Here is a 110,533-nt window from a genome sequence, read left to right on the forward strand (position 1 = left end):
AAGAAGGGGAGGTCATAAGGAGTAACCTGCGGAAAGGGGAGCATATTCCAGAAGAGGACAAGGTCAATAAGGGCCAAATTTTAGGACACCTTGGAACCGTGACCTCAGAGTTAGGAGTTTAATCTTGGATTAAATCTGTCACTTCCATCACAGTCCTTAGCAACAGGATCATGATTTCCTGCTAATGTGAGGGCTGTGTTTATTTTGACAATTGCATCCTCTATGCCTGCCCTAGTTCTTGGTGCATATTCAGTATTCAGTAAGTATTTATTGGACGGATGAAGGGATAGATGGATGGATAGATGTCATTCTTTATAGACATCACTTTTAATGGTCCCATAGTATTTTATTATAAGGATATAGCATGATGGAACATACTGAACAATAATACCGTTGTTCAACCATAGTTCTTGGACAATTCTTGTTTGTTAATTCATTTGTTGCTGTATTTCCCACTAAACTATGAATTCCATGAAGAGCAGGAACCACACACATTTTATTCACCAGTGTGTCCCCCACGTCTAATGCAGTGTTTAGAACATAACAGATCTTGGTATTTATGGAATAAATGATTTAAAGAAGGCATGAACATTTGGATTGTTTTCAACATACTGCCATTATAAATAACACTGTGATAAACATTCTTGTGGATGAATCTCAAAAAGATAGGAGAATTATTTAATCCAATTGTCTGAACATATATAAAGGCTTCAACATGTGTATTCATCATGTTTTAGTTAAAGGCAGTGATTTATTCTTCCATCAGCAACTGACATTTGAGAAGACTACTAGTAGTCCTCAACACTTTGAAACCAATTACATCTTTTAAACCTTTGCTCATATGGTACATAACAATAGTTTCTCATTTTTAACACATTTGTTTCTGGAAACAATTAACATTTTTACTATATAATCTTTTGTCCATTTTCCTATTGAGGTCTGCTGTAGTCCATTTTGTGTTGCTCTAAAGGAATACCTGAGACTGGGTAATCTGGAAATACAATAGGCGTATTTGGCTTAGGATTCTGCGGGCTGGAAGATCGGGCATCTGGAGAGGGCCTCAGGCTGCTTCCACTCATGGCAGAGGTGAAGGGGAACTGGAGTACAGGGATCACATGGAGAGAGAGGAGGCAAAAGAGACAGGAAAGGTACCAGGCTCTTCCTAACAACCAGCTCTGCCAGGAACTAACAGAGGGATGACCCACATGACCCAGGGAGGGCTGTAATCTATTTATAAGGAATCTGCCCTCCTGACTCAAACACCTTTCACTGGGTCCCACCTCCCAAGACCCCCACGGTAGAGATTAAATTCAACATGAGGTTTGGAGAGGTCAAGCACCCAAACTATAGCAGGCCCTTAATGTTTTTCTTATGAATATAAGTAAGAACCCTTCACATAATTTATTATTTGTCTTTGACAGCTGTAACCTTTGCCTTTTCACTGTAGGATCCTTTTGATGTGCTGACGTTTTTTAAAAATATATAGCCAAATCTGTTGTAAATAAATATCCAGAAGTCACAAGGAACTTAAACAAATTAACAAGCAAAAAACAAGCAACCCCATTTAAAAATGGGCAAAGGACATGAAGAGACACTTCTCAGAAGAAGCCATACGCACAGCCAACAAGCATACGAAATGTGCTCAACATCAGTAATCATTCCATCACTTTCATGCCTAGAATGTCCTTCACACCTAGAGGCAAGCATTGACTTAAATTTTCTCTTCTAATTTTAATATGTTTTTTCCCCTATGTCCCTTTTGCTTTGTGGTATGAATCTGGGTCCTAAACTGTCCATTTTTTCGCAAAGAAAAAGCCATTTTTCCTACTGGTACGTATTCAGGGACCGCTCCCTCCCACTGAGCTGTCTGTATAAAGGGCAGTTATTTGGGTGACCCTCAATAGATCTCCCACCTCTCTGAACACTGGCACTTTCATGGTCAGTAATTATTTATGATAAGTTCTGCCATATGTTTAAGCAAGTCCCCTCATTCAACTCCTCTGTCATAACTCTTGGCTATTTTCACCTATATATTTTTTAGGTAAACTTAAAATTTATTTTTTCAAGTCTTTTCGTCCTCCTAAAAAAAAAAAGTTTAAGGAAAACTTAGACTTCTAAGTTAATGTTGGAAGAACCAACATCTTCATAATCTCCAGTTTTCTCCTTTCCTGCTGTTACTCAGGCTCTCCCTGCATGTGCTGAGTGGTGTCTGGGTGGGACATGTGGGTCACGGGGGAGCACTTGGCCTTTCCTTCCCAGCAGGGTTTTTACCCCTGGGGGAAGAATATGCCCATGCGGGCCTTGAGGGCTCCCTGAAGCTGCGGGGTTCTCTGACAGAGCCGCGAGGATGAGACCCATACAGCAATTATTCACCTAATTTACAATCCGAATGAACATTTTGATCCGAATTAATTTGGTAAATTGGGCCAAAATGAAGATGAGAAGCAAGATGTAGGGAGTAGCAACATTCTGGCACAATTTTTTAAAATAAAGAAAGAAAGACACCCATACACATGAACCCTAATCTCAGCCTGCCTCTGCGTCACTGGCACACCCAGAAGCACCCCCTCCCCTCTCCAGGCCTGTTTCGCATTTGTCAAGTGAAGAGTTTAAACCAGGTGGTCCTGAAATTCCTTTTTTCTCTGAGTTTTCACCAGCCAATTTGCAAACTATCATGTCTGCATTTGCTTACTGACTAGCAGATTCTGGGAGGCCTCATTCACTGGCCCAATTGTATAACTCCAGTTATATAATACACAATCTGAGTTCTGCATTACTATCTGTGGCTCTAAGGTCAAACCGAATATCCTGGACTTGCAGGAGACGAGACACCTGTTAAGACATTGAATTGGCTTCCTGGGGCTTTTTCCCAATACTGAAGTACAAGCTGGAGAAAGAGGGAGGAGTCGAAAGGGTCTCCTGCTGCCTACAGGTCTTTGGGATCAAGGCTGGATAACAAGGGCCCTGGCCATGGATGCTGCAGGGAGGCCGGTGGCCTTTCAGGTGAGCCTGCATGCCCTGACAAAGCCTACCAGCAGGCCCGTAGGGACGTCCGGGCAAAAGGTCCTCACTGCTGCAGAGGTGAATTCTAATTCTGAGGCCCCCATGCACCCAAGCAGACAAGACAACGCAGAGGGCTCACCAAGGATAGTGCTGGATGAAGGAAATAGAATCACAGACCGCCTTGTAGAGACCTAAGGGAGCTCCATAGACTCTCAACCCACAGGCAGAGAGCCTGGTGGAGATGCCGTAGGAAGAGGAAAGGTGCAGTCAGACAGCCCTGAAGCCCAGTCTCCACTCACCACTCACCAGCTGTGCAACACTGGACACATCGTTGTTCTTCCCTGAGCCTCAGTTTCTTCACTTATAAAACGGGTATTATTAATTAAATGAGTTCGCAGAGGTAAAGTGCCTCACACATGGAAGGTAGTCAATATGTGTTATTTTCTTCCTTTCTTTTTTTCCAAGCCAGACACAGAGATAAACCAGAAAGAGATATGGTCCAAAAGCAATGTCAAATCCTAGCTCCCCCACCTCCTAACAATGTAAATTTGATCCTCTCTTGGACCTTCCTTTCTTCACCAGCGAATGAGAAAAACAATACCCACAGCGAATAAGAAATCGGTGGTCGTGAACGTTCTTTATCCACTCAAAGTGTTATGAAGAGGCAAGTGAAGACTCTCATTGTTAAAGAATGGAGGAGAGGAGAATCTGCCTACGGATCCCACAGAGCCTGCGCTGCTGTGTGGCTGCATGCGGGGTGACTTCATGGTAATTAGTGCCCAGTTCCCATCTTCAGAGCAGATCCAGCAGGCTGCCTGGCCTGGGAGCGGAGCCACTCTCTGCTGATCTAATGACGCTAACCTTCCCCGGGGTGCTCCCCATCACTGGGCAGTGGGCAGACCAGCTGTTTTCTGGTTTGGCTTTGCCTCTCACAGCTGGGCAGCCGCCTCTGGGCTGGAACCAGGGGACTCTTGTGGGTTGGTTTTTTTTTTCACTGCAATGTTATTTTCTAGGAAAACATGAGCAGAGGGGGAAGATGCACTCCCTGACTCTCTGAACAACAGTTAAACGTAGATGACATGTCCCTTGGGTCTCTGGGTCTTGCACCTGTCATTCCCCCTCCATAGGACTCCTGTGCCCAGGCCTCCTCCAGTATCCTCCTCCTTGAAGACTCAGTTCCGGGTGCTCAGAAGTCTCTCCTCACAAAGTGGCCGTATCGCATGGTCTCTCCGTTTCCAGTCCTCTTCCATGGTCTCTCCGTTTCCAGTCCTCTTCCGTGGTCTCTCCGTTTCCAGTCCTCTTCCGTGGTCTCTCCGTTTCCAGTCCTCTTCTGTGGTCTCTCCATTTCCAGTCCTCTTCCGCACGTGACAGGAGCTCCTGCGGGGCAGGGACTGGATCTTGCCCCTGTTTGGGCCTCCAGTGCCTGGCTCATAGTAAGCACTCAGTTGAAAACAAATTCCAGCAGGTCCAAGCTCCACTGGATGTCCGTGTGCTGAGGACCTAGGTAGAGTGGCTGGGACTCGCTTTGGGAATGAAAACAGAGCAGGAGGGAGCAAACCTAGGGGCACCCACCTCACCTTGGGAGGACCAAGGCCCTGCTTTGGCCAGAAAATTCCTGCATTTTGAGTTCTACTTATGGTGACCATGTTTTCCAGACCAAAATTTGGAAAATGGTATCCTGTTTAAGGAAGGAATCCATTTTATTGAAATGAATACAATCGTGAGAAGTCAACAGAGCCGTTTAAATGCAGCACCTACCGTAGCTCCACCAAGAGGAAAAGGCGTCTCCATGGAGCAGGGGGGAGGCAGACAGCAAACTTCCTGGTGCTCTGAGTTGGGCTGTAAAGCGACCCTCAGCAAAACTGATACAGTGTCGCAGGTTAACATCCTGCGAGGGACCCAGGTCCTCACCACCAGTTGGGGTCCAAGCAACCGTGGAACCCTACCCCACAGCAGTGGGCCACAAGGGCTACAGGCTCCTTCGCGGCCCCTTCCCTATGCCCCAGGGGCTCCACAGAGAGAAGAAATTTGCTTTTTCATCTCCCTAAGGCCCCGCTCAGTTGGCTGGACATGAGTTCAACCCACTGAAGGCCTCAGAGAGCCTGTCCCGAGCATGTGAGCTCCACGTAAGACCCCGGGAATGGAGGGCACCACGGGCAGCGGCCTGGAGGTGCCTCCTTCCTTTCCTTCTACAAAGAGAAAGCCGGGCTTCCTGCCTCTAAGGAGTAACACTGCTCTCTTCCGAATTCTGTTTGGGGTTTATTTCTTCATAAAGCTTTAATTAAGAAGGAAAAGTGTATGATCTTCCTGCATCAGTTAATCCTGCTGTGAGAAGCTGTATTTACCTCGGAGGGCTCAGGAGAGTGCAGGGAGCTTCTGGCTCCTAGCAGGACATTTCCCTGTCCCTGTTGAAGTGCTGGGTGCAGGGGAGGCCAGGGAGGAGAATGTCCACTGCCCCTGCAGACCTGACCCAGCATGCTGGGGAGGACCCGCCCTGCCTCACCCAGCAGGACCCCAGGCCAGCAGACACCCAGGAAAGGGAAGGTGCCTGGGCCTTGCCCTCAGAGTGTTTGCCTTGGAGAGTGTGAGGTCCGCACACCTAAAGATGCTCTTGCCTCATGAAAGGCCGGGATAGTGGGGATAGGGGGACCTGCAGGCCCAATACGCTGTGGACACTGTGGACCTGCAGCAGCTTATGCTCATCCTCCCATGGGAGCCCCTGTCTCTGTTCGCTGCTCGGCACTCATTTCCTCGCGTTTACTGTGACCTTTCCACAGACTAGGAAACTTCAGTCCCTATGGCAGGTCCTGTTTCACAGCTGCCTGGCCTTCCTGCAACCGCTGCCTGCCAGGTTGACCTTCTCCTGGGTGCCTCTGTGCCAAGCTGTCCCCACCTGCCAAAATTTTAGCCTACCCCAACTTTCCCCGGCACTGGCAGTCCATCTGGCTGCCTTCCCTGTTGCTGAAACCTGCCCTGATAACCTCCCTGCAACTCTCAGTCTCCCGATCCCTCCGTCACCAGGCACACCAGCTGCCAAATAAACCTGAGGTCTAAGGGATGTTGGTTCCAGAGTCTGCCCAGTTCCCTTTGAATGTTATCAAGCCCAGCACTGCCTAATTTACCTTAGGATCAAGGTTCTTTATCACAGTGATGCTAAACTAATTCACTGCAGAATTCCTAAGAAGTAACTAAGTTTAGACACAGCCATGCATGCAAATCACAGGCATTTAGAGGCAGCAAGAACCTTAGACCTAGCTTATCCAGCCCACCCACCTCATTTCAGAGTTAAAAAGATTCCAGCTCAGAGACAGGTAATGATTGCCAGTGGTCACACAGCAAGTCAATCACTTATAAAAGCAATATTGATTTCTCTGCACCCAACTGATGGTCTAGGTACAGTCCTGCTGAGAGACAGAAATAGGACTCAATGGCAGGTGTGAAGTCCAGGGCTCAGCAGCAGGAAAATGAACATGTGCCAATGGCTAGCTTCTCTGGCCCCTCCAAGTTGGTGTTGATGGGACTTGGGTCCCAAGACAGAAAAGAAAGGTTCTGAAAACCTTTGGTCCACGCCGCTGCCTCCAGCCACGTCTGTATCCTCACCACGGCGCTGCCTCCAGCCACGTCTATATCCTCACCATATCTTTGGCAATCCTGTTTCTATTCTCTTTCTCACTTACTCAACTAAACACTAACATGGTCCAACTAAATGTCACCAGTGGACCTGTAAACTAAGGCAAATCAGGTCTAGGTTCTTGAATTCCTCACCACCCACAGAATGTGGTTCTGAGGACAAGTTTGGGAGAGAAATATGCTTCTGTCGGCAACCTCAGCTTCCTGCCTGGTCCTCCCTGCAGAGCTGAGCTCCCAGGGAGGAGGGAGGACGACAGGCCCAGCCAAAGAAACAGCATGTGAGGAGCCTCAGGGCCCCAGTGCCTGATGGCTGTGCTGATCTAATTGGGTTGTAGGAGGAGGAGAAATCTGAAGCCCCACATGACAGAAGGTTCCAGCTCAATCTGTGGCTTGCGCTGAAGAGTAAATGACACGTAATTCAGTTAAAGGAGAAAGAAGCAAACCTCATCACAACAGCTGAAAACACGAAAACAACAAATAAACAGCTGCTTTGAACCAGCAACAAGGAGGCCAATTTGATCTCTGCAGAAAGAAAAGTGCCGTCTTGCATGTGTGCGAGTGTGCACGAGCGAGCGGGCGTGTGTGTGTGCAGGGAGGGGCGGCACACTCCAAGAAGCTGCAGCTGCAAGCAGTTGAGAGAACAGCATCAACCAAGTTCTTGGAACAATCTGTGAGATTAGAGCTATGCCATTCACAGCACACAGAGGAGGGTCCCAAGATTCGGTACTCAGGCTGTCCCCACTCACAATCCCCCACCACACTCACTCTCCACCTGCTGCAGCCTGGCCACGAGGGAAATATTTGGACTCTAACTACCAAATGTACTGTTCTTGAACGTGTGCCACATACACACCCGCCACTGGTGAATGTGAGACAAATAACACAGGTACTTCCCCTTCAGTGTGGAGGCAAACAACCTCGAAGAACCACAGATGGCCTGCACAAAATAGGATTCCAGATCCCTCCCCAGGGTTAGCGATGAGAATCCACTAGGGCCCAATGAGTCAGCGTTTTAGTAGGAACCTCAGGTGATTCCTTTGCACACAAGGGGTGAGGTGACATGTTGTCTCTAAGAGCCTCAGTTAGCTATTGCTATAATAATTCTGCATGACTGGATTAAGAAACTGTGGCACATACACGCCATGGAATACTATGCAGCCATAAAAAAGGATGAGTTCGTGTCCTTTGTAGGGACATGGATGCAGCTGGAAACCATCATTCTCAGCAAACTATTGCAAGAACAGAAAACCAAACACCGTATGTTCTCACTCACAGGTGGCAATTGAACAATGAGATCACTTGGATACAGGAAGGGGAGCATCACACACCAGGCCCTATTGTGGGGAGGGGGTTGGGGGTGGGGAGAGATAGCATTAGGAGATATACCTAATGTAAATGACGAGTTAATGGGTGCAGCACACCAACATGGCCCATGTATACATATGTAACAAACTTGCACGTTGTGCACATGTACCCTAGAACTTAAAGTAGAATAAAATAATAATAATAATAATAATAATAATTCTGCATAACAAAAATAAACTCCCAAACTCTCAATAGTGTAAAACAATAGTCATTTGTTGTCACAGGTCAGCAGGGAGGCAGAGGCAGCTCAGTTTCCAGTTGCAGACCCTGGATTGCCAGGAGGCTGGGGGCTGCTCCACATGTATTTATTCTGGGTCCCGGGCTGAGGACACAAGAAATCCTCCCAGAGCAAAGGCGGAGGAAGTCAATGTGGAAACCCAGGAGGCCTTGGGGCCTGCTGTTAGAACAGGCTTGTGGTCACTTCCACCCATGCAATGTCCAAAGGAAGTTGCACAAGCAGTCGCAGAGTCAAAGGATGTGGATCAACACACAGAGGAGTGAAGAACTGGGGTCCACTGATCCTTACAGTTTCTTATTTTCTTCATTAGCAAAAGAGCCTCAAGTCCCAATTATCCTGTCTGTACAATGGGTGCACAGCAATCCCCACCCCTACTATCTCATGGAAGTACTGCAAGGATGTAATAGATAATGCTCCTGATAGTGATTTCTAAACTGTAGGGGTTGATATGTATATTAGCCAACATGCCTGTGACCCCTACAACCTGAGTCCAAGAGGTGGAGGAGGGTGGTAGACCAGATGGCCTCTCTGTTCTGTCAGGCTCTCCGAGTCTGTGTTGTGTGGCCAGATTGCGTGCTGGTATTCACTTACTCACCCGACCTGCCCTGATGCTCTCAGCTCAGTGAAAAGCACAACAGAAGGCCACCCTTGGGTGGGCCAAAGATTCCTGCTGGAGAGACCACAGGGATACTTCAGAATGCCCAGCCAAGGGATCCTTTCACCACAGCACCTAGCTCTATCTGTCCCCAGTTAACGTTACACTCCTGCTCCTGAATGCCGTTAACCATCCGGGGCTGCAGGAACACATAGATCCCAGGTAGTCAGCAACTATATCACTCTCAGGATGTCTGCAGTACTGGAGCTTTTGGTAAAGGCCCTGCTCTGGCTGATAAATTTGTTCCGGTCCCCATGTATTTTATTCTGAAGAGCTCTGCCTGGTACCTTGATAGTAGGAAAGACACAAACTGATGCTATGGCATCTGTCCTGATCCATTAACTGCAATGGGCTGGGACGTGGAATCCTGGCTCAGCTCTTAAGCCCTGTTGCCCGCAGGGCTGTGATGCATTACTGGGCCACTCAGAGCCACGGGCAGCCGTGCACCTGGAAGCAAGTTTGCCAAAGAGGCCCGGGTGTCTGGAATAAGCCCATGGCTCCCAGTCCTCCGAGCCTAAGCTTGAACCAAGACACTGGCTCCTAACACATCTTCCTCTCCAATGTGCATCTGAGATTCGGCTTTTTGTGTGTTTCTGTGGACGGATGGATGGATATCAACCTGCATCCAGTCACTCCTGGCAGCCTGTGGTCTGAAACCCCCTCCTATCCTCCATCATCCCATCACCCCAGTGATGGGACCTGTGGAACCTCTCCCCAAGCTCCTCTCCAGCCTGTGTTAGGAGTTTTGACATGCCTAGATGAAGACACTGTGTTAGGAGTTTTGACACGCCTAGATGAAGACACTGTGTTAGGAGTTTTGACACTGCCTAGATGAAGACACTCGTGTCCGGGACACAGGGGCCAGGAGGGTGAAGGCGGGCTTTGTGCATTTCCCAACCTGCTCCTCTGTGGTATGTATATGTCAGTCTCACCCAGAACTCAGTGAGTTCTTCAACCTTCAGACACAAGTATTTGGCAAACCCAGAAAGATTTTCCTGTATTATTTCTGTATTTATTGTTCCTCCATCTGTTCACTTTTCTCGTTCTGGAATGCCTACTATTTACATGTGAAACCTCCAGAATCTGTCCTCCAAATATCTTATTTCTCCTCCTAATTTCCAACTCCTCATTTTTGCTGCATATTTGAAATTTGTCTTCCACGTGATCTTCTAAGGCACTGATTTACGTCTCTGTACTTGCCATCTCCGTTAACATAGCTACTGAATTTTTCCACTCGGAAAACAGGACTTTGTCTTCCAGAAAGTCTTCACTGTCCTGTGGTTTAACCTCCCTTGTGCTCTGATTTCATAATCACTATAGTTAGAGCTTGTTATCCGTGTCCTCGAGTAGAGCCACCTATTCTGGCGTTCCAGCTGCTCTCCTCTCTCCTGCCGAAGGTCCCCATACGTGTGTTTTATTTCCCTTAGATGCCCCACGCTTATCTTGCGGGCCCTGGCAAGCTGTTGAGTTCCCTCAAGCAGCAGCGAACTGATTGCTGTGAATCCTCGTGGGAAGCTGCCCGCCCTCCACAGGGACTGCAGGAGGAAGCCACTCTGCTTCTACCCCTTAGTGGCCTGCGCAGCATCCTCTCAGCTCTGGCGGTGGGGAGGGATTCAGCCCACCCCACCACCTCCCGCAGCTTCTCTGGGTCCAGGGAGACCAACTGTATCAACCTGTTACTTAGAATCTTCCCTGAACTAGCTAATATTCATCTCAAACTTAACGTCCAAAACAGAACCACTGGGTTTTCCTAGGAAATCTGATTATTCCTCCCACATTCCCCTCCTTCTCCAGTGCACAAACCTAGGCCTTGCCCTTGACTCCTCCACTTCCCTCACCATGCACATCCAAAACCCAAGTCTTGGTTATCCCAGGTCTAATGACCACATTTTCCCATTAAGATATTTGCTATGTCTACAGTAATCAGATTTTCTTAATTAGGCTGTACAGTCCTGGATTTTGACTGCCTACTTCTAGTGATTTATTCAGGCACTCATACACTCAACAAATATGTATTAAGTGCCTACTGAATGCCAGGCCCTGGGTTAGGTGCTTGGGAAACAGTGGGTGAAGCACAGCCCTCAAGATGCTTACTGTATGCAGGCAGTGAAAACGTGTCACTCAACAGGGAATTCCGCACACAGGGCCAGCAGTAGACAGGGATAAGGGCGGAGTACTGTGGGGATGGAAGGGATGGCTCCCATTCCCTCGGATTCATGTGAAGGATCCAACCGCTACTGTCTTCCCTGAGGCTTTGTTTACTCTTCCTGTTCAGCAGGAGTCTCCAGCAGCATCTTCCCTGTCGCACTCCCCATGGGCATCCCGCCCTCTTCTGACGGACACCTCCTTCCTCTCACCTGTCTGTCTGACTCCATCCCCCTTTCCCTGGCAGGAGAGGACCACCCCACTGTGCTGCCGCCTCACACAGCAGCTGAGGGACTGCAGTCAATCACGCTGTCTTCTGCTGCTCCTGCTTCCAATGTGCGGAGGTGGCACCGTTTAAGAGAAGAAGACCCTACTCAGCAAACCCCAACTCTAGCTATTCTCAGCTCCACCAGCTTCATGACCGCAGGCAACTCTCTGGGCCTTCTTGGGCCTTCATTTCCTCTTTTGTAAAATAAATCAAATTACAGACAAGATTCCTTCTGGAGAAGATTTCACCCAGAATTGACATCCAATGAACGTATACGACGTCTCCACTATGAATTTAATGGAATGTAGGACTCTTATCTTGGTAAAGAGAAACCAAAGGGTGGACATGCCGCGTTCACACTTAGATCCTGTCTGGTGCCCAGGAGACTCGGTCACTCCAAGTGAGCTTTGTGGACCAGAGGCATCGGCAACACCCGAGGCCTCTTCAGAAATGCAGCCTCCAGGGCCTCCAGAATCAGAATCTACACTTTATTCAGATTCCAGTCAGAATCGGAAGATTCCTAAGAGCTTTACAGTTTGAGAGGCACTACCCAAGAGGACACAGCCCACAGTGTCGGGGGAGGCAGGTTTCAGTTCTGAAAGAGAGAAGGAACTTCTCACCAAAAGGGGCAGAACAAACTCGGGACGGGCTGTCTAGAAGGCAGTAAAAACTCCGCCGTCGGGTCAAGAAGCAGAACAGCCACTGCTCCAGGACATCCTGCAGGAGAAGAGTATTCGGTAGGAGTGTGGCTGCCTCAGGCTGCAGGCTTCCTTCTAACACAAAGGCGTAAGATTTTTAAATTCTGACTCTCCCATTGCCTCAGTTTCCTCTAGGATGGCACGGAAGCCAGAACTCATGCCCACTGGTCATCTTTGCTGGTTTTGAGATGGCATCGCCAAGCACAGATGCCACTGTGGGAGGGCAAAATACAGCAGAGGAGAGTGACAGCCCCCACAGAGACGACATTGTTCTCTTGTCACACAGACCATTTTCAAAAAAGTCCCCTGTGTCTGCTACAGGCCTGGAAACCTCATTCCTTTTGGACTACCGGAGGGCCCTTTCTCCCTTCCTGGTCAAGGGCCTGGATTCTCAATTTAGAAGCTAATTCTCGTTCAAATTAGTCCATCTCGCAGATAGAATTAGAAGCCGGGTGACGATTTGGAAAATACAATCAATTTAGTCCAATTGTTCTCGCATGTCAGCTCCATGCAATAATGAAGAATTTGCTCCTCTGGCTCTCACACTGACAAGGAGCCATTATCCACGGGAGTGAGGTTGGTCTGACAGAACACAGGAACCGCCCGGTGGAGAGGCACCCAGGCCAGCACCAGAGGGAGAGGCAGGGAGGTCAAGGAACAGATTCTGCTGCTGGGAGAAAATGTGACCAAAGCAGGATAATATCTCTACCAAGTCAGACCACAAGACAGGGCCGGTGTCAATGCACCTGTGAGTGCACCAGTGTACACAATACACCTGTCTGTTTCAGATTCCTTATACACGACTGGGAGGCGATGGCACCTACTGCTCCTTATCTCATGGAGTTACACTCCGTGACTAAAAAGAACATGATTCATCGACTTTTAATAAACATTTACAACAGCTGATGCTCATTCGGCCTCTGGCATGTGGCGGACATTGTGCCAGGCAAAGCAGCCGATCTAAGGAACACGACACAATATGAGCGTCCAAGGAACTGAAGTGGAACTATGCCCTGACCACAGAGAGTGAGAATGACGGTGGTGAGGATGGTGGTGGGGACGGTGGTGGGGATGATGGTGGGGATGACAGGCATTCCTCCACAAAGGCACCGCTGCCTGGTGACTGATTTTCATGTGTAGTGAGAGATTGTTCCTCCTGTTGCTCATTTTGGCTATGAGCTAAGAGACATTAAAATGCTTTTGTACAAAGCAAACAGTATGCATATTTTATGAAATACATTCCTCTGCCTGTTTAATTGTGAGATCTTCAAAACAGGCAGAGAGATTCACCACTCACTACTGGCATGAATGGACGGAGTTCCGGTGTCAGCCTTGGGAGGCCCCCTGATGCTGTCACATCCTGGCTCTCCAGGCCTGCAGAGGAAGGAGCTGGAGGGCTAGCCCCTAAGATGTGGCCCGGCCACTTTTGTTCCGCCAGGGGCCTCAGTGTGTCCCGCTGTAAAGTTAAAATATATCCTTTCCCACTCTCTAAGGTTTCTCAAGCCTGGTTCATCACAAATTAATCTGCTGAGATTTACACCAGTAATGGTGGTCTTACAGGTCATTAGAAGTGAGTTGTCCTGGAGGCTCCTAGAAGTTACCCACACTGGGTTTCCAGAAGCATCTCTAGTGGTCTTCCCAGGTGCTTTCACTGCCGGGTCACTCCCATCCTGCCCCAATCCTTAGTCTAGAATGTGGGCATTCCGGTCCCCTAGCAAAACAGCACTGCAGTTCTCAAGGTGGTTTCACAAGGAGGCTCTGCTGGGCCTTCCTACCTAGCGAGTGTGGACATCTCCAGGTGGTCTGTGGCTGGCCACACCAGGCCAGGCCTAGGAGAGGACTGTGTGATTGTCCCAGCTACATCAACAGGCAAATGTCACTTAACAAAGTCTTGCATAAGTTTATCAGAAAACCGGTGGCCTGGAGCCAGGGGCCTCTTCACTGCACATCAGAACCAACTCGTGGAAATCGGCTTTCAGTTCTGCCAGTTGGGCCATCGTCACACAGAGACAACTGATCTTGATTTGAGGACTCCATGGTACCAGGACTCCATCGTAATTTCTCTACACCAGGAACTTGCCATCAGCCCCGTAGAACACTGTCTTTATCCCCCTGCATTGTAACTCTTCCATTGTCCCTCCTCCCTATTAGACTGTAAGCTCTTTGAGGGTAAGTAAGATGTACTGCCCAGGAACCAGTATCTAGCAGGCACTCAGTAAATGGTGGTTAAATGAGCACATAAAAAATGGAGGAACTGAAAGATGAGAACATATAGAACTATTGATTTTTACAGACGTATAATGCTACAAGTTAAAAGGATCTTAAATATCACCTAGCAACCAGAAATGGCCCCTGCTCTCTCTCTCTCTCTCTCTCTCTCTCTCTCTCTCTGTGTGTGTGTGTGTGTGTGTGTGTGTGTGTGTGTGATTACCCTGCCACCCACTCAAGGCAGACATCACTAATTGGTCATGGTGCTCTGTGCTACTTACCACAGATGTAGCTTCAGTACATTTCACCCATCTACAACTAGTTTACTGAAATCTGCATCCAGGATAAAACTGATTTGCCATCCCAGAGCCAGCTCAGCCCCCTCCTTGGGAACATGAGTCCTCTTAACCTTCTCCAGTTCTTCCCCAAACAGTACCATGTTTCCACTCACATGCCTTATCTAGTTGTCACTTTAAAGAAGGTCCTGCCTCTTTCAAAGAAACACAATGACAAGGCCTGGAAAAAGGGCTCCGTGTGGATGTCGCCTGGCTTCCACAATGCGATGCCTTCCTGCCAAACCAAGTTCGGCTTCCAGAGTCCTGATACTGCTTACATCCAGATGCAAGAACATATGCCGCTCATGAGTGGAGCTGGCCTCGGTGCTGAAACATGGATATGTATATATGAGACTGTAAAACCTACATTATTGAGGATTTAGGGTGTTTGCTTTGCTGAATGAGGGATTAGAGACCAGAAAGCCCAGAATGACCATCCGTTTGCAAAAAACATAGCTGGAGAATTAGAACTGTCAGATGTGTGCTCAAACCCAGGGGGCCCTATTAAAGCTCTCCCTAACTCCCTAGACCCTTAATCTACCACTAGGCTATGGGAGGACAGATCACCAGTTTCCTACAGAGCCCCTGAGTGCTTTCAGCCAGGAAGCCATAATCAGATAAAAAGCAGTTTTTCCAGCTCCAGGCATGGGTGCAGCCACAGAGGTTTGGGAGCTAATTGCCTGGGCAGTAGGCCCAGGACTTCAATCTTTGGGATCTCAGTGAAGGACCAACGGTTTCATGTCTTGATGAGAGCAGTGCCCAGGATTTCCGGCAGCCTCGCTCCATCATGCTTTCTCAATATCTAAGGAGGGAGGAGCTTTGTCCCCGACACTCAACATGCTTTCTATTCACGGGTCCATATTTCCTCTTTCTCACTTCCCAGAAATCCTGCCAGACTCTTGCTTGTCTCATAAGGGCCAACAGGGAAATATTCTTCAGTCCCACCAGCTTCCCACAATCAGTGAGTCTGCCAGGAAGTATTTGATGTGAGTTATATCTTTTCCTATGTGGCATAACACACAGTTCAGACCACAGGCAGGGTGGGCAAAGGACATCAATGTCCAGTCATTCCGAGAGTCTTTCTTCCCAACTCTGCCACCCTCTTGGCTCCAGGGGAACAAAAAGAAAGTCACCGGCCTGAGTCATCTTGAAATGGAGGAGCAAGATCTTTCAATATGTTGAACTATGCTTTTCAAACCTTTCAGTATGCAGCCTCTCTTTCAGAACGTGCCTGAACAAAAACCACTGTTGTAAGTCTGAATTCACCAACAAGTGTTACGGTCTTCTCCTCCTCTTCCATCCAGAAAGTCACGGTACCCAACCCCTTGGGTGATCACAAACAGCCTCCGAAGGCTGCTGCCCACGGGAGACGCCTCCGCCTCTCACAGGCACGTGAATTTCAGCAGCCCCTGCCCAGGTCTCAGTCTGTCTCCTCATCAACTCAGCCCTCTGCCCACCTCTCCTCCCCTGCAGAAAAATCTGTGGTGGGCACATGGGGAAGGGCAGACAGTAAAAGTGAAACACGGAAGCCTTAGGCTGGAGAAAACCACGGGACCATGAGCAGGAGCTGGCCCTTCATTTCTGTCTTTCCCACACTCTCAAAATTCCTGGCCATAAGAGGTGCTCAGAATCTGGACGAATGAACGAGAGGAATCAATGCATCCACAGAGCAGGACCCCAGCACCTTCTTTCTTTCTTCCAAATCCCAACAGGAAATGGTAAGGAGTCCCTTCTGCAGACGCTCTACTAAGACCCAAAGGTCTAGGATGTTTGCCTATCACCCAAGCCATGGAGGGAAGTTTGGGGAGGAAATCGGACTCCTCCATCCATCATATTTATTGAACAGCCACTCTCTGGAAGACGCTAGTGCAGGAGGTCACTCATGCACGTGAATCCTCAAACTCCAAGCAGAGCGTGTCCTTTCCGCTCCCCATGGCTCTCTCCTTGCTCTCCACTCTCCAGCCTCACTTGCTGTCCATGTTCCTCAAGCGCACCAAGCCTCCTGCAAACCCCTCAGGTCGCCTATCGCTGTGCTCCTTGTTTGGCCCATATTCCCCCGGGGTTTTGGCTCAAACATGGCCTCTTCAAAGAGCCTCTCCCTGATCCTGCCTTCCCAGGACTCTCTCTAGCTCTTGACCCTATTTCTTCCCTTCCTGTATCTCCTCCACCTCTGTTTGTTCTGCGCATTTGTCCATCTATGAACCATAGCATATAATCCCTGAGTTGTGCTCTGACGACGAGCGTGAGTCCTAGAACTAGGCTGCCTGCCTCAAAGGCTGGCTATGTCACTTACTAGGCACGTGACCTTAATTAAATCACCTAAATACTACGCCCCAGATTCCTGACCTATAAATGGAAACTATAATCGAACCTTGTCACAAACAGTACCTTGTAAATAACACCTTACACATGAAATCAGCTAACGTGCATGAAGACTTGGAACCTAACCAGTGTATACATATAAATGGCCTAATTGAAGTTAACACTCCCAATTGTTGTTGTTTACTGCTGTCTCTGGTGCCCAGCACAGTGCCTGGCATATGACTGGAGCTCAGTAAATATTAGCTGAACACAGGAAAGCATGCACAGATGGGTAAGAGCCTCCAGACATGTCCGGATTAAGTGCTATGGAACTAAGGGGAAGAACAGTTCACTGCCAGAGGTGCCTGAGGGTCAGCAGGGCTGCAGGAGACAGCACAAGCCACAGAGCTCAGTTTGGGAAAGGCTTCAGGGAGACTTTGGAGGTGTGGGCTCTGCAGAGTAGTTAGGGGATAGTGGGGAGGTCAAGGGGCAATCTGGGTTATTTTCACTTCTGCAAGAGGACAAAGAATGGTACCAGGTTAGCCTCAGAGATGCTCCCCTAAGTCTGAGGGCTCTGTTCCTATCACCTTTCAGGCCTCCCTCAGCCACAGAGGAAAGAAAGCAAAACAAAATGACATGACTGAAGTGTTCTAAAGCCACACAACTGCACCCTTTCCCTGGAGGCAGAGACTGGACAGAAGCAGGAGTCCACCTTTTCGCACCAGCTCAAGAAAGATGCTGGCCTGGCTTCTGAGAAGAGGGGAGGGCAGTGGGGAACCTGTTGTCCACGTGACCATTTTCAGTTTTTTATGGATGACCAAGGGTGTTCAAGATCCAAAGCTCAGACCAGAAACCTAATGAAAGGGAAGAGTTAAAAGTTCTCCTCCTCTTTCTCTATCTGGGCCATGAACTCCACCACCCAAAACAGCACATCCACACACATCCAGCCAAGAGTCACTGTGGAAACATTTCAGATACGCCTGATAGCATGGCTGGGAACCTGGGGAGCTCGCCCTGCCTGCCGAGGCAGAAGGCAGCTCTTCCTGCTCTCACTCCCCCCGCTCTCTGGTGGCATGGGGGTGTGCACACTCGTGTGCATGTGCTGTCATCCTTGCCAGGGTAATGACGGAAGACCACGTGCACCGTGTGGGGTGGGATTCCTCACTGAAGAATCCCACTGGGACCTTTCCACTCACTTCAGCAAAATCACTGCTATAGATTCCTGGTGAAGGCAAGGGGAGACTGGATGTCCCCAACAATCAGACTGGCTAAGACGGGTGGGGTGAGGGCCTGGGCCCCGCAGGCCAGGGCAGCAAGCAGTGCAGCTGCGTTGCCTCTCTGGGGTGGTAGCTAAGAAGGACGGCTCGGCTGAAAAGGCAGTATCATTAGGAGTCTAGAGCAGACCAAAGTTCCTGCTGAAAGAGAGGCCAGGGCAGATGGAACCCACGAGGGGAACAATTAACCGATAAGAGTAAACTAATTGTTATTCATATTAAATTAGGGCACAGGTGATTTGGAGAAAACCTACAGACCCTCCCAGATGTTTTGCAGGTTTTGCATTGCAGATGACGGTTTTGCAGCACTCTTCTGGGATTCGGATTATGGGAACTGGGCCAGGACCAGAGCGGGGGCAGGGCTCCTGTCCTGCTTAACTACACAATAAACACACAACGGTTTGTCCCAGAGGACAAACCCGGGCTTCGCATACTAAACACGCTGGTGCTAGGCTTTGGGGGCCTCTGAGAAGAGGGGCTCACTACTGGCAGGGAAGGCAGGGGGAAGGGAAAATCAATCATTCAGGGAGACCTAGAGGTGCTCCAGATGTTTGGAGCAAGGGGCAAGCGTGGGGATGCACCAAGTCCGGACACGGGAGGGAAGGATTTCCACAGATCTGCAGAGGCCAAGCAGGAAGACAGGGGTGGGAGTGTGGCTGAGCTGGGGGGATGGCATGTGTACACGTGTGTCTGTGCGGGCACAGGTGCTTCAGGTACGTCTATGTGCAAGCATTTACATGTGCACATGACGTATTTCAGAGTGTGTGTGTGTTCACGTGGGTGAATTTGCATGTGTCGCCGCCTCTATGTGCAGGTTTTGTGCTTACGTAGATGTCAGTGCATTTGTGTGTCCATACACTTAGGATGTTGCCAAAACTTCCCACCAAAATGAATGGCAGGCTGTTGTCTCTTTACTGAGCCTTATCATGCTAATTTTAATCTCCTATTATTGTTTTAAATTGGCTCTAAAAAATAATACTAAAAATTCTGTAAACAGAGCCTGGGACTAAGATGCAAGACAGGCCCCTAGAAAGCGGCTTTATTGTCACAATTGTTCCTGCCAGAATGCCGAGGTAAAGCCGGGAATCCCTGCAGATGGCATCTCTGAGCCACAGCCCAGCAGGACCCGTCGGACCACAGCCCACTTAGTCCAACCCCGTTTCACCACTGAAACCGGCCCTGAGGCGAAGTCTTTTGCCTTCAGAACTGGCCTGAAACCCAGGCCTCCTCGTCGCCGTGTCCCTGAGCTCTCTTGAGCTCACCCCTCGTGGGTGTGTTTCCCTGTTGGTAAAATGAGGGTCTGGAATGAGACGATCTTCATGGTCATTTCATGACAAATCCCATTTGGTGATTGTGTGACTACGGCTGGCTGGCTCAGCAGAGGAGGGAGACAATGTGCCTTCTTGCACGGCGTGGCCCCTCCTCGGTGCTCTCTGGTGCCCCTGCCCATCCGGCTTCTGCACCTACCCTTCCCCTACCTTCAGCTGGTGTGGAGTCTAAGGAGAAGCAGAGTATGGAGACTAGGAAAATACCAGAGAACACAGACTTAGGAACGGCCTCTTAGCAGAGTCTAAGAGAGAGGGTTGTGGTAGGGGCAGATGAAGGCTGAGCAGGGCTGGCTGGGAATCCACGAGTTAAGAGAAGGGGGAAATGCTCCTGTACTGCCGCAGAGGGTACTCAGGTTAGATTCAGAGGAAGTTTCTTGCCGGCAAAGAAGGCGGTTAAGCACAACAATGAAAGAGTGCATGACAAGGAGCAGCAGTTACCCCTAGAGACAGTCATTGAGGACACTTCCACATGTCTGTGGCATGACGTGCACGGTGAGGTGCCTTCCTCCCCTCAAGGTCTTGACCAAAGTGGCTGATTCTGGAGCCTCTGCTCCCTCCCCTCCTGCACATCCTCAGTGGGGAGAGCAGGGCCCGGCTTGGTCCTGACAGGGCAGAAAAGCTGATGGAAAAGGGCCCGTGGTCCTCAGCCCCAGCACATAGTACGGGGGTACAGCTCTGGTTAAGCAGTGCCTAGCAGTGGGACTGGAACTGGTTTCCCGGGAAGGAGGGAGACCCTAGAGAAAGTACCAACAGTCCCTGGTCCCGCCGTGAACCGCGCCATGGGAGTTGGCCTTCTCCTGGGGTTGTGAAGAGGACACAGCGGGTGTGGCCTGAACACAGGTGTCCAAGAGCACCGGGAGATGCCAACCTCTAAAATGAGTGCAAGGATGGCTTCAAAGTCTCCGACAAACTGAAGAAGGACTATCTGGAATCTATAGCTCCATAGAGGGCTTCAGGCCCCCCTACCAGTGCACCCACATACGTCCAAGCGCGCGCCCACTCACTGGCCTCGGTCCTCCGCCCACCAACACACCGCGGCAGAGGCCCGGGAAATTCCTGGAGATCCCGCCGGCCCCGGCCTCCCCGCGCCTGTGCGCCCACGCAGGCTTCCCGGCCCTCTCTCTGGAATGCCCGGTGCACTGGCCCGGAAGGGGAGGTTCGGGTGAAGCCGACGCGCGGCCGCTCGAGCTGCCCTTCCACGGGGCAGCAGGGCCCACAGGTGGGGCCGCCCTATGGCCGCCTCCTGAGGGCCCCCGCGACCACCCCACAGCAGCACCCCGTATCCTGGCACGGCACCGTCCGCCCCCAACAGCCACCTCCCATCTGGGGAGCCTGAAGCCAAGGAGGGAAGCCGCATCCCCCACCGGCTCCCCAGCTCGGCCTCTCGGTCCCAGAGAGCCGTCCCCCCACCCTCCTGCAGCAGCCCGGCCGGAAACAATCACCCTTTGAGAGAGGCTGCCAAGCTGGGCGCCAGGAGCAGCCAGGATGGAGGCGGGGTGGGATGGGGGTGCAGGCGGGGGCCGAGCTTTAACTCTCGAGAGCCGAGATCTGGGGGCGCGTTCGGCCCCTGCCCCCCACCCCTGCTCCGGCGCCTGAAGCAGGAGCCGCCTCCGCGGGGGACGGTGCCGGGGAGGGAGGGGCGGTGGGGAGGTGATACCAATCCCTGGGGGGGCCCCCGCCGGCCTCCCTCCTCGCGCCCCCGCCGCGGCTGGCGAGGTTGGTACCGACCATTAGCAGCTCGGGTCCCGCCGGCGCTGGCGCGGGCTCGGGGCGGGGGCGGGGCGGGGGCGGGAGCGGGCGGGGGCGGGGCGGGAGGCGCTGGCGGAGCCGCGGAGGCACCGGCGCATCCGCCGCCAGCGAGGGGACTCTGCGCCGGCCCGGTCTGCTCGGCTCCGGCCGCGCGCCCCGCTCCCCCCGCGCCTGCTCCCCGCTCCCCTCCCCGCTCCCCGCCCGCTCCCCTCCCCTGCCCCTCCCGCTCCCGCCCCCCGCCTCCCCCCGCGCCCTCCCCCCCGCGCGCTCCCAGCCTTCGGCCGCCGCCTCGCGGAGCCCAGAACGAGCCGGGCCGGGGCGGCGGGGCCGGGCGGGGCTGCGGGCGGGCGGGCGGGCGGGTGCGCGGACCCCGCGGGTATGAAGTGGCCCCCGGGGGCCCGGAGCCCGAGAGTCCCCGGGGAGGGCAGCGCGCGCGGCCCAGGGCAGCAGTCTCGGGGCGCCGGGGCCGGGGCGTAGGGGCCGTCGCCCGCCATGGACCGCACCAGGGACGCTCCGGATTCGTCGCCGCAGGTCAGTGCTCCCCGCGCCCCCGCGGGCGCCCCGCCGCGCACAGAGCCCCGTTCTGCGTCCCCATCGGTGCCCACGCCATGTCCTCCCGGGTGCGCGCTGGGGTGTGTGTGTGCGCTGCGCGCGCCGGGGCGGCTGGAAAGGGGGCCGAGAACCGAGCTCGGGCCGGGAGGCGCTGCTGCCGAGGGGCTGCGAAACAAAACCCGGCACCGCCTGCCCTCGTCCACCGGGATTAGGGGAAGAGCTGGCTCTCAGCAGCGTCTGACAATTGGCCCGGGCTCTCAGCCGTCAGTCCTGGCCCCCTCAGCAGGTGGTTTCTGGTGGCCGGATGAGGAGTCAGGGGTCAGTCGTCCCCCACCTCCCCACCCCGATGCCCAACAGCCCTCTCTGGATCGCTCTCTGGCTCCTGGCCACTGCCGAGTTAACTCTCTTGAGGGGGCCCTAGCTCTGCGGGGCATGCTGAGGGACCCAGGGGTGGCAAGGGTGGCAAAGGGCCCTTGGGACCTTCGGTGTAGCGAGGAGGAAGGAGGCGCGACCAGTTCACCACCCTCCCATCTGCGCCTGGGCTCAGGTCTGAGGTCCCAATCCCTCCAAAGTCAGAGCACACAACTTCCAGAAAAAGGAGGCTGAGAGTTGAGGCAGGAAATAGAGAAGGAAGCCACCGGGTCCGACAGTGCCAGGGAAAGGAGGTGACAGCCCCGTACCAAGCAGCTAAGGTCAAGAACCACCCCCACATGCACACACAGGAGCCGTGGCCAACCTCCCTGTCGCCTTTCTCCCCCAGCCAGGCCTAGCTGCATGGATTCTTGCAGAAGCTGGAGCTGAAGGACTCCGGAGATTTCTTAACGTACAGGAAGGGGACCTTTACTGACAGTTGCTAGCCCAGTGCATGAGCACCAGTGTGAGTGGGGTTCCCAATGGGGCCTACAGCTTGGGCTGTGTAGTATGCACTGTTGAAAATGTTGGGGTACAGACATCCTAGGGCCTAGCACTGTGCGATGCCTGGATGTGTTTGTGTGGAAATGGGAGGCACACCACTCCCTAAGTTACTAGGGCCGTGGGGCATGTGGCCGCACAGGACTGTTGTTCTAGGGTTTTCTAACATTTGTCTTCTGTGATTATGTCTCCCTACCTCTGCTGGTAGCCACTACCGAGATAGAGACATTTCCTCCTAGAGCCTGCTCAGTTGGTGACCATTAATGGCCCTTACTGGACCAAACATCAAGCCTTCCCTTTCTTGCCGTGGGGTGAAGACCCTTTCCCAGGTCTTCAGACAGACTTCTCATTCTGCCCAGTCCATGCCCAGCACTGCCAAAGGCTCCAGAGCTTAGAGACATTTCCCCTCTTCCCCTTTTGATGGAAGCAGAAATACTTGCTAAGGTTAGTGGGACTGGGAGAGTTAATGCATCTGTGCCCCATTCCGCACTGGAGCCAGGAGCTTGCTGTTCCCGTTTCTGTGCCTGACCCCAGGGTGCTTGGGGATCACTCCAGGTCCAGGCGAGCTGAAAGCTTGCAGGCACTGCGCTGAATATGTGTGTGTAGGTTTCTGGTTGGGCAGGTACTCACTGTTCCACCAGAAGCAGGGGGCAGGTAAATCACTGAGGAGATCAGCTCCAGCAACAGGATTGGAGCCCATGGCAGAGACCAAGGAGCTTCACAGGAGGATGCCCTGGGGCAAGCCCAGTTTCCCGGCTTAGGCTTCTGGAGGGACCTGAAGGTTCTCTTAGTGGTTTCTCGGGGTCCTTACCCTGAGACCAAGTAAGATGTACTTTTCCTAGTTGTGTAGCACAGGGTGATGAGGCAGGCCGGGAGCTGGGAGTGTGAAATGGGAAAGAGGATGTACTGACTGAAAGGCTAACGGATGGGAGCATGGTGCTCCATTGTGTCTGGAAGAGAGGGATGAGTGCTCCTCTCTGATGAGACTGGAGAGGAGGAGAGGAAGGGGCTCAGGAGGAGAAGGATTCTGAGAGAGCCTGACACAGGCAGAGAAAGAGGCAGTGAGACAAGAGACAAAGGCACGGAGGCACACTGGCAGATGGCAGAGGGAGGCACACAGGCAGAAGTCAGGGTGGGCTGAGTGGTGAGTTGGGGTGGGCTGGGGGCCTCTCCCTGTTCCCCTACATCGACCTCAGCAATTGTCCACCCCTGCAGGAGGCCCCTCACTGGAGCAATTGGACATTCTACTGAGGAAGGTACTTTCCTGTGGCTTTGATGAATGTTAAGGGTCTTTTAGACAGAAGCCCAAAGGCAGAGGGAGGACAGGCTCTGAGGTCAAGCACATCAAGAGCTTGCAGGGATTTTCAGGGACACCCTTTGCCCCTGATCATCTCCCAGTGCTGAGGGTTCCTCTCCATCTTCTGCCCCTGCCCCAGCCCTCCTGGTCCTGGAATGCAGGGCAGTGGGGAAGGATGTGGGGTCTGGGGAAACCTGGCACTCAGGAGAAGAGAAGTCATGCACCCCCACTCCCCATGCCTCCAGGCAAAAAGACCTTTGTGGACCCTACTGAAGACTAGCCAGGGGACATGGAAGAAGTGTAGTGGGGACAGGCCCTTGGCCAGGCTGTCTGAGGTCCAGTCTCAGCTCCATCTGTGGCTAGCCAAGCAGACTTGGAAAAAACAGAGCCCTCTCAGCCCCGGCTTCCTGACAATCTATAAATTGGGAAACTGTCATCTCACCAGTTTTTAGAAGAAATACTAGATGAATTTTAATTTAATCTATGTATTTTATACACTCTCACCCCCTTTCTTCCAGGATGAGGATGGCTCTAGAATTTGGAGTAGCAGTGTCAGGCCAGTCCTGGAGCCAATCCCACTGGAATCGGTGCAGGTTGTCCCACCTCCCTCCTCACCCGCTTGAGTCATCACACCTCCAGACTCTGGGCTGGACCTACCCTTCCTTATCCTGACCCAAAGAACCCAGAGCATGCCTTGGCTCAGAGTTCGTCCTCGCCAAACACAAAATAATATTTGCTTGTCTAATTATTGTTAAATATAATCCTTCCAATTTATCAGCAAATGGTAGTCTAAAAAAAAAAAAAAAAAAAAAAAAAAAAAAAAAAAACTCTTGACACAGAAATTTCAGATCTGTGAGCCCTTCTTATCCATGCTGAAAGGTGACAGGGTGGTCAGAGATCCCCAAAAATTCAGTTCACTTGCACCAACAATGACCAAGCACCTATTGTGTGGGAGGCTCTGCACCAGGTGCTGGGAACGTAAAACATCAAATAATCCAAAAATCCAAATCTGGTGTTTTCTGTTTAGCTTTGGAAGGGTTATGTGGGTTGCTTTTTTTTTTTTTTTTTTGCAGCTACAGCAAATTTACTTTTCTAATGAGGTTTAGCTCCAGCCAATATTAAAATGAGCCTGCGTTCCCTGCGCACACACCAGCTGACAGCAGCAGGGCAGGAGGCAGCCTCCGCGCCAAGTGCCTGGCAGGGATTAAGGCTTCGCCACTGATAAGCCCAAAAGTGGAGAGTGTGAGTCTGGATCAAGAGTTGACTGGATTTGAGGACTAACCTCGCCCAGGGGGCTGTGGATTCCACGGCTCAGTCTTCAGAGCCATGGCAGGAGCTCTCTCTCCTCATATGTGGGAAACGTGAGCCAGCTCTCTGCTCACAGGAAGAAGACCAAGTGGGACGGGGGAGTGGAGACATGAAGGCGTGGTGTGGGGAGTGCCAGTGGCACTGTAGTTGGAGGCCTGGCTCTGCCCGTCCTCTCTGGCTGGCTGTGTGGGCCGGAGTCCTCTCCTTCCCGTCTGCCCATCATGCTTCCTCTTTCTAAGGCAGGTGAGCGATCTGGCCTCTGAAGCCACGAGTCTCTGTTTGAACTCTGGGCTACTCAGTTGGCCCTTGTTCAGAAACTGTTAGAGCCCAGTGCTGGGCATGGGGGGGCTGCTTCCCGCATCCCTCCTCACCCTGAGCAGCTCCTCAGTCCCACCAGCCACATTTCAAGTGCACAACAGCCACACGTGGCTAGAGGCTGCCATCTTGGGCGGCACAGATGCAGAACGTTCCTGGCAGCACGGAAAGTTCTGGTGGACAGAGTGTTGTGGACCTGAACCTGCACAGGTGTTTCGCAGGGTGGCTAAGCACAAGGCCCTACTGGCTGGATTCAGATCCTAGTTCTGCCACTTAGTAGCTGTGTGGCCTCAGGACATTGCTTAACCTCTCTGTGCCTCAGACTTCTCGATTTTAAAATGAGGGTAATAATAGGATGTTTCTGAGGAGGAAATGAGTCATTACAGTTAATCATGCTAATCAGAGCATGCAATAGCAAGAGCTTTTTTATTTTTTATTTGAAAATAGGAAGCCATTTTTATTATTCATTTATTTAACAATTCACTTAAACACTTATTGAAAAGCTCACTTTCCCAGGCCGACCCCCCACCCCACCCAATCAACACAAGGCCTTGCTACCTCTCTGACCTTTCCTGAGCCTCCACCTCGTCCCCTAGGATGGCATTATTCCTGACCACACACCCCGGGAGCTAGAATGAGATGAGGAAAGCGTCCTCATGTTATGCAGATGCAGCCAGATAGAGGGCCTGATGCTTTTTGGAGGTGAGTGCAACTGAAATTCTGTTTTGTCACCAAAAAGCATCTGCTAAGCCCCCATACTTTCAAAATAAGAGCAGCAAAGGAGGCACCGTTAGCTGCCACCAGCCAGCACCATGCCGAGCAGGGATGGAAGAAGGGACGTGAGGGGCCCCTGCCTGGGCTCATCCTTCCCTCATCTGGAGGGCAAGAGAGCCCAGAGGCCGTTGTGGGCTCAGTGGAGGGAAGCGGCGGGAGCAGAGCCTGCAGGTCTTAGAGGCCAGCTGACTGTGCTGCCAGGAGCCCCCCAGGTGCTGGTCCCAGCTGTGTCTGCAACTCACTGTGCCGCAGACACTGGTGGGCCTCAGTTTCCTCATCTAAGACAGGAGGGGCAGGGCTACATGAGCGTTTCCTCACCTGGAAAAATCACTTCCACAGAGCGACCCAAGCCGGAGGCCGGAGGGAGGGAGCCTGCCCGCCAAGCCACCAGGGGTGGAAGGTGAGGGATGGCCAGAGGGAGGGGTGGAAGGTGAGGGATGGCCAGAGGGGCAGGAGCTGGCCATTCATAGCCAGGCTGACGCCCCCGGCTACCTGGCTGCCAGCCTTCTCCCGGAAGTAGGATTCTGCAACCCTGGGCTACTCCCTTCTTTTCACAGATGAGGGGCAGACACTCAGAGCAGCCCTGCTCCTGACTAGATGAGCACAGAGCAATTTCACACAAGACAGAGGCTGCGTGCCCCAGTGCCCTCCCAGGCAGGTCGTTGGCAGACAGATGTGTGGAGGCTGGGGGCCGCCTCCCCTGGGGTCGGGACACAACGCCGAGACTCCCAGGGCCCCTCACCTCCTCTCTTCTCCCTCAGATGGCTGGGCCCAGGAAAACCAACCTCAACTATCCCTGACAGCCCTGGGGAAGGTCAGCTCCTTAAGGCCACAGACAGCAAATTAAAAACACAGACAAATTTCCATGAAACCCATGAGTTGCCAGCCTGCCAGAGTGTGTCCACGCTCCCTGACCAAAGGATCTTGCCAGGCGGGTGACCATCAGCAGACCCTCCGTAGCTTCAGACCCGGGTTTGGGGCTGCCTGGTGCCTACCTAGCCCGGGCCTGAAGCCCTCTAGGTCCCCGTAGCAGATGGGAAGTCCCCTTGGGGGTGTCTTCCGAAGCCTAAGGACATCACCACTGCTCTCGCACCCTTGAAGATAAGTCCTGACCCCCAAGAAGTGCAGTGCTGGGTCCCACTGAGCAGGGCTGTGGCAAATGCCACCTCCGTGGTTGCTGACAGGCTGTAGGTGCAGATCAACAATATCAACACCCCCCCCACCCTGCTTGCCTGCCCCAGCCCTTCGTCCCTCCTCTTGCCTCATCCACAGACCACAGAGTGGGAGAGACGGCCGCTTGTGGCATGGGGAGGACACTGAGCCCTGGGAGGCCAAGGGACCAGCCAGTTGCACCCACGCTGCAACTGACCCACACAGGCCCAGCTCTGCCAGCCTGCCTGGGCTGAAGTACAGCCTCGAGGCGAGCTACTGGCCTCACGGTCAGAGTTTCTGAACGGAAGCTGAAGTATTACTCTCCTAACTCATCCCTTGTCGATACTGACTTCTTCTCCCACACATAAATCTCTCTCTCAGAACAAGTGCTCCCGTGCTGTGTCTCTGGGGCTCCCCAGGCCTGAGGACAGCGAGGCAGTTGCAGGCTGTCAGTGGGGCGTGCACACTCCTCCCAGTGGCGTCCCTGGAGCCTTGGAGGGGGGCCTCTCGCTGACATGCCTGGTGCCTGTCGCCCCATAATTCCCAGGAAGGTGCATGCTTGAAATCACACACAGACACCCAACCCACCGCAAACGCTCACTGAAGCCCCGGGTGCAGGCCCCGAGGGGTGTGCCGTCCTTGACTGTGTCTCAACAGATGTTCTGGATGAATGACAGGCTCGTTTTCATTGTGATTTAAAAAAACACACAGCGTAAAACTTACCATCTTAACCATTTTCGGTGCACAGTTCACTAGTGCTGAGTGTATTTACATTGTTGTGAAACAGATCTCCAGATCTTTCTCATCTTGGCCATTAGAAACTATGGACTCGTTAAATGACTCCCATTCTCCCCAGCGTCCCAGGTCCCAGAAGCCACCATCCTAGTTTCTGTCTCTCTGAATTTTACTGCTCCAGAAACCTCATAGAAACTGAATCCTGTGATATTTGCCCTTTTGTGACTGCTTATTTCACTTAGCGTAGTGTCCTCAAGGTTCATCCATGTCAGGGCATGTGTTAAAATGTTCTCCCTTGGCTCGGCGCGGTGGCTCACGCCTGTAATCCCAGCACTTTGGGAGGCCCAGGCAGGCGGATCACAAGGTCAGGAGATCGAGACCATTCTGGCTAACACGGTGAAACCCCGTCTCTACTAAAAATACAAAAAAAAAACTAGCCGGGCGTGGTGGCGGCGCCTGTAGTCCCAGCTACTCGGGAGGCTGAGGCAGGAGAATGGCGGGAACCCGGGAGGCGGAGCTTGCAGTGAGCCGAGATGGCACCACTGCCCTCCAGCCAGGGGGACACAGCCAGAGCGAGACTCCACCTCAAAATAAAAAAAAATGTTCTCCCTTTTTAAGGCTGAATAATATTCCATTGCACGTGTATTCCTCATTTTCTTTATTTTCTTTATCCAGTCATCTGGTCGACAGGTTATTTGATGCCAGGCTATGGAGCAAAAGCTCAATAAATGGTAATTCTCCCCACTTGCCCTTCCCACTCAGGAGATGTCTGAGCAGAGGGGCCACCCAGCAAACTTCTGCCAGAGGGAAGCTATGTCGCAATGTCATGGGAGCTTCAAGAAGGAAGGCCCCCCCATTCTAGCTGGCATCTGGTCTGGCCTCTGGGGCTCCCTTCCTGCATCCAGGGCTGCCCAGGCACCCTGCAGTGTCCAGCCCCGTGTATGAAGCCCCAGGGCTGAGTGCACCTGGCCTGGTCCTGGGGGCCAAACAGCTCAGCAAGTGGAGGGACTGTGAGGGAGGGAAGCATGTCCCAGGCAAACGTACCGGTGTGAAGGGATGCCTGCCTCCTGCTCTCATCCCTGCTGCCTTCCCGGGACCCCGAGAAAGAAATCGGCCGGGTACTCCTAGAGTCTACCTGGGGACAGCAGCCCAGGAGAGCCTGGAGATCCCCTCCCCCAGGTATGTGGAGGACTGTCTTGAGCCTGTGCCTGGGCGGTGTTCGGGCTCCATGGTGTGGCGGACCGTGGATCCATAGCTGCCCTCGTGCTCACTGTGCGATAGGCGGCCTGGGAAACCCAGAGGTAGTATCAGCACACGCTGCTGTCGGGGGCACTGAGACTGAGGACTGCTGGATTCATCACACCCACACCTCCTCTGCTGTGGAGGGCACACCCTGCCCACGCCGGTTCACACATGTGCTTGGGGGCAAGTCCCCTACCCAAGCCCCTTCGACTTTTTTTTTTTTTGAAACAGAGTCTCACTCTGTTGCCCAGGCTGGAGGGCAGTGACGCAATCTCAGCTCACTGCAAACTCCACCTCCCGGGCTCAAGTTATTCTCCTGCCTCAGCCTCCCCAGTAGGTGGGATTACAGGCGCCTGCCAGCACACCCGGCTAATTTTTGTATTTTTAGTAGAGACGGGGTTTCACCATGTTGGCCAGGCTGGTCTGGAACTCCTGACCTCAAGTGATCCACCCACCTCGGCCTCCCAAAGTGCTGGGATTACAGGCACGAGTCACTGCACCCGGCCCAGTTCAACATTTGATGTTAATTGTTTCTTCTTCAGGCAGTGGGGTTAGCTGACACCCCAGAGGAGGGAGGGACCTTAGGGGCAGGGCAGGTGTAACAGCAGGAGGTGAGGGAGCCGTGGAAGTGGGAGGTGGTGAAAGTGAAGTTCCCCAGGAGCCTGAGCCTGCATCCTGAGGAGAAGGGGAAGGGAGTGACAGTGCCCAGGGCTCGCTGGCCCTAGACCCCCACTGACAAGTCAGTTCTGTGACAGGACAGCTCTGGAGGCAGGAGAAGAGAAGAGGGATGGGGAGTCTCTGAAATCACTGGTCCTTCCTGAGTGCCTTTCTAGGAAGCTGAGCAGAGACACAGGACCAGACTGGGCAGGGTGGCGGGAGGGAAGCAGCAGCCATGCACTGGGGCATCCCCGCTACTTGACTCTAGCTCATTGTGTCAGTTCCAAACCTCAGTCTCCCCACCTGAAAAAGCAGGGTGACGGGATGGGTGCCCACCTCATCTCAGGTGGCTGCACCGAGACTACAGCAGGAAAATGCATGAGAAAGTGCCTTGTCGCCCGGCCCACCTGTGCGGGGGCACGTGCTCCCAGCAGGAACAGAGGGAGCCGGGGCCACGGCACCAGGTTCCAGGGGCACCGTCTCCCCACAGTGGCCAGGCTGCCCTCCCCAGGCCACACTCTGTTGTCACAGCTGCATGCTGGTGTGCCCAGTTTCCACTGAGTCCAAGCCACAGCGCCGCCTCGTGCTGGGGACAGAGGAATGTGCTGGAAAGGCTGCCCGAAGACCAGTCACTACTGAGCCATGAGGAAGGAGCCAAGGTGCCTCCTTCTTCTGCCCTTCCTCTCCCAGGCAATTGGATTCAGTGTTTTGCCCACTTTTTAATGTGGGTATTTGTTTTTTTTTTTAATTTTTTATGATTTCAGCATTTATTTTAGATTCAGTGGTACATGTGCAGGTTTGTTACCCGGGTATATTGTGTGATGCTGAGATTTGGGGCATGACTGATCCTCTTACCCAGGTACTGAGCACAGTAACCAATAGGTAGTTTTTCAACCCTTGCCCCTCTCCCTTCCTCCCTCTAGGACTCCACGGTGTCTGTTGTTCCCACCTCTATGTCCAAGAGTACCCAATGTTTAGCTCCCATTTGTAAGTGAGCAGTATTTGGTTTTCTGTTCCTGTGTTACTTCACTTAGGATAATTGCCTCCAGCTGCAACCATGTTGCTGCAAAAAAAAAAAACATTATTTATTTCTTCTTTATGACTACATAGTATTCCGTGGCATATGTGTACCTCATCTTCTTCATCCAGTCTACTGCTGATGGGCACCAAGGTTGATTCCATCAGTTCCCTATTACGAATAGTGCTGCAGTAAGCATATGAGTGTATGTGTCTTCATGGTAAAACGACTTATATTCCTTTGGGAAGACACTCAGTAATGGGATTGCTGGGTCAAATGTTTTAAGTTCTTTGAGAAATCTCCAAACTGCATTCCACAGTGGCTGAACTAATTTACATTCCCACCAACAATGTACAAGGGTTCCCTTATATGGTGTCTCATTGCGATTTTGATTTGCATCTCTCTAATGATCAGTGATGTTGAGCATTTTTTCATATTTGTTGACCACTTGTACGTCTTCTTTCGAGAAGTGTCTGTTCATGTATTTTGCCCACTTTTTAATGTGGGTATTGGTCTTTTGCATTTAAACTGTCTAAATTCCGTGTAGGTTCTGGATAGTAGACCTTTGTTGGATGCGAATCTGTAGGTTGTCTGTTGACTCTGTTGAGAGTTTCTTTTGTGGTGCAGAAGCTCTTTAGTTTAATTAGGTCCCACTTGTCAATTTTTGTTTGTACTGCAGTTGCTTTTGAGAACTTAGCCATAAGAATTTTCCCAAAATGTCCAAAATAGTGTTCCTTAGGTTTTCTTTGGGATTCTTAGATAGTTTGAAGTCTTCCAACATTCAAATCTTTGGTCCATCTTGAGTTAATTTTCATATATGGTGAGAGGCTGGGGTCCAGTTTCATTCTTCTGCACATGGCTAGCCATCCGCTGAATCTTAAAACAATGTGGTGGCGGCAGTTATATTAACCACCATGTTTTATATGATCTGACATTCATAGTGCCAGCTGTGTGCCAGGCCTCATGCTAGATGTTTTCCACTGATTCCCTCCTTTGATCTGAAAGTAGCCCTGTGAGAGGTAAAGATGAGGAAACCGAGTCACAGGGATGTTGGTGCAGCTCCTGCTTTGGGTTGGGCTCTGGGCCCTGGTGTGGGAACGTGGAGGTGAGTAAGGTCAGGCGCCCCCAAAGGAGCTTCTGGCCCAGGGCTGGGGGACAGATGTGAAAACCAGCAAACCAAAGGCAGGGCCGGGGGCGGGAAGTCCCACAGTGTGGCCACCTTGAGTGAGCAGCCCAGGGGAGGGGCAGGGCCAGGGAAGGCTGCAGAGTAGGAGAGGGAATGCCACAGGCACAGAGCCCAGAGGAGTCTCCTCTTGCCAGCACCTCACCCAGGACCACAGAGATGGTAGCACCAAGGGAAACTACGCGGCCTAGGGCAGCGTGACGACAGGAAGGGCAGTACTGTGGGGGCAAGCGGGCTGCTCACATCCTTCCTCTGGGACGTCCCCACCTTGCTCACAGCCTGAGAGGCTCTGCAGGGCTGTTTCAGCTAACTCAAGCCTGGACACTCAGTTCCAGGGCTAGACCCACCTGGTAACCTGGCTTGCTTATGTCCAGGCCGTGCTGGGCTCCAGCAGGTACCAAGTCAGTCACCATGACCTGTGCCAGGCTCCGTGCTGTGGATGGGCGCACTCATCCAGCCCCATCATGGGAGACCCTCGCTGCAGCCACCGCCCAGCATCCCAACCAGCGCAACCTTGGCTGGGCCTCCGCTGCAGAGAGGGTCAGGTGCAGGCGAGGGCCACACCCGTCCTAGCTTCCAGGGTCCAGGATTCTAGGACATCGCAGCCTTTCTGGGTTCTGGACTGCCCTCTGCCACTGCTGGGCAACCTGGCAAAAGGGAAGGTCAGTGCTGTTAGCAGTAGCAGCTTCGACAGCTTGCCCCTGGGCCCTGCCGTTCATTGGGTAGCAGAATGTGCCTCACCCTCCGGGGCCCTACGGGCCTGGCCCCCCGCTGAGCAGGCGCCCTGTGGTGGGTGTGCACCCACTGGAGGCAGCAGTCCACCCATGGGGGTCCTGAGCAAACCACAGGCCTCTCCTACGGTGCATACATTGCTGGCTGGCTGGGGAGTCTCAGAACTGGAGCAGGTTGGTTGGTGTGTTAAGAGCATTTTGCTGGAACCAGGGTCCAAGGGCAGGACCCAAATCCTGGCGTGGTCTCTTCATAGAGCTGGAATGATGTGCACTGCTGATTCTACCCCGCCTGTCTCCATGGGTGAGGTGCGGCTGGAGGTGGGCAGGGATGTGGGGAAGCCTCTGAACAGGAGAACCCCTTTGCTCCCCTCATGCAGACGAGAGGAGCCATTCTGGGGCCACCAGCTCATGAAGGCTGCACTGAGGCCTCCCAAGGGAGGGAGCAAAACAGAGAAGCCATCCAGTCTGCATGGGAGCCAGTGCCTGCACGCGGGTGGCAGTGGGCCCTGGTTAGAGAACCCACCACCCACTGCACCCAGAGCAGACCTGCTGTTGATCCATTATTATATCAGCTCATTGCATTTGCAAAAGCATCCTGGTTTGGAGAAGGAAGTGTAAGGTCACACTAGCTCTGATGAACAAGGGCAGGGAAGTCTCAGCCGCCAGCCAGGTGTGCAACTACAGCACAGAGGCCTGCCTGGGGCACAGCTGGGAGGAAACCTGTGTGTCCCCAGAGGCCGGGGGCCAGCGGTAGAAGAGGGCCCAGGAGGGAGCCAGCAGTGGACCTGGGGCCAGGAGAGGTGGGACAGAGGCACGGCAAGGACCCCTGCCTGGCCACTGCTGCCCAGAGGAGTGCAAGGGGATGGCTGCTTTCTATCTGGACCTGGGACACTTGAGACAGTCACTCAGCCCCCTCATGTCTCAGTTTCTTCATCTGTAAAACGTGAACAAAGCTTGGGGATTACAGGGGTTTAACCATTGAATGAGACGACCAGCGTGCTGTCATTTTGGAAGCCGCAGATCACTGCTGAGCGTGAGCTGTTGTGTTTAGTAGTTTTTAGGAGAAGCAGCCCCCACAAACCCCAGTGCTGCAGAGAAAGTGGATTGGCCTCTTGGCATCACCCCATCTATGTTGCAGCATCTGAAGCCATTGGGTGCCAAGGGCAGGCACATGAGCTCTTTTATTTGAATGGGACCCAATTGTGGATTTGTCAGCAGGGCACAGAGCAACCCCGAAACCCAGCTAAGAGGGTACAGACACATGCCTGTGAACACACATGTGCTCACTCACACGGTGCCGACCATGAGCACACAGGCTCACACGCATGCACATGGGGGTCAGGCAGCGGGCCAGCTGCCCTGTGAAGTCACTCAGGCGGGCAGTTCTGTGGTGGCCACAGCACAGCCGCAATGAGCTGTCAGAACAGAATACTCAACCCCAGCGGTTTCCTTGAGTCGAATTCCAAGCCACACATCGAGGAGGACAGGGAGCAGGCATCTGAGTTGCTGTGGCCAGACTGGCATCTCCCCACGTCATCAGCCTCAAGAGAGTGCTGGGCAAGGAGCGGGGGACACCGGAACTAAGCCCGTGCTTGCTATCCCTCACTGTGGGGCCCCCTAACTGCCACTCGGGCCCAGGTACACCCCCACATGCACTGGACCCTGGCCGAGGCCTGGCAGAGAGGAGCAGGCAGGGCATGGAGGCCCAGGCAAGGGAGCAGTTGACAGCTGGAAGGAAATGAGATGGATGCTGGTTTGCAACGGCCAGGCCTGGTTTGCGCTTGGGCATCTTGACTCAACTTGAGAACCCTCTCCCTGACTCTGGTCCCCCCACGGCTCTGGGTGGGAATGGGGCACTGCCCTCTGGCATGGGCCATGGTGCCTCTCACCACAGGACGAGGAAAAGGGTGCCATGTAGGCATTTCAAGAGATGGAAGCTGTGGGGGGGTAGAGGTGGCTAGGGAACAGGAAGGAGGTGGCAGGAGGCTATGACTGTGGCTGGCTTCTGCCGTCACCCTCAGTAGCTATGGGACTAGGCAGGATCTGAGGAGCTGAAGGCTTGACATGGCCCATCTGCCTTGGTGTGGGGGACAGACTCTCAGGTGTCCTCGGAAGCCCCACCCACCCCGTGCTCATGCCTTTGTGCAGTCCTCACCTTTGGTGTGGATGGCATTGGTGGCCAGCCCCTGGCCAGTACACTGTGCAGAAGCAGTGGGCCGTCCCTCCCAGGATTATGCTCTAAGATTCCATCGGCTAGCGGATTAGCTCTAGATCCCCTCCGTGCTGGCTTGACCAAGTAAGTGGCCATGCTGGAGAAACCCATGTGGCAAGGATCTGCGAGCTGCCTCCAGGAGCTGAGGGCAGTCCCAGCTAATAGCCAGCCAGAAGCCACGGCCCGCAGTCCCACCACCACCCGAGTGAGCTTGCAGGCAGATTTTCCTCAGTCGGCCCTCCAGATGAGAACACAGCCCTGCCAATACCTTGCAGCCTTCTGGGACCCTGGACTCCTGACCCATAGGAACTGAAGAGAGTCGGTGGGGACTGTCCTCTGCCATGTGTGTAGGAACTGGTTAGATCGCAATAGAAAATGAATGTACTTGTCTTGGGAGTGGGGACATTTCCTTCCAAAAGTGGGCCTAGGGCAAGGATGGAAAGGCAGCAGGGAAGGAGGGCAAAGGAGGCTGAGGGGCAAGCACCTTTCAATACCAGACTTCTCCCCCATCCCAGGCTGGGCTCCAGGGTTCTTTACAAGGACTACTTGCCAGTGCCACAAATCCCAAAGATAGCGTGACCCTCAGTAATCCCTGTCACGCAGGCAGGGGCCAAGTGGCCGAGTGGTGCTCTGTGTACCATCGTCCCGTCAAGGTTAGCACATTCCTGCCGAACGCCTTTCTCCACTCGGCCAAGCAGAAGCACCCCCACCCCCATCACCCTCATGACCTGCTGTGGGATGGCTCCCCTCTGGGGTCTTCCGCGGGCCTGGCTCACCATTGTCCAGTGCCCCACAATCCTTTATCACGTTTGTGTCCTTCAGCCAGCCTTCTCCCCAGCTGCCGCTCCCTCTCTGCCTGTCCTTCCCCCGCAGAGCATCTGTGTGCTCATCCCTGCTCCCCCACCCGCCCCCAGGCGTGCCCCAGCAGAGAGCAGCCGTAGGTGATGTCGCCCCGCCGTGAAGCCCAGTTCTTGCTTCAGGCCCTCCTGCATGGAGGCTCGGGTGAGTGGATGAACTGCTGCCTGAAGACCACTAGCCACGTGATCCAGGGACCTTCAGTGACACCAGCTGGGGCCAGCAGTGTATTCGGTTCAGATTCCTGCAGTTAACCGGAATGGACTTTCGCTTGCAGAGTTCTACACTAAGCCAAACGCCAATTTTCATTTTGTACTGAATCATAATCAAAATCGAATCCAAAGACTATTTCTGGAAAAAAAAAGAAAAACAAAGGAACTACCTTTAAAAAGTCAGCAAATTACATTTCTGATGCTGGAAGAAAACCAAAGCGTGAAGGTATTCTCTGCACCAAATCAGAACAAAGCTAATACTTCCTTCTGCCCAAGTCCTTGGCTTGGTTGTCCCAGTTAGAAGGGAACAAGATGGGTTGAGATCTGGAATTCACGCTGCCCTTCCATCCGCTGTCCCCAGTGTGAGCCCGCAAGTGACCCAGGCTGGGAAGCAGAGTGCAGACATCCCAGGGCCCGAGCCTGCCACTCTTCCTCCATGAGCATGGTGAAAGCAGGGTGGGGAGAGACCAGCAGTGCCTTCCTGGGGGCACTCGGCCTGACCACTGAGGTAGGCCGGGCAGGGGGTGAGAGGTCAGGGGCTCTGGCCCTGGAGCAGGGTTGCCCAGTGGGTGGGCACGAGGGTGGGCCAGGGGAGGGTCTACAGGGGGAGGTGGTGTGGGCACAGATGGCACTGGACACAGGCCAAGGCCTGAGTTTGAGCAGCTCTGCTGGCACCTGATGCTGTGACCTTGGGCCAATCACACAGGCTCTCAGAGCTTTGGTGTCCTCACATGCAACATGGGGATGAGATCTGTGTGTCTGCCTCATGCCATGGCTGCTCTGAACATCAAGGGACTGGGCTGTATGAAAAAGGGAGTCTTACTGGTTCAATGTAAGATTCAGAGTGGAACCTGCTATGGGACCCCACCCCAACCCTCTGCAGTCGGTGACCAGGGCAAAGGAGGAGAAAGAGGAGCAGGGGCTCCTGTATGGTGTGAGGTCAGTGCCTGTGTCCTGCCCCCCAGCAGGGCTGTGGTGGGCCCGGAGGCGGTGGCGCTGGGGGCGGGAGGGCCAGGGCTTAATGAAGTATAGATTGACTGGGCTGGGAGCTGATTAGCTGTGGCATCAGGCATTTCCTGAGCAGCGCCTGCAGAATCGATACGAATCCGCTGATCCCATTAGGGGCACCTGCAGGTCTGTGGGACAAAGCCTGTGCCTCCCTCTCCCTGGGGGCACGCGGGTTCCTGGCTGCCAGAAGGTGATATGAACAGCAGCTGTCTTAGCCAGCAGGTTGGTGTTCTGCATCCGGTCCGCACATACGTTGGCTGGTGCCTGTGTGATACCCGGGGCTCCCTCTGCTGTCACCCCTGAACCCACGCCCTCAAGAGTCGGTGACGCTGGTTCCCAGCCTGTCCACAGCACTCACCGTCTTGCGTGTTACTGTCATCACAGGATGTCGTGTAAACTGTTGAAGTAAATGTGTTGTTTCTATGAAAATTTCGTAAGGTGAGTCCAGAAAGAAGTTCTCCAAATTAGGTAAAGTCATATTCTAAAGGGTACTACACTCAGACTGCTCACCAAGTGCTCTTCAGCTCTTGAATCACTTTAAAGAAATCACAGCTGGAGGTGGCAGCAGGACGCTGCGGTGTGGCCGATGTCAGAGGCACAGACCTGCCTGACCCTGTGTTGGCGGAGCGGAAGTGCTGAGAGCCTGCAAGGGTGGGTAGTTTGGATTTGGGGAAAATTAGCATGCACTGTGCAGTCCTGGGGAAACATCATCTGTCGGACAACTGGCTCTGCAAGTTACTTAAATTGAAATGTACGGCATGTATGTATCATTTGGAAAGACTCTTCGCCTTAATGGACTTTTTTGATTAACCACTTAACTACTGTTCCCAATCTTACTGGGTTAAAAGGCTTTTATTGTCCTCCGGAGATGAGTACCTTGGACAGTGCCTGAGCTTGTTTGTAACGCCGCGCACACGCATCCAGGCCTTTGGGGACACTTTGCGTTCACACGTCACCTGCACTGGAGCGAGCTGTGTCATCTCGTCCCCTCCGGACTGAGGAAAGCTTCCCCACCCTTGCTGCTGGATTGCCCACAGAATCCAACACAGTGCTTTGCCTGCTACAGATGCTCAATTAATATTTGTCGAGTGAAATTAAATAAGCTCCTCGCCTCAGGGACTGAGGCGTTGCTGAGGCCTTCGTTTGAACGCCTGCAGGCTCAGAAGAAAACCTTTCCATGCGTTTAGAATCGGCCAGCCTTGAACCAGCCTTGCACATGCTCTACAGCCTCACATGTTCTGCCCCAGCCTGGGCCAATCAGAGCCTTCCCATCTGAGTCCCAGACACCCCTTAGTCCTTATTCACAGCCCACAGCACCCTAAAACCCATAGACAAATTTCTCTCTGGAGGTGCCATGGCTCACACCTGTAATCCCAGTACTTTGAGAAGCCAAAGCAGGTGGATCTCTTGAGCCCAGTAGGTTGAGACCTGCTGGACAACTTAGTGACCCCCTGTCTCTACAAAGAAGAATTTTAAATTAGCTGGACATGGTGGCATGTACCTGTGGTCCCAGCTACTTGGGAGGCTGAGGCAGGAGGATCACGTGAGCTCTGGAACTCAAGGCTGCAGTGAGCTGTGATCATGGCACTGTACTCCAGCCTGGGTGACAGAGAGAGACCCTGTCTCTCAAAACAAAACAAAATGGCACAGATTCCTGCAGAGAGGCGTTTCCAGCATGGCCGATCTCCATAGGCATATTGGCCCTTAAGTCAGGACTCAGTTCCACGGGAGGCTGTTTTGTTGGCCCTCTTGCCTTGCCTCTGGCCCTGGGCGCCCACTGAGCTACACTTTCCTCACATAGGACATCCCATCTTCCTCGCAGAGCCCTATGGTGACCTCCAGTTGCTAAAATGGCAGGATCGTTGAAACTTCCAGCTCAGCCTTCCTACTGTAAAGATGAGGTCAAGGAGGGCCATCAGCATGACCCAGGTCCCTCTGGAGCACCTGCCAGATACATCCAGGCCACCCTCCCACTCCCGTGTGCTGCCCCACCCGGGAACCACCCTCCATTCTCCCACAGGGCAGTGCTTGCTTCCACCTGAGGCTCTGAGGACGCCCGGGGAGGGCAGGGCACAGCCTTTTGCGTCTTTACTTGCGAAGACGCCTGAGACATGAGGTTGGTCACAGACATGATGCAGGTGTCAGGATGGGAGTTGTGACTGCGGCAGGCCTGGGCCCTCCACTCACACACACTGCCCACACCGCATCCTGCCTCCCCACGATATCCCCCTTGTGCCTCCACCCACCTCCTCCTCCAGCACCCCATTCTTCCCCATGCTTGCCCCCATCTCCTGGGCTCCCCTGGGTGTGGCCAAGCCACTCCTGCACCTTTGTGCTGATTCTTCTGCCCAACCCAAGTGTCTAGAAGCCATTGTGGGGTCCTTGTTGGAGACAGCCTGCAACCACAGGCAAACTCCACCCTCCTCCAAGCCCCAGGCAGAAGCAGCAGGCTGCAAGAGGGGACCAGTGCCGGCTAACCTTGCAGCCCAGCCTCAGACTGAGGCCCAGAGCTGGGGGCAGGTGCAGCCCACCCCGTTGCCTGGCCCCAGGCCCCCTGCCCAGCCCAGGCATCACGTCCCACGACCCGCCCCCTGCCGGCCAGCTGGCGTTCTCCAGGCTGGGGGCTCTCTGTGTTCTGCTTGATAACCGCCTGGTAATTAGCTCCACGATTTCGCTACTATGCTTATAATAGCCTCCATTAAAGTTATGGGGTTTTCAAGCCATAATGGCTTCCAGAGTAATTAATGCACAACTGGGTTTATTGCTGAGTTTATTTTTAGAGCTTTTCTCCCTCTCTCCCCCTCCCTTTTCTCTCATAGATGTTTTGACCAAAAAGACTGGATGGGAGCAGAAAGCGCCCCACAGCACACTTGCCCGCAGGCCCCATCCTCCCCTCTCTTCCTTCCCACCCCTCCTTCCTGCTCCAGCCTCCAGGCAGGCAGGTACTAGGGCCCCGCGGGGGGGGGGGGGGGGGGCGGGTGGGCAGCCATCGCAGAGGAGGGTGGCTGTGGTCCAGGCCAGAGGAAGCATTTGGTCTGTGTGTGGCCCTTGCCCACCCTGCGCCTGGCCCAGGTTCTAGAGGCTTGGGGGCCTGGGACCTCTCATCCTATGCCCCTGATGACGGCATAGAGCCAGATGGCCTGGATTCAATTCCAACTCCACCATTTCCTCATGGTTGACCTCAGGCAAGTTACTCCCCTTCTCTGGCCTTGATGAACCCACAGGGACCACAGCCATGCTTGCTGCGCAGGGCTGCTCTAATGTTGCAGGAGCAGGTGCATGTGAAGAGCTGAGCCTCATCTTCAGATACCCCTCACGCTATAGGAAAGTTTGTATAAACAACAGTGCAAGCAGGCACAAGGGAGGCCAAGCAGATGCCAGAGTGGGCGGGGGCTGAGAGGCTGCGCCAAAGGGAAGGGAGTGGCCCACAGGGACTGAGCTGGCAGGACACTCGTCTTCTCTCCTTGGCTTTCTCCATCCTGGTATTAGAACCTTCACCAAAACCAGGAGCACTTGAGAAAACTCCTTCAAGAGTCTCCGAGAACACAGAAGAAAATCTTCCTGGACATTTTTGAAGCCCCAGCCAGGCCCGGCCTCCCCACCCTTCGTCAGCTGTGGCCTAAGATCACACCTGCCGAAACGTGTCTTGACACACAGCCCCATGCAACTCCAGCAGTGGCCTGGGTGTGGAGGGACAGGCTAAATCTGGGGAATGTGGCATGAGGTCACTTGCATCTCAGAACACAAGACCCGGCAGGCATCCCGTGTGGGGTTCTAGGCTCTGTCCCTCACGGGGCCAGCAAAGAGGAGTTTGTCGGGGGACACAGACACACACAGCCTAGAATGTCCACTATCTCCTACGTGCCTGTGACACTGAACCCCAGTGGATCTTCCACTCCCCAGGGAATGGGTGGGGGAGACTCTCTGGATAGGTGGGCCTCTGATGGCAGGATGTGGGCAGGGGATGCCGGCTGTCCCAGGAAACCACAGTGCTTCTTCATGGAAGACAAATCATGCTCTTCCACAAGGCATCAGAACTATTTGGAGAGAGGACCCAGCAAGGAGGGGAAAACACACTATTTTGGAAACTCGGGCTAAAAACCCTCCTCGGTCACAGTGCTCGACTCTGTCTGAAATGGTGAGCACATGTGAGCTGGGGCAGGAGCAGGCAGCACGGTCCCCAGGTGAGGCGCTGTCCCTACCCAACACTGGGCACTGGGACAGGTGAGCACAGCGAGGCTGGCTGGGCTGCCCGAGGCTGCCTGCCCTCCCCATCACCCCCACAGGTCCCTGCTGCATCATGCATGGTGCTCGGCACAGAAGTGAAAAGGGAGGAGAAGAGGATGTGACAGTTTCCAAGGTGGTCAGGAGGTCTCTTCACCCAGTGTCCTTGCCATGTGAGAGAACAGTTCCCAGGGATGCTACCAGTGGACCCTCTGCAGGACTGAGGAGTCCCAGTGGCTCATTCTCCTCACTTGGGTCCCCTGCTGCTGTCATTTTGGAGGACTGTCTCCCCTCAATGTGGCAGCCCCTGCAGGGACCCCTCTTCTTCTTGCTGCTGCCCAGCCCAGCACCTGGTGCTCTGTCCTGCACAGAGGACGTTCTCTTGACACAGGAAGGCACTCTCCCACTTCCCCCATGGCCCATCTCGGAAACATCTCTTCTTTGTCCTCAAAAGTCTGTCACCAAAATGCAAATTGAAACCACAGTGAGAGACTATCTCACACCAGTCAGAATGGCTATTATTAAAAGCCAGAAACTATTAGATGCTGGTGAGGCTGCAGAGAAAAGGGAATACATATGCTCTGTTGGTGGGAATGTAAATTAGTTCAGCCACTATGGAAAGCAATTTGGAGATCTCTCAAAGAACTTAAAACAGAGCTACCATTCTAGCCAGCAGTCCCATTCCTGAGTATATATCCAAAGGAAAATAAAGTGTTTCACGAAAAGAAAAAAAACCTGCCCCTGTATGTTCATCGCAGCACCATTCCCAATAGCAAAGGCATGGAAGCAATCCAGGTGCCCATCAGTGTGGACTGGATAAATAAAACATGGTACATATACAGCAAGGAATACTACACAGTCATAAAAAAGGACGAAATCATGGCCTTTGCAGCAGCATGAATGCAGCTGGAGGCCATTATCCTAAGCAAATTAACACAGGAACGGAAAACCAAATCCGGTGTGTTCTCACTTATAAGTGAGAGCTAGACATTGGGTACTCATGACTGTAAACCTGAGAAGAACAGACACTGAGGACTGTAAAAGGAAGAAGGGCTGAAAATGACCTATTGGGTACTATGCTCGTACCTGGGAAATGGGATTCATCATACTCCAAATCTCAGCGTCACATGCAGTATGCCCCGTAACAAACCTGCACGTGTACCCCCAAATCCAAAATGTTGAAATTATTTTAATATAATAATTTATGGTACAATATGGTAAAAAAGAGAGAGAGAGAACCTCTCACCCCTTTATCCAGGCTTTGATAAGTAGCTGGCATTTTAGGGCTGCATGGGAGGTACCGTTTAATTCTGAGAATGACCTTATGAGGTGGGGAACCACAGTGGCCCATTTTACAGATGGGAAAATTGTGGCATGGAAAACTGAAATGACTTGCAAAGGTCATACAGCCTGTGGGTGGACAGTTGGGATTTAAACCTGGTGTCTCTGCAGTCTGTGCTTCTGCCCCCTGCCCCCTACTGACTTTCATAAATGGAGCAGCGCCATGGCCCTGTGCCTGTGGGAAGAACAGAGCCCTTTCCACTCAAACAGGCAGAAGAAGAGGTCCTCAGGGGATGGACGGTTGAGGTTCCATTGTGGAACCCCAGACGCTTCGTGTCCCAGAGCAGGGCCCGGCCTTGCTGGCGTCCATTCCTGTGCCTGGGTCTCTGGCTATCTGCTTCTGTTCTCTCTTGCAGGTGTCCACCCCCCAGGGTTCCTGACCCTACCCCTGGACAGTGACCCCTTCTCAGACTCCAGTCGGGCCGGACTCTGCAAACCTGCTTCCGCAATGGGTGGGTTGTGAGTGCTGGTAAGACCTGCCAACATTCAGCTGCTCTGTCCTCTCCATGCCTGGCCGGCCCGGCCCATGCCTGTTCTTTTCTCCCCTGTGCTGCCGCCGCCCGTGGCCACCCCTCTCCTGAACTTACCGCCACTCAGGTAATGAGGAGCCGTGGGTGCAGCCAGCCTTGGAGATGCCGAAGAGACGGGACATCCTAGCGATCGTCCTCATCGTGCTGCCCTGGACTCTGCTCATCACCGTCTGGCACCAGAGCACCCTCGCACCCCTGCTTGCGGTGCATAAGGGTGAGGACACACGCATGCCATGCCTGCCCAGCTGGGCCTTGGTAGTGACAGTGACCACAGCTGACATGCAGGGGTTCTTGCTTGTACTCACTAAGCAGCTAGGAGGAAGCACCGGACCATCCAGGCCCCTTCGTGAGACTTGCACCCCTGTGGGAATGGGAAGCTAGTGGAAGCTACCACACAGTTCAGAGAGGTCCAGGACGGTAGGTTGGCAGACACTGAGACAACCACCTTGAAAGAAGAGCTTGTCACTCTCAGCACCCAAGATTGGGGTCACACCGTGCCCCTGGGAAATGCTGGCGTCCGAGGTGGGAAGTGGAGGGAGTGGGAGGCTTTATTGTGGTTTTGGTAGGAAGGGAAGTGGTTTTCATAGGAAGGGAAGGGCAGAGCACTGTCAGCAGCTGAGCTGGCTCAGAATTGCATAGTTTGAAGAATGTCAGTGGGTTTAGGATATGGGCGTGGTTTCTAATTGTCTGGTATCACCCTGGTGTGGTAGGGGCTTGGGTGGGAGAGCTCCATAACGGTGGTGGGTGTGAGCGCTAGATCAGGTAGTTTGCATATGAAAAGTGTGTTTGCAGGCAAGGTGTACACTGTCACTAGGAATTAGCTAGTCCTGGGAGGGGCAGTCCCTCCCAGATCTGCAGGGCCCCCAAGATGTCAACGCATCTTAAAATACAGAACAACTTAAAAAACACGCATCATTAATACACACACATACACAGAAAAACATGCGTACACAACTTCACATGCCATTTCATGACATGCAAGGAAAGCGACCATTCTGAAGTGGATGGTCAGGGAGGAATAGGATTTCTGGCCTGCAGTGTGTTTTAAACCCTTTCACAGGGAGTACAGTATTTGCCTCTCTTCTTTTCCTGCACAAGAAACCCTGGTCTAGTGCTACCTGGTGGAAATAGGGCTGGCGAGAGGAAAAGTCCCATGAAGAACTAGTGGAAGAACTAAGGGTAGAATCCCCTTCCCCTGGCTCTGGCTCCTGAGTTGCCTTTCCCTCTCACACAGAGCTCTCCACACCCAAACCTGCCATGCACCCCACAGCTGGCTGCCCCAGCTCTTCAGCACTTTGTCTCAGGCTCTCTTCTGCCCCCTTCCCCACTTACATGCACAGACTCAACACGTGGGGTCAGGCAGCTGCTGTCCGTTTGCAGTGTGCATGATATTTACCTGGCAGTGTGATAAACAAGGCACCCAAGTCCACGCAGAGAGAGGTGGTGAGTGCCTGTAACCCCAAGATGCAGGCAGTGTCCAAAACTCACAGCCTGAAGTCATGCTGCTCCGCACAAATGCCAGGTCCTGCAAACCCCTAGCTGTTCCTGCAGCTTCCATGAGGAAGGGCCGAGCTCAAGGTGGCGGCAGCCGACGGCCCATGGCCGCCACTTAGCGCCTCTCTTCCTAGCATCATCCTCTCCTCCCGACTCTAGCGCCTGTTCTCAGTGCTTGTCAGTTTAGAATCGTTGTCATCGTGCAAATACATCACTCCAGAGGGGTTAAAGCTGCTATATATAAAGCGACATGATATCGTGTCGATTGCTTTCTTGGCAGAGCTCCAGCGCTGGAGACGTCAGGCTGTTTGCTAAGCACTGACGGTGCTGCCTGCGGCTGGGTACTTGGCACTCTGTCTCTCCAGAGCATGCCAAGAGCGAGCGAATGAAAGCTGCCACTGAGTGAAGTTAGGGTCACCAGGAGGCCGTTAGGACCCAAAATTGCAGACACCCTGAAGCCAACGGCAAGGGCAGAGCCCAGGAGCACAGGCAGTGGCTGTGCCCTAATGTCTGGGGACTTTCCCAGGGCACAGGTCCTCTGTGGGCTTGGGATGATTGAGGTGACAGAGAGTTGGACCAAATGGCTCTAAACCTCCTCCCAAAGCCTCAGTTTTCAATACTTCTCATAGGATAAATTAAGCCTTCTATCCAAGTCAGAACCCTAGACACCCATCCCACTTTCTTCCACCTTGTTCTTCTCGCAGTTTGACTCCAAACTCCTGTAAGCAGTCCCCTTTGAGTGACTGCATCTGTGCTGGTCACCTCCCCCGGCCCTCAGAAATTGCTGTGTGCCTTGTGCCATTTGCCCGTGAGAACTCCTGAAGAGCCGAGAGCAAGTCTCCCGGGTCTGTTCATATGGTCTCCATGCCAGCATCCCACACACCCCGCATGCTGCTGATGACAGTGGTGGCCAGAAAGAGGCAGCAGAAGAGCTGATGCCCAGGGTCCTCCCCTTTGGTGTGACTGGCTCGTTCTGTCCCCACTGATTGCCTGAAGCCAGAAGGAAGCAGAATTGGCCACTGCCCTTCCACAAGAGAGGAAACTGCCTGGCGGTGCTCTCAGCCCTTAGCAGGTGTCGACTCATTAATCCACGTAATAACTTGATAAGTTCGATGCTATTATTAGCCCCATTTTACAGTCGCTGAAATTGAGGCACCAGAAGCTAAGCAGTTTGCTCAAGGCATAGGGTTTGTAACGGCAGAACTGGGCAGGGGCTCAGCCCAGGCGTTGGAATTTCTTAACCTTTACCACCCGACGGTAAGCTAGGACAGTGAGGGCCACACCCTTACTGGTGCCTGAGCCCTTCCGATGGAAGGAACGAATGGAGAGAAGGGATGCATGGAAAACAAGAATCCCAATGGCCATGATTTCTCCTCTTGCTAGGACTGCTAGATCTACATTTATCTTGGCAACTATGGGCAAAACCCACAAGAATAAAATGCACTTAAATAGGAAGTTCAGCACCAAGATGCAGAGAATGCCTTACATAAGGCCAGGAGGGAAGAGGCCCCACTTGACGGGAGGGCTTGAGAACTCTGGGGAGCTGCCTCAGGCTCCTGCAGGCCCGCAGTATGCTCTGGCTGCTGCCGCAGTGGTGCGGCCCTGGGGCTTTGTGGCCCCCACACCACAGTGGGACAGTGCCACGTGCTCTGCTAGCCCAGCCCTGTGCAGAGCAGTGTGGTCAGCTCCCTCCCTATGAGGAGGGCTAGGGAGGGGAGGGTAGGATGCCTTTTCATAGGAAAATCAGCACATTTAGGAACTGAGGATGCCGTCTTGGAATATGGGCAGCTGCACTCCAATAGCTAGAGGGCTGCAAAGGTGGGAAGGAAGAGGTGATTTCTGTGTCTTCAGAACTAGGACCCTCACAGAGAGGATTCCAGGGCTGCAGGTTTCAACCTTGGAGCTACCAGGTCCAAGGCAGGGGTCTGAGCAGCCCCTGCGGGGGAGGAGACGGGTGCCCTGGCAGGGTGGGTTGCGTCCGGCTCTGAATCCGGGGCCACGGCCAGCGCGCTCCTCCCCACATCGCCTGTCTCGCAACTCCGCAGATGAGGGCAGCGACCCCCGACGCGAGGCGCCGCCCGGCACCGACCCCCGGGAGTACTGCATGTCCGACCGCGACATCGTGGAGGTGGTGCGCACGGAGTACGTGTACACGCGGCCGCCGCCGTGGTCCGACACGCTGCCCACCATCCACGTGGTGACGCCCACCTACAGCCGCCCGGTGCAGAAGGCCGAGCTGACGCGCATGGCCAACACGCTGCTGCACGTGCCCAACCTGCACTGGCTGGTGGTGGAGGATGCGCCGCGCCGGACGCCCCTGACCGCGCGGCTGCTGCGCGACACCGGCCTCAACTACACGCATCTGCACGTGGAGACGCCGCGCAACTACAAGCTGCGAGGAGACGCCCGCGACCCCCGCATCCCGCGGGGCACCATGCAGCGCAACCTGGCCCTGCGCTGGCTGCGCGAGACCTTCCCGCGCAACTGCAGCCAGCCCGGCGTGGTGTACTTCGCGGACGACGACAACACCTACAGCCTGGAGCTCTTCGAAGAGGTGCTGCGGGAGTGGAGGGCGCCCGAGGAGGGGTTGCGGGTGTGGAGGCCGCGCAGGGGGACACCGGGAGGCGGAGCCGCGCTGGGAGCGGGGCAGGCAGCAGAGAGCCAGGGAGAGGGACAGAACTGCGGGTGCAGCATCCCCCACACGTTAGGGGGAAGGCAGGTGGCTCTGGAGCCCCGAAACCCTATTCTTGGCCCTAGAGGTGTCCTCTGAATGGGTCTGTGAGTAGGTCATTCTCCGTGACTACCAGAAACCTCTTAGGTGGAACAGTGGGAGCCTGCCTGAGTATATGGGCTGTGTTAGTCTGCGGGAGAAGGGGAGTCATTTCACACTCTAGAGTGGGGAGGGAGAAAGCAGCAGCAGGGCCATGTTGAGAAGGTGAAGACCAGGCCGTCTGAGAGGTCAGATCTCGCCAGCAGCCCAGGGCAGGTTCTCCTCAGGTGCCCAACCCGTGGGACGGGGCCCTGGGGGCAGGGCTATACTGGACCCCCTGGGTGGCCTTGGCTGGCCACGGGCATAGAGGTTGCTGAAGGATGTCGCCTCCCATGGGCACGGGAGTCCGTCCACATCTGCAGCGCGGGCGCCCTGACTCTGGACCCCCCACTTGTAGATGCGCAGCACCAGGAAGGTGTCCGTGTGGCCCGTCGCTTTCGTGGGTGGCCTGCGGTACGAGGCCCCACGGGTGAACGGGGCAGGGAAGGTGGTCGGCTGGAAGACGGTGTTTGACCCCCACCGGCCATTTGCAATAGACATGGCTGGATTTGCAGTCAACCTGCGGCTCATTCTGCAGCGAAGCCAGGCCTACTTCAAGCTGCGAGGTGTGAAGGGAGGCTACCAGGAAAGCAGCCTCCTTCGAGAACTTGTCACCCTCAATGACCTGGAGCCCAAGGCAGCCAACTGCACCAAGGTGAGACCCTCCGCAGCACTGACAGCTGTGACGCACGTGTCTCCAGCACATCCAGACCCTCCCTACAGATCGGGAGATGGAAACAGAGTCCTCAAAATAGCCTGGGCTTTCTGAAACCCCCTCCCAGGAAGGCCGTTGATCACCTGTAAGGCAGCGACACTGCGGACAGGCAGGGAAAGGGAGAGCAATGGCCACCAGGGAGTTATAACCTCCCACAAAACAGCTGTGCTCCAGGACCTCCCTGCTGAGCACTCATGCGCACACACATGCCTACGCATGCACACATGTGCACACATATGCAGATGCACACACATGCACTTGCACACACGCACATACACACATATGAACATGCAGACATATGCACACACACACACGGGAAGTCTTGGGGCTTCTCTTTTCTGTAGCTCTCGACTTCCCATTTCCAGCAGGTATTCTGAACGGCATCACATGTACAGACAGCAAAAATGACGGCATAGTGTAGTGCCACAGAAAATAAATAAAAAAACAGTTGAGAAAATCTTGATGGAACAATTGAAAAACTCTTGAAGGAAAGGGAGGGGCAGGAGAAATGTTTACACGGTGTGGGAGGGAGCAGGGAGGCAGCAGAGTGAGGTCAGGGGCCTGTCCCACCATGTTTTGCATCTCTGGGCACACAGATCCTGGTGTGGCACACACGGACAGAGAAGCCAGTGCTGGTGAATGAGGGCAAGAAGGGCTTCACTGACCCCTCGGTGGAGATCTGAGCTTCAGGATGCAGGTACGGGCATGACGAGGGTGGGCCACACGCTGGGCAGGGCGGCACCAGGTTGGGCCAAATCAACTGTCTCATGCTTTTCCTCTTGGGCTTTCACTGTGGAGGACAGGGCAAATGTGGGCAGGAGGGGAGGGCCTCACCACGGTCCCCTTCCCACTGGGCCACCTGAAAGTCCCCAGGCATTAACTTTCTTTTTTTTTTTTTTTTTGAGACGGAGTCTCGCTCTGTCACCCGGGCTGGAGTGCAGTGGCCGGATCTCAGCTCACTGCAAGCTCCACCTCCCGGGTTCACGCCATTCTCCTGCCTCAGCCTCCCGAGTAGCTGGGACTACAGGCACCCGCCACCTCGCCTGGCTAGTTTTTTTGTGTTTTTTAGTAGAGACGGGGTTTCACCGTGTTAGCCAGGATAGTCTCAATCTCCTGACCTCGTGATCCGCCCGTCTCGGCCTCCCAAAGTGCTGGGATTACAAGCTTGAGCCACCGCGCCCGGCCCCAGGCATTAACTTTCACCTGCACAGTTGGGTCCTTCTCTGCCACCAGACTCTTCAGAGGGCGTCGCCTTGCAAACACCTTGCTGATTGTTCTGCTGGCAGTGACGCCTGCACCCCATAAGGCACTGCCATTCAGACTCTCGCTGGCCAGGGTCTGTCCCCCCAAGTCTGCCTCTTCCCCTGTGGATTCCTTCACCACATGGCCATGGCGAGGACTCACGGACTCGCTGCTCCACAGCCGTGAGCCACGGCTGTCACAGTGAGAGGCAGCACAGAGTGACAGCACAGACCCGAGCCCGCCTCAGCTCCCAGGACCCCTGCTCTTCACTGTTTGACCTGACTTGACTTTTCTGGGCCTCAGTTTCTTCATCTGTGAAGTAGGTTGCTGAGGGCACCAGAACAGTTCATGGCACATAAGTCACATCAGTGTGGCTATTTTTATTCTAGTCTTTCAAAGCCTCTCTGGAAGTAGGCCACAGGATCCACCTACACTTCAGAGGCAAAGAAATGATGTTGAGAGAAGCTAAGTGAATGGTCCAAGGTGACACACTGACACGAGTGAATTGTGCTGGGTGGTTGGCAAAGCCAGGCATTTTCAGGGGCTTTTCTGTGATCTTATTCTGTCTCTTCAAAGCCGCTGGTACTCCTAACTCCCTGCTCTAGGTCATGCCAAACAGAGGTTGGGGCCTGAGACAGACATTTGTCCTTGTGCCCTGGAGCTAAGCAACAGCTTCTGTATTGTGTCTGCATCCCCCTGCCTGCAGGGGACCACAGGGCATCACTCAGTCACCTTGGCCAGTGCCACTTAGAATGCGTCTGTACAGAGCCTCACTCCTGCCTCCTGCCCTCACTGGGCCCTCACTGCCCTCACTGGAGCACCTTCCCCACCTGCCCCCCACAAAGGCCCCCACAGGACCTGGGGGCCTGGGCTTTGCAGAGGACCTGGTGGCCCTGCCTGGCCGTTCCCTCTCCAGCCCCATCCTCAGCTGACACCTCACTCATTCCTCCTCTCCCCTCACAGGAGCCTCCTCCTCAGACCCTGTTCTTGGCCTTCCATCCTCTCCCCATGGCTGATGGTCCCTCCAAGGCCGACTCCTAAGGAATCACCATCACCCTCCTTTCTATTCTGGGGGCTTCTGAGAGAGCCCAGCCTGATGCCACGACAAAGGACAGAGAATTTAAGCACAGAAATCCCAGACCTGTTGTTCTCTCCAACCAGCGTGACCAGGGCCCGAGAGACCTGATGGCCAGGGTGGGGTATCCAGCACCAGCCAAGCCGGTGCTCCAGTGCACCTCCCCAGAGCTCCCTGCACTGACGGGGCTGCAGGAGCAGGCGCAGTGGGCACCCACACCGGTCCTGCAGTGATGCGGGGCGGGAGGGAGATGAGAAGACCCTGCAGTCAAGTGGAGCATGGCCCTCCCTGGCTCCCTGTCCCTGGGCCCAGCACTACCACACAGGACACCCAGCCAGGGAATTCTGAAGACCAGAGAGCAGCCCACGGGCATCATGAGTGCTCTGCTCCTCTCCTCGGTCCCTGCTCTTCCCGAGAGCTGCCCCCAAATCAGACATACCTCTGTGGCTCTCCTCTGGTTCATGTTTACAGAGCATAAGGCCGTCTTTGATCCCAACAGGCACCCAGCCCTGCATGGGGGGGACCTGGGCCTAATAGGCACCCCCTGTACCTCAGGCTGTGGCAGGAGCAGAGTCCCCTCCTACGGCCCCTTTCTTTACCCCTTCTCCTCCAGCACTGGCAAAGGGGTGGGCTCTAGAGACAGCACAGGTCACTGCCTGACCTGGATTAAGAACCCCACGGCCCCACTGTCCACATACTGCCTCCCCACCGCCCACCTCGGCTGCTAGGCCCCTCATCTGGACTGGACTGGGGAGGGAAGGCGCCTTTTCCTGTAGCTCTTCAGAGCCACAGACCTCAGGGTGCAGTGAGCCTGCGGTGGGCAGTGGGCAAGGTGATAGGGCGGTGGGTGGCGTGCAAGGTGGGACCTGCTGCAGCCTGGAAAAAGGAGGGAGGCCGAGGCCAAGGCCATTCCCTAACTCTCTCCTGCCCCTGGTCTGAGGAGGAGGGACTCTGGAGTAGCAGAGGGACTGGGGAAAAGGGGGCAGGGGCTGGTGGGACACTGAGCAGAAGGGAGGCCTGAGCACACTGCTTTGGAAATTATTCTAAACACAAAAAAGGGAAAGAAAATGTTACTTCTCCGTAAGTCGGGAGCATGCAAAGCTAGCCCACCTCATGTCCAGCTGTCCACTTTCCACCCTAGAGAAAGAACAGTGTGTCTCAAGCTGCTGCCCTCCCCAGGCCTCCCAGGCCCGCTGGAAAGGGCTCTGACTCCCCCTGGCCGGCCGGGCTCTCTGGTGGTGATCTGGCTCATTCTCCTGCAAGTCAGAAGCACAATTTTCCCCCCAAGTGGAGGAAAAGGAAAGGGCCCCAGCCTACTGAAGAGGTGTTTATTTTTTAACTAACAGCCTCCCACCCCATTAAGACTCACCAGGACAGATCTGAGGGCCATTCAGAACCCACTCCTGAGTGGGTGGGTGGGTGGGACTCAGTCCAGAGACCTATAACATTCAGAATAGAGCATTGGTTGCCTGTTTTGAGATGGATTTAATCTCCCACAGTATTCATGAGACCATCTGATGGAATCAGATCCCTGAGCCACCTTGCAGGACGTTTTCCCCAACCTCTTACACCCTGAATGTTGCTTTGGAAACCAAGCCCTTGAAAGCAAGTGGGGTGGCATGGGAGAGAAGGGAGGAGGTGGGCACAGGTGGTGAACTTATGTGTGGGCACTTGACTGCCTCACTCACAGAAGCCAGCCCTGAGTGCCAAGGTCAGCTTGGCTGGTCTGAGGCCACCTTCTTAGCCAAAAACCCAGAGTTCATTTTCAGGAAATTGATAATGAACAACAAAATGGGGACTTCTTTTGGCAGATGCTAGGTCCGTTGTTCTCACCTAATATCCTCTTTTAGCTGCATGTATATTTATTTATAATTATAACCCTGGTGGACTGCAGCCTTCATCCTTGTTGGGAATGAGTTTGTTATAAATCAGAAACGGGTCCATGAGGACGACTGTTTTCCAAACCCAGTCTGTTCCCTGCTCCTTTCGCTGGCAAACCCCACCACACAGGAGTGAGGCCAGGGGCTAGGAGTTCCAAGAACAGAGGCTGGGGTGAGGGTGGCACCCAGGCAGCTGCATCTGGTCTGTTTTTATTTAACTGTATTTAATTTGCTTTCAAAATTAAAAGTCAAATACAGTTTTTAACAGTCCTAATCCTCTTCAGCCCTGCCTTATTTTACTCTCATTTATTAATTTAGCTACCCAACAAGTATTTATCAGGTGCCTGTTATGAACAGGCTTTATTCTAGGAGCCGGCACACAGCAGGGAAAAACAAGGCTCTCGTTTTCACAGAACTGACCTACTGACGAGACGAGACAGGCAATGACGAATACATGTTATTCCAGATGCAATCTGTTGTATGGAGAATGAGGCTGAGTTGGGGAGACAGAGGGTAACAGTGGAGACGGGTCAGTGCTCTGTAGGGTGGCCTGATAAGGTGACATTTGAGCAAAGCAGCAGCACCCTGACATGCAGCTCCCTGGGTCCAAGAAGAAAAAACTGTCCAGCAGGTGGAGCAAGCGTTGCTTATAGATCAGCAGGAAGGCTCAACCGGCTGGGTGGGGGCTGCTGGGGCAACGGCAGTGAGGGATGCGGTGGGCATGGAAGGAGGGAGTCCACAGGCATCAGGTGAACCTAGAAGGCAATGGGGGGTCCAGTATGGAGGACTAACATAATCTATCCATCTCTCAGAACTGCCCTGCTCCTGCACGGAGGATAAATGGAGAGGGCAAGGGCAGGTGGAGACGTGGCTCCTGCAGTCATCTAGGCCAAGATGCAGTGGGCTGAGTGGGGCATGGGGCTGGGGCAGACAGAAGCAGTCAAATTCTGAACGAGTTTAGGAGGCAGAGCCAGGAGGATCTGCTGCTGGACTGGATGTGGGAGATAAAGAGAGGAATCCAAAATAGCCCAAGACACAGAACAGCACTGCCGTTTCCAGATACGAGGCTGTGTGCAGGAGGGGTAATGTGGGGAAACGGAGTTCTGTGTCAGGTGCCTGTTAGACACATGCAGAAGAAAAGGAGCCCCACACGCCTGGAGCTCAGGTGCAGGCCAGTATCGGCAGGCGCGGGTGTCGAACCTGTTTACAAACCACAGGCGTCACGGGTGAGACCCTGTGCAGTGAGTGTGGACAGAGGAAAGAAACAGCCCAAGGAGTGGGCCAGAGACCCCCAGTATTCAGAGACTGGATATGAAGAGAGATTCTCCAAAGAGACCTAGATGAGGTCATACCACGTGGAAGATATGGACAAATCTTTAGTCAACGCTGGAGAATAAGCTCTGCCAAGAGGTACTCTGATAGAGAAGCCGAGCAGTCAACTGGCAAAAAAGAAGGGCAAGAATAAGCAGCTGGTGTAGGAAGACCTCACGTTAGGAAACCACAGTGTGTCTTGCTCAGGTCTGCGTGGAACTGTGATCCACTCTACAGGAGGATTTGCAGGAAGGTTCACTTCCATTTGAGTTCCATCACTTTCTGACGGAACCCAGCTCATACACAGCTTTGCAGAAGCACACACCCAGGTAAAGCAGGGCAGAAGACCCTGCACCTGGCTCAGGCCACACCCAAGTAGCCCGGGTCGCATCCACATCTCAGCTCCATGCCTGTCGTTCCAAGGCAGTTCCAGAAGAACTGGTGAGTTTGGGCAAAACCAGGGACTCTGCCTCATCTTGTCCCCAAGCCACTGTCCACAAGCTTCCCTTTAACAAGCTCCATTTAATAAGCCCTTGACCTGGCTCAGCTGCTGGGCTGTACATCACAAATGTCCCCTGCACCTCCCCCTGGGCAGCCACACACAGGCAGCAAGCCTGCTGGCCTCTGAGCTCCACGGCTCGCCATCCCACAGCCCACCTTCACGGGGCTCCCAGAGCTCTTGCCGTGCAGGGGTGTGTGTGCTACTTGACTTTCTGTTACTGGAGATAATTTGGTTTTGGCAGTAGATGCCAGATGTAGTTTGTGAAGCAAAACTCCACCCTGCAGTTAACTCATATGTAGCGCCCTTGACTGCCTGGCAGATTCTTACCCCCGCCCACCAGCATGAGAATGAATTTGCATTTGACCTGTCCTCTCCAGGGCGCTTCCAATCCAGCAACATTTGAAGGGGAGTCGGGGTCAGGAGGGGAGTATGAGGCCAGGATCATGGCCCACCCACCCCAGGGACGGTCCCCGTCTGGACCCCCGAGCGGCAAATGGGGCCCCATGGGAACCTGACCGAGAAAACGAAGCTCTCACACAGCCTTCCCCTCTGGCAAGAGTGGCACACATGACTGGAGACTGTCACCAGAGGGGGTGTGATTCAATGCTACAGCTTTACTGCAACTCAGGACAGTGAGCCCGAGCCAGGTGTTGGGCTGACCCCCAGAACAAGGCTCAAACACGGACGTGGACACACTGCGGAGGAGGCTGCTCTGCCCCTGCTGCTCCTGCGTGGGAGGTGGACACACTGCGGAGGAGGCTGCTCCGCCCCTGCTGCTCCAGCGTGGGAGGTGGACACACTGCAGAGGAGGCTGCTCCGCCCCTGCTGCTCCAGCGTGGGAGGTGGACACACTGTGGAGGAGGCTGCTCCTGCGTGGGAGGTGGGGGGCGGGGGCCACTGAGCTGGGCCTTCTGTCCCTCCTTCCTGGATATGCAGATATGGGCCATGGCTTCTGCCAGGATGCACATGTCATCCTCACTGAACACCAGAGACACTTGCTAACTCAGGAAGACACAGGGCTGAGGATTTCTGTGTCTCCGGCCCAGCCTGTCACCCTGTGGGAAGCAGCAAGTGGGAAGGGAAAGGGGAAGTCACATGTTTCTCACGCTGCGTTCCTTCCAGAATCCCAAAGAAGGCTCAGAAGGTTGTGAAGGAAGAACAGAGTCAGCTCAGGTGAGACATCCCCTCCCCACCCACTACATTGGTGACACACCCAGGATTTCGGGGATAAAGGGCCGTGAGGGATGTGACCAAGCCTCCCAGGAACCAGCAAAGAGCACGCCTGAGTCCAGCAGATGCTGGCAGGGCTGTGACTTCCGGCGCAGGGGCACGTTTCAGCACTTTCTCTGAGGGCCAAAGGCTTGGCGGTCTGACTAGCTGCTCCCACCCTGGAGACCACCCTGGAGACAGCCCGACAGCCTCGGCACAAGAGCAGGGCTGCAGGAAAGGCATCATTAACAAAGCCAGGCCCAGAGCCATCCCACCTTTCCCTGCAGGCTCAGGGTTTTGAGCTTAGGTGGGAGCAGACTGTAGCCCCCAGTCCCTGAGGTTGCTACTTAAGGAGACGCCTTTGCAGGGGAGTGGTGGGGCAGCAGCCACCAGGCTTCAGGTCAGGAGGCAGCGGCAGTCTCCCACGGGCACCAGCAGGAGGGGGTGCCACCGCTCACTTAATGTACTGGTTCCTGCCCAGGTGGGGGGTTTCCGTGAACTGTAATGCAGGGCCCACCATCGTCTCCTCAAAAATGATGACCTGTGGAGAGAGGGCCCAGCTGGGAGGGCAGCTGAGGTCTGTCCTGGTGCCAGGGGAGGTGCTGAGAGGTGGCAAGGTCAGAAGGAAAGGGTTTGGGAACCAGGCTGGAAGGGACAGGGACCAACAACTCGTCCACAGCGAGGAGGAGGGAGGAAGAACCCACTGACATGCCCTCCACCCTGAGGGAAGGCTCCCTGGGAGGGCAGGTGGGCGGGGCATCTTGGGGAACAAGGGGCTGGAAGCTCCCACCTGGTTGATTCCGCTGCTCAACCAGGGGCCTGGGAGGTACAGTGTCTTCTGGGGTCCAATGTTCCAGTAACGTCCAAGGTTCTGGCCATTGATGAATACAACCCCCTTCTCCCAGCCCTTGAAACAGAGTGGGAAGGGTGTTCATCTACCACGAGAGCCACAGCAAAAGTGGAGGGAGACATACACCATGCGTGCTTCTCTCAGGTCCAGGAGACCAAAGCGAGCTATGTCTGGACAGCCATGAGGGTGAGCAGGTGGGATGCTCTATTTCCGGTGCCCCTAGTGCCACTGCCATGCCTCTCAGGCATGGACCCCAAGCTCAGACTGCACGTGGGAAGCATGAGGTGGTTCCGCTGTGAGCCCACTCCCCTGGCCCAGGGAGTCCCCAGCGGCCCTCTCAGACCCTCTGGGCACAGAAGCCACCAAGGGCTCTCGCCAAGCTCATGTGGCTCAGAGCCCTCCACGGCGAGAGGGACGCAGGAGAACCCAGCAGGGAAAGGGGGTTACCAACCTCCAGCTTCAGAAAGGTGTCAAAAGGGGTGGAGCTGATGGACAAGCTACCCAAGAAGAAAGCAGGCAATGTGGGTGTTTCTGGGAGGGAACTCCATTTGTCCAGGCTGAACCTAAGGACAGAACACAGGGCAGGAGATGGAGGAGGACCTTCCCTAGATCTGGTCCGTCCTGCAGCTAATTCCCCATCCATGGCCCCCCAACCCTTAACCAGGACACAGAATGGCAGCAGGGTAGGATGCAGGGAATTCCTAGTCTGCAAATGTGGCTTCTAGCGCGGGTGCCACCCCTCACCTCAGCCAGCCCACCCCTCACCTCAGCCAGCCCACCCCTCACCTCAGCCAGCCCACCCCTCACCTCAGCCAGCCCACCCCTCACCTCAACCAGCCCCACCCCTCACCTCAGCCAGCCCCACCCCTCACCTCAGCCAGCCCACCCCTCACCTCAGCCAGCCCCACCCCTCACCTCAACCAGCCCCACCCCTCACCTCAGCCAGCCCACCCTCACCTCAGCCAGCCCCCCCCCTCACCTCAACCAGCCCACCCCTCACCTCAGCCAGCCCCACACCTCACCTCAGCCAGCCCACCCCTCACCTCAACCAGCCCACCCCTCACCTCAGCCAGCCCCACCCCTCACCTCAGCCAGCCCCACCCCTCACCTCAACCAGCCCCACCCCTCACCTCAGCCAGCCCCACCCCTCACCTCAACCAGCCCACCCCTCACCTCAGCCAGGCCCACCCCTCACCTAGCAGCCCACCCTACTCAACAGCCCACCCTCACCTCAGCCAGCCCACCCCTCACCTCAGCCAGCCCACCCCTCACCTCAGCCAGCCCCACCCCTCACCTCAACCAGCCCACCCCTCACCTCAGCCAGCCCCACCCCCTCACCTCAACCAGCCCACCCCTCACCTCAGCCAGCCCCACCCCTCACCTCAGCCAGCCCACCCCTCACCTCAGCCAGCCCCACCCCTCACCTCAGCCAGCCCACCCCTCACCTCAGCCAGCCCCACCCCTCACCTCAGCCAGCCCCACCCCTCACCTCAGCCAGCCCCACCCTCACCTCAGCCAGCCCCACCCCTCACCTCAGCCAGCCCCACCCCTCACCTCAGCCAGCCCACCCCTCACCTCAGCCAGCCCACCCCTCACCTCAGCCAGCCCCACCCCTCACCTCAGCCAGCCCCACCCCTCACCTCAGCCAGCCCCACCCCTCACCTCAGCCAGCCCCACCCCTCACCTCAGCCAGCCCACCCCTCACCTCAACCAGCCCCACCCCTCACCTCAACCAGCCCCACCCCTCACCTCAACCAGCCCACCCCTCACCTCAGCCAGCCCCACCCCTCACCTCAGCCAGCCCCACCCCTCACCTCAGCCAGCCCCACCCCTCACCTCAGCCAGCCCACCCTCACCTCAACCAGCCCACCCCTCACCTCAACCAGCCCCACCCCTCACCTCAGCCAGCCCACCCCTCACCTCAGCCAGCCCACCCCTCACCTCAACCAGCCCACCCCTCACCTCAACCAGCCCCACCCCTCACCTCAGCCAGCCGATCTGGCCCCTGGGGCCATTCACACCTGGGTGTGGGCCAGGCTACGGTGCACCAGGGACCCTGGGCCCTGCCGCTGTCTGAACCTGTGAGTGCATGTGCTGGCACTGGGCAGGGACCCACCTCTGAAAGAAGCTCTTCTTCATATCCAGGCTGTAGATTCTGAATTTTTTCAGGGGTGAATCATTCAGATAGAGATTTCCAATCAAGCCTGTGGGAAGGAGGCAGAACACATGGGTAGCCCAGAGGCAGGGCCGAGTCTGCTGGGCCAGGGCCACAAGGGGAAGCCCTGGGACGCTGGGGTGAGGAGTGCTGACGTGTACGCTCCCTGAGAAGCTGTTCGCTTGCAAGCAAGGCCCCCTAGCAATTCTATGGGGCATGGGAAGGAGGAAGTCCCTAGGATTTGCCATGGGAAGGACATAGAGCTGAGGTGTTACAGGGGGAGAACAGCCTCTGGCCTCTCTCTGAAGGAAGTTCCAGATGACTGCGAGGGTTCCAGCCTAGCTGCAGGGCCAGTTTTGGTGGGGCCCAGGCTACACAGACCTAATAACTCAGCCAGAAGTCACCTATGCCACCGAGGATTAAAGTTGTGCATCAGGAGTATAGACTGTGGGCAGAGGGCACCCTCACTCAGGCATCCAACAGGGAAGAGCTGTGTCCCTTGAGGAGCCACTCATCAGTGTCCCAGGGCTGGGCCAGCCCTGCCAGTCTCAGATCACGGAGCTGCTGAGTGGCTAGCTTGGGAATTCAGAGGCTGGGGACTGTGGAGAGGCCTCACGGGGCCTACAGACTCTGAAATGGAAGGCACAGGTGTATGTGGGCACACACATTTCTTAAGGGAGGTCTGTGACTTAAAACATTTAACTGTGATCCGGAGGACAGGACTCCACAGTGTGGGCCCAGGGGACCCTCAAGAAGGGCTCAGGGAAGCAACGTTAGGAACAATGGTCAGGCTGGTGCTCCCTCCAACCCCCAACCCCCAGGAGAAAAACGGAAGGACAGGCCCAGAGAGGGAGCTGTTTAGGGTGAAGGAGTGTGGGCCTGGATGGTGCTAGATGCTGCTCTGAGGCCCATCTGGAGAGGCTCTGATCCCCAGGATCCAGGCTGCAGTGTCTGGGCCATGTCGCTTTCCTGGCAAGGCCACCAGACGGCTGTCGGATGAAATGTGGACCAAAAAGAGCTCTTCAAGTTTCCTCCGTTACAAATGCAGACACCGTGAGAGAACTGGAGGCCACCAGTGTTGCTCACCACAGTCGCATTCATTTTTTTCTGAGTTCTTTTTTTTATAACTTACCTGAAACCACCCACATTTAGCTAGAGTTGTTTAAAAAAGGAAGGGCTAAATTAAAGCATAAAAGATTTAGCAGGCCAGGAAACATAAAGCTAATTGGCAGCCTGTTCCCAGAGGGGTGCGCTGCCAAGAGGCGTTTTGTTTGCTCTATGTCCCACATCCTCCTCGCGCCACATCCGAGATAAGCTATGGGTTTCCCAAGATGGATCAAGAAGAGAAATTCAGTGTGGAGGCCCAAGAAGGCAGGGGTCTTGTGCCTTTCCTTGGATTCCTGGAAATCACATTCATTGCTCCTCACCGCTGTCCCCCAAGCAGACATCCCTGCGGAAACTGACTGCAGCCCAGGGGAGACCAGGCCAGCTCAGTGTTCACTGTTTATCACAAGCACGCAGACAATGCACATGTGCAGTGCTAACGGGACAGGGGCCACAGCCTAGCGGAGCTTCTCTGGCCCACTCAGAACTGGCCTCATATACAGGACAACCCAGCCTCCACCTTCCTGCAAGGGGCCTCCGTAGCCTGGTGGCTGCTGGCAAGAGAAGCAATAGCCACGTGTCCAGCATGGCCGCTCTTCTTTCGACACGTTCTCGGACCCACCTTTGCGCTGGTCATCAATATTCTCTCCATAGTTGACTCGCCCACGATTCTCCACCAAGATCCTCAGCACGGTGTAACCCTGCCAAAAACACGGGGCTAACGATGACCACTGGAAGGCCACAGCTGCCCCTCAGAATGTGCTTGTGAACCCCAGTTATTCCCTACACTCTGGGGATGGGAGTGCACATCCCAGCTGGGCAGAAAGCCACACTCGCCCTCTCCACCTACAGCTTGTGGGTGAGAAGCCCCGAGTCTCCCAGGTCTTCCTCGGTGACTCCCCCCCGTCTTCCTCGAAGCAGTGGGGGCTAGCCCTCACCCAGCGCCCAAAAACAATGAACCTGGATCAGAGGGACAGCCATCTTCGTTGTCTTGTAGTCCAAGAATCCTATGGATACTGTGTTCACAAACACCTGCCAAAGGGAACAGACAGAAGCAACCATGGCCAACAGGAGGAGGGTAAGCGGGACCTCCACTAGGTCAAGAAGGGCAGCACTGCATGCCTGTGGGCAGACAAGGGGCCAGCGGGCAGAGCAGAAACGAATGCCCCCATGAAGACTCACAGAGCTGACTCGGAAGGGCCATATTTACAGCTGGTAATAGCTGATTCTGAGGGACAGAACGTATTGCAGGGCTGCTCATCAGAAGGTCGCAGGGATTTAGAAGAGCAGCTCCTACCTGCCCCCGATCGCGCACGCGGCCACTGAGGATGCCAGATGAGGTGATGCTGGTCTCATAGAGAATGTACCCAAAGGACTGTCCATTTCCCCCGTTGACTGGCAGGTTCTCCATGTTGATGGGCTTTTCAGACTTGATTGGCTGCGTACAGAAGAGACGGAGGGGTAGGCAGGCTGAGGAGGAGTGGGGTCACAGACAGACTCTGCCTGGGGGCTGGCACATGGGGTGGAAGCAGGGGTTTGGCGGGTGTTTCTACTTTGACTTCTCATTGCACTAAACCTACAACTCTCCAAAGTGATGGGGAAGAGGGGTGGGACAAAGGGGTGTGCACCAGCAGAGTGCAGTCCACAGGCAGGGGATACGCATCACAGCCTCGGGCCACTGGAGGAGGCACCCCCTGTTCCTCTGCCCCTCACTCTCCTCTCTGAGGCTGGAGGAAGGAAAGGTTCACAGGGCCACCCGCGGTTCCTCCCGGACCTTTGTTTCTCCCCACTTCACTCTCTAGCATGAGTTTGTCCTCTTCACTCTGAGCTCCAAGGCTGGAGAGCGGACCTCAAAGCCACTAGGCGCTGGCCTTCCTCTCCCCACACCCCTGCTACACCCACGATTGCCCCCAGCACTCACCTCCCCCATGTACTTGAGGGCATCCCACAGAGACAGGTACAAGACTGGCGTTATGGGCTCATATGACATCTTGGGAAGTAGGTCAGGTGGGGGAGGGAGAGGAATGCCTGCAACACACAGACAACAGCATCATCCCCCAGGGACCCAAATGTCACCGCCTGCTCGTCCTCCCCACCCAGCTCCCATTCACAGACCCCATGTGCTCCTGCATCCCAGCACCACGAGGAACAACAGGCCAGCTCTCAGCACCTGCCAAGGCCAGGGGAGGAAGGCCAGGGGCCTTCTCCCATCCTCCATAGGAGATAAGGAGCCTTAACACCTGGAGCAGGTGAAGTCGGTAAGATGGAAAGAGCCTCACACACCTCCCTGTCCTTGTCTAGAACATTCTTGCACACAGATCAACTGCAGTCGAGGTGGGACAGTAAGGAAGTAACTCTTTCGGGGTCTGAGAGCAGAAGCAAGGGCCTGAGTTGGAACTTGAGTCTGCTGTCTGCTGGGTACCTGAGATGGAGCCGAAGAAGTCTCGAAGCTTCATGTACTTGGCCGTGTAATCTCCCGCTTCTGTCAGCACAGCGTCATAGTCTGCAAGACACCGGGCCCTGTCACGGTCACTCCTGTCCCCAGCACAGCACATGTGGCAGCACAAAGAACAGGGAGAAGCTCAGGAGGGCCGCAGGCCTTCATCTCAGCCATTGCGGAGGCAAGACACTGTTTTTTTTTGAGACGGAGTCTCGCTCTGTCGCCCAGGCTGGAGTGCAGTGGCCGGATCTCAGCTCGCTGCAAGCTCCGCCTCCCGGGTTCACGCCATTCTCCTGCCTCAGCCTCCCGAGTAGCTGGGACTACAGGTGCCGCCACCACGCCCGGCTAGTTTTTTGTATTTTTTTTAGTAGAGACGGGGTTTCACCGTGTTAGCCAGGATGGTCTCGATCTCCTGACCTCGTGATCCGCCCTTCTCGGCCTCCCAAAGTGCTGGGATTACAGGCGTGAGCCACCGCGCCCAGCGGCAAGACACTTTTGAGCCATTCAGTCAGAATGCTGTAAACACGAAAGACCATGCAACCACAACAAGTGTCCATAAGGCTGGGTGCAGCAGCTCACACCTGTAATCCCAGCACTTTGGGAGGCCAAGGCAGGAGGATCACTTGAGGCCAGGAGTTCCAGACCAGTCTGGGCAACATAGCAAGACCACGCCTCTACAAAAAAATTTAAAAATTAGCCAGGGGTTGGGGTACACACCTGTAGTCCCAGCTACTCAAGAGGCTGAAGCAGGAGGATCACTTGAGCCCAGGTGTTTGAGGCTGCAGTGAGCTATGATCACACTACTGCACTCCAGCCTGGGTGACAGATGATACTCTCTCACAAATTCAAAAAAAAACAAACTATCCATGATCACAGCATGGCCCTAAATTTCTAGCTGCAGGTGCAATTTCTACTTTCTGGAACTCTCAACCTAAAGGGGGCAGGATCACACCTCCTCAAGGGCCTGGGCAGGGAGGGGAGGCCACCTCTGCCAAAGAGACCTCTCTGTAGAGTGGCCAGCTCACAGGCACACCACCCGCCTCGAGGCTTCCCTCCTCTGGGAGGGTAACGTGACCGTCCAGGCAAAGCCCCTACCTTCTCCAGGTACACCATTGCCAAAGACACTGAAGGTGCCAGAAGTTGACCCTGAAGGCCTCTCCATAGCAAGCCCTAGCCATGCCCGTGCACGGCAGACCAGGGAGAGCAGTGTTGATGAATACTTGCCATAGCTGGTGACATCTGACTTGTAGTCATGGAAGTGCATGGCTCCATTCATGAAGCCAAAGTTGGTGCCTCCATGGAACATGTAGAGGTTGATGGAGGAGCCGGCGTCCACAATGGCAGACACGGTTTTTAAAACCTCTGCCGGAGGAGGGAGAAAGGGGATGTGCAGAGTGAGTTAAAGTCTGAGATGAGCTGGGGTCCCTTCACTACTCTCCTCTTGCCCAGTCCCACCTCAAGGCCAACGTTGTCACTCTGTCCTTCTAGCTCTCACTAAAACCCCAATCACAGAAGATGAGGGGTGGAGGACGTGTGGGCCAGAGTCATGGCCCCAGAGCTCGAGCCTCCAGTTGTTTGTAAATCCTGGTCAAGTCTCTGAGCTCCATGTGGACCACCTGCAGCGCGCAGCCAGCGTGATCTCCATGTGAGTCTGCCCAACCAGGTGTATCAAATGCACAAAGATGGATGCATCCCTAGAGAGAAAACTCTGACACCTCCCCTATTCTACCTTTGTTAGGAGATGAACCATGACATGACAAGATCATAGCAAAGGAGAAAAACAAATGGTTTAATATATATTTTATTAATGTAAATCAAAGAAATGCAGACTAAACAATGATGTACTGAGTAGACCAATATTAAAAGTTATTTTAATACTCAGTGTTGCTGAATCTGTGGGAAATGGTGCATCCACTTGGCAGCCGCCGTCTCTCCGGGGCTGAGGGGTGCTGAGGGCCACCGGGAACACCAGGTGCGCAGAGCACAGGCTCCGGGACGCTCACCGAGATGGCGTGCGCTTAACAACCACCCGAAACGGCCCGAGAGACTGTGTCCACGAAGCGTGGGTTAGAATGGGGCTCTTCACATTCTTTAAAACAGTCGTGTAAGTCTGTATTTGGTCATACAGAAAGCGGTCCGTACATGCATTAACTGGTACAAGCAGGTGCCGTGCGGCGGAGTGTGACTGCATCTGTCTGTCTCTGTGTGCGTATAGAGCTGTCAGCAGAGACACATAGAGAACTGCCTACATGGTATATACACATCTAAATGTTGTCTCTGGGCTCTGGGAGTTTTATTTCTTCTCTATACTTTTTCTGTATTTTCTGGATGTTTGCAATAGGCATTCATTACCATTCTAATTACAAAAACACGAACAAGCAATGTTAAAATGCTCTCCCATTCATCAAAGTGTCAAAACAAATGACTCAGGAATATCCAGAGCCAACTTCTGCACACAGATAATCCCAGCAGCCTTGCATCCCTATGGCTGACCTACGTTAGTTAGCAGGTGACTGAAACTCATCCTCACTTCTTAAGTAGCACACATGCTGGATGTAGTAACTGCAAGTACTCACCAGAAGAATCCAGGATATTGTGAGGGCCTCCCCACGAGTCAAACCACCCTGTCCAGTACTCCATCACCATCTTGGGCTGAGTCCCCTGGACACCACAAAAAGAGAGTTAGACAAGCAGACTGGCCAGACAAAAAAGAGGGAATCTCTTCGTGGAGGGGAGCCCCAGGATCTCTGCCCTCTCCACTCTTCCCTGGCTGCATACCCACTGCCTTAGAGGTTTTTGGAGGTGGGGCATAGGTGACGGCCAAATTCACCTGCACACCAGTTCTCCTGCTACATGTGGACCCCACACGTGCAGGTACAGAGCAGATAAAGCTCCCAAAGTCACTACAGCAAACCCTGATGATTTTAATGTTGTATACATGTTAGCAAGAAGACACTGGTTCTGGATCAAGCCAAGCTTTGCCTGTCCTCTTCCAGGGAAGAGGGATGTTCTACCCAGGACAACTCCATATCTGGGAGGGATACTGTGGATACAGACCCCCCGGGTATTGGCTCCATTAGCAGAATAATCAGATGCTACGAGTGGGCCCTCTTCAAGGTCCAACTCAGTTTAAACAGCAGCATTTTCTGAACCAGAAAATCAGGGCCTTACAGCACAGCTATTCATGGTGTAGGTTCTGTACCAACAATTTGGATTTATACCTTGGCTGGGCCACTCAACAAATCTTAAATCTTCTTTCTGAATACTGACCTCGGCATAGGACTGCCCCAAGGAGGCCAAGATCATTCCTGGGACCATGCTCCACTCTGCCGTGTTTGCAGAAGCCCAGAGCGCCTGGGGGAGGTGTAAAGACTAACGTGCTAGTATTTCAGGCTCTGTGCGAGACAGTCTTCCTCACTTATCCAGTGACAGCTTGACAAGTATCTCTAGGTCAGTGATGGCCTTATGTTTAGAGCGCTACTGCATATGCAGCAACAAAATCTGATCCAGGGGGACGGGACAAACTTACGGTCCATTGAGTAGAAGGTACCAGCCATACCCCGGTTAAAGCCAGAGTAGTTACAAGAATTCGTTTAGCAAGACTGGTGGCTTGGTTTTCTTTACAAGCCACCTACCTTCCAAGAAGGAGACATACCATACCACGTTTAAATCACTAAAAAGGGAGAGGCAGATTCAAAGTCCCGCAAGTCAGAAATCTCCCATGCCAGAAGCAAGGCTGTTGGCTTGGGGGTACCAGAGCTGAGGAGGTGGGTGTCCACCCACGGGCCAGGCCACTGCACTGCACACCTGGCTACAAGCGGGAGCTCTGCAGGGAGACTGTGCTGCAGTCCCCAAGCCGCTACTTACAGGGCGCCTCATACACTCTATGGCTGTCTCCTTCACTGGCTCACATGACTGTTGGGAGAATGAGATGAGCGAGTGCGCGTAACGCCCTCAGCACACTGCCTGGCAGGTAGGAGGTGCTCAGGAAACACTTGCACAGTTATCCCCATCACCGGTCATGGGCGCAGAGGGCGAGTGAGGTGCTATCGACACCGCCACGTGGAGCACACCTGGGGCCTGCGCTGTGCATTCAGAGAGCCCTTGATTCAAACAGGGAGGTGTCCAAGTCCCCTTCCTTAATGAAAACAGACGTCTCTGGACTGCGCACATAAGGACCATTCTGTTAGCAGGACAGCTGGCCTGGGACGGCTCGGGCATGGCTACCTTTCTAAGGATGACCTTGAAGGCTAGGTAAACATAAGGCATTCTGCTGTATCAGCTGCTGTGCTAAGCACTTTCCAAATATTACCTCATTTAATCTTCAAACAACCCTGTGAGTTGACACCATAAGGCAATGTACTCTCATCATCCCCACTTAGAAGAAAGAGATGCACAGAGAGGTTAAGTAACTTGCCCAAGGTCACACAGCACAGGGCAGGAAACCCCGTCATCTCAGTCAGAAGTGTGAGAGGACCCCTACTCTACTACACACACTGGCAGGCACTCAGGAAATGTCGAGGAAGGAAGGCAGAGACCCAGCTGGATCGCGTGACCTGCCTCACAGGAGCCTGCCTGCAAGTGGGGCCAGCCCTCCATCTCCTCCTGGGAGCCTCCCCACCTACTCTGGCCACCTGAACTCCAGGAGAAGCCACATCAAACACACACACGGCCCCACACGGCTGTGGTGCCTCCACGCAGATGTGCCTGAGGACACAGCCCCTGCTCTGAAAGACCATCAGCCAGAATGGAAAGCGGCCCAGCATCTCCACAGGCATCCATGCCTGTCCATCCAAGCACAACTCCACTCCAGGCCCAGGACCAGTGTGACCATGCAGCACGGGGGCAGTGAGCCAGGGCACAGCCAGGGCCTCTCAGGACCAGTGTGACCATGCAGCACGGGGGCAGTGAGCCAGGGCACAGCCAGGGCCTCTCAGCTCTGCAGAGGGCGGCAGCATGGCCCCATCCATCCATCTGCTTCGGAGGGGCACACGAGCTTGACAGAGAGGTCAGTCAGAACTACAGTGCAGTGTAAATGCCCATCAGTTTGACAGATATTGAGGGACATCTGGAAACTCCTCCCTCTCTCCAGACCTGGAGTGGACCAGGCTTCCTGCCTTGCTGATGGCAGTAATCTTTCTAGGATTGCAGGCCCTCACAGGTTAAGGTCAGATGCCTGTGTAGTATAGGACAGGGAAGTGTTTTCTTCCCCCTCAATCCCTGGGAGCAAGTCTGGAGCTAATTGAGGCCACAAAAGTCGAGTCCTCTAGGAGTGCACCAAAAGGGCCCCTCTCGCAGGGCAGTGAGTGACGTCCACACTGCATCAGCCTACACAGCAGCCCTCAGAGCTGTTTGTGGGCAGCGGGTCTTGCAGGCACACAGCAGCATGGGCCAGGGGTCAAGAGGCCAACAGCCCTGAGTCCAGCTCCCTGCACTGGGGAAGGTGAGCACGCTGACAGGCATTTGGAATTCCCACAGGCCACTGAGCAGGCTGGGCGGCAGCTTCCCTGGGGCTGGACTTACCTGGACGTTGAAGAGAAAGGTGGTCAGTAGCTGCAGCTCGTGTGTTGACTGCAAGTTGATGGTGGCCAACACTGTTAAAGGGAAGAGGAGACAGAGAGACAAAGCATTGTCTCAAAGCCAGGGACCTTCTAAGTGACCCCAGACCCTTCTCAATCTACCAGCACAATAACGTAACCCGCCCTGACATGGTTTCCCACCTCCAGTTAGAAGTCAGCCACAGTCAGGCGCAGTGGCTCACACCTGTAATCCCAATGCTTCGGGAGGCTAAGGTGGGTGGATCGCTTGAGGCCAGGAGTTCAAGACCAGCCTGGCCAGCATGATGAAACCCCATCTCTACTAAAAAATACAAAAAAAATTAGCCAGGGTTGGTGGTGCATGCCTGTAACCCCAGCTACTTGGGAGGCTGAGGTGGGAGGATCACTTGAACCCAAGAGGCAGAAGTTGCAGTGAGCCGAGATTGTGCAACTGCACCCTAGCCTGGGTGACAGAGCGAGACCGTGTCTCACAAAAATAAAGAAAGAAAGAAATAAGTCAGCCAGGACGCCAGGAGACTTATCTTGTTGTCTTGGATTCCGCCACAGCAGCACAGAGCTGAGAGGCAGTCACTCGCTGGGCACCTGACCTTGATCAACTGTGACTTCTACAAGCCAAGCATGCATTTCGGTTCCTTGTTCTTTTGTAGGAACCAGAGCCTGATCCTTCCTTGGCACCCCAAGCACCCGGTCCAAGGTAATGATGTAAACAAAGATTCCTCTCAGATTTCTTGATAAGGGCTAATTCTCTATTCTACTCCATAACATGTTCCTTTTAAAATGTAAAACGCTATTTTCAGTGGCTTTCCATCAGTGAAACATATGCTCAAGAAAGGTGGGCTCTGTCTGGCCGACAGCTGGGGATGCCCACGCCCACCCCCGTGGCACAGCCTCACCCTGGGGCCTCTCACCTGCCTACTGTCTGCCTAACAGTCAGCTCACAGGCACGGCTGTGGCCTGGGCTCCCGCAGGCCTAGGCACACACAGGAGAGGCTGAGCCAGCCTGGCAAGCCGGGCCACCCTGACACTCTGCTGCAGGACAAAAGCCTCTGATTGCCAGTGAAGAAACGCAAGCGACAGCTGGGGCTCCGGGAGGTGTAATAACTTGCCTCTAGGTCACAATAATTGACCTCAAGGTAGCGGCAGAGTGGGGCTGCACACCTGGGTCCCCCTGACACCACCCCATAGCCCTGCCCCGTCCCTGTCCTCCAGCAGCCCACTGGGTGGGACCCTCCACCCAGACCCCTCCCCTGAAGCCAGAAGCCCTTTGAAGACAGGAGGCCAGTCTGAAACTGAGCAGGCCGAACTCAATGTCCACAGGCTGTGCACGGCTAAGTGGACACAAGCATCTGTCCTGTCCTTCCTGACACCTCTCACAAATACAAGAGGAGGGTGGACAGGCAGACGGCCACGAGGAACATCAACAAGAGGAGACATGGGCAAATCCTGGAATACGGAGAAGGACACAGGGACAGTAAATGGTCTAGGAGTGCGGAAGGGGTGACAGTTGGCTCCAGCTCCAGCCCAAGGCCTCGTCCCACTCCCAGCCCCAGGCCCTGATCACCATGAGATGGGAGGATGCCCGTCCTCAGCCTCGATCCTTGTTCTCACCTGGGCCCATCCCCTCCTCAGGGGCCATCCCGCCTGAGAAAGCTGGACCCGAGCTGCTGTGGGAATGGGTGTGTGTGGCAGGTGGAGGGGAAGGCGGGAAGAGGAGGCAGGCAACTCTACAGCACATTCCTGTCCACCACCGGCCTGGCCCAGAACAGCTGCAGCAAGACCCCAGGACTTCTCCAGAAACACTTCACAGCGGTAGACATTGCCCCAAACTCCGACAAGTGAGTGTCCCTTCTTGAAAAAGCCACCACAGCCCAGTCACCCCCTGGGGAAGAACTCCTGTCAACAGCCTCTCCCACACCCAGAGCTCCAAGTGGCAGCCAAGAGCCTCTTTCCTAAGCTGCTGGGTAGGGGCAGATCCAGAGCATCTCCTGGCGCAGGAGATGGAGTGGAACAGACAGCAGGAAAACAGCAGGCAGTGCTAGGGAAAGGAACAAAGGCAGTGCGTGGGGAAGGAACGCCGGCAGCCCTAGAAAAGGAACGTGGGCAGCACTGGGGAAAGGAACACGGTCAGCACCGGGAAAGGAATGAGGGCAGTGCCAGGGGAAAGGAACACAGATAGCACTTTTGTAAAAAGCAAACTACCCTCGGAGGGAAATAAGAAAGGTAGTATCCTTTTTTTTTTTTTTTTTTTGAGAAGGAGTCTCGCTCTGTCACCCAGGCTGGAGTGCAGTGGCCGGATCTCAGCTCACTGCAAGCTCCGCCTCCCGGGTTCACGCCATTCTCCTGCCTCAGCCTCCCGAGTAGCTGGGACTACAGGCGCCCGCCACCTCGCCCGGCTAGTTTTTTGTATTTTTTAGTAGAGACGGGGTTTCACCGTGTTAGCCAGGATGGTCTCGATCTCCTGACCTCGTGATCTGCCCGCCTCGGCCTCCCAAAGTGCTGGGATTACAGGCTTGAGCCACCGCGCCCGGCCGGTAGTATCCATTTTTAAAGTATGCTATGAGAAGAGAAATATATTCAAGAAAATTGTGACTCAGGAAATCACCGGAGGACTGGAAGATAAAAGTTCAGGAAGTCACCCAGAAAGTAGAACTGAAAGGCAAAGAAATAAAGAATAGAAAAGACGTAGACAGTCAATAGGAGCACCCAATACACAAACACCAGGATGACCGAAAGACCCGAAGACAAGACGGTGGAACCCCGTCAAAGACACGCCCACCACGCGACTGTGCCAGCAGAAGGCGCAGCAGCGCCTGACGGGGAGGGCAGTCTCCCCGAGGAACTTGGCAGGGGGCGCGGAGGGAGAGGACCCAGGAAAGGCGAGGGAACTGGAGTGTCCTGTGCTGCCGCAGCAACAGCGGGTGCCGGGAAGCCATGGAGCGACAGGAAGCAGTATTCCACGCGGGATGCAGCCAGGCAGCAGACCCCCCACCATGCAAGCCAGAACAATGAGAGCCAGGCCTCCAGACAGCCAGAATCGGACAGGTACAGGACCTGAGAAACACCAGCGACAGGCGTCTGGGACATCTCTGGCAAAGCATTTGTTTAAAAGAGAAAGCAGTCCCGGGGGGACGGGGTTAAGGGGAGGAAAGAGAATTTGAAATGAAAAGAAAAACAAACAGAATAATTACACTAAAAACTAAGCACACTGCAAGGAGAGCCGGCTGGCACCCTGAGAATTCACAGATACTGTGCAGGGCATCACCCACGTGGCAGGCATCTGCAGTGAACCACTGTCATACATCCGCGAGGCCCACGCTGGCGCCCGTCAGGGCAGGAAAGTGAGAGAAGGGTAGCAAAGAACACTCATCACCTACTGGAACAAGAAGTTAGTAGGCAGAATTTTTTTTTTTTTTAGACGGAGTCTCGCTCTGTCGCCCAGGCTGGAGTGCAGTGGTACTATCCCAGCTTACTGCAACCTCTGCCTCTCGGATTCAAGCGATTCTCCTGTCTCAGCCTCCCGAGTAGCTGGAGTTACAGGTGCCCACCACCACACTTGGCTAATTTTTTGTATTTTTAGTAGAGACGGGGTTTTGCCATGTAGGGCAGGCTGGTCTCGAACTCCTGACCTCAGATGATCTGCCCGCCTCGGCCTCCCAAAGTGCTGGAATTATAGGCCTGAGCCACCGCGCCCGGCCAACAGGCAGAATTTTAAAGCAAACGATGCAGGGCTCTATGTTCCCAGTATTTAGAAATAAGAAGGAAAATATCCCAAGAAAAAGCCAAAGACTTGAAAATGGTCATTTCTGGACAATATGATGAAGAGTAGGCTACACTATATTTCTCTACCAACATTTTCAAGTATTTCACTTTTAGACCATTTCATTTTTTTTAATTAAAAAAAAAAAAAGAAGTTATTCCAGGCAGCAGGGGGCACGCAGGTGGGTGCCTGGAGGTGGGAGGGCCACAGGGAAAAGCAGTGGAGACTCCCGGCTTCCTTGCAAGGCCTGTAACCCGGAGACTGCCAAGCGCTAACAATGTGCTCCAGCCTCAAAAGGAGTCTCCCTGCACAGCCACAGCCCGCAGGAGCCTGGAGCAGCCGTGGGGAGACAGTGCCACCGTGTGGACGCCGTGGGGATCACCGCTGGTCCTCCCCGTGCCGGAGACACAGGGACTCTGCCTGGGGACAAAAGCCTTTTCCTCCCCATTCATGGACCTTCACTCCCTGGGTGCCAGCCACATGCCAGGCGCTGCTGCAGGGATGTAGAGACATCTTCCAGCAGCTCGGTCTGTGGAGGAAATGCAAAAGAAAGAAAAGAAAGCGTGGAATGTGCCAGAGCAGACACAAGCACGGTTGCAGGAGGCCACAGAAGGGCCCCGCTGCATCGATGGGAGGATGCTATGCTCACCCAGGCCACAAACCACACCTGGCCCCGAGCACAGCTGAACCAGCCAAACCCCAAGCCCCGCGAAGAGTACTGCTGGGTGAAACAGATCAATGAAATAAATAAACTACCCCCAATGTGAGAGGGCGAAAAGAAATCAGGGAGAAGGACTGAGTGAGCCCCAAGAAGGAGGAAGTTCAGTTTCAAGTGTGGTGCTACAAAAAGCCTCACTAACTTTAGAGAACAGCCCTGCAGCTCTCTGGAGGAAGAGCAAAGCCCCCAGGGCTGGGGCTCCGGACGCTGGAGGAACAGTAAAGAGGGGGAACGAGGGGGAACGCGTGAGCAAAGGGAAGGAGCAGGAAGTGAGCGCAGCTGGGTCCCGGAGCCACGTGCAGAGGCCTTCAAGGTCATTCCCAGAACCTGCGCTGCACTCTGAGCGAGACAGAGGCGCCGAGCGCTCAGCAGGGTATGGTAATCTGCACTCTGAGTGAGACACACGCCGAGCGCTCAGCAGGGTACGGTAATCTGCACTCTGAGTGAGACACTCGCCAAGCGCTCAGCAGGGTACGGTAATCTGCACTCTGAGTGAGACACTCGCCAAGCGCTCAGCAGGGTACGGTAATCTGCACTCTGAGTGAGGCAGAGGCGCCGAGCGCTCAGCAGGGTACGGTAATCTGCACTCTGAGTGAGACAGAGGCGCCGAGCGCTCAGCAAGGTACGGTAATCTGCACTCTGAGTGAGGCAGAGGCGCTGAGCGTTCAGCAGGATAGGGTAATCTGGACGACATTTTCAGAGGCATGCGGAGAACACATTGTGGAGGCAACAGTGAAAATGCTACTGCAGCAATGCAGGCCAGGAGTGCTGCTAGCAGGTGAGTGCTGAGGCCTGTAGGGATTCCAGGAGCACTGGGAGATAAAGCTAACAATGGCTTAGGTGCCAGGCAGACTGGACAGGAGCTCACAGTCACTACCAGGTTCAGGGCCCATGCAGCTGGGAAAAACAGAGCTGCAATGTTCCAAAAACAGGAAGCCCACACATGAGGCAGTCATCTGCAGAGTGCCTTGGAGCCCAAGTGCCCAGCAGGGCGGGAGAACAGCCACCCACCCAGCCACGCACCATGATCTCTCACACAGACCCTCCCCACTCATGGAACCCAAGGGTTCTGCAGCCCAGTGCCATATGCACGGGAGAATAACAGGCACCACAGAAACTCCTACTTGGGTCGCAGTCCCACAGGGAGAGTGTGCACAGCCAGCCCAGGGCCGCCGCCAGCCCCCACGGCCCAACACAAGTGCAATTACCTCCCTGGACAATCCCCTTGCTCAGCCCATCCTTGTTGTCTGAAGTCAGGAGCAGTTCCACAATGCCACGGTCCTCCAGTGCCTGTGGGGGGAAATGAGATAAGCCCGCGTCTGCCCTGGCTCCTCAGAGCTTCTGCAGGGACACACAGCTGCAGCTGGGTAGCCCAAAGAGCTGGAGGGAGAGATGCTGAATAAAGCGTTTATTTCTCTGCCAAAAACAGAAAAGTCTCCTGCCATCTGCACCTCCATGGTCAGCACAGCTCCAATCAGCATGAATTCCCATCACAGCAGGGGCAGGGCTGGCAAGCTGGGGCAGCCCCTGGTTGCTCTGGATCTGGAAGCTGCCCAGTGGGCCAGTTAGCATGTCTAGGCAAGTCTACACTGAGGCCGGCTCAGGGAAGCCTGCTGCCACGTGTCACCCGCCACTGTCTGCTGGGCTCCAGCGAGCAGGTCAGGCCTCCAGGATGACACCTACATCCTTCCCTTCACTCACACCACAAGTAACAGGCCTGTCCCTTCCCCATGCTAGCCGGTGTGGGTTTGGGGGATGGCAAGGCCCAGGAGGGCCCACCATGCCCTGTCACGTGCCCATGGTGCACTTCCCACGTCCAGAACAGCAGGAAGCATCCTCCCAGCTGTAAAGCCAAGAGTGAAGTGGAAGAAACGCTGTGCTTGAGGGGCAATGACGACAAGAACCACTCAGAACATCCCGACATCCACAGGGCAGTCACTGCCGTGCCAGGCCTTCCGCTCAGCACCCGACGTCCACAGGGCAGTCACTGCCGTGCCAGGCCTTCCGCTCAGCACCCGACGTCCACAGGGCAGTCACTGCCGTGCCAGGCCTTCCGCTCAGCACCCGACGTCCACAGGGCAGTCACTGCCGTGCCAGGCCTTCCGCTCAGCACCCGACGTCCACAGGGCAGTCACTGTCGTGCCAGGCCTTCCGCTCAGCACCCGACATCCACAGGGCAGTCACTGCCGCGCCTTCTGCTCAGCACCCGACGTCCACAGGGCAGTCACTGTCGTGCCAGGCCTTCCGCTCAGCACCCGACGTCCACAGGGCAGTCACTGCCGCGCCTTCTGCTCAGCACCCGACGTCCACAGGGCAGTCACTGCCGCGCCTTCTGCTCAGCACCCGACGTCCACAGGGCAGTCACTGCCACGCCTTCCACTCAGCACCCGACGTCCACAGGGCAGTCACTGCCGCGCCAGGCTTTCCGCTCAGCACTTGACACAGACTGTCCTATGCAAGCCTCACGGTTAATGTCTTCACAGTACAGACGCCTCGGAGGGGTGAAGTCAAGCACTGCAGGTTACAGGGCCCGTGGCAACATGGGCCTGAACCCAGAGCCAAAGGCTTGTGCTGAGGCTCTAGGATCTTTTGGATCAGAAAACCCCACAGAGGGGTCTTCCTATCATCTTCTCTGCAGATATCAGGCCAAGACTGTTTATTTCCGCTGAAATCTTTTGGAAGTGGGTAGGCAGGGAGATACGTGCTGGGTGAATAAGGCTCGTGTCCAGTCCCACATGCTGGGAAGGAAAGAGCAGAGGGGGCTCTTGTCTCAGGCACAAGGGAGCTGCAGAGTTCAAGCCATGAGCTCAGGTGGGATTTATCAAGAGCCCTGGATCCACCAGCTCACGCTATCATTCACTGATATTTAGCAAGCATTTACTTAGGTCCCTACCACATACACACACCTAACACTTCCTGGCATTCATTTACTGACTCCACCCCGCAGGGGGTAATTGCTCCCTCCTGAGCACCAGAGATCTGCAGAGCCAGGCTAGGGGTGGGCACCTCTTCTCTCACCACTCTCCCAGCAGCCTGAGAGAGAGGCTGGTGAACGCTCCTAAGAGCTTCGGAACCACAGAGGCTGGACGCTGCTGCTTCTCTTTGCCCACCTGAGTCACACATGGGTACCTCCGCCCAGACACCAGGGAAGCATGAGTGGACCGGGACTCCCTGCGGGAGCTGCACTCTCCTCTCTGCAGCTGAGTAACTAAGTCAACAACCGCTGAGAGGCCCCAGGGCCAAGAAGCAGGCTGCGGGAACTGGGTATAGCAGGAGGCGCCTCAAGGCCTGGACGCAGGGATTTCTTAAAACTCCCCCAGATAAAGCCAGTATGCAGCCTGGGCTGGGAACCACTGCTTTAGACTTCAGAATTGGAGCAGCCTCTCCAGGAAGCCTTCCTAATCATCACCATGCAATTAAGCCAATTCCTTTATTCCCAGCCCCTGCAATACCAGGTATGTACTGAAATTCCCAGATGAAACTCAATCAAGGGTAAATAAGTGACAACCCTGTTGAAATAAAACAACAGAGAAAATTCACTAATAAATGATGTTGGAGGATGTATTAATATGAGGAAAATATAAGACCCACATGTCACACCACAGCCCATAACACACTCCAGAGGAAGGACTCGAAAGAAACGCACCAAGAGGACTCTTACCTTCTTGACGTAGGGCATATAAGCAGGGTCTTTATTATAGGAACCATATTCATTCTCCACCTGCACGGCAATGATGGGTCCCCCACGCTTGTACTGGGGAGAAAAGACAGACAACCAGGAGCTGAGTGTGTAGGGGAACTGTAGTATCCAACCCCACCATGCCCATCACCAGTGACTAGCAAAATATCCCATTTGAAAACTAAAATCTCAAAAGATTCGTATCAATAAGGCAGTGGAGGAAGAAGCATTAGACCCTTGTTCTCCCATGAAAACTTCAAAAGACAACTCCAGACTGACTAAAATAACAGGAGCTCTGGACATGAGTCGAATGTCTAACCAAACAAGTGACCACCAAATCAAAACAAAAAGTCATATGCAAAACGCTACAAAACTGTAGGATGTTTCCACGAGGACTTGCCCCGCCCCGGTGTAGCATGGTGTGGTCAGGAGGACGCGTCCCAACGCCCAGGTCCCTCATGATGGAAGAGGCAAAACAGAACTTGTTTACAATGTTCTAACTTGTTCTGCCCGACGCACTGGTTTCTGTCTTGTCTGACATGGAGCTCAAACAGGGATCGTCAGCATAGTTTGGACTTCAGGCTGGCTGCTAAAGATGGCAGTGGCAGGTTCTGCAGCATATGAAAACTGCCAGAGGACTACAAACCCTTGGATGCCTGGGGGGAAGGAATTACAAGCAGAAGAAAATGAAGAGCATCTAAGGCCACAAGCAGCAGCTGGGGTGAGACTCTGGGACTTAAAGACACTTGAAAGCAACCAGGGAGGTAGGGAAGGAGGCACACACAGATACAGACAGAACACATGCCCAGAAAAGATCAGGTCTTAGGTCTTCATGCTGGGCTGGTCTCCGGGCTTAGGGGCCCACTAATTAGTGAGGGTGCCCCTGAAAACATGCAAAACCTGAAATAGGTGTCTGTTTTCTCAGATGCCCAATGTTCAACCAATAAAACACACGCGTAAAAAGAAACAGGGAAGTATGACTCATCGAAGGAACAAAATAAATCTCCAAAGGCAGCATCTGAGAAACACACACCAGACTCGGCAGAGCAAGATCTACAACAGCGGTGGTAAATGTGCTCAAGGAGCTCAAGGAAACCAGGTAAATGACACATGAAGAAAAAGAGAATATCAACAAAGAAACAGATTACTTTTAAGAGAACCAAAGGAACTTCTGGGACGGAAACATACCGTACATAAATTGAAAAAATTCACTAGAGGGGTTCAACAGCAGATTCAAACAGGCAGAAGAAAGAAAAGCAAACTTAAACACAGGTTATCAGAAATGATCAGGTCTGAGGAGATAAAAGAATAAAGAAAACCGAACAGAGCCTAAGGGACTTACACAACACCCGCAAGCAGAATAGTGTGTGAATTACGGGATTCTTAGAAGAAAAAGGGAGATAAAAGGGCAGGGAGATTGTTTTTACAAAATAATAGCTGAAAACTTCTCCAATTTGAGGAAAGACATGATTATGTAACGCCAAGGAGCTCAAAAAATTCCAGAAACCACACAGGGACACACCATAATCAATCTACCGAAGACAAAGAGAGATTCTTGAATGTGCCAGAAGAGTTCTGGTCACTTACAAGGGATCCTCAGTGAGACCATAAAGGATATCTCAGCCAGAAAAGTTTCAGGCTGGAAGGCAATGGGGTGATATAGTCAAAGTGCTGAAAGAAAAAAGTGTCAACTTTGTTTTGACACTTCTATATCCAGCAAAACTCAAAAATGAGGGAAAAATTAAGAAACTCCCAAAGAAAAGCTAAGAGAGTTCATTACCACTAGACCTTCCCTAAAAAAAAAACACCTAAAGTTGAAATGAAAAAATGCTAGAGAGTAATTTGAAGCTATATGAAAATATAAAGTTCTCCAGCAAAGATAGACACATAAAAAATAGAAAAACATTATTATAATTTTTCTTTACAATGTGGCTTTTTATTTTCTATAAGATTTTAAAAGATATAAAATAATTATAAATCTAAGTTAATGGGTACACCCAATATGAAGACATAATTTGTGACATCAATAAAATAAAGTGGGGGACAGAACTGTAAAGGAGTAGAGTTTTTGTGTGCAATTGAAGTTAGGTTGGTATCAATTTAAAATAGAATGTCGCAACTTTAGGATATTACATATCCTTTACCTTATCCCAAAGTAAAGGGAATCACTATAAAAAAGTGTCACTATAAAAAATCAGCTAGATACAAAGTAAGGCAGTCATAAAGGAAATGAGGGATAAAAAGCTGTAAGACATACAGAAAACAAGAAAATGGCAAAAGCAAGTGATTCTCTATCAGTAATTACTTTGAATGTAAATATATTAAACTCCCCAATCAAAAGACATACCTTGGCAGAATGAATTTTTAACAAACCAGTATCCAACTATATACTGTCTACAAGATACTCAGTTTAGATCTAAGGATATATACTGGTTGAAAGTGAAAGGCGGGAAAAAGATATTTTATGCAAACAGTAATCAAAAGAGCAGGGGTGGCTTTACTAATATCAAACAAAATAGACTTTATATCAAAACCCGTTACAAGAAACAAAGAAAGACATGATAAAATATATATAATGATAAAAGGGTCAATTCACCAAAAGGATATAACAATTATAAACACAGATGCACCAAACACCAGAATTCCAAAGTATATGAACCAAACACTGGCAAAATTTAATTAAGGGAAAAATAGACAGCTCTACAATCATAGTAGGAGACTCAATATCTGAATATCAATAATGGATAGAATAACCAGACAGAAAATCAGTAACCAAAGAGAGGACTTGGACAATATTATGGACCAGTTGGGACCTAACATATATATATATACAACATTCCACCCAAAAGTAGCACAATACACATTTTTCTCATGGGCACATAAAACACTCTCCAGGATAAACCATACAGTAAGCCAAAAAACAAGCCTTAATAAATTTTTCTTTTTTTAAAAAACAGAGTCTCGCTCTGTCACCCAGGCTAGAGTGCAGTGGCACAATCTTGGCTCACTGCAACCTCCATCTCCCAGGTTCAAGTGACTCTTGTGCCTCAGCCTCCCAAGTAGCTGAGATTACAGGTGCCCGTCACCACGCCTGGCTAACTTTTGTATTTTTTAGTACAGAACGGGTTTCAACATGTTGTCCAAGCTGGTCTTTAACTCCCAACCTCAAGTGTTCCACCTGCCTCGGCCTCCCAAAGTGCTAGGATTACAGGCACGAGCCACCACACCCAGCCTCAAGCCTTAATAAATTTAAAAAATTGAAATCATACAAAGTTTTATTTTTCCCAGTCACAAAGGAATGAAACTAGAAATCAATAGCCAAAAAAATCCTGAAAAATTCAAGTATGTGGAAATAATAAAATCTTCACCAACAGTCCAAAGAGGAAATCACAAGAGAAATTAGAAAACATATTGAGAAAAATGAAAATGGAAACAAAATTATAAATGAGGGTGAAAGCAGTGCAAAGAAGGAAATTTTACAGCTATAAATACATTTAAAAGACAAAAGGTCTCAAATCAACAACCTAACTTTACACCTTAAGGAACCAGAAAAAGGGAGACAAACTGAAAGGTAGCAGAAGAAAGGAAATAATAAAAATTAGCACAGAGATGCACAATGAGAGAATAGAAAAACATAAAGAAAAATTAATGAGACCAAGAGTTGGTTATTTGAAAAGATCAACAAAATTGACAAAGTGTAGCTAAACTAAGAAAACAAGATATGATTCAACTAAAATCAGAAACAACATGAGGCTATTACTGCTGATTTTACATAAAAAGGATTACAAAAGAGGAATATGAACAAATTGTATACCAACAAATTAAATACTAAATAACCTAGATGAAACACTAGAAACATATAATATGCCAAACTCAATCATGAAGAAACATAAAATCTGAATAGACCTATAACTAGTGAGGACACCAAATCCGTAACGAAAAACCTCCCAACAAAGGAAGTCCAGGACCAGATGGTGTCACTGGTAAATTCTACCAAACATTTAAAGAAAAATTAACACCAGTCTTCCTCAAACCCTTCCCAAATATTGAAAGGGAAAGAACAGTTCCTACCTTATACTATAAGGTAGAATACAGTAATAGACTCTTTCCATTTTTCTTTGGGAATTTCTGAATTTTTCCCTCATTTTTGAGTTTTGCTGGATATAGAAGTGTCAAAAAAAAGCTCACACTTTTACTTTGGGAGCCGAGGCGGGCGGATCCCGAGGTCAGGAGATCGAGACCCTCCTGGCTCACACGGTGAAACCCGTCTCTACTAAAAATACAAAAAATGGCCGGGCGCGGTGGCTCAAGCCTGTAATCCCAGCACTTTGGGAGGCCGAGACGGGCGGATCCCGAGGTCAGGAGATCGAGACCATCCTGGCTAACACGGTGAAACCCCGTCTCTACTAAAAAAATACAAAAAACTAGCTGGGCGAGGTGGCAGCGCCTGTGGTCCCAGCTCCTCAGGAGGCTGAGGCAGGAGAATCGCATGAAACCAGGAGGCGGAGCTTGCAGTGAGCTGAGATCCGGCCACTGCACTCCAGCCTGGGAGACTGCAAGACTCCATCTCAAAAAAAAAAATTTTTTTTAAAAGTTCACATTTTTTTCTTTTATGACAAACAAAAGACACTAAAGAAAAGAAAACACAGACTAACAATCCTGATGAATACTGATGCCAAAACCCTCAATAACACATGTTAGCCAACTTAATTCAGCAGCATATTAAAAAAATTATAAACCATGATCAAATGGGATTTATTCCTGTACTGCGAGGAAGATTTGCCATGTGAAAAGCAATCAGTGTAGGCCAGGCATGGTGGCTCACACCTATAATCCCAGCACTTTGGGAGGCTGAGGCAGGCAGATCACCTCAGATCAGAAGTTCGAGACCAGCCTGACCAACAGGGTAAAACCCCATCTCTACTAAAAATGCAAGATTAGCTGGGCGTGGTGGCGGGCGTTTGCAATCCCAGCTACTCAGGAGGCTGAGGCAGGAGAATCACTCGAACCTGGGAGGAGGAGGTTGCAGTGAGCTGAGATAGTGTCGTTGCTCTCCAGCCTGAGCAACAAGAGCGAAACTCCATCTCAAAAAAAAGAAAAAGAAAAACAACAATCAATCAATGTAATATACCACATTAACTAAATTAAGGGGAAAACCACATGATGATCTCAACTGATGCAGGAAAAAAGTGACAAAATTCAACATTCTTTCATGATTAAAACAACACTCAGTCAACTAGGAACAGAAGGAAACTACCTCAACATAATAAAGGCCCCATACGGAAAGCCCACAGTCAGCATTATATTCAGTGGTGAAAGACTGAAAACTTTTCCTCTAGATCAGGAGCAAACCAAGCATTTGTGCTTTCAGCACCTCTGTTCAACGTCGTACTGGAAGTCCTGGCCAGAGCAATTAGTCAAGAAAAAAATAAAGGCATCCAAGTTGGAAAGGAAGAAGTTATCTCTGTTCACAGACAACATGATCTTAAATTCAGAAAACAGTACGGATCCCCACACCCTCGGAAAAAAAGCTATCCAGCTAATAATTCAGTAAGCTTGCAGGATAAAAAAAATCAATGCACAAAAATCCGTTGTTTTTATACACTGTCGGGGACAATTCCATTTACGACACCATCAAAAACAACAAAATACTTAGGAATACACTTAATCAAGGAGGTGAAATATTTGTACACTGATTGTACGTTACAAAAAAATACTAAAAGAAAATAAAGGACAGTGGAGCGAGATGGAGGAATAGAAGCCTGCACCGTTCATCCATCCTGCTAGAACACGAAATTTAGCAATGATCCGCACACAGAAAAGCACAGTCACAAGAACCGAAACTCAGGTGACCAGTCACAGTACCCGGTTTTAACTTCATGTCACCAAAAGAGGCATTAAGGCAGGCAAGAGAGACAGTCTTACACCACCAATGCCACCCTCTCCCATCTCCCAGCGGCAGCCAAGTGGTGAGGAGAGATCTGTGCACTTGGGGAAGGGAGAGCCCAGTGACTGGGGACCTTTACATTGAACTCAGTGCTGCCTTGTCACAGCACAGAATAAAGCCATGCTGGGCTCAGCCAGCATCCACGTGGAGGGAGCATTTGGACCAGCCCTAGCCGGAGAGGAACTGCCCACCCTAGTGACTGGAACTTGAGTTTCTTGGGAAGCCTCACCACCATGGGCTGAAGTGCTCCGGAGTTCTAGGTAAACATGGAAGGCAGTCGAGGACACAAAGACCACAATCCCTACGCAACTCCTGGAGCTAGGATGAGCTTCCAGCCAGCGTACTAGCATGGCACATGGCCTAAGGAGACACCAGCTGGCATGGCTAAGGGAGTTCTCGCACATTCCCCCCTCAACCCCAGGTAGTGCAGCTCACAGCAACAAAAGTGGCTCCTTCCTTCTGCTTAAGGAGAGGACAGCAAAGAGGAAAGAGGACTTTGTCTTGCATCTTGGATACCAGCTCATCCACAGTAGGAAAGGGCACTGGCGGAGTCAAGAGGTCCCCGTTCCAGGCCCCAGCTTCAGGCACTTCTAGACACACCCGGAGCCAAAAGGGAACCTGCTGCCTTGAAGGGAAGGACCCAGTCCTGGCAGGTCCTGTTAAAGAATTGATATCCAGAAAGTACAAAGAATTCCTATAATCAACCACATAAAAACAAACAACTAGATTCAAAAATGAGCAGAAGATTTGAATAAACATTTCTTCCAAGATATGCAGATGACCAATAAGCACATGAAAAGATGCTCAACATCACTAGGGAAATGCAAATCAAAACCACCAGGAGAGACCACTTCACACCCACTGATGGCTCTCGCCAGATAAACAGGAAATATCAAGTGTTGGCAAGGATGTGGTGACATTGGAATGCTTGTGTATTGCTGATGGGAATGTAATTTGGTGCGATTTCTATGGAAAACAGTATGGCAATTCCTAAAAACACCGAATGTAGAATGACAAGTTGATCCAGCAATTTCACTTCTAGGTATATACCCAAAAGAAGTGAAAGCAGGAACTCAGAAAGATATCTGTACACCATGCTCACAGCAGCTTTAGTTATAGTGGCCAAAAGGCAGAGGCAACTCAAATGTTCGTCAGTGGATGAATGGATGAACAAACGCGTTATATACATGCAATATGACACAGATGGACCTAGACAGCACTGTTAAGGGGAATAATCCAGTCACAATACTATGTGATTTCACTTATATTTGGTAGCTAAAATGATCAAATGCGTGGAGACAGAGAGTGGAATGGTTGTCAGCAGCTGAGAGAGGGAAGAATGGAGAGTTGAACGGCACGGAGTTTACTTTGGGGAAGACAGAAGAGGTCTGGAGATAGACAGTGGTTACAATAGGCTGTGTCCCCCCAAAATTTACATGGTGAAATCCTCACCCCCAGTGTGACGGGATTCAGAGGTGGGACTTCTGGGTGGTAATTAGTTATGTGATTATTTAAATATGTTAAATAATAATTATTATGTTACCATTTATTTGAAAAAGACGCATTGGTGACCCACTGCAGATATGCACGTGCCTCTGACCCTGCTCCCAGGATGGCCTTCCTGCGGCCCACCCGACTCCCACAACCTGCTGGCCCCTTCTGTGGCCCCAGCTTCCTGGCAAGATCTAGGCTAATGACTTCCTAGTTACTTGCTTCCATTGGCTGCCGGATTTCGTAAGCAAAAATACCAGACATAAACTTAAATTTGAATTCACAACAATAATTTTTTAGTGTAAGTATGACCCATGCAGTATTTGGAATATATTTACACTAAAAAAATTACTCCTTGCTTATCTGCAATTCAAATATAACTGAGCATCCTGTGTTTCATCTGACAGTCCCCTTTGATTTATGTGTGTGGTGAGTATTCCATAGCACTGACTTGAACTGATTTTTTGCTGATGTACTAATTTCTCAGTGTCGTTCTTTCTGGTTTTACAGAACAACTGCGGTGATTTTTCCCATTCCTGCTTTCCACAGCTTCCAATCGTTATATAAAAATGAAGATACTTCCTCCCCCAGAATTTACTTTAACATGCGTTTTGAATAGTAAATGTGTACCATGCAGCACCTCTTTGGTAGCAGAGGGAAGCATCTTGTAAAGTCAGCCATAAAGTCAGCCACAGGATTTTTATAATTTATAAAAAGTCCTGCAGTCTTATAGACAAAGGTTAATCCACATGTGCTCCACCCCCTGCAGAACTGAGCCACAGTGCTACTGGGACACTGGCAGATGGATGGGTGTTCCTGGCTATCACCTCATCCCTGTCTCTCTGGCACCATGGAGACGCCAGTGGATGGGTGTTCCCGGCTATCACCTCATCCCTGTCTCTCTGGTACGATAGAGACGCCAGTGGATGGGTGTTTCTGGCTGTCACGGCATCCCTATCTCTCTGGAACCATGGAGACACCGGTGGATGGGTGTTTCCGGCTATCACGGTATCCCTGTCTCTCCAGTGCCGTATGTGGCAATGTGAGCCCTTACATCTGTCTGTCCTTTCAGTAACACACCCAAGTGAGACAACACTGAAATGCACAGATCTTTCGAAAGACAACTATTGCAAGCCCCTCGGTTATCAGTTTCAGGCAGTGGGGAAGAACCTGTCCCTGTGTTCAAAAACACGGGAGGACCCTTGGTCTGAGAACTAACCAAGGATGATCCACTACCTAGAGGAAGACAGACCAAGATCAAAGAAGGCCTCATTTACTTGTACCTGGAGCGGCACCACCCTGGACATCAGGTGGTCAAAATAAAGGTCCACGGCTTCGGTGAAGCCGTTGTAAGTCGTCCTCAGCCTCATGCCAGGGTCTTGGAGGAGCCAGCTTGAAGGATAAAGGGGGAAGGAAGGATGTTAGTGTCACGGTGGGTTTGCTGGGAGCAGGCTGCTGGTGCCGTGAGAAGGGAGAGGCCCCACAGGGCTCCGGAATGACCTGTGACCTCCTCCACCCTACTCAGCCCAGAAGTGGGGAGCCTATGCAAACTGATTCTGGGGTGAGCACCCACCGCACTCCTGCAGCTTCCCTCCCCAGGGACACAGCCTGGCGGAAGTTCATTTCCAGCTCCACAGCTACAGGGCCTAGCTGCAGCAGTGAGAAGAGCTTTTCACGGACTCCAGGCCTAGTTTCCGAGAACTTGCTCTACGGTCCCATCACAAAGAGTGAAGCCAAAAGGGTTAGGAATCACTGAGGCTATGGAAGGAGGAGACACAACCCTCTAGCGTCACCCCAAAAAACAAGCCTGACCGAGACTGCGAGGGGCCGAGCAGGAGGCAGCCCCCATCCTTGCCAACACGGCTAATGCCTTGGCATCAGTGGCGTGGGCTGGGCAGAGCTCAGCCCAGAGTGGCAGGTGAGCAAGAGCTGAATTCTCCTTCCACCCTGTTGCTGTGATCCCGAACTCCCCGGGGGAACGCAGCAGCATGGATTTGGTTCCAAAGCGGGAGTCAGGGCTTCCTTCTCACTTCAGGTTCTGAGAAGACACTTATATTTTCTAACAAAAGGCTCTGAGGCTCCTCTCGCCCTGGTCTGGAAGACCTAAACAGGGTCAGGAAATTATTCCATTTCTGTGGGTAAAACAATGGGTGAAGGAGAGAGCGGTTTCCTCTAGACCGACACTCCCACAGTCTAACCCCACCTGACAGGTTAGCTTTCTCACTCCTGCCCGGACTCCCCCTCTGCAGGTGTGCCCACATGCCCCTCTCATGCATGGGCAGGTGCCACATGGGCGGGGTGGGAGAGGGCAGTCTGAGTGCCACAGCTCCCGGCTGCTTCTAAGTTAAGACTGTTAAACCCTTTGTCCTCCTGTCCCCGGCCCTGGCTAAGCCGAGGAAATCGCTGACGGTGGCACGCAGCTTTCTAATCCGCAGGGACTGGAGAGGCTGCCCTGGCTGTGTTCGTGTCAAGGGCGAGCCTACCAGGCTGAATGGATGAGTGCCTGAGAAGTGACCCTGGGTAGTGGAGACAGAAGCTATGCCTCTGAGGGAAGGGCAGGTCGTGCAGCAAGCCCAGGTCTCCCCGGGGAAGGGGAGAGGGCTGGGGACAAGGACTGGCCTCTTCCCTGAGGCAGTCTGCGTCTAACCACCTGGCACACTGGGAGGCTGGGAAAGGTTATGCCTGTTAACAAGAAAATCTTAAAGGCCACAATGTTGAGGATGAGGAATGAGTGAAGTCCCAGCTGATCCCTGTCCAGATTTTCACTCCAGCCACGGAAGAACAACCTCAGCCAAGACTGCCACTGGGAAGATGACACATGTGGGCCGAGATATGAAGACAAAACCATAACAAGAATTTGTTTCTCTTATACGTTATCAAAATACTTGGATTTTTCACAATATGCTTGGAAACATTCCTAAGAAAGAGATAGGGAAGGCCGGGCGCAGTGGCTCACGCCTGTAATCCCAGCACTTTGGGAGGCCAAGGTGGGCAGATCACGAGGTCAGGAGCTCCAGACCAGCCTGGCCAACAAGGTGAAACCCTGTCTCTACTAAAAATATAAATATTAGCTGGGCGTGGTGGCACACACCTGTAACCCTAGCTACTCGGGAAGCTGAGGCAGGAGAATCACTTGAACCCGGGAGGCAGAGCTTGCAATAAGCCAAGATCATGCCACTGCATTCCAGCCTGGGCACCAGAGCAAGACTCCGTCTCAAAAAACAAAGAGACAGGGAAGGTCTGATTCTTCCCATACTGTAAACAAGCAGGTGAATGACGTGCCAGGGCTCCCAGCTCCACAGCAGAGCCCTGAAATACGAGATGCCAGAAGGGCCAGCCCTGCTGCTGCCTGTCACACAAGCAGCTCATGCAAGACTCCACAAAGGCACTCACTGCAGCATCGCTGAACGTGACCCCTCTGGGTGCTGCTTTTCCTGAAAAGGAAATTCCGTACAGAACGGGAACTGGAACACGGAAATTCCGTACAGAACGGGAACTGGAACACAGAAATTCCGTACAGAATGGGAAATGGAACACAGAAATTCCGTACAGAACGGGAACTGGAACACAGAAATTCCGTACAGAATGGGAAATGGAACACAGAAATTCCGTACAGAACGGGAACTGGAACACGGAAATTCCGTACAGAACGGGAACTGGAACACGGAAATTCCGTACAGAACGGGAACTGGAACACGGAAACAAAACTAGACCTACGTCTATGAGCTTTTTGCAACAGCACCCAGGGCCCTTCACAGCCCCGCTTACCTGGGCAAGCCCCCGAGGTCCATCTCACTGCAGATGTAGGGGCCTGGACGCAGAATCACCCACAGCCCAATCTCTGCGGCCATCAGGACGAAGGCCCTAGGGAGGTCCACATCGTCAGCCCCTCCCACGACAGCCCAGGATGAGGCCGGATGGGGGCCACACACGTCATAGGGTGGAGGAGCTGCCCAGTAGGGCGAAGGGACAGCTCGGCCCCATCCCCGAAGAGCGGGGACTCCCACATCAGGGTGGTGGCCTGAGCTGCTCCCAGCCTCAGAGCCTCTGCAGAGCCCCACTGGGGGCCTGAGGAGGAAGGGTGACAGCCAGGGCACAGGGGTCTTAACAGTGAACCTGACCCAACAGCCTTGCTAGCCTAGGGGAGCCGCCCTGCCCCAGCCTAGGCAGCCGGACCCCATGCAGAGTCGGGCGGCTCCCGGGGTCTTCTGCCCCTCTGGGCTGCAACGGAGAGGTGGAGCCCAGAAGCTGCAGGCCCAGCCCCTCTGGGTGACACGTCACAGCTGAGGAGTGTCTGGGCCCTGGGTGCAGGGCTTCTCACAGTCCTAGAACAGGGCTCCAGACCCAGGTCCCTCCCTGGTTCTCTTTGGTTGCTAATCCATCCCCAAGTAACCACCTCTCTGCCCCTGCCCCTGGCCAGGTCACAGAAGCAGCAACATCACATACTCCAGGTCCAGGTTTCCAGAGAAGTCAAATTTGCCTCTTTCTGGCTCATGCAGGTTCCACGGAACATAGCTGCAACAGAAATGATCATTACAGGCTAGAGCGTGTTATTCAGTCCACTTCATCTCCCACATTACCTTCTTTATCCCAAAAATCCAATACAATGGCTAAAGATATGTTTCTTCATGATTTTAGGACTGGAACCAAGAACTAAGTGAACGGATCTAGGGACCAGAATCGAGGGCAAGCCCTCTTCCCTCTGCATCAACAAGATCTGGACGAAGCATAGACCTGCTAAGTAAAAGGTCAGGCGCTCTGACCCCAGTTGGCTTACCATGCCCACGCCCCACTGGAGAAGAAAATGCAACTTTATCAGAAAAACAGCTACAAGGAGTAAGAGGAAAGCTCAGTGATCATCCTACATTTACTGAAGCACCCAGCACTCCAAAATGTGCAACAGAATGAAGCTTCCAACTCTGAAGACAGGACAAGGGACAGAGCAGGCTCATGGACAGGCTCAACTCGAGAGGCGGAAGGGACGACTCGTGGATGACACCGTGATGACAACTGCTCTTCTCCCAACCCCACCCCACCACTGGCTTCAGCAGAGCCTCTGCCCACTACAAAGAATATTCCCAGGTGAAGGAGGAGAGGCTGCCTGGCTTCCAACTCAGACACACGAGGTCTGCCTTTCAGCAAACGTCGTCGGTGCTGCTTCCATGGGGCTGAGTGCTGAGCCTGCTGCACTCCCACAACCTTCAGGAGCCCTTTCTGGGAAGCTGTCAAGGCTCAGCACGTTTCTGTAACTCTTTAAGGAACTGACTTCAAAATCAGTTCATCAACCACCCATGAAAAGCCATCTCCTTGATTTGTAATCACATATTTTTGCCTAAACATGGAATAATCCAGCCTGATCACTCCCTTTATTTCATAGACTTAGAGTCAAGTATCTGTTGGCAATTTGCAGGGGAAACCCATGAAAAGATCCAGGTTATTCACAACTGAGCACATTTTATAAATGATTTGCAAATTCAATATTTTATTGTGTGCCTACCATGTGCCAATCATCACAACAGAGGCTGAGATGACAACCACAGCATCCTAAGGCCACTGCCCAAGAAGAGTGCTGAAAACCGGGGCCAGAGAGCGTCTCGGGCAGCTCTTCTCAAGAAGACGCAGTTCACTGGCCATATGAACTGGAAGTGGGAAGACTGCTTGTTAAAGAAAATGATTCCCTGGCAGTGAATCACCTCCTCAGTCTGCACTCACCTCCTTCACTACACTCTTTTGTGCGACATTGCTACTTCGGTTCCTCTAGACCTTACATCCATTTCACGTCCCTTCACGCCCACGAGTCAGGAGCTCTGTGGTGGGGAGGAGGAGGGAGACCCTGACGCTCTCGCCCTGGGCAGAGGACCTGGGCTGCTTCCTCTTAGATTTTTTCGCATGCAGACACCAGGCGCCCTACTTAGGAACCAGGCTCCGCGGGGGACGGGGGTAGTACCTACGTGGTGAGGGTGTTCAAGCCACAGGCCTTCATCTTCAACAAGCGGTCCCTCCAGTACTCCCTGGGCACACGGAAATAGTGGATGGAGCCCCCGAAGATCCAGAAGGTGGAATCCTCCAGCATGAAGTTCCAGGCCTTGGCCTGCAGCCCCAGCTGCCGATGGCGGAGACACAGAGGGACCAGGGCGCTCCAGTCCAACCTGCAAAGACAGAGGCGTTCTGGAGCCCAGAGGCCGCAGGGGCCGGGGTGCAGAGAGATCAGCTTCCTCGCCCCTTCACAGGTTCTCGGCATTTCTTTCCAAAGAGGGCCTGCGTCCAGGTGGCTGGGAAAAGCTCCCCGCTCTGCCTCAGCCAAACCTTGGGAGGGGTCTGTCTGCAGCGCGGGGCACCGCGGCAGGGGAAGGGCAAGCCGAGGCTGCAGCCAGGAGCAAGACAAACAGCACTCGGCTCGCGGGCTAACAGGAGCGAGGCCAGCGTCAGGCCCCGAGGCTGCTGCGGGGGCCGGGCGGGCGCGCGGTTGCACCATGGCCAGCGCCGTGGCCACGCGGCTGAACGCGAAAGCAGCAGCAGCTTCACACGGTACCTCCGAGCCCCGGCACGGTCGCAGCCGCCCGACTCCAGGAGCAGAGACCTGGAAAGAGGGTCTGCGTTAGCGGCATCCTTCCATCCACCCGATTCCAGGTCTTCATTCGTTTCTGAAGATCGCGGCCCGCCAAGAGATGGCCCAGCTAGAGCAGAGTCCCCCACGGGAAGGATTCGAAGGCTTCAGGCCGTGAGAAAGCTCCCTCGGCATCTCCTCGGGTCGGCCCCAGGGAGCCCCTCAGGTGGGTCCCAGTGACCCGGTGCTGCTGGGTGGGTCTCCTTCCCACCCTGTCTCCCGAAAGCCGTAAGAGAAGCTGGGGAGACCCACATTTCAGGTCAGGAAGTTCATGAAAGGTGGAGGCTGAGTCTGGGGCAGGAGCCTGTCTGTGTTGGCTGTGCCTTTGTCCTCATCAGGGCTCGCTCCTGCCCTGACACTAGCAGGTGGTGGCCAGCCGGGCCACACTGCACAAGATGCCCCCTTAGCTGCGTGTCACTGAGGGATGGGGCAACCGAGAGGGCCCAGATGGCCAGAGACGGGGCGGGGGCAGGGGGCCCACAGGACAGAAGACAGCTCGGACATCACCAGCCTCTTGGGAATTTTGTCTGGGGCCACTCTCAGGCAAAGAAATATGCTTTTTTACCTACTCCCTCCTACTTCTCACAGCCCCCAGGCCTTAGAGCTCCCATCAAAGCTCCAGGACTACAGTTCTGCTGCTACAGATGAAAGGGTCATTTCATCCCGGGCAACCTAGGGCTCTGCTCACCACATTCTTCTTTCTCTGAAGAGAAAACGTCCATGTTCTAGTAAATGGCTTGCAAATGACACTTTAGGACACAGTTCTTCCGAAGGACTGCATGAGAGAGTGAAAACAAAAACCCGAGCCGGACGAGGAAGCCCCGATGTGAATGCTGGCCCCCAGCTTGGTAGAACTGTTGCCTCGGGTTAGCGACGCCAGTTCTGTGGGCAGGAGCTTCTTCCTCCGTAAAACAGGCTAATGCCTGTCCCGGCTGCTCAGAAAGGCTGCTGCAAGGGTCCCGGAGAAATGCAGCACTCTCTGCTGTGAGCCGAAGAGTCTCATCTCTATCTGAAATCAACTTATTATAGCATATGTTTGCATATTCGAGAGCTATGGGAACCTATTCACCACACATTTTTCTCCAAAGAGAAAACTTTAGAGAGAATAGCCACAAGTGGGTTTTATGTCCCTAACGTGGAATAATCTCAACTTCTCCATTCTTCCCATTGTGGTATATAGTTTAGGTGCTAGACTTTGTGCCAAGTCATCTTATTACAATTTCTAAAATTTGACCACAAAAGATTCTGTACACTGAGATCCTATTAGACCAACACAGCCTGTATGCCACAGGTGGGTCAACTTGGGCCTTGGGTCAAATCCAGCCTGCCATCTGTCTTTGTGCAGCCTGCAAGCTAAGGAGAACTTTCACATTTTTAAGTGGTTGAAAAAAAATCAAAAGCATAATATTTTGGGACACATAAAAATTTATATGAACTTCAGTGTTCGTAAATCGTTGTGTTGGCACACAGCCACGCCATCTACATACGGCTGCTTTTTTACAGTTGAGTATTTGCGATAGAGACTGCATGGCCTGCAAAGCTGAAAATATGTGCGATCTGCCCTTTCCCAGAAACTCTGCTGGCCTACATCCTTGCAGATGAAGCCCTGGACTGCTAAGACAAGGCCTCAGGCCCCTCTGGGCCACCGTCCAGGCCTTCCCTTGGTGCCCCCTGCTCTGCTCACCAGGCACTTTGCTTTGGCTACAGGCTCGCAACTGCTCAGGCCACACCTGCTCCAAAGCACACACCCTGCCTCCCGCTCAGCCCTCCCCGCCTCAGGGACTCACCAGACTCACCTGCCCACCACAACACAGGTTCTCCCCCTGGTTGCCTCAGAGGCACATGCTGGGCTCACCTCAGGCCAGAATGAGGAAGAACTGGATGGACAGACTATTTTCTTAAAAACAGGGGCATTTTGACAATCTGGTGGTGAAAATACACACATGCACATGCACACACACACACACACACAAAATACACTGTTTTTAAAGACAGTGACAACACAACTTAGCAATCACTCCACCAGGTACCAAACCTTATTCTCCAGCCAGAACTTCAAAAGTGCAATCTCCAATTCTTATTAAAGCACACATTACTTATCCTAACATCTATTTATGGGTGCGAGAGCCTCCACTCCCCACCCTGCTAAATGCAGAGGTGTAGTCAGGGTTGGAAAAGCCTCTCTGTGACCGACATTCCAACACAGTCCCTGCTAGTAACACTTTAACCTGTCCCCTTGATTAGTTGATAACTAAGGATCAGAAAACCTCCCTCTGGGCTGACTTCTCCAGGTGTGGTCTGCAGGCAGCGAGCCTCTGAACTCCCTCAGTGTCACAGCCGCCTGACTCAAAGTGCAGATAGCTGGAAAGAGGCATCCCGCTTCAACAACTTCTATCCACCAACCAGATTTCCAGGTCTTCATCTGCAGCTTGTCAGAAATGCATAAACCTTAAGCCTTACTTGAGACTGACTAAATCAAAATCTGCATTCTAACCAATCCCAAGGTTACAGCTTCAGAAGCCCAATCTGCATCTTCTCCTTTGACACTACATAGACTCCCTCCCTGGATAGAGATTGTCTTTGCTAGTGTCTTTGTAACACACAATTTTCTATATTTTTAGAACAAAACATTCTTCTCAGTGCATATCAAGAGGAATGAAATAAACAACAAAAACAAAAAACAATCTAGCTGTTATCCAATTCCAAATTCTGGAGAATTCAACCGTTTCTTCCTGGGAATTTCCTGGTAGGTTACTGGACAAGTTGTCAATACGTTACTAAAAGGGATGATTTCACCAAGAAAATGAGGATGATACGTGTTGGGTTTCTTCAGGGAATTCACTGCCAGTAAATGAGACCATGCAAGTTAGAGCCTCATAAACAATGAAGCATCGTGTAAACGGTTATTAACACTAATGATGATCATTAATACTAATAATCATAAGATGGAAAATAACCCCATAATTTCCTGAGTAACTCAGTAATAATAAAGAAAATATCAACTGTGTGGTTAGAGTTGGTTGGTTTAAAGGTCAGCAAGACTTTACTCCTAAATTAGGCTTGATACCAAGGAGCTAACCAAATCCTAAGGAAGCTCAGCGTGTTTCTGTCACTTTTCTTGGGGAGCAGTTCATGATGGACCTTTACTTGTTGAAACCAGGAACACCTGCCTTCTTTTGAACTGGAGCTTATGTTAACATTTTCTCCTGAAATTTCTGTCGCCTGTGTATCTTGGCTTCATTTATACAAAGTGATTTTTCCACCTTAGAAGAGTCTGGACAGCAGACCCTGACCACCGGCCTGAATTCAGTGCTCAGTGCCCAGGTCTGCTCTGCTCAGAGTCAGGCTCTGCTCCTCCACCTGTACGGAGAGGGTGGCCGTGGTCATGGTCCAAGGTGGGGTTCCTGGAGGAAGGCAGGCACATCAGGACCTCTGATGGGGCCTTGCACAACATAACAAGACCTCTACAGCCCATCCTCACCAATTCCCTTTTGGCAAGTGGAAAAGGGGCAGGCACTATTTGTGCTGAAGGCTGTGCAAGCTGCAGACACAAAAACTGGTTGCAATGGAAACCTGAAGCAGAGGACATAGGTACCAAGTTCTGCTGTGCCCCATGGTGAGGAAGCAGGGGGAGGTGGAGCCATCTGGAGTAATTTTTCCTTGACTGGTGAGGTGGGTCCTGAGGATGAAGGGTACAGGACAGGCCCCAGCAGTCAGGAGATTCTGGGTGTAGTAAAAATGTGAGTGGATGGAAAAGGACAGATGAGCAGGTGACAAGGTCACCACCTCTTTCTGGGAATGGGACTGGCTGTCAAGTTTCAGAAGGGATCTTGCAGGGCGGCTGGGTGGGAGGTGAGCCAGATCCAGTCACCACCAGAAAGGATCTCCTTGAGTGAGGTGTGCCAGGCTTGAAATGCGTCCTGCCATGCCAGCGGGCATCCCTGCATCACCCGTCAATCCTGCAAACACTCATCAGGAACCGGGGTCATGGTGGGGCTGGGAGGCCTCACTGGGGTCATAGTCATCTCTTTCTGGTCTGCCACGCAGAGTATGACCAGCCACAGATGGGCCAGGATCCATGCAACTGGGCACAGCAGAGACAGCACCATGAACATCTGGAGTATGATGACCACCGGCAGAGACCAGGCAGCACTCACGCAGTCCGAGGCTGGCCATGGGCATACGCAAGCTGGCATCTGAGCCAGGAACTGCAATCATTGTCCTTTGATTCCCAGAACGTGAGTCCTTGTCGGCCCCAAAGGCTGTTTATTTTGACACTATAACATAATGTGTTCACATGCTTGTTCATCTGAGATGACAGCTTACAAATTCAAGTTTTAGGTGCACTGTGGCCCTATTAGGGCCCTAAACAGAGGTTCAACTGAATCCAAAACCAGGGCATTCTATGAAGATCCTGACCAAGAAAACACTCCCCTCCACCCTCCTCCAAGTGGCCATGCCGAGACCACCATCTGATGGTAAGAGTTCAGCTGCCCACAGACATCAAACACACGGGGATTCCTCACTTGGATCTGTCTTCAGTGCAGACTTCCTTTCATCACTCTCAAGGTTCTGGTTCCCTTCTAGGCTCCCATGAGGCTCAACTTCCTTGGACATCCTGCTGCCCTAAACTGTCTGTCTGGGGATATTTTGGTCCCAGCAGTCTTCAGCCATGTTCTCTCCACCCTCAGCAAAAGAATTTGAGGGCCTGGGCCGGGCACGGTGGCTCAAGCCTGTAATCCCAGCACTTTGGGAGGCTGAGGCGGGCGGATCACAAGGTCAGGAGATCGAGATCATCCTGGCTAACACTGTGAAACCCCGTCTCTACTAAAAAAATACAAAAAACTAGCCGGGCGAGGTGGCGGGCGCCTGTAGTCCCAGCTACTCGGGAGGCTGAGGCAGGAGAATGGCATGAACCCGGGAGGCGGAGCTTGCAGTGAGCTGAGATCTGGCCAGTGCACTCCAGCTTGGGCGACAGAGCGAGACTCCGTCTCAAAAAAAAAAAAAAAAAAAAAGAATGTGAGGGCCTGAAGGAGGAACTATGCACTCTTTGGCCCAGATGGTGCCCTTAACGACTCGACTCCAGAATATTGCTGAGTAGCTCTTGGACCAATCCCCGGGCTCCAAGAATTTCAGCCTCAGGGAAATGGAAGTCGGTCCCTGTGTCTGGCCCAGCTTTCTATATGTGCTCCTTGGTCTGGGCCCAAGGTGTTGGACTCCTGTTTGCTGGGAGAGGCATTAAATACGCCCAAAGGCTTAGGCCTACCATTCCCAAGGCAAGTATATGCATTTTGCAGAGATGTGAGGTCCCCAGCAAGAGGTCCACAGCACTCCTGCAATCTTAGCTCCTCCCCTTTTTCCTCTGAAAGGGCTCCCAGGTAAGCCATGAACCCTGGCCTCACATCCGGGCTCTGACCCAGAAGCAATATTGGTGGTTCAGAGGGCAGTATTTCCTAAAGACTGTAGGAAGTGAGTACATGAAGAAGAGTTTACGAGACCAAAACCTTGAGATCCAATAGCAAAATAACAAAAACCCCTCCCTCGAATCAACCACTTAACAACAACAACAAAAAAAAGTGGTCTAACACTATGTGACGTTTGTAGTACTTTGGGACCACTGACAGCATCATAAACGGGAAAAGGACTGTGTCTCACCCAGAGAGAAGTGAAAGCTCTGTTAGATAACACAAGGCCTCTACTCTTGATAACAAGCCCCTGATCTTCGAGATGCTTGTAGACTCTCAATGAAATGATCTCACAAATAGGGAAAAACATAACTATGTTAAATTTTTTTTTTAATCCACCACATAGGATTTATCTACGAAGATATACAAGAGATGCACTGGTTCTTACAAGACTCAAGAATCGACTTGGCCCTATCGAGTTGGGTGCAGAATCTCCTTTACACTGATTCCAACAGAAATAAAATGTACTATTTTCGAAATGTCTATCAAGATTTAAAATGAATCTATCCTACGGTCAGCAATTCTACTTATAGAAATACATCCAGCAGATATCTGCGGCAACTTTGTTTACAGTAGCTAAAGATTGCAAATAATCCATGTCCATCAATAGAAGACTGTTTAAATAAATTATGTGTCTAATGGACAAGGAGGATAACGTGTGTTATGTGTCTAATGGACAAGTAGGATAATATGTGTAGCTATCTTCTTGTATATGCATAGAATATCTCTGAAAGAAGCCATTATCAGTAATAACGGCTGATAGGAAGAGGGGATAGGGAAGGGTGCCTAGCCGAGGGGCCAGGAGTGGGAGTTTCTTTTCACTTGATTCCCTTTCACACTCTGAATACTTACCATGTTCATAAATTACCTACTCACAAAATAACTTCTTAAGGGCAAAAAATACAATCTGTCCTTGAAAGGAACAAGCCCACTAACTGTTTTGCTAAGTGTCAAAGAACAGAAGCTGTGAGTATCAACAAGGAGTCTCTAACAGGCAGACACCAGTCAAGAAGTATCTACCTCATTAGCAGGAGCCTCTAAAAACACCTGCTGCCTTTCTATCCCAGGAGACCTCCACACTATGAGAACTCTTTTTCAATACGGTCTTTAACATCCAGAGCAATAGATTTAAGCAAAATCTAAAACTGAGTGGAGAGGAAGCAGCAAATATCCCAACACTAACACCAAAACACCCTGCCTCTGCTGTGTGATGGTGGCGAGGGAGGGAGTATGTGCCTAGACCTCAGAGTCCTTTTTCAGGTCCAGATGTTCTAAAACCTTTCTCCTCAAGCTGCAGGATCTCCCGAATTCTTCCCAGAAGAGCGTCTGACATGACCTCATGGAACTCTGCATCACTTCAGCAAGGACTACATGTTTTTATTTTATTTGCTACTTTACCTTAAGGTGGGAAGAACCCTTTGGTCAACCTTCTGCTATTTCTGCAGCCAAGGACCTTTGTCCCCAATCTTGTTGGTAGCCCAGCCCCTCCCCTGAGTCACACCTATACCAATACTATGGCTGCTCCAAGACAACTCTGGTCTCTTTCTGTTGCTGGCTAGCATGGTCCTGTAAGAATCCCAGAGCCAACTCAATCTTCCTAGCACAGGGTGGCTCAGACATCCCTCACCACCTGTATCCAACAGGTGATCACCTGCTGAAAGAGACACTTCCCAATGCTGAAAACTTTACTACTACAAGATAAAAGGAACACTGTTCAAAGAGTTTGAACATTCCATGAAATACGACTCAGGCCTCAAGCAGAGCAGAGTCCTAGAATAGGCAAGGCCCATAAAATCAATTACCTCCCAGAAGCTCAAGAGGAGAGGCATGATTTGGCCACCTACGCTGGGAAGACAGGACTGGCCATGATTCACATAAAACAAAAAAAGTGACCTGCATTGCTAAGTTAGCCACCTTGTTCAGGAGAATGAGTTTGATACATCTCCTCCTTTTCCCTTCTATAGGAAGAATTTGCGGTCTGGAATACAGAAAACAGTAGGTCAGGGCAGAGTGTGAGATGGACCTCAGAGAAGAAATGAACTTACCTCTTAGGAGCATGATGCTGGCTGCCCATCTGAAGGCTTTCCCCTCTCTCACCTTTCCCAGCTGAAATTTTAGGTATGAGAGATGCAGAGTTGAGTGTATTTTTGCTCAGTGATTAATTTATATTAAGGAAAAAATCATGAATGAGAACCATGCCTTTAGATAATATCAAGCAGGCATTCTTGTGTTCATGGAGTGGGAATAGGAAACAGAATGAAAGGCAACTGGCTCAAAGGCACGGTTCACACTGATACATGCATCGCAGACCTCAAAATAATACGCTGAGTGAAAGAAGCCAGACCAAAAAAGAGAACATGCTTTAAGATTACAATTCTATAAAACACTAGAAAATGCAAACCAATATACTGTGTCAGAAAGCAACAGATCAGTGGTTGCTCGGGGCTGGGGAGCAGGGAGGAGGAGAAGGGAGGGATGACAGAGAGGGACATGGAAACTTTGGGGGCTGGTGGCTGTTTTCACAATCTTAACTGTGGTGGTAGATTCACAGCCTGATTTAGATACATGTCAAAGTGTATCAAATTGTACATGTTAACTATGTGCTGTTTGTTGCATGACAATTAAACTCCAATAAAGGTAATTTTTAAGAAAGACCACTGTTTAAGCTTAAAAAAAAAAATAAAAATTCTAAGACTGAAATCCTCCCCCAAAAGTCAACCTGGTCATCCTAGCTCTTTGATATGATGTAACCCACCAGCTATGACTGACCATGAACCAGCCCAAGGAAAAGTTGGTGAAAAAAAAAAAGAAAAGCTATAGCCAAACATGCCCCACCCCATGCCAGCCACTGTCCAAATACCTGCCTTCTGCTACAGGAAAGGAGCTGCTGCGGACAGCTCGCTCCACAAAGAGTGAACTTGGTGGCCAGTTTCCATGTGACCTGTATTCCACTGGCCACCTCAATACTCCCCAGTAACAGCGGGGAGAGGCCCCCACCTCCCACTCAGTTAATGACCCAGTCAGAGCTGGAGCAAGACAGGAAGAGAGAAAGACAAAGAGGATGTTCTCCTCCTGCCTCCAGAGATATTACAGCAACTCATAATCATTGGTGTCCAGCCCAAGTCAGACAGGATGAACTGGGCAGAATATACCCATGAGGGAGAAAAAATCAAAAAGCCGCCAAAAAGACATGTATTCCACAGGATCCAAAGAGACGGCCCTGAACTTGGTTCAGAGCTCCTTGAGCTTCTGTCCTACCTGCTAGAAGGATGGAGTGGCAAGAAAAACAACTTTCCTAGGCATGTCAAACTGGGTTCACAGCCTTTGGTCGCAGCTGTTTACTCTCTGTTGCCATTCCACACAGCTCCAATGGCCCAAGACTGAATCCTAGTGTGGCCACCCCACCTAGGTGGGGACACGGTTACCTCACCTCAAAGCAGCTCAGGCTTCTTCCCAGCTAGGTCAGCTCCCTGACACCTCACCTCTGTGCCACCAAACAATAGCAAACACTCAGCCTCCTTCGCATACCTTTTCCTGGGGACTTTTTGGGTGTGCCGCTCGGCCCATCTCAAGCCCACAGTGCTGCCCCAAATAGTGACCTGCCCGGGTTCCCTGCACGGACTCCTACATCCCTGATCAACAACAGGCCTGCAGCCGCTAGACTTTCTCTTGGCAGCTTGGGTGCCTTGCTACCCTGCTGTATGCAGAAGGATCTGCTGCTGCTGCCCTGAGTAATTCTTCCAGGGTTTGCACAAGCCTTGCAAAGGGAGGAAAGCTGAGCATCCCACAGGAGCCAGGGCCGATCTTCAGGGAGGAATGGCTTAGAGATCTTAGGCAGGACAGAAAACATCTTGGGCACAACTGGAGAAATGAAATGCCTGAAGTTTTCTGGGCCCCAGAATGAGAAGAAAATCACGTCCTTCTCCCAAACAATATTATGATGTCCTTACTATCTCAGAAACAAGAATCAAGTCTTCACAAGGTGTAAACATCGAGTTTGTCAATGTGTTCTTGTGGCCGCAAAAGACTTCCAGATATTTATCTCCATCAAAAACTTCCCTACCTCCCAGGGGAAGTTTAGAGAAACTAAGAAGGGGAATAAAAAGGAAGCAAATGACAAAGCTGAGTGGGGTAGGGCCTGCCACCAGTTCCAACCGTTCAGTTCATTCGATACTGCCAGTCGGCTTTCCACTGGAGGTTTTGAATATGGAAAGTGCTGACCTGAAAGATAGGGTCAGGGCTGTAGAATCCTTAAAATAGGCACAGTTTAGAAAAATTCTGGGCTACGGCACCCAGAAAACTTTTTCACAGGCTGTGGGTAAGTCACAGTATCACTGAAACCACTCATTTGCCATAAACAACATTTTGTAAAAAGGGGAGAGGAAAGTGAGCTGGTAACAGGTGAATGGTGGGAAAGTGGAGAGAGACGACCTATCAGTCCTAGAACTGTGCAAATAAATCATGACCCGGGATCTTGGAGTCCCACGGACATTGTTCTTATGACCCTGCCAGGCGAGCTGGCTAGACCGTAGCTGCCAGGCTGAAGCGCCGGCCTCTGCAGAACAAGGCGCCTCCCAGAGGCTTGGGAGGAAAAGGGGGGCCTGGGGAAAGAGCAGAGGGAGCTTTCCGCGGAGCAGTGGGCACGGGGCCGCGATGGGGTGCGTCTGAGAGAGCTCTGACGGCTGGAGGGCTGCGGCCGTCCACGAGGGGCAGAGCCTGGCATCACAGGCGCGGAGGGGTGGGCGGCTCGGGGCACAGACGCCGGCTCCCGAGAGCACGCCGGGTGTCGCCCAGAGGCCTGGATCGCGAGGCAGGAGTGCCTGGAGCCGCAGGGGAACTCGGGGTATTGGGGAGCTCCCAGAAGGAAGCAGCTGGGACTGCTCCCCCCAGGAACTCGGGATTCGCGGGTCGCGGGAGGAGAGAACCCGAGGTGCGGAGGGCTGGGGAATGTGGGGTCCGGCAGGTGCTGCGCGAAGCTCTCTCTCACCTGCGGAGCACCAGGAAACCCAAGATGACCAGCAGCAGAAGTCCCAGCATGCGGCCCGGCCTCCGCCGGAGGCTCCACGTGGTCATCGCGTGTTCTCTGCGCGCGGGGACCCCGGTTCCCACTCCAGTCCGCACTCAGCCGCGCGCGGGAGCCTCGGCGCGGGGGGCGGAGCCGCGCGCTGGTCGCCTAGGCAACCAGCCCGCCGGCGCTCATTGGCTGGGGCTCGCGGCTCCGCGCCTGCCGCCCTAGGCCTCGCGCAGGCAAGGGCGGGGCTGGTCGGGGCCGGGGCGGGGCCTCTGTCGGGGGCAGGGCGGGGCTGGTGGGCGGGGACGAGGTCTCGGTAGGAGGGGGCCTGGCGGGGGCGGGGGCCGGGCTGGTGGGGGCGGGGCCTCGGCCGGGGCCGGGGCGGGGACAAGGTCTCGGTAGGGGAGGGGTCTGGCCGGGGCGGGTCCCCAGAGTGTGGAGCGACGCCGAGTTCGCCGTCTTCCTGCTCGCGAGGCGCAGGCCGGTGCGGGGACGCAGCGCACCTGTCCCACGCCGAGGTAAAGTCGCCCCTCGCAGCGCCACATCAGGAAGAAGGTACAAAACGCGTCCGCAAAGCAGGGGCAACCAACAGAATCTTTTAAAACCATTCAGATTCTGAAGCAAACAACTTTTTAAATAATAAATCATCCCGTGAAAAGCCAGGATTTTGAAGAATTGTATTTGGACATATTTCAATGTGGTTGATGTCTGAGTAGGAGGGGTCCAAATATTTTCTGTCTTTAGTTTCCGCGAGTCATACTCTGACCTTGACTCCAAGCGCTTCCAATTTTTTATTTTAAAAAGTTCCATATAAAACCTTCACATTTTAGGAAAGGAAGAATATAATTCTTTTTTTTTTTTTCTTTTTTTTGAGACGGAGTCTTGCTCTGTCGCCCAGGTTGGAGTGCAGTGGCCGGATCTCAGCTCACTGCAGGCTCCGCCTCCCGGGTTCACGACATTCTCCTGCCTCAGCCTCCCGAGTAGCTGGGACTACAGGCGCCGCCACCTCGCCCGGCTAGTTTTTGTATTTTTTGTAGAGACGGGGTTTCACCGTGTTCACCAGGATGGTCTCGAACTCCTGACCTCGTGATCCGCCCGTCTCGGCCTCCCAAAGTGCTGGGATTACAGGCTTGAGCCACCGCGCCCGGCCACATAATTCTTATTCTGAAACAGAATGTATGTCCCAAAGAACATGATGTAGTATTTAGGTGCAACTTACACTTTGTAGCAATCACAAACCCAACTCCTTCCGAGAACAAAACTCAGATTTTACTGAAAGAAACTCGAGGAAGGGCAATGTTTTCCAGAGCATCCGGGTTTGTCGAATGTCTCCCTTGCCACATGCTTTGAATTCATTTCCTAAACGGGGGCAGAGTTTTGAACTTGTAAAGCCGACAAGAACCAAATGAAATTGCAGATCTTGGAACAAAGACACAGACTTGGGTATGAAGGGTCCTTTGTCTAGCATTAAGCACATATTTAGTCAAGGAGCAAAAGTTAAATCAAAGACAGGCAAAAACAAACGAACCACCAACAAGAGGAAAAAAACCCTGGCAGAACTGGGGAGGATAAGCTGGGCTTGGTGCAATCCGGGTCTGACTTAAGCACCGCAGACATTCCCAGAGGCGCGCTCCCGTGGATGGGCTCCAGGCCCCCTCCTTTTCTCCATTTGGTAAGCCTTATGATTGCTTGATGGCTGTGAAGTCCATGATGAAAACATGTTGGTTTAATTGGAATACCAGCTAGCCCCTAAGCGTGTGGAGAAATTGTCAAAGGCTCGCCCCTTTACAAACTGCAAGGGACCATCCGAAAGACATGCACCCCACATTCATCCTCTCACTTCTGGTCACCTTGAGCAGTAGCAGAATCTATCAAATATAAGGGAATTCTCAAATGGTTTAAGCAATACCAGCATCTCCATTTTTCTTCAAATGTTTAGCAGAAATTTAACATGGGCTTAGAAACCGTGGACTCCTTGGCCCACCCTTGTGTCCTTCGTTTTTATTTGTGTGAGAAAAATATACATAACCGAGTGTTTTCAAAAAAATTTCCCCTTAACCTTGTGGGAAGTTCAGAACTAGGGACACATCCTGCTCACAGTCTAGTAACAATTTTACTTTATCTGGGCCTAATGGTACCACAGAATGCTACGAGGGTAGCACTAATCCGAGATGTGTCTTGCTGAGAGGCTGAGACTTTGTTTGTTTGTGACAGAATCTCACTCTGTTACCCAGGCCGGAGTGCAATGGTGCAATCTCAGCTCACTGCAAGCTCCGCCTCCCGAGATTCAAGCCCTTCTCCTGCCTCAGTCTCCCGAGTAGCTGGGACTACAGGCACCCACCACCATGCCCGGCTAATTTTTGTATTTTTAGTAGAGACGGGTTACACCATGTTGGCCAGGCTGGTCTCAAACTCCTGACCTCAAGTAATCCGCCCGCCTCGGCCTCCCAAAGTGCTGGGATTACAGGTGTGAGCCACCATTTCCGGTCTGAGACTTTTGTTTTTTAAAACATTAGCAAGATACTTCTTCAGTGTCTCCTTTCCAAAATGTCTAGTGATCTTAACCCAAAGCAGACAATGAAAATACTCAAATCCCTGGGAACAAAAGCTACAGTTACAATGAACTGGCATAAGAGTGGTGTAACAAAGGGTCTGGCAAGGTGCTTGGCTTGGTAATGAATCCCTGGTACACAGGAATCATCCTCTTCCCAGGCCTTCTTTCTAGTGTCCAGGGTTTAGAAAATACAAGAAATGCTTTTTAAAAAAATTAAATCTTGTTGGTATGCCATATCCATTGCTCTAAGTCAGAGCTCCAACAGACCCAGAGGGCACAGTTCCTTCCTTGAAAATTCCTATGTCAGATATTCAGTGGGAAACAAACACATACGAAATGCACACACAGGAGAATAAAAGCCACACTCGTTCAGAATCAGTATAGTGAAGTCACGTGGGAAAAGCAATCATATCAAACTAGTCTCATTTACTGTTTCACTTTTTATTTTTAGTAGGTAACAGGTTTACAGATTATTCATTCGCATAACTCATTTTTGAGGGCACTCTGCTAATGCTTTAAACGCAGCATATTTGAATTTTAGGAAAACGTTGGCAAAATTTCTTTTAGTCATGAGAATAAGATGAAAAATGTGGCTTCTATGATAGTACAGTCACCTGGGCCCCTGGACCAAGATATAACCCTCTGCTCCCCACCTCCTCCTTATGGACAGACACCTCTGTCCAGCACCCCCCATCCACCCTCCACTCAGGAGGAGCAAACTCCAGTTACGATGTCAAGTTGCCAGGGTCTTGAACAAAGAAATTAAGAACACAGGGGAATTCCTGGTAATAAATGAGGGCCATTTCAACCCTAGACAAATATAAAATAGAAAGTCCTGGAATGGAGATTTGGCCTAGGAAAAAGAGAAGGCAGATTTAAGTTAAAGGAAGTAGAAAAAGCTTTTCAGTCCCAAAGATATGTGAGTGGGACTGGAAGGGGCCTGTGCACACCCGATAGGGATGCACAGAACTTGATCTTTAGCCTTACCAGGTCTATCATTTTTCAGGCTCAGCCTTTGAAGGCCTAATAGCCAAAGATCTAATTCTTCAACATTGTATTTATCAAACAGTAAATGACAAATTGTAATGACCATAAACTACATGCTGAACACTGTTTCACATGCTTGGGATGTATCAGTGGACAAAACAAAGATCTCTTCTCTTTGAAATGTCTGTTCTAGCTAGGGAAGAAAGACAACAAAAACTAACAGAATGAATAGGTAAACTGTAGAGTATATTTAAAGGTAATAAACACCATTGCAAAAATTTAAAAAGTAATAAGGTGGCCAGGCCCAGTGGCTCACGCCTATAATCCTAGCACTTTAAAAGGCCAAGGCAGGCAGATCACTTGAGGTCAGGAGTTCAAGACCAGCCTGGCCAACACAGTGAAACCCCGTCTCTACTAAAAATACAAAACTTAGCTGGAAATTGCTTGAACCCTGAAGGTGGAGGTTGCAGTGAGCCAAGATCATTCCACTGCACTCCAACCTGGGCAACAGAGTGAGACTCCATCTCAAAAAAAAAAAAAAAAAAAAAAAAAAGGTAATAAAGGAAGGAGGACTGGGAATGCAGCAGGGAGGGGTCTGCAGAGAGGAGGTCTCCCTGGAAAGACATCAGCTGAACAAAGATCGGAACACAGTGGGAGTTCTCCATGAAAGCGAACCAAGATATAATCTAGAGGAAGCACTGCCCAAGCAGAGAGAACAGCTTGTACCAAGGCCCTCAGGAAGGAGCATGACCTGGTGTCTCCCTGGTGTCCAAGGAAAGGCCAGGAGGACAGTGTGGGAGGTGATGGCAAGAAGGCAGGAAATGAGGACAGAGAGATACAGGGGCCTGATCATGCAGGACCTTTAAGAGTAGGGTTTTGACTCTGAATGAAATGGGAGCCACTGCATGGTTTGAACATGGCGGTGATGATAACTTAGAAAGATCACTGGTGCCGTGCAGTAATCCGTATGGGAGACGATGCTGGCTCAGGGGACAGTGGTGGAGGTAGTGAGAAGTGTTGAATTTCTGGAAGTATTTGGAAAGCAGACACGAGAGGGTTGTTGCAATTCGTGGATTATTTGTAGGGGGAGAGAAATAAAGGGGGCTTAAGAATGTCCCCCACAGGCTGGGCCTGAGAAACAAGAAGTGCTGATCGCTGTGACCTGAGATGGGGAAGGTCCCGGGGTGAGTTTGTCGGGGACATCAGTAGCTCAGCTTGGACGTGCTGCGTTGGAGAAGTGTGGGAGGCATCTGAGTGGAGACACCATGCAGGCTGCTGAATATCAATCCTGATGGTCCAGAAAGAGGTTTGGGATGGAGACACAAATTTAGGAGTTGACAGAGAGTTGGTATTTAAAGGCAAGAACCTGCACCAATTAACAAAGTACAGACCAAGAAAGGGGATGAGGACAAGCCTTGGCACACCTAACACTGAGAAAACATGAGGAATCACACCACCGACAGGTGAGGTTGAAGCAACACTGAGGATTGACCAGTGGATTTAGTATGTGGCCAATGTTGGTGAACTGGACACAGGCAGCTTGGGTGGAGTTGGGGGTCATGGGATTTGAGAAGCCGACTGGAATGGGTTCGGGAAGAAAGGGTGAAGAGAAATCTAAGACCCATTAATGTAGATGACTCATTCAAGAATATAGGCTAGGAAGGGGACACATAGGCTGGGTGCGGTAGTTTACGCCTTCAATCCCAGCACTTTGGGAGGCCACGGAGGGTGGATCACCTGAGGTCAGGAGTTTGAGACCAGCCTGGCCAATATGGTGAAACCCCATCTCTAAAAAAAATACAAAAATTAGCTGGGCATGGGGGTGGGTGCCTGTAATCCCAGCTACTCGGGAAGCTGAGGCAGGAGAATCACTTGAACCCGGGAGGCAGAGGTTGCAGTGAGCCAAGATCGCACTATTGCGCTACAGCCTGGGGAACAAGAGCAAAACTCCATCTCAAAAATAAATAAATAAGAAAGGGAATACATAAAGGGGATCGTAGCTGGGGCAGAAGAGGGAACTGAATCAAGAGCCGTGTTCTATTTTCATTTCTACTAGAGCATGCTTGTATGCTGATAGTGATCTTGATCAGCAGACAGAACTGGTGAGGTAGGAGAGACCGTAGAGAATTTATTGTGAAACCCTTGAGGAGGTAAAGTGTAGGGACAAGGTGACCAAGTGAAGGGATTAGCGTTAGGTTGGAGCATATGAGATAGTTAAGGCCTCACTGCATTCTTGACAACAGAGTGATCACTGAGGTTAATTTCAAATCCACATCATAACCCCTGCCAGATGTGAGAGTGAGGTGTGTCATTGGAATTTGTTGCTAATATCAGAACACAGTTACCCCTCTGTATCCGTGGGTTCTGCATCTGTGGATTCAACCAGCCATGGATTAAAAATATTTTTTTGTAAAAAATTCACATCTAGAGTGGAGGGAGTGGGGATGGTTAATGAGTACAAAAACATATTTAGATAGAATGAATAAGATCTAGTATCTAATAGCACAACAGGGTAACTACAATCAACAATAACTTATCGTACATTTAAAAATAACTGTGGGAGGCCAGGCACGGTGGCTCACACCTCTAATCCCAGCACTTTGGGAGGCCGAGGCAGGTGAATCACAAGGTCAGGAGTTCAAGACCAGCCTGACCAACATGGTGAAACCCCGTCTCTACAAAAAATACAAAAATTAGCCGGGCATGGTGGCACATGCCTGTAATCCCAGCTACTCAGGAGGCTGAGGCAAGAGAATTGCTTGAACCTGGGAGGTTGCCGTGAGCTGAGATTGTGCCACTGCACTCCAGCCTGGGCGACAGAGAGAGAGAGCCCATTTACATAGGAGTATAATTGGATGGTTTGTAACACAACAAAAGGATAAATGCTTGAGGTGATGGACGCCCCATTTACCTCGATGTGATTATTACGCATTGCACACCTGTATCAAAATACCTCATGCATTCCATAAATATACACACCTACTATGTACCCACACGCTTTTTAACTAAAACAAAGGAAACTACAAAGAAAACACATCTGTACTGAACATGTACAGACTCTTTTTCTGTCGTTATTCCCTGAACAATACAGTATAACACTATTTACATAGCATTTACATTGTATTAGGTATCATAAATAATCTTAAGATGATTGAAAGGATACAAGTGAATGTGCATAGGTTATATGCAAATACTGCCTCATTTCATATCAGGGACTTGAGCATCTGTGGATTTTGGTATCCACAGTAGATTGTGGAACCAGTCCCCCATGGATACTGAAGGACGACTGTATTCACTTTGAAATGCAAGTATGCATTTGAGATGTAACATAAAGTGAAACATTAAAATTGTATCAATAGGTTAAAGTGAAATAAAGCAACTACTGATTATTATAAAAACTGTTGATTTAATGTCCAAAAACAATTATTAAGAACTTTCAAGGCCAGGCGCGGTGGCTCAAGCCTGTAATCCCAGCACTTTGGGAGGCCGAGACGGGCGGATCACGAGGTCAGGAGATTGAGACCATCCTGGCAGACAAGATGAAACCCCGTCTCTACTAAAAAATACAAAAAAACTAGCCGGGCGAGGTGGCGGCGCCTGTAGTCCCAGCTACTCGGGAGGCTGAGGCAGGAGAATGGCGTGAACCCGGGAGGCGGAGCTTGCAGTGAGCTGAGATCCGGCCACTGCACTCTAGCCTGGGTGACAGAGCGAGACTCCGTCTCAAATAAAAAAAAAAAGAACTTTCAAATACTGAAGCACATAAGGAAATAGATTGACAGTTCATGTGGATGTGGAGAAAGTATATTAGCTTTGTAACTTTATAACTTTGGGAAGAATATGATATCCTCTTTAAGCCAACAATGTATAAAAAATATGTTTTTAAAATATAAAATATGTAGTATAAATTATATAAACATTTTATATCATATGAAGTATAAATTTAAATGTATAATAAATACATATTTGCATAATAAAGATTATATTATATCACAATTTTTATCATTTTAGAATTGCTTGATGAATACCATTTATAGCACTAAACAACATGCATGCCTTCTTTATAAAAATGTGGTTTATACCAAATTTATTTTTATTATTTAATATCATTCAGGCCATGAATCTCTGAAGAAAAAGTCTTCTTTTGGGATTCTTGCCACCTCAGAATTTCATGAGAAGGCAAATCTCCAAAATTGTGTGCAGCTACATCTATAATAAATCATTTTCAATTCAGACAGAACAAAGAACAGACAAGCTACAAAGGAAAAATGATAGTGGTGGGCAAAAATTGGGCACATTATGTTCTCACTAATCTAACTTCAAAAGACAGACTTATAATAATACTTTTAAAAGATAATGTCTTATAGCTTTGAGTCTGCAGAGACTAAATAAAAAGCTTCTCAGAATAATTGCTATTTCCTGGTGTTTTCAGTAGCTTTTTGGCTGCCAAATAATGGTTTAAATCTGCCCAAGTTACGACTTCAAGGTACAAAGCTCCATCTACAAAACATGCTACTAAAATATGTTTTCCTGAATTGTATTTTACTGTGTATCAATCCATGATATTATTAAAATATCCATGTCTTGTATATCAGATGTTTGGGCATGCAGAAACAAATAGAAGTTGCCTTAAAGTTTGGCATGGTAGATTAATGAAAACTTTAACAATTCTTCTCCTTTATTCTTTATCATCATTTCCGAGTATAGCACAGCAATCCAAGAAATAGTTATGAAATGAAAAATTAGGATATAAAGTTGCCATACAATTGTCATTGGGAAAGAAAGAACCAACATGGCTAACACCGTAAGTGGCTGAGGAATTACAGATGTATAATTGCTTCATTCACGACTTTCAGCTCATATTTGGAAAGAAATTTCAGCACAGTATAAGGTAGGGACTCTTCAACCAAAAACAAAGCACATGACATACAAAAGATTTTGAAACTTTCTTGTCTCTTTATGCAAGACGTTCAGAAAGGTTGAATAGCAACTAATACATGCTTTTTAAAAAGCGTCAGCAAAAAAGAAAAAATAGGGATTAATATTATACTTTGCAGAGAATAACAGCAACAGAGGCCTTACAAGCAACTAATGATTTATTTGCTGGAATCTGCTGAAGAAATAAACCCACTGATACGGCCAGAGAGGAGAAGTTATCCTTCCGTGACACCTGATGAAAGACACTACCACCTTTCTGTGGAAATGAAAAGCTGAAATGCACATAAAATTCAAGAGATTACCTTTTTTTTAGACGGGGTCTCACTTTGTCGCCCAGGCTGGAGTGCAGTGGTGCAATCTTGGCTCAGTGCAACCTCCACCTCCTGAATAGCTGGGATTCTCCTGCTTCAGCCTCCCAAGTAGCTGGGAACTACATGCACCCACCACCACGCCAGGCTAAGTGTGTGTGTGTGTGTGTGTGTGTGTGTGTGTGTTAGTAGAGATGGGGTTTCACCACGTTGGCCAGGCTGGTCGCAAGCGCCTGACCTCAGGTGATGCACCCACCTTAGCCTTTCAAAGTGCTGGGATTACAGGCATGAGCCACCGCACCCGGCCAGTTTTTGTTATCTTAAAGTCCAATTGCATGACTTCATTGCTACATGTTTAGATTCAATGTTTAAGAGGATAAATTTTTAGGGAAATGCAAATCAAAACCACAATGAAATAACATTTCATACTCACTAGGATGGCTGTAATCAAAAAGAGGCTTAAAAACAAGTGTTGGTGAGGATGTGGAGAACTTAGAAACCGAATACCTTGTTGGTGGGAATGTAAAGTGGTCCAGCCACTTTGGAAACAGTTTAATGGTTTATCGAAAAGTTAAACACAGAATTACCATACGACCCAGCAATTCCTCTTCCAGGTATATAACCAAGAGAATGGAAAACATACAACCGCGCAAAAACTTGTGGATGAATATTCACAGTAGCATTATTCATAATACCCAAAAAGTGGAAACAACTCAAATAGTCATCAACTGATGAATGGATAAACAAAATGCTGTGTATCCATATGACAGAACATCATTCAGCCATGAAAAAGGATAGAGTATACACGCTACAGCATCCGTGAAGCTTGAAAACGTTAAGCTACATGAAAGAAGCCAAACACAAAGGGTCACATATTTGATTCCACTTTCATAAAACGTTCAGAACAGGGAAATCCATAGAGACAGAAAGTCAATTCAGAGTTGCCAGGGGCTGGGCGGAAAGGGGAATCAGGAGTAACTGCTTACGGGTTAACGGCTTCTATCTGGAGTCATGAAAACGTTCTAGATCCGATGGTGATGATGGTGGTACAATCTCGTGAATATACCCCACTAAAAATGACTGAATTGTAGACTTTAAAAGAGTTTACAATCCATTTTGAAAAATTTTATGGTATATGAATCATATCTCAAGTTTTTAAGTAGAACAAACGTTTCTCAAGTACAAGGTACTTTTATTTTTCTATTTCTACATATAGATCTGGAAATGTTTGCTGTACATATTACGGGGCTACATTTTTAGAAAACAAGTCAAAAT

The 110,533-nt window shown here is 52.0% G+C and overlaps 2 protein-coding genes across 8 annotated transcripts; one reads left to right on the plus strand and one right to left on the minus strand.

The window, feature by feature from the left end:
- Nucleotides 1-21,278: 21,278 nt before the first annotated feature.
- On the plus strand, nt 21,279-52,944 carry B3GAT1 (beta-1,3-glucuronyltransferase 1). Of its 6 annotated transcripts, none has more exons than XM_030918033.1 (9): nt 21,393-21,728; nt 36,200-36,578; nt 36,714-36,860; nt 43,282-43,377; nt 43,523-43,669; nt 46,995-47,503; nt 48,117-48,413; nt 49,070-49,170; nt 50,679-52,944. In XM_030918033.1, the coding sequence occupies exons 4-8, from the start codon at nt 43,374-43,376 to the stop codon at nt 49,154-49,156; spliced, it is 1,044 nt and encodes a 347-aa protein (XP_030773893.1). In that variant the 5' UTR covers nt 21,393-21,728; nt 36,200-36,578; nt 36,714-36,860; nt 43,282-43,373; the 3' UTR covers nt 49,157-49,170; nt 50,679-52,944. The 6 variants fall into 6 exon arrangements, with proteins under 6 accessions (XP_030773892.1, XP_030773893.1, XP_030773894.1 ...); XM_030918036.1 differs by having other exon boundaries at nt 21,394-21,728; nt 43,282-43,394; XM_030918034.1 differs by lacking the exon at nt 36,714-36,860.
- A 2,133-nt stretch (nt 52,945-55,077) lies between these two features.
- GLB1L2 (galactosidase beta 1 like 2) lies at nt 55,078-100,724 on the minus strand. Of its 2 annotated transcripts, XM_030918037.1 has the most exons (20): nt 100,451-100,663; nt 89,924-89,971; nt 89,343-89,540; nt 87,838-87,906; nt 87,160-87,255; nt 84,675-84,783; nt 75,936-76,028; nt 73,483-73,564; nt 67,765-67,835; nt 64,818-64,902; nt 63,466-63,603; nt 62,224-62,304; nt 61,723-61,829; nt 61,099-61,239; nt 60,762-60,833; nt 60,424-60,502; nt 58,659-58,746; nt 56,994-57,105; nt 56,483-56,599; nt 55,078-56,233 (listed from the first exon to the last, which is right to left on the minus strand). In XM_030918037.1, the coding sequence occupies exons 1-20, from the start codon at nt 100,534-100,536 to the stop codon at nt 56,147-56,149; spliced, it is 1,959 nt and encodes a 652-aa protein (XP_030773897.1). In that variant the 5' UTR covers nt 100,537-100,663; the 3' UTR covers nt 55,078-56,146. The 2 variants fall into 2 exon arrangements, with proteins under 2 accessions (XP_030773897.1, XP_010360350.2); XM_010362048.2 differs by lacking the exon at nt 89,924-89,971 and having other exon boundaries at nt 100,451-100,724.
- Nucleotides 100,725-110,533: the final 9,809 nt, after the last annotated feature.

The sequence above is a fragment of the Rhinopithecus roxellana genome, chromosome 15 (genome assembly GCF_007565055.1).
Source record: "Rhinopithecus roxellana isolate Shanxi Qingling chromosome 15, ASM756505v1, whole genome shotgun sequence".
Taxonomy (NCBI): Eukaryota; Metazoa; Chordata; class Mammalia; order Primates; family Cercopithecidae; genus Rhinopithecus; species Rhinopithecus roxellana.

What these genes read in the sequence shown, in the direction of transcription:
- B3GAT1 (XM_030918031.1), top strand. Translation starts at nt 40,202, where the DNA reads ATGGGAGCAGAAAGCGCCCCACAGCACACTTGCCCGCAGGCCCCATCC. An exon ending in CAAACCTGCTTCCGCAATGG is followed by an intron (nt 43,378 to 43,522) that starts GTGGGTTGTGAG and finishes ACCGCCACTCAG; the next exon opens with GTAATGAGGAGCCGTGGGTG. An exon ending in GCCTGGAGCTCTTCGAAGAG is followed by an intron (nt 47,504 to 48,116) that starts GTGCTGCGGGAG and finishes CCCCACTTGTAG; the next exon opens with ATGCGCAGCACCAGGAAGGT.
- GLB1L2 (XM_030918037.1), bottom strand. Translation starts at nt 100,536, where the DNA reads ATGACCACGTGGAGCCTCCGGCGGAGGCCGGGCCGCATGCTGGGACTT. An exon ending in CCAGGGTGGTGCCGCTCCAG is followed by an intron (nt 76,029 to 84,674) that starts GTACAAGTAAAT and finishes TTTTCTCCCCAG; the next exon opens with TACAAGCGTGGGGGACCCAT. An exon ending in TGGCTGTCCCTCTGATCCAG is followed by an intron (nt 60,503 to 60,761) that starts GTTCATTGTTTT and finishes TGTTTTTGGCAG; the next exon opens with GGTTACACCGTGCTGAGGAT.